At 35.2% G+C, this 129,734-nt stretch overlaps 8 protein-coding genes and 1 long non-coding RNA gene across 10 annotated transcripts; 5 read left to right on the top strand and 4 right to left on the bottom strand.

The window, feature by feature from the left end:
- Nucleotides 1–20,421: 20,421 nt before the first annotated feature.
- Nucleotides 20,422–21,423, bottom strand: LOC149899484 (uncharacterized; the record flags this gene model as incomplete). Its single annotated transcript, XM_090114002.1, has 1 exon — nt 20,422–21,423. A coding segment is annotated over one exon (591 nt), but the record flags the coding sequence as incomplete, so codon positions are not given.
- Nucleotides 21,424–56,557: 35,134 nt separating this feature from the next.
- On the top strand, nt 56,558–60,067 carry LOC149899483 (uncharacterized). Its single transcript, XM_090114001.1, has 3 exons — nt 56,558–58,688; nt 58,897–59,504; nt 59,815–60,067. The coding sequence occupies exons 1-3, from the start codon at nt 58,548–58,550 to the stop codon at nt 60,065–60,067; spliced, it is 1,002 nt and encodes a 333-aa protein (XP_089970127.1). The 5' UTR covers nt 56,558–58,547.
- Nucleotides 60,068–68,201: 8,134 nt separating this feature from the next.
- On the top strand, nt 68,202–70,928 carry LOC149899482 (uncharacterized). Its single transcript, XM_090113898.1, has 2 exons — nt 68,202–68,347; nt 68,818–70,928. The coding sequence occupies exons 1-2, from the start codon at nt 68,219–68,221 to the stop codon at nt 70,717–70,719; spliced, it is 2,031 nt and encodes a 676-aa protein (XP_089970024.1). The 5' UTR covers nt 68,202–68,218; the 3' UTR covers nt 70,720–70,928.
- Nucleotides 70,929–73,480: 2,552 nt separating this feature from the next.
- Nucleotides 73,481–79,284, bottom strand: Pus1 (Pseudouridine synthase 1). 2 transcript variants are annotated; one of them, XM_090113897.1, is made up of 7 exons: nt 79,192–79,284; nt 78,680–78,947; nt 78,133–78,299; nt 77,416–77,689; nt 76,912–77,011; nt 75,151–75,306; nt 73,481–74,018 (listed from the first exon to the last, which is right to left on the bottom strand). In XM_090113897.1, exons 2-7 carry the CDS (start codon nt 78,919–78,921, stop codon nt 73,524–73,526), a joined length of 1,434 nt encoding a protein of 477 aa, XP_089970023.1. In that variant the 5' UTR covers nt 78,922–78,947; nt 79,192–79,284; the 3' UTR covers nt 73,481–73,523. The 2 variants fall into 2 exon arrangements, with proteins under 2 accessions (XP_089970023.1, XP_089970022.1); XM_090113896.1 differs by having other exon boundaries at nt 79,111–79,261.
- Nucleotides 79,285–79,685: 401 nt separating this feature from the next.
- Nucleotides 79,686–80,724, top strand: Teh1 (tipE homolog 1 phospholipid transfer protein). Its single transcript, XM_090113554.1, has one exon. It carries the CDS (start codon nt 79,789–79,791, stop codon nt 80,467–80,469), a length of 681 nt encoding a protein of 226 aa, XP_089969680.1. The 5' UTR covers nt 79,686–79,788; the 3' UTR covers nt 80,470–80,724.
- Nucleotides 80,725–84,505: 3,781 nt separating this feature from the next.
- Nucleotides 84,506–94,313, bottom strand: CycJ (Cyclin J). The gene is made up of 6 exons (XM_090113553.1): nt 93,897–94,313; nt 92,802–92,912; nt 89,230–89,401; nt 88,306–88,587; nt 86,484–86,640; nt 84,506–84,944 (listed from the first exon to the last, which is right to left on the bottom strand). The coding sequence occupies exons 1-6, from the start codon at nt 94,002–94,004 to the stop codon at nt 84,590–84,592; spliced, it is 1,185 nt and encodes a 394-aa protein (XP_089969679.1). The 5' UTR covers nt 94,005–94,313; the 3' UTR covers nt 84,506–84,589.
- Nucleotides 94,314–96,140: 1,827 nt separating this feature from the next.
- flr (actin-interacting protein 1 flr) lies at nt 96,141–116,801 on the top strand. Its single transcript, XM_090113572.1, has 13 exons — nt 96,141–96,300; nt 96,409–96,621; nt 107,434–107,581; nt 108,159–108,339; nt 108,664–108,783; nt 109,439–109,603; nt 110,403–110,610; nt 111,092–111,220; nt 112,336–112,442; nt 112,961–113,063; nt 113,713–113,882; nt 115,583–115,733; nt 116,617–116,801. Exons 1-13 carry the CDS (start codon nt 96,285–96,287, stop codon nt 116,724–116,726), a joined length of 1,821 nt encoding a protein of 606 aa, XP_089969698.1. The 5' UTR covers nt 96,141–96,284; the 3' UTR covers nt 116,727–116,801.
- A 3,740-nt stretch (nt 116,802–120,541) lies between these two features.
- Nucleotides 120,542–124,867, bottom strand: LOC149899477 (uncharacterized). Its single transcript, XM_090113571.1, has 5 exons — nt 124,706–124,867; nt 122,810–122,950; nt 122,226–122,399; nt 121,692–121,977; nt 120,542–121,135 (listed from the first exon to the last, which is right to left on the bottom strand). The coding sequence occupies exons 1-5, from the start codon at nt 124,754–124,756 to the stop codon at nt 120,912–120,914; spliced, it is 876 nt and encodes a 291-aa protein (XP_089969697.1). The 5' UTR covers nt 124,757–124,867; the 3' UTR covers nt 120,542–120,911.
- Nucleotides 124,868–125,291: 424 nt separating this feature from the next.
- Nucleotides 125,292–126,634, top strand: LOC149899476 (uncharacterized). Its single transcript, XR_016457879.1, has 2 exons — nt 125,292–125,618; nt 126,476–126,634. It is a non-coding gene; the product is annotated as an uncharacterized LOC149899476 (long non-coding RNA).
- The last annotated feature ends 3,100 nt before the right edge of the window (nt 126,635–129,734 follow it).

The following is a 129,734-nucleotide window of genomic DNA, read 5'->3' as shown; positions in this document are numbered from 1 at the left end:
TTCCTCTTCAAACCGATCACTGCCTTGGTGAAAAGACCCACGCAAGATGTGACGGTCATGTCCCAAAGCCTTGAAGTGATTTTTTGGCTCATTTCTAATGTGATCTGCATTTTCTAATGTGATAACTGCCTCCAGAATACTTGACCGTATCTCTTCATTGGTAATGTTAGTATTAATTTGCACATTAGAGTACAAATGATTGTTTCGCAATAGCCACTCTAATGCTTTCTTAATTTTTTCGATGTCTACCGAGTATCGTCGATTGTTTGTCACGTTATCTAAATTTTCAGTGACCACACTTATTCCCGCATTTGCTATATTCAATGGAAGCTGTTCAGGTATCTCTTCAACTTGCTGTGCAAAGAGGATGGCTTGCCCCTTAAATCCCTGTTGTCCGTAACGACCACCCAGACGCACCACTTTTATAAACGGTTTTATCCGAGAAATGAGCCGCAGCTCCATCTCTGATAGACATTCAATTTCAGGCGGAATAGGTGCAACAGTCATGTTGTTCCAAAATGCATTTGACGGGCACTGATTCCTTGACAATTTGTTGGCGCATCTATTGCAACAATCTATGCGGTCTGAAACATTTTGTGGTAGAACAGTAATATTAGCAGTTAAGATACTGCGTGACTGTTTCTTGTATAGAAGCTTATGACATACGTAGCACACCACATCCGCCACTTGAGAAATCGCTTCATTGAATGTGGCATCACTATTTGTAAACAACTGCCGTCGAACACGAGACTGTGACCTCATAGCCGAAAGTCTTTCTAAACGCGAGCCAGGTGATTCGTTGTTACGAGACTGCACAGCATACTCTCGCATCTGCTCGAGTCGAGAAGCGCGGGATGATGGAGACTCATGCTCACGAATTAATTCGGCATGCTCCCGCATCTGATCGAGTCGGGCAGCGCGAGTTGGTGGAGACTCGTGTTCGCGAACATTTCCCGCATGCTCCCGCATCTGCTCGAGTCGAGCAGCGCGAGATGATGGAGACTCATGTTCACGAACGTTTGTGGCATATTCCCGCATCTGCTGGAGTCGTGTCATACGAGACGACGGGGACTCAGCAGCTCTCTTTTCAGATTTGCTAGCTGCAAGCCTACGCCGCTTTTGTTCCCTATCAACGCTAGACTCACGTGCTTGTAAAGTACGTCTACGGGTACTTTTGTTATTTATAAGCTCTTGACGTGAAGTAGGTGAAAGTTGGCTGTACCATTGGGACATTCTTACTCTTGCTTCTAAAAGCCTTTTTTCGCGTGCCTCAGGAGATTCGGCTTTTAATTTTTTAGCCCGAGCCTGAGCCCTTTTTGTTTTGCGAGATAATCCCATATTGTATGTTTTTATTTCTTAAAATGATCTGATACCTATTGCCGAAAAAATCAGTACTAATGGAGAAGTACTTAATAATAATAAAAAAAAACAGTTGAACTATAACTAAAAAAAAAATACAAAAAGAATAAGTGAGGATTGTTTAAAAGTATGTTACTTAAACTAACCAAAAATATCTACCTACCTAGTTATTTTATTAATAATTATTATTATATTATTAATTAATATGAAGAATTTAAGAAAGAACCAAAAAAAAGAACGGAAGAACGAGTTAATTAATTAGAAAGAACGAATAAATTTAAAGAGAGAAACACGAAAGAAAAAAAAAAGAACGAGTTATTTATACTTTATAAGTTTCGCGTCAGACGACGAAGTATCGAAAAAATCGCTATTTAGAGACGACCGTCAACGACGTGTGCCCTCATGCGTGTGCCCGCAATCGGGCTGTATACTCGAGCATATCCCCCTCCGCACCGCGCCGCGCGCCGCATGCCAGGCCACGCCCTATCTTTTTGCTTGCTAACGCATGAGTTGCTTTGCGTTGACGCAGAATTAACATGTTCCCGTGGGAATTTTGAGAAAAAACGTATCCTATATTAATTACTCCCGTGATTGAAATGAATCTAATGATACCGCATACATATTTTTTTAAAGGGAAATTTAGAAAAAATATTATTATGTCTTTATCCCGTGGGACTTTTAGGATAAAATGTATCCTATGACTCTCCCGTAATCAAGACAAATCTAACGATACCTCATACATCAAAACCCATCAAGCCGTTTAGGCTACAGGTGGTCACAAAGGAAAAGACATACATACATACTTACATACACTCGAAAAACATTACCCTCCTTCTTTGGCAGTCGGGTAAATAGGGTGAGTGCAGTTGGCGAATTCACACGTCTGTACTCATTTTGGTTAGGTTCAAATGTAGTAGAGTTTGTAATTATCATGCCAGGTAACGAGGTTAGATGATGGTCACAGTTAGAATCATTTACAAAATGATCATAGCAAAGCAGAGACAAAAACTTAGGGCAAGCACTAAATACCTCTCCCATACAAACAGAAAACTCACAGAATTTCTGGTAATCATGTCTTGTGCTAGTATCTTCAATGAGAGTGTCAAGATTTTGGTCCATAATATTACTGAAAGAACCATAACAGTCACGCTTAATTTCTGGTAAAGATGTCTTATTCAGCACATGATTAGAACAGGAACCTCCATTTTCGAAATGCTCTATGCACAAGAAAGCAGTACATTCAGCACAAGTAGTCAAAATGGGGTTATGACAATTGACGTACTCGCAGTAATTTTTATTATGATTTTTAGAGACAAATAATGATAGTGGTTCATCTTCAGATGATGAGGATTCCAATGCTTCTATCATAGTTACTGTACCGTACCACCATGTTCGACCATACAACATTTTCACTCTCGTCCCCAGTGTAATTTTTTCACCTTTTTTAATAGGCAGTAATTCTAATGTACTGACTACATTTTTAGTCTTACTCTATCCATACTTATTATTTTTTAATCCTTCTGAAAGAAATGCAGATTGCAAAACGTATCTGTAAGAAAAAAGACGGGTTGCACTCCGGGAACACTCCGTTTAACATGTTTGATATTTTGGAATGGTATCCGTCTTACGCTTTTTCGATCAGGTCACGTGTCTTGACGCGAGTTTAAGATTTTATACCCATTACAGAAAAAGTGCTCAACGCCGCTAAAGAAGTTTTCACTTCAAAAATAAATTTGTTTCTGAAATATCCATAAATATAAATATTATGTAAAGCGAATGGACGGGACTTTGTTCCCTTGGGAATTTTGTAAAATCCTTTCTTATTCTTTACCTACGTTACAGAAGGAACCTCTGTGCCGAATTGCAGCTTTCAAGGTCCAAGGGTTAATCTTATTTTATTACGATTGGTTTTAAAATTTATTCACAAATTACTCTTTCAAGTATATACTTTACACGAGTAAACTACACAAGTAATAATTATCTATTTTATAATCATAATCTTCCAATAACATAGTAAGCGATTAAAAAATATACAACCTCAAATTATGCAGTTTTCGTAGGTACTTATTTTGCGTGAAATCGAAAATGATCTCTTTTAACTATTAACTTACCTTGTGCCTTGTACAGAAAACACCTGCAAGTAACTATTTATTTCAGTATTCATGCACTGTAAACAAACAAATGAATTATTTTAACTTTTACAAACAAACTTTGCAGCTTACAAATCGCACGAATGACAGTGACAAGTTCGGACATGTCGTTATTTTCTTTCGCGCCTAAATACGTTACGCCACTTCGTGAAAAAATATTACTGTGCATGTATAGGCGTAACTGATGATATGCCTACTATTCGTGATGAACGAAAATTAGAGGAATAGTAGATACGACTCTTCGCGCCTGCTTTTAAGTCAGTTTACATTGTGAGTTTGATTACGCCTCTTCGTGACATAATAAAACTTGACGTCCTGATTTCTATCATTGTAATAACTTAAAATCAGAAAAAATGTTGGATACGCCCTTTCGTGATTCGACCGACGAGACGTAGCAGGCGACAGACGGTCGAGGATCCTGTGGAGAAGCTGAAGAGCGTGGTGGCTCCCTCTTGATTGCCAATGAAGAGTTCTTCATGGCAAATCTTTTGTCGCGACAGTCTTGACCTCGATGACCAGGTATCCCGCAAAAGTGGCAGCTGCCACGAAACGGAGTTGCGCTCCTAAAGCGTTTTGAGTCCAAATCGCTTGAACCAGTGTTCGTTACGTCTCTTTAGCGTAAAACTACGCAATGTTCGAAAGAGCTGGCTTCTGTTCTTTATAACCACTGAATTTAGTTCCCGACGAATCTTGTCATCACACTGAGATAGCACGGAAATTTATTATTTCTCAGGCATATCCACTTCAAGAATTTTTTATATAATTTACTACAAAATAAGAATTAATATAATCGGATCATTATAGTTTGAAGCCTGAGACGAAACGCTGAGTGGAGATGCTGGCCCTGAAACATCTCTTGGTGTGGATGTAGTACGCAAATTGCGAAGCTGTGGACCGCCTGTTTCCATATCCGGCCAATACCCAGACGTTGATGGTCGCTCGTACGGTTGGTAAGCTGGTGTCGTATACTGTCCATATTCACTGTAATTATCATTACGTGTAGGTGTGTGATATTTTTGAATTACATTCAATATTTCTATCAGAGCATTCAGTTTCCAATCATCGCGAATGGTCTTAAATCTGCCGTATCTTTAAAGCAAAAAATTCATATTACTGTCACAGGTTCCTGTGTACGAGTATGTGTAGTTACTTGATCGCTCAAATGAATTGTTATTTTTTTTTATTACATAACCCATATTCTGCATCATCTTATTTTCTTTGGATAAATTATTCGTCTCTTCCAAACTTAAGAGTTCATAGTCACTCGTTTCAGTAGTATTATCGTCTTCATTATCGATTTGTTCGATGTCATCGTCTTTATTCTGTACTGGTAATATACAGGGTTAGTTTTCAATGAGGAGCCACAATTTAAAATTAAGATCTAGATATTAAACCAAAGGTAAATTTGAAATATTATTGTCGAATAAACAAATAAATAATAATAGCATTCATTTGAAAATGTCTTAAAATTTTCCTAAATCGTAAACACGCGATAAGTTCAACGACCTCGCTCGTGCGAGCCGCAAGAGCCGCGCCGCGCGCCTTGTACTTGTTAACTTGGTTAACTTGGTATTGTTTTTAGCGCTAGTACTATCAATAAGTAACAATTAACTTTCTAAGTACAGTAAAAGTTCCTTATTCGCGCTTCCTTTATTCGCGTTTTCACTATTCGCGGATTAAAAAAATGCGCGACTAAAAATTTTTTTATTCGCGGATTTAATAAGTACATACATCATAATAAAATTATTCCAATAGGTATCTAACCCAATATCCTTGTCAAATGGACTAATAAGAAAGTAAAATAGATCTTATTACAAGTTTGCCTAAAGTACATAATATTATGTTGTTAAATGATATCGCCGCGGCGAGGCCTGTGACACAAGCCGCCTTTGTCGCAAACCGCCTTTGCCGCAAACCGCCTTTGCCGCGATTGATGTTTTTGAGAATGTAAATAAACAGAATGGAAGCAACCTTATAACTCAATAAATAAAGTAGTTTTTAAATGTAGTTCCGTTTATAGTAAAAGCCGCTTTGCGTGTTTTATTGTTTCGTCTTTCACATTCGTTACAAAAATAAACATTATACCCCGCGAATAAGGAACTTTTATTGTAGTGATAACCACTCGTGTTAATAATAATAATTACGTAAGAGAGCAGATTCCAATTTTCCCTTCATACTTAAACGGGCTTAGGACCGTCATAATAAAAAATAATTATGCGAAGTGTTTATTATGGCGTATTTAAAAAATTGGAATCAGCTAGGTATTTACAATAATTCAAAACAAACTTACCTAATCAACCCGACATAATAATTTCAAGTGTATTTTAAAATGTGTTCAAAATGGAGTCCGTTTCTCTCAATACACAGTCTAGCACGTTTTCCTAAATGTCTTTTTAACAAATTAAGTGTCTCGTTTTCACTTTTAACGTCATTGAACGCACTAATTATTTTATTTTTGAGGTCCTCAACAGTGCCTCCTCAACGTAAACACGTCTTTTCACCTCACCCCATAAATAAAAGTCCATTGGCGTCAAGTTCGGGGACCTGGGAGGCCATGGTACAGGTCCTCCGCGCCCAATCCACCTGTGGCCGTATTTTGTGTTCAAAAAATCACGCACTGCACTTGAGTAATGAGGCGGAGCGCCGTCGTGTTGATAATAATAATTTCTAAGATAGGCTAGTGGCACATCTTCTAATAATTCCTCAATTACACCGCGTAACATTGCTAAATAATCACCACCTGATAATCGTCCTTCAATAAAGACAGGGCCAACAATGATGTTGCCAATTATGCCAGCCCAGACATTGACACTAAAGCGGACTTGATGGTAATTATTTCTGATTACGTGTTGATTATTTAGCGCCCAATAATGTTCATTTCGGCTGTTGTAAAGCCCTACACGCGTAAATAGGGCTTCGTCTGTCCACAAAATTTTACGATTTAAATGTCTCAATAACCATTGACAAAACTGTATTCGGGCGGTTCCATCGTTGCCGTGTAGTGATTGCACGGTTTGGTAGCGATAAGGGTGAAAACCAGAAGAGTTTAACAGCTTCCACACGTAGTGTTGGCTGACATTAAAGCGTCGAGCGGCGTCGTTCGTGCTAGCACAAGGATCCCGCTCGAAAAACTCCAGCACTGCACTTTCAACCGCCGGTGTTATCGCAGTATGTCCGCCCCTACTCGATGCATGGGCTGGTGTGGTAAACTGCCCATAATCCAACAACCTCTGATTAGCCGCTAAAATTGTTCGTCTGGCAGGCACATGTGAGTTATGTCCTTGTCGTTGCAACCGCGGTAAACTGTCGGTACTGTACAGTCTTTGCGCACCACGTAAACTTTCACCACTTAAAAAAAAACTTAAAAATAATACTCGGTGTTAGAGAAATTACGTTGCGCCATAGTGATGACAACGATGATCATACGGAGCTAATACGGGCCACGCGCTTATGCAACTAGGTCACGGTCACTACTGTCGGGGGCCGGGGCCGGGGGCGCGCGCGCAAGTGCCGGAGCGTCCCCCGCGCGCGGGGTGGGGGTGCGCCGCCGCGCCGCCGCGCCGGCGTCTTATTGAGAATCAATGCACTTGTGTGCGTGCGCGCATCGCCAAATTTATGTGTGTGCTAACTTCTACCTATCTAGGTAATCTAGGTTGTTGAACTGAATTGTGCTTTTGTAATGTCCACACGTTCGCTTTTTAGTGGCGGACAGGAATGAAATCTAATAAAAAAAAAAAACTTTTTTTTTCATTAGATCGAAAATGTTATCGATTCTGAACCATTTCTGAAAATTTGGGCCGTCATTGAAAACTAACCCTGTATTGATTTTCTCGGCAATGGAGTGAGATGGCAAACAGTGTATGTTTTCGTTCTATTGTAATTTTTTTAACTGTTCCTGTTTGCCAATATTCCAAAACTTCATAAAAATATTCATCCTCATTCCTTCATTCATCTTTTCATAACATTGTAATTTGCAAATGCGGATTTATGTTCATTTTTTTTACTACAACAAACTATTTACAAAGGATGTTAATGCTGTATATCGGTTCACATACAAGGTTTTTGCGTTCTGGTTATAATCATCCTCATTTGAAGACAGGCTTGGTAGTCAAGACATCTTTACAATATGGACATTAATTTTTAAACCCTAGTCAGTGGTTTAATTTAATTTTACAACAAACAAAAATAATTTATGTAACAGCAATGAAAATAATTACGATTCCAAATATATTAATTTTATATTCCAGCTTTGAAACATTGCAAATACTTTCGTTAACGACACCACTTTCCTTGGTTTGATTTAATCCCATAGTAAAATTGTAAAACAATGTATAAAAAAATGTTATAATGATGTGAGTGTCTATTCGATGTGCATACAATACACATCAGTGCCTGATTGTTACGCAGAACATTTATGTAATACAATTTTAGCATAAATCAAATCATACATTCTTTTGTTCTTCACATTTTGTCAGAAATAACTTTCAGCGCTGCAACACAGTGTGACTACATCATTCGATGGGTATGTTAGATAACCTAAGTAGATAACCAACCAAACGTGTCATTTCCGAGTCACTTAATTTTCGAGAGGCCATTTTAATGCACTTGACACCCTTTGACTGAAAACTTGTGCAGCATATTTTACCTTCATTTTTGGTATTTTGTCTTTGATGATATGAATTTCTGTAAGCTTATTCAGTAGCCTTATTTCATCGTCTCCATCATCAATATCAAGCAAAAGCTTTAAATGTTCCCATTTAGCACATTTAGTGTCTCCATTTTGCAAAAACTCTGCATCTTTTTTTAATAAATTATTGCGAACTCCCTTCAACAAATGTGGTGTGTCAAATAAAAAACTTTCACTTTTCACTTTCTTTTCCATTTATAAACTCCCTTTGACTAATAAATGATCTCCCTTTGTTTATGTTTATTTTCTGTTTCTTCTTGGAGCAATTTTGTAACTTTTACGTTAGATGCTGCTTGGTCACAAATGGTGGCCACAACCCTAAACCCAATATGAAGTTCCTTCATAGCTTCTGTTAAAATTTATTTTATGTCAGATGCTTTTGTGTAGCTCTTGCAAAATGTGAAACTAATGGCATGTTTGCTTTTACTTTTTATGTTTTTTATCATGAAGACACACTACAGACACACTGCATGATCAGCCAGAATTTTGTGTCTGCTATCACTCCCCTTGTCTTCAAATCCTATAATTTGACCTGTTGTCATGTTACATTCTGTTTCTGGTACCAAAGAGATTTCAACAAATAAAAGTGTAACAGCTTTTTTTCTACAGGCAAACTTTGAACAACACTTTCAAGCTCTCTTATACGGTACGGAGTACGGTTTCCGGTTGCAAATAGTAAACACCTGTCGTTGTAACTCGCTTAAAAATAATTAAAATTCACTGTTATTAAAACGCAAATCAACTGAAAACTGTGACGAACGTTGGAATTAATGATAAATACATCTGGCGAATATATCATCCAAGAAAATCGCAACGAATTCTTCGTAATCTAAACCGTTGAACAAGTCAGAAAAAAATCAAAAACAATTATCATCCACTGTGACAGTTGACAATGAAGGAAGGACAAACAATGTTTGCATTAATTTGCTTCAAAATTGTCATAGACAGAATTTTCTCTGCTAGAGTAAATCTTCTACCTTTTGGTTTTTTTTTAACTTTTGAGCAGCAGTTTGGTAAAAGTTTGTATTTCATTTAGTTATTTTTTCTATTACAGACACAAATGACTTAAAAATGGTTAATTTTTGCAGCAGCTGGTGTTCTTGATTCCTTTTGTGGATCACTAGGTCAGCTAAATTAATATTAAATATAAATTAATATTTTTATTTTTACAAGCTACATTGTGCGCACACGACATAACACCACGAACCAAAGAGACAAGAGACAGGAGGAGGACAAAGATACAAATAATTCCTGTTTACTGTGATACCACACAGACTATACAATAGTTAAAATACAGATTATAATATTTGTGTATTACAACACGTCTCCTCAAATTTATTTTCTTCAACTATTTTACCTTTAAATCCCCATAAATCTTATGAAAATTAACCGTCTTTTTTGAAACTCTCAAGCCAAGTGCCTTGGTTAGACGACACAGAATAATTTTGCCATTATGGAAAACAGATAAATAATAATGAATACCACACCACGCCACTACGAAGAAAATAAAAGTATACAAAACAAAGAAAATTACAAAATGTATACACATAAAAAAGGTTATAACAATTTTATAAATCTAGCATATTCCTAAATCTAACACGTCTCCCAGATCTGGTGGTGACAGATGCAGTGGGAGATGGGGTTTCTAAATTTAGGGAAATTGGGGTGGGTGAAGGAACTGTATTGTCAGCCAAACTATGGGACGTGGGGCTGTTAGAATGGGTGTTTCCTCTGAATCTAAATGCGCAGACTTAACACGGTCTACACTAACTGTTGTCTCTTTCCCATTTACTTCCAATGTAAGGGTTTTATCTCTCCTCTTTAATATTCTATACGGTCGTGTGTAAGGAGGTTGTAACGGACGTTTTACTGTATCATCACGAAGTAAAACATGTGTCGCTGCTGGCAAGCCTTTAAAAATAAATGACGATTTTCATGTGTGGTTTGATGCAGGTCCTATAGATTTGGTGATGATTTGTTTCAATAAAATATGAAAGTCGCTGTTAAAATTATTTTTCAAAGGATAAGGTCAATAAAGAAAGGTTGTAGAAAGCTTTAGCTCTCAAATTGTGTACTCTTTTCATAATCAAAGCTTCTTTTTTTTGTTTTGATCTTTTTCTCATTTTATTTTTTCGTCTAAAGTCAAGCACGTAGAGCATACGTCTGTTGCCGGCGATCAGAAACCAATATTACAGAAGTTAAGGCTCGGGGGTAGCGGGGAGCAACTCGGGCACGGGTTCTGGCCTCGCCGTCACCAGCAGGAACACAGATATCAAGACCAGTAGAGCATTCATGTTGCAAAGTCTTTGAAAGTCACGATTCAGTATCTGCAATTGGAACGAAAAAAATATGATATTCAGTCTTTGAAGAGGTGCTCCATCCCTTGAAGGAATGTGCAGGACAATGTAGAAAACAATTAATTTAAATATTGAATACTCACATTGACAGTAGTCGATGATGTCCAGGTCTCCAGGTCCAGGTCCAGGTCAATTCCTGAATTGACGTAGCAACTTGCCTGTGTAGTTATTACCATGATAAAGTTTTTGGAATATTTTGGTTGCTATGGTCACAGAATAAGGGAAGTTTCCATGCTGGTGCAACGGTTCCCACCGAGACCTTTGCATTATTTTCGTCATCCGAGTAAAACGTTGATGGATGACATGTTTCATAATGTTTATGATACTTCGTGTGATGCAACATCCCAACATTGATGTTTCGCATATATATCTTGGAGTTTCTTCTTCGTGCGTAGTAAACAATACTGATATTTTTTTTAATTACCAGTTCCAGTCTTAAGACGACGGCCCTGTATAGAAGATACTTTAGTGTGTTGAAGAAAAAAATTGTCCTGATCTATTTTATTATGTGTGTTATAATTAGGCGTTATGAAATTTTATTATGTCTTTTTTGCTAGCGAAGTACATCTATAGGCTTTTGAATAATGTTGAAATGGAATTTTAGTATTTGGCGGCGCTTTCGCCGAATATCTGCAACAATAGCATGAAAAATCGTTATTATCAATTAATTTACCGTAATAATATCGTACAACGTCGGCGTCCATATATGGCAACATCCAGCGGTTGCATTCTGTCTGTTGTGTGTGGAGCGAATGAAAAAACACGACATTATTTTTGCTCGCATATTCCAATGCCGGAAAGAATTTGTGCGATTCGTGGTTATCTAGAAGTAACAACACCTTCTTGTCTGTTGTTGGACGGGTCTTTTCGACAAAAAACTGGAGCTAGTTTAAAAAAGCCGGTCCATTTATCCATCCATTGTCGGGACATAGGCGGGATAAATACGACCGCCGCATGCAGCGTCAAACTCCAATGATAACCGGCGCTTTAAACTACACGGGCTATTTCACGCTATGTTACGTCATTCGGTATATTTGTATCCTGTTTGATATAATGGCTTATAATTGATAGAAGTTCATCAAATGAGTTCACATACATTCTGTAGTAAGAGAGGATGTTATGAGGGTTATCGCGGTGTGCACTAAACATTGAATGAAATATTCCCGAAGTTAAACGATTACTTAACACTGGTTCCACCCACACATTGCGCTTTACTTTATTTTTTAATAATTCTATTAATATAAGAGCTGCAAGCGCAGTTATCATTGACGGGTCCATGTTCAAATGAACAGAAGACAGCGATAAACCGTGTCCCGTGTAATTTTATGGTCTGCGGCAGCTTTATTTTTATACTAACATTAAACCCAAGTTATGCCACATCTTCTTGACCCACCACTGCAGAGACTCCAATAAGAGCCACCACCCTTTCTTCCAAAGCTGTTAAAATATGTCTGTTGTTTGGACCACCACCAGTACTATTATTCTGGTGCTTTAAGTTTAGGTGCTCGCGCCCTTTCGGGCTAAGCCGGCATGATATTGCACGATTTTAACTTGTTTCGGATCCATCCTTCACGTTTATCTGGTCCACACACAGCAACACATGCCTCAGTGACCCGCTTAATGCATCTTTCAGTTGTTTGTGAGTGGCATGGTATTTTGCGAAATGTAGGCAGAATCTCCGTTTCGACTATTTCAACATTCCGAATAGCTCTACAATAATGTCGGTTTGTATCTGATCAGGGGAGGCTCTGATTCATCGCTCCTCAATCAAATCTGTATATTCGGCGGTAGAGAAGTTATGCTGATAATTTAAACACTCGTATCGGTGCCCGAAGCCTGCTCTCGTATTTTAACAATGCGCCGTCCTTAGCGTCGTTAATTAGCGTCGAATTGATATGGTTGCGATCGTCCGCAAGCATACCAAGCAAAATGTTTTCGCTGTGGCCGAAGTACCCATTGCGTTGAAGCACAGAATCAACTATTTTCATAAGTTTGCAGGAAGGTACCTCAATAATTTAATCATTTTGTGCAGGTGTTTCGATCCGTACACGCAAAATGGTTTGTTTTTAATTTCAAACCATCGGAGCATACACTCTGATGAAGAATTCTGCTAAGATACGTAAATTATGCGAAGGTTCGCTAGTAGAAACATATAGTCTAAGTATCCTATTAGCTGTTGTCAGCCACCGTGAACACCGTGAACACAGGATGATAATGCAAGGTCCTGTGTATATAAGACAGTATAAACACCTCCAACGTGACTTGAGCAATCCAAAACAGCGCTCTATACAGTTCCTTGCTTGTACATGACGCTGAGTATATGTATCTTCAACAGAGCCAGGAATTGCATTTAATGGCCATGGCCGCTGAGGATATCCAGAATCACCTAAAAACAGATAAATAAATATTTGTACTAAGTATGTAATGATTATTTGCGAATAAAATGTTTTCAACAAGTGTTATCTAAAAATATACCATAATCTTATTTACTAACCTACCTAATAACCACACTTGTTCTCCATTTTGGTGCAATTCTCTCATAAATGTTTCCATTCTGCTAGATGCCCATATGAAAGTCATCGGTAGCTCCGCCAAACTTTGGATTAACATTAGTAATTTTTAAATTAATGTCGCATACCTGTTGACAGGAAAAATATTATTTAACAATTATTATACAGTGTGTTAGGGATCGGACTTCCGATACTTTACCTACGTATTTTTCATTATATTTATAAGATATGTTATTGACGATTTTCAAGAAAACCAATTTGTTTCTCTGTAAATTAAAAGTTTTTATTTTAAAAAGTTTTCACAATAATTAACATACAAGTTTGTTACTACAACAACTTAAAATAATATGTAATCTCACCTGTAAATTCAAAGAAACGACATTTAAAGTCCACATATAGTAAATCCCCAATTATATCCATTCTATCTTTAAGTTTTATTATAAATTGCGTTGCACACCAGCACACAATACTTTAATCGTATCTCCATTTTTTCCTACCGCTACGTCAATACCGTACCACAGATAACATGAACGCGTGAAGCGCGGCAAATTTGAATATTGATGAACGACAAAATACCATATATTGGGGGATCGCACTCGCACCCCTCACCCCTCTGAATGGCAGCAATTTTTAGTTTAAGTGTCTCTTATTCTATGGAGTTAATTGAAAACTGTTTCATTTATTAATTTTATTATGTCCACACACATAAATGTGACCTTATTTTAAAGGTAATTAAATTCACTAGTACTTATCTGAAATCAAATTTGTTAAGAAAGAAAGACTTAGACAAAAAACTTAGCAAAATTTTAAGTTATTTTTTAGTTTTTGTGCTGTACCTTTGAAAACTAGGTCCTTAACATATCGTTTTTTTTTTAATTTGTTAACAATTAGTTATGCTAACAAACCCATTTCAAATTTATGCCAAAAGTTAACTTAATAATTAAAAACCGGGGTCTACCCAACACTACTCAAAACCATCAAAAACATCCTTATCGAAAATAGGTAACATTCCATTACTGTGGGAACGAGAGGTATTTTTTACGATGAATAAGTAAGTGCGAGTGAGACAAAAACACACACAATGTGAGCATTAAAAAAATTTAATTTAATAATCAAACACAAAAAACACAAGTTAGAACAGTTGTTCAAAGTGGCCACCGTTATTTTGAAGGCGGGCCATTACCCTTAACCCAACAAGTTGAGTGGCTCTCATCACAATATCACTTTGGTTTCTTATTTCTTCTGCCTCGGCCATTATCTTTTGCAGAACCTCTTCTCTTGTATTTGGTACTTGTTGGTAAACTTTTTGTTTCATGGTTCCCCAAAGAAAGAAGTCCAAGGGAGTTAAATCCGGTGAACGAGGTGGCCAGGCGATGGTGCCACCTCGTCCAACCCATGGCACAAAACGAGCATCAACGTGTGCTCTTACGTTTCAAGAGAAATGAGCTGGCGCTCCGTCCATTTGAAAATAAAAAGGTCGACGGTAGTGACGCTGTCTGAACACGAGCGGAACGACTTCTAGGAAATCATTTTGAAGAAATTCCAAAAATCTCTCACCGTTTAAATTCACTATACAACGTAATATATTATTACTGGGTTATGGGAAAGGTATTCAGTAATAAGTTCGTGAATGTGATTTGTCTTAGTTTGTGCTCAGCGGTGAATATTAGTGTTACAATTTTCGTAATTTTGCACAAGTAGGTAAGTCTAACTCTTTGTTTGTGAAGGCGCTAGTTACAATATATGCATTAAACGTTACTTGTCGTGTGCTTGTAACTGGTCCCTCTTTTTGAGTTAGATTATGCTTCAGTCTTTTAGGTCTTTTAACCTCTTCAACAGTTTTATTTTTTTTGTCAGTAAAATCTTCCACCAACTGCTTTCGAAATTCTACAATCCCCATTTTAGTTTTATTATTCTCACAGAACATCACCCAAGAGTTCATCAAAGCAGTGTTAAAGCGTTCAGTGTTCATCAAAGCAAAATTAATTCTATCCCTAACTTTTTGTACCACTTTACCGTCTTTCTTAATGGAGATGAATAGGCATTCATTTGATCACTAAGATCGACTGAACCTTTTGCCATGTTATATACATAAACCATCTTTGGCTTTCGAACTATCTTTCCTTTTTTCATGACAGTTTTGAACCCCTTAGAATGCTTAGTAGACAGCATAAGCACATCCCTCTTATCTTTCCATTTTAAGACCCATATACCCCGCTCATTTTCCCTCGCTATTGACTCACCTGGTTTGAGTTTGGCTTCAATTACTTGCTTTGGTTATCCTCTTCTGTTTTTTCTTAAGGTGCCAACCAGGTGAGTATCATTGTCAAGTAATTGATTTGCAAGCTCAAGATTTGTGTACCAATTATCAGTTGATACAGTATGCCCTAAATTTAGTAGTCCATCACATAGACCCATAACCACATTAGTAGGAGATGTATTCAACAATTCATGGTTTTTGCCTGCGTATAATTGTAGCTTACACGTATATCCGGGTAGGGTGCAAAGCTTAAACAATTTCATCCCATATTTATGTCTTTTGCTTTTATTATACTGGCGGAATATAATTCGGCCCCGAAATGGGACTTGACTTTCATCCACACATACATCTTCTTTCGGAGCATAGCTTTTCTGGAATGTTTCGTTGAGTTCTTCTATAAGAGGCCGAATTTTGTAAATACGATCCGATTTATCTGCGGTTTCATTATTTACATAGTGTAGATTTTTTAAGATCAATTCAAACCTGTTTCTGCTCATCACAGTTCCAGGAAACTTTTGACCAAAGATTTGGTTTGTACTCCAATAGTCTGCTATTTTTGGTAATTTGACGAGGCCCATGTAAAGGATTAATCCAAAAACTTGTTTTATTTCATTGATCGTCGTTGGTTTCCATGAATGTGAGCGTGATGAAGGTTTGGAACTTTGACCAGCTTGTTCAGCAAACAAGTTAGTTTGTATGGCAATACTTTCAAAGATTTTGTCTGGGACTACTAAACTAAAATATTCTCCAGGTGGGCTGTTTCGAAGCTGACTTGCAAACGGTTCTTTCATGCCTGAAACAAAAAGTTTATGGATAATAAATCGGTGTCACCCGCTTCGCGGCTCCTAAGGGTCGTAGCGTGATGTTATATAGCTTATAGCCTTCCTCAATAAATGGACTATCCAACACAAACAGTATTTTTTCAATTCAAACCAGTAGTTCCTGAGATTAGCGCGATCAACCGAACAAACAAACAAACTCTTCAGTTTTATAATAATTGGTATATGAAATTCTCACCTGTAGGTTCCGTAAACGCGATTACAGATGGTTGGTGACCTCTTGCCTCTCCCCACCTTTGAATCGAGATATCCCGAAGCTTGTCGATTTGACTTCGAACCATGTCTTCCACAGACTTTGTCAATTTCCGAGTCACTGTTAATAACAACTCGTGCACGTCGCTTCGGTGGACGGATGATTTCGTCTTCGCTTTCCTCTTCGCATTTTTCCTCCGAACATCTTTTTTCAATCTCACGGAAAATACTGGCTTCTAATAAGTCAATACGATGCAAATTTTCTTGAGATATGTCTAAATCTACTATATCAAAACCGTCAAAATCCATCATAGGAACGAACACGCGAATACTAAATAAAAAATAAAATGACGTGCATCCCACTTGAGTGCAAGTATTCGACTGCGGAGCGGGTGACCGGAGGTGTGGCCTATCTGGCGCCAAAATAACGAAAATGCAATTTTCAACATCACAGCGCCGCGTAGGGCACCGGTGACCTCATAGGGTTTTTCGAGATTATTTCATAAACTATACACACGACTGCAGCCTAAACTAGACATAAATTCATTTCTTATTAAACTAAATCCAGGAGCACCAAAAAAAAAAATGTGAATTTTGACCGTTCCACTACGGCAGTTAACGTGTTAACGCTTACAGAAAATGGTTTTTGTCTAGGCCCGCAGAAGTTCTTACATTTACTACGCCAGCCCTATGCAAACCTTGTATCAATAACTCCATGTAAATATGTCGTGAGCAGAGACAAGTATCTCTATTGGAAGGCTTTGGAAAAACGGTCCAAAAGGGTCGTAGCTTACAAAAGGTCGCATAACTTATTTTAATACCTGCTTGAGAAATAAATTTTTGATAAAGGATCTTTAGAGGAGCATTCAAATACCGTTTCTGCATCTTTACTTTGTTTTTTGTCACAAACTCTTTTTTAGCAGCACTTGAAAGTACTATACCATAATCGTTATAAAATTGGTGACGAATTTGAGAAAACATGTTTTATCCTGTCGAATCTGCACCGAAAGAACCTGCACCGAACCAAATTGATATCTATGAATAAGTACACATTAGATACATAAAAGCAGCAAATAATATTATGGATATGATAATTATTATTGGCAACAGCAAACAGCAAAAGTATAATGACTTTTTGGATGACAAATGTGAAGGAATGAAATGTAAACTTAACGCTATACGTGTCCACTCCATTTCAAGCTCGCAGCTCGACTGAGAGGCGCGGGGAGCGTATCGCGGGCTTCAAAGTTGACGTAAATTTGAATTTTACTTTAGTCCGGTCAATTTAGACCAAAAAATGAGAGTGAAGTTACATAAAGTCCAAACAAGCTGAATTTCTGTGAAGTTGTTCAAAACATATGATAAACAATGTCTAGAAGTTCCCCATCATTCCCCTGTAAGGAAAAAAATTAAATCAAGGTCAAAGGTCAAAAAAATGAGTTTGAATTGGAGATAGAATTACACTAGAACTCGAGTTTATGTTATTGCTGCTCGTGCTTTGGTAATTTTGGGTTTGATATGAAGAGCAAGCACCACAAGCACCACACGCTTGTGGTGCTTGCTCTTCATACCTATTATAGGATGAAGATTGTGGAGTCATTTGTCCATAACGCATTTCCGTTATTAATTGTAATACTTTAGTTTGGAACGTCAGAGTCTGAAGTTCTGTAAAATCTTCAATAGATGGCAAAATGCCTTTAAAAAAGTGATACTGGATTTAAATTTTGTGTATTTTCTAGTATCGTTTTTGCAAGATATAACTGCACATTTCACCATGTTTATTCCTAGATATGAATAAAAATCAAGAGCAACGCACTTCGTCAGCACTCAACCACGACTACGAGCGCGCGCGGCGGGAACGTCGTGTTGTTCCCACCTGTGCCTACTGTTCCCACTTGGTTGTTCGCGCTCTATAGATACTATCTATACTCTAAGGTGACGAAGCTTTTGGATTGAGCAAACATGTTATGCGTCCCTATGGTGGTAAAAATCTCAATGTCAAACAAATGGTCAATTATCATCTTAGCAGGGCCAGAAGATATGTTGAATGCGCTTTTGGGATCATGACAAATAAATGGCGCATTTTTCACAGACCGATAAACGTGTCCTATGATTTTGCTACTGCCATTGTAAAAGCATGTTGTGTTTTACACAATTTTGTGGCCGATCGGGATGGTTTTCGTCCGATTTAAGGTAAACTTAAGGGCCCTTTACGCAATATCTCGAGCTACCTTTGCCTGATAACAACTATTTTCTGCATCACGCGGGATTGCTCGCGATTTGCCTCAACCTTTTGCGACTCCAGTCGCAGTCGCTCCATTTCTTTTTAATGGAGGAGCATCTCACGCTCCCTTTCCCGTTCATGGAGGAGTTTTTCCCGTTCCCTTTATTTTAATGCTCTAAGGCTTAGAGTCTAAGCGTACAAGAATTTCAATTTCCACATCTTCTGGAATGGGTTCTTTCCTTGGCACTGGTGGTGCCTGAAAAATATGTATTTTTATCAATATATCCGTGGCTGGCGGTAATACGTTGATATCTCGACATACATGTTATTTTTTATTCGTTTAGACGCTTCCTACGCCTGTGTTATCCCATTGACCACCGAGCGGCCCGATCGGGCCGAGACACAATCTATTTTCTATTGTGTCTGTGATCCGAGGACTGACGGATTATTATAGGAAAAAAATTGACAACCCGAAATATTCATAGAGATAATACCCGTAATATACATAAATAATATAAAATATAAATATTCATACTTTCGGTAATAACAGAATATCTCAGTCTTTAGGCTTCACTAATTAACAAAACGATATATCAAACTAATGAATCCCGGTATATTCTGTTTTATTAGATTTTAATATTTTAATTTTATTAGTCCAGGATCCTTCGCCCATTTTTGCAAGTGATTACTATCAAGCTAATTTTCCGTGAGTAGCTTTATTTTGAAGAGACGCCCAATAATTTAATGTATGAAACTCTCGATTGTGGTAGCTTACAGAGGTAACACGGATAAAATTTTTTGATTTGATGGTCTTCTTCTTTTTTCTTCTTTCTATGTCATGATAATGTTTCATCGCTATCCAATTTACATACGTATACAAAATTTCAGTTCAATCGGTTACCGGGAAGTGAATCAAATTTACTTGCTACATTTCAAATAAGTCATCAAGTACAGACATAAATGCTCATAAAATAAAAACTACTGTGCCTATCCGAATAAATTTTTTACGGGACCAATTCGACACCACCCCGCATCGAACAAAGAAAGAATCACGTAAATCGGTTCAGAAACCTCGGAGTAATCTGTGTACATACATAGAAAAGAAATTATACTGTCCGAATTGATAGATAACCTCCTCCTTTTTTTGAAGTCGGTTAAAAATGAAGGTATAATAAATAAATCACAAGTCAGATTTTCCTTTTATTAATATAAAAAGTAGAGACATAGGTTAATATGTAGGCAATTAAAAAATTTAGTAATTAAGATTAACATTGATAAGATTTTTGTTTAAAAAACAAAGTACATAATCTTAAAAAAATCTTTAAATTGGATTTATATGTACTTACTAAGTGTTTGTTTTACTTTTAAGAATATTAAATAAAACATGTATTCGTAATAATAGTATATTTTATTCCTTAATTAGTTAAGTAGTTTATACCACCATTAATTCAGTACACACACATAGACAGGCGGCATGGGGCCATAATTTTCCGCCTTACACAGGTACTGTCCGGGCACTGTTGCTTCGGGCGGTATCTGTGTAAAGTCGCGATGAGGGTCGAGTCCAGCATGGCTTACCACTGGTGCGCCTGCCCGGAGGACACGGCAGATCATACTCTTGCCTCTCAGTATCTTGCGAGTAATTTGGTGAAGCTGATGTACCTGGTCTGGATTCGTTGTCACTGTCTTGGGAGGGATTGACTTTGCTTGAGATTGTCGAATCCTCATTAATAATTTTTAACCATTATCTTACCAGTTATAAAAATATGGAAAGCTCAAGAGAGCTTTGTTAATTAGTAGATTGAGACCCTGCCCTATCATTAGATGGGAGATACACTTTATATACCTGTGCTTTTGTTTGTAGTGAAGAAGAATTTTTTATTTTTGGCTGTCTCCATATTATGATCTAATCTTGGAGATAATTCTGGCAAAGGTACTGGATCTCTGTGTCCCGCACTTCCACTGCTTTTCATTACCATTCCATCACCAGAATCAGAAAATGGCACTAAGGTGACCACATCAAAACTATCCAACACCACCACCTCCTCCGCATCACCACCGCCTCCTCCGCATCACCACCAAAGGGTAGCGTGTAACCCTCACAGGTTGCCCCTAAAATCCCTGCCACTTTATCTAGCGCCTCATCTGGTGGAATGTACTCTGGTTTCCCAATTCCAGTCTATAACAAAATGTTTTATTAGTATAATAATATTATATGCTATTATAAATTATAATAGTGTAATAATTTATACTATTATAGTAACCTAGGTCTAGAATAACCTGAATAACTCGGTCGATGCGGGTCATATTCTTGGTCGTTAAGAGTATTGAAATTACTTGAATAGTTTATGCGCGCTGTTGTAGGTGTACAGTTCAGTTGGTATTTTTCTATAATTTCCATGATTTCCATTTTCGCTTTGGTCTTCATTGCAGCAGGGATTGTTTGAAATCTTTCGAGGAGGGATAAAAGAAACAGTCTGTCACAATTTGAATCATTCTGTGTAGTCGCTATGGTCTTATGCAGAACTGAAATTAGAGGGTCTGTATAGAATTCTTCGTTTGGTATTTTTTTCTTCCTTTTTGTTCCAAGCGACTTTGATGCAGACTGTTGAGTCTCAAGATCAGAAGATCTTGCACTTTCATTTTCTTGACTTGCCTCTTCGAGACTATTTTCTGTTGCGTTTGTGTCCAGCACTGATTTCAAAAACAGAAATTGGTTGAAATACATGTATTGTGATTTACGTTTTGTAGCAGAACCACTTTTGACATCTTTAAGACGGCGCAGCTCTCTTGTGAAACAGTCTCTAAGGTTTTTCCATCTTTTTTGGGGAGTAATGCCTGTAAATCAATAAATAAATGTAGTAGGTACATATTACAAAACTAATATTATGTTTATTAATGTGAATTTTATTTTCAAGTATTTGGCTACTGGGTGTTATTTATCTCATATAAGTCATGAATACCGTATAGGGCTCCCTACAGTATCGGAAATAGTATTTGATGTTTGTGAATCATATGGGAGATATTAAAACCAATTGTGATGCCACAATTGACCAGAGACAAGTGGATTCAAACGGCTGAAGGTATTCAAAAATACGCCCAATTTCCTAATTGCATCGGAGCCATCGACGGCAAGCACATTAGAGTTATCAAACCACAACATTCGGGATCTCTTTATTACAATTACAAGAATTATTTTTCAATCGTGTTACTTGCAATATGTGATGTAAATTATAAATTTCTTTACGTAGATATTGGAGCATACGGCAAATGCAGTGATTCGTCAATTTACAAAGACTCTGTATTTTATCATAGGCTTTTAAATAATGATCTCGATATTCCGAGCAATAACCCCATCAAAGAAAATGGCCAATCAATGCCGTTCGTTTTAGTGGGTGATGAGGCGTTTTCACTATCGGAACATATGATGCGACCGTATGCTGGGAGAAACTTGAATAATGTAAAGACTAATTTTAATTATCGACTATCCCGTGCCCGCCGCTATATTGAATGTACATTTGGAATATTAGCCAATAAATGGCAGATTCTTCACCGACCCCTAAACGTCAAGAAAGAATTTGCAGTTGTGATTATAAAAGCTCTATGTGTGCTTCATAATTTTGTACGAGAAAGAGACGGATATGATTTCAAGGACACGATAACTGTACCAGAGGCTTTATTAGAAATACCTGCATGTTTACCTAATAGAGCAAATAGAACATCAACCGAATATCGAATTCCTTGCGAAACAATACTGACAAGGATGCAACTATTTCATCTATCTATGTGCTAGAGTGAGACATATCATATGCGAAATCCTGCCACACTACTGACAGATTTTTCGTTGTTTCGCTGCCGCACGCGAATGCGTCGGTGTACTAAATACATTATTTTTGTGAGAATCTGCCTTCCGCCCTGGGGGACAAGTGTAGGGATGCGTTCCTAGGATATTGTAGAAATATTGTAGTCGTAGTCAACAAAAGGAATAGTGTGTGATGTTAGTTTTAGCTCTTTTACTGTGATATAGGATTAAGTTGAGTGCTTTTGTGCCGTCTTTTATTAAATTGGTTATAATAATTTTGATTTAAATTTTATCGTATTTTTAAGCAATTATTGTACTTATTTAGTCATTTTATCGTAATTTATACCAGTATTTTTTATCTTGTTTAAAGTATTATTTTATATTGTATTTTTTATTGTATTTTAATTTTTTTTTATTGTATTTAAAAAATAAAAGCACAAAATGTCTCTGGACTATAATCCAGAGGTGGCGCGAACACCCTGTGATGACGGGTGCCTTAAAAAAAAAGAACTAAGACGGCTCTCTATTTCCAATGTATTACTATACTCTATGAGATGAGCGGCCCAATCGAAGGCGGAAGTGGTGCATGACAGTTGCAAAATAATTTGACAACCTTAGTTTGCATACTCTATGCCAAACATCGATAATAGACACCACGATCAATTACACGGTAACGAAACACATATAATTTTTATTTATTCAAAAAAACTTAAAAAACACTAATTTAAGATCTATGGAAAAAAACAATTCTTCATATAATTATTTGTAATTGTTTATGTAACTAATCAAAGCCGAATCGTTCTCCATTTGCATGGGTGGGTATATTATTAATTAAATTTTGTTCAGATGAATTCTGGACGTGCAATTCATAGACTGATTGTTGAGTATTTATATTTGGTACAGGAATATTTATCACTGGTACCGATTGTTGAATATTATTTTCTACAGCTTCAATTTCAACCAAAATTAATTCTTGAATTTTCGATCTTAACCTTAGTTTACGCATTAGTGGAATATTTTCCAAATAAGGCAAAAGACTCAAAAAACAGTAAATCATAGCTTTTTTCTTTGATACATTCCCTCTCGAGAATCTCAAGTTTCTTCTTTTCTATTCCTAAAAGTTGATCATTGTTTTCGGTTCTATTCATACGAATTTTCTTTCTTTGTGATGTTTGACTGTAACTTTGAGATCCTAGTGTATCACTTGTAATTGTTTCTGAAGAAGAATTAGTATGCACAGAACCTGGATTCTGCAGCTCCTCTAATGTTGTATCGGTTGTTCAACAAAAGTTTCTGCGCAGGAGATATTGTTAAGGCAATGAAGTTAGTTTCGGGTTTCGATAACTGTGTTTGTACAGCTTTTAATATTATGTAGTCAAAAGTTGTTACGGTCATTCGAGTGTATTCATAAAATTTATTCTCTATCTTCATGGTTTCGTAGCCTTTTGTATAAAGTATGAAATTCACCATGTCTATACCGATCACTATTAATATCGTGACAATTGCTTTTAGAAAAAAAAAGATCCCACTTTATATAGGCGCTAGCTTCCAAATAATCGGACATTTTAATTTAAGCAAATATTAATTGCACACGAAACACATCCAAACCGCTCAAACGCTCCGTTGCTACTGTGTTCATCTATTGAAATGAGCGTTTTCCGCTCGACGCGTCACCCGCTCATACGCCCCGCCCGCTTCCACTGTAATTTCACATTTCCACTGTATGTTCTCTTAAAAAAGTGGTCCTCATGTTTTCCAGTTTCTTTTTTACTTACTCCAAGGTTATTTTTTTGTCAACATTTCTCCACTTATTTAACAAAATCTCCAAGGCATTGTGCCTTGCCTGTTTATTTTTATACAATTGGTGGGACACGTCCCAGAGGCATTGTAGATTTTTATACAAATCCAAAATTTCCTCCAATATTTCCCGTTCGGACAGAATAGACACATCGCTTGGAACATTTTCATATTCCTCCATCTCGATTTTCATAATTATATTCACACACAGCTGTTGCACACAAAAATCAAACTAATCAAAGTCAAAGAGAAGACAAAATCAACGACAACATCCGCTTGACACGCCGCTTCCTCGGTGAATACGTCAAAAAATTGGCCAATTAGCGTCCACACCACCCAATTTGACCGTGAATTTCATATTTCCGACCCAATTTGATTGCCAATCTAGTCAAATTGGAAGAGAAGAGAAGTGTTTGGGTCAGGACTTGGCTGCAAAGAAAAGGGGCAACGAATTCAATATTTAAAGAGCTATATGATGAAGATCCCCGAAAATATAAAGCGGTTATGAGATTGACAACTGAACAAGTGGAAATACTTTTAAATTTGATTGCTCCAAAAATTCAACGTGATGATACACTAATGAGGGATGCGATACCTGCGAGGGTGGAGTTGGAAATAACCCTAGTATACCTTTCTTCTGGGATATCGTATAGACTGTTGTCGGTATTTTTCAGAGTTTCAAAAGCATCCATTATTAAAATAATACCAGAAGTGTGTGCTGCTATCAATGAAAGTCTAATGGTGGGTACACACGTACGTACTTGCTAGTCGAGCAAGTCTTTTCGAACAAAGCTATAGCACAGACATGGTTGAACTCGCGTCTACACGTAAAAGCTTGCGCGAAGATCATGTTCAGTGTGCGTTGAAACTCTTCGAGCAATGGACGATACGTTGTTGTGTTTGGTGGGAATCGCCTGCTACATTTACTCTCGGGGAAAACTGACGCCAAAAAGGCGTCGACGTTGGGTAAGGCCAATGTTACAAAGAAGAGAACGGCACAGTCAAGTTAATTTGATAAAAGAGCTAGAACCTAAAGTGTTTCGTAACTATTTACGGATGAGATACTATTTATTTATATACACTCTTCTTCTCGATACATGTTTATAAATTTTTCCACAAAATCACGAGTAAACGCTCGAAAGTCCGACATTTCAGCTGCGTACGCACAACCTTTTCGATTAATCACTCGCTCACGACTGACATGCTCGAAGTCGCAGCTACACGTACAAACAAGATTGCTTCGAACATCGAGCAAAAATTATGGAGGTTTGAATCTTGCTCGAATCGAAGTTGTTGGATTGAAATGATTGGCTTCGAGCATTTGTTTTGAGACTTGCATGGTACACATGTTCGTACTTGCTCGAGATCGAGCAAGTTTATCGAGCATGTGTCTACGTGTGTACCCACTATAAAAGATTATATCAAAGTAAGTATTTTTTTTTTATTCATAATCAAATTCACAATGGTTTTGTAAAGTTTCAGTAATACATAGCTTAGTTCGTTATTTTTTAATATTAGAGATTGATATTGCTGCAGCAAGTACATCATTAGATTGGGGTATAGATTCAAATTGATCCAGCAGTGGCGCAGAGAATGCAGATGTTGTAGATTCAACAGGTTGATAAGCTTCAGTAGCGACCTCTACAAGCTGGTAGGCTACAGGCTGTGGTGATGGCGTACATTCATTATGGAGTATAGATTGTGAAGATTGTTCCACATTTCATAATTTACTGTAGGCTGTGGTGATGGCGTACATTCGGAACTGTAATTAGAAGGTGTGTACACAAATCTACCACAGAGGGCTCTCTTACGGTATCTAGAGAGTATCGCCTGTATTTCATCTGTCGCATCAATTCTATCAATCGAAGATAACTGTTTCAGCTGCAGTGCTACATGTCTTCCAATAACATCACATTCATCTTCTAATTCTCTTGTAATCGGGGCAAACACGTTTACTAAACTACTATTTAGTTCTTTGAGTTCGTTTACGGCTGCTTGAATGTCAGACCGTTCTGATGATAATTTCGTCTTTAACTTTAGAGTTTTTGGTGGCTTTACCACTTTTCTATGAGCAGCTTTGTTGCTATTGTCACTAGCATCAAGGACAATATGATTATGAAAACAAAAAGTAAATATAACATACCATGTTGAGACATGTTTTCTATCTCTACATTCAAGTCGCTCAATACTGAAAAAGAAACATTAACAATTTAATATATTTCATACGTTAATTTGAGGTTATACACACAAAAAGTAAACATTATATTATGTATTATCTTGGGTCACTATAATGTTGAGAAATGAAAATTACACTGAATGACTATATAATGAGGATTTTATAAAGAAATATAAGTAGTATTTCCATACAAAAGTGTTTTAACAGAATATTGCCCCAAAATATAAATCAAATATGTTTATTTCTTTATAGCTTAGCCTATTTTACAAGAATATACCTATTTGTTTTATACATTTTTGAGATTAAAAGATTGGTTAAGCAGGTTAGCCATTTAAATCGAAACAATGTTTATTACAATGGCAATAGGTGATGTAGGTACATATTGTGGCATAAATAAATATATACAGTCTTATAATAATTTTAAAGTAAACTTACTTTCAATTGAATTGGAGTCGATGACATTTGGTACTTTTAAATCAATAAAGGGACAGATGATGTCAACCAAGTTGTCAGAAGTTGTTCCTGCATTAGGAGGCCCACCCCCGGTACGTCGCATGCTTGAAGCTTCTTGGCTAAGCTCCTTCTTTCTGAGGGTTTTTATGTTTTCCCAGCATCTCTTCAACTGCATGTTATTTCTTTGTGAGACATATGACTGTGAGTTGAAGGCAGCAGTCAAGTCCTCCCAAGCTTGCTTTTTTAATTCAATATTTTTTGAATTAGTTCGCTTGTCTTCAATAATGGGTCGGTCTCGTACTAGAGCCACGATTAGTTCCCTTTCCGACGTGGTGAATGGTATTTTCTTAGAACTGGAATACAATTAGGTAGGTATATTGTTTTATACGTCACTCTAAATTTTCGTTTAAGTTTTCCTTAGTTTGTCAGTCAATATGCCATATCAAACCAAGTTAAAATTACATACATAATAGCAAAGTAATAACATAACAATGTTTATACTTAGGTAATTTGTGAAGAGAGTAAAACAAAATTTCTCTTACCACATTGCGTCCGTAACGTTATTTTTTTTATTTCCAGTCACGTTGTGCTGCGACATTTTAAGTGTAAGCTTAATATATGAAAATTACCACGACAAATCAAATGAAAAATGTTTCTAAACAAACGGTTTGAGGTTAATTGATTGTCATTTACTCCTGTCAAACTCTTTAGCAATACAAATGGACCAATCACATGTCGCCATTTAACGCAGTGCGTTTGCTTTGCCAAGCATTACTTAAGTTTTGTCTATGAATAGAAAGGCTCGATGAATGGAACGCACTGAGAAGTGTTACCCTTTGCACAGTGTTGATGCTTTACGTAGGGAAGTACTGTTTGTGAATACGGGTGTAAGTGACTAGCTAGGCGCCAAGCGCGCAGTCAAAGAGTACTATAATAATACGGGCGCAGTGCGGCCGGTCGCGAACATTTTAGAACGTTCGTTTTACTAAGCTACTCGCTAGGTGACTCGCTAGGCTCTAGGCGCTAAGCAAGCCGCCTGTCTGTGCGGACGTAGCCTATTTTATATTAATAAAACCTTTGTAGGTAAATTATTATTAGAAAATATAACAAAGTATATAACATTTTTTTGCAGGAACAACAATCATCTAAGTAAGTACTTACTTACTTACTTACTAAATAGCATACATGCATAATCATTGTAATTTTTTTTATTCAACACACACCAGCACAGTTAAGCTATTTGTTACTTATATTCAACAACATCAGTGTCAGTAGGAAAGGTTACCGTTTGTGAATTCGTTTTTTGGAATACTTTGGTAGATGATGGAAGGCTCATGACACAGGCTCATGACAATATCATTATTATCTATGATTGATATGTCATTTTCGATCGTTTTAAATACTCTTTTACTTTTAACTTTTTTTTACTTTTAATTCTGTGACTGTGTGACTGTAAAAATACAGACAATGAAACAGAAAATTTCAGCGACGATAATGAAGAAGCCACCATTAACCAGCCCGGGCCATCAAAAAGAATTAAAAAATGATAGCTGCACAATTTTTAAACAAAATTATAATTAGATATATGATTTCTGTAAATATTATTATTTCCGTCGCTTGTAACTTTTTACCTTTAAGACTTACAGAATAATCATGTGTGAAAAAAATGTAGGTAATTTTGTCTTCTTTGAACCCCTCATTTGACACTTTTGTGATTTAGTAAACAATTGAGAAGTTATTTAAAATATACCTAATTTTAGCACCTTTAATTCAAGATGGCGGCTAGCGCCTCGGTCCGTCAAGGTCGAAAACTTGGATTTTTATTAACCTTTCATACCTAAACGCAGAGGCTTTTACATTTCCCCACAGACTGGACTAACATGTCATACCGCTTGGTGTCCCATGTTAGGTTCTCGCTGAAATAGACTTTGTTCAAAGGCCCGGAAGAAATAAAACGCAAGAATGCTACACAATAGTTTTATTCGTGTCTAATTAAAACACATAATTAAAAATTAACATTATATATTATCTCAACCATCATCAACAATAATATTGTCTAGATTCGCAGCTGGAAGCCTAATTGTGGTTTGGTGTCTTGTCCATCCAAAGTCCCACACAATTACCATCACATGGGCACAGCAACCCACAGTTCGCATACCAAATAAACATGAACAGAAATAGTTAGAAATTGTTTCTCGACTATGTACCATTACATACGTATAATACAATCTTGCACGTGCGTGCCTGGATTGAAACCTTGCGCGTAGCAACACAGCATGTTCAGGTTCTATGCCAAAATCTACAATATCATTAAAAACACCGTCTCTTGCTACTTCAATGTGATATACGTCATTGCGTATATGTTCAGCATAGTAGCTACGCGCAAGTTTTACATGATATGTCCCAAGTGCAAACAATATTAGATCTTGGTGTGTAAGTACAGGGAACTCGTCTGCCCCGATAACATCGGCTTCGATGTTACGGAAACTAGCCCGCTGTCTATTTACATTTCTTTATGTAACATACGCAGCCAAACGATTTGGTTCATTCTCTGACTAATAATTCGCAAAAATTCGCTTGCATGCGCGCTGTCTTCAATCAATACATGAAATGCATTTATAAGCGCAGCGGCCCGATTAAAAAAATCTTGTCCAAAGAGTCGAAAATCGCGTTTGAACCGTCCGTTGACGACTTCGACGACCCAGCGACAAATCTTCACTTTCCGATTTTTATTTGCCTCTAACGTCGTTAGCTGGTTTTCACCACGCCGTTTACTTATAGGCATATGTGCTACATAACCACACGACTCCATGTCTTCTATAACAATTTGAAATTTTCCTAGAACAAATTAATGTAGATATTGATAAGGATTCAGGACTTAGGTGAAGCTAAATTATGTCTTGGAATGAATGTAACCTTCAATAAAGTTAGGAATCACGGGGCGGAATGACGTTTTTACTAAACAATTTAATATAAGCTTTCAACCTAAGAAAGACAGATGTGATCTGTGTCTAGACGAACTTGCGACGCCTAACCGAAAAATAGAAATTAAAGATAAATATGACCAGCACATTAAGGAAAAAGATTTGTGTCGCGAAGAAAAACGGATCGATAGAAAAAATATCGATGACAGTAACATTTGCGCAGTTTATGATTTACAAGCTGTTATGCAGTGTCCCACGGGAGAAACATCTTCGTTTTTCTACAAATCAAAACTAAACTTTTTGAATTTCACTATTGTCGAAATGATGAAAAAATCTGAAGAAAATAAAAAACGCAAAAGAAACGGAAGAAGATGAAATAGGGGCCTATAGCAACGTATACAGTTATTTTTGGGATGAGGTTCAAGGGCACAGAGGAGCAAATGAAATTGGATCATGTCTTTTAGAATATTTACAACGTTTAAATGAACAAAATGCAGGTACTATCCTCGCAAATTGCTAATGCGCAGGAACCTTGTCACAGTAAAAGCCACGTGACGTCATCCAGAATTGAAAAAAAATACAGCTTGCAAAAAAAGAAATGCGGAGAAAATAAATTTAATAGGTTAATTATAATTAAGTTTGACAGATTTGTAATGACATTTATTGTAAGATTACATTTTACGAAAAAAATTACATTTGATGACATTTAAATAATCTCACTGCTTGGAAATAGGTATCTATCTAAGAAATAAAAATGTTTGAGTGATTTTCAACGTTTATTAGGACAGATTATTAGTAATATAATTAGGTTAGATTTTGATACAATTTAATCAAAATCTAACCTAATTCTTCAATCCCACTCATACAATCTAAATCAGATTCAGAATTGTTTTCTAACTCTGAGTCTGTTGTATCTGATTCAGAATCGTTTTCAGTATTAATTATAAATAAATCATCAACTAGTCGGTCTTTACGCCAGTATTCTTCTTCCAGCTTTTTGACGTGATTGACCTCTTTTTTCCAATCATCAGGAGTAATGGATTGTAATGCCTCTAATGTTATTGTTTCTATTCTACTCTCTAACTGTTCGACATTTTTATCTGAAACTCTTTGTTTCACCAAGTTCCAAATATACTCAATGGGATTGAGGTCGCAATTATACGGCGGTAGTCTAACAACTTCATGGCCATGTTCCGCTAATAATTTGTCCATAATATATTTTTTTGGAACTTTGTGATTTTTTATCAATAAATATAATTCTGGTTTAGTGTTGTGAACAGTGAACTCAATATTATTAGCTTGGAGCCACTTAATCATTTCTTCCTTTTTTGAGCCCATATTCGGCGTTCTGTCTTCCTCTTTACTGTGATATGGGGCGTTGTCCATAACTATAATACAATTAGGTGGTATGTTAGGAATAAGCTTTTCTTTCAACCATTTACTGAAATTTTCTGTGTTCATCTGGTCGTGGTAATCACCAGTTTTACTGTTTGCCTTAAACATTAAAAGTGCGCCATCGACAAATCCGGATTCACTACCAGCGTCCAGCGGCGTCCAGGACTCTCATTTTTTTTTACTCCCACATCCGTAGCTGATTGCCAACACTTTTTCACTGTATAGTGAGCATGAATCCAAGTCTCATCAATATAAATAACTGGCTTTTTGTCGGCGCCAAGAGAATCATTCTCTTTCATGCGGCGTAAATACTTAGCCCTCCATGCCTGTATATTAGGTCTTTCAATTAATGTTAATCTTTTTTGATAACATTTTTTAAATCTATACCCTAAATTATCTTTCATAATTTGACGTAAGGTAGTCTCACTCCCTTTATAGTCTAAATCTTGTTTAGCTGCAGCCATAATTTTTCTCATAGTGGGCACTTCCTTTCGTACTATGTATATAGAATTGATTATATTTCTTAAAGCTGTGAGAGAAAAACCATCTAAAAATTCCTTTTTTCCCCTCTTTTTTTTAACTGGAGTTTTAATTTTACTGCCACTAGCCACAGCTGTTTGTTTTTCGCGCCTTAATTTTGCTACTGTATTTTTTGATATCCCTGTAGCGCTCATTACGCGCTCTGTGACCTTGGTCGTATTTTGTAAGTATTTTGAAATTTCTAATGCCGTTTTTTTAGACATCACTACGTCTTCACTAGTGTCAAGTGCAGCTTTCAATGATCGAGTTACATTCTGAAGTAGTAGCATAGCGTCCTCTTTCTCTTGTACAAAATAATTGTCCACTTGAATAATAATTTCTCGTGCACGGCTATTAATTATTTTGTTATTCATTGTAACAAAACTATAACAATATAACAAAACTTAACAACGATAACAAACAACAGAAAAAATAACAACAAAGAAAACAACAACAAGAAAACAATCAAACAAAAACGCGTAGGTACTCGTCCGTCGCAATTCGCATCAGCCAGAATAATGCTAACGGTACAGAGTGTCTAATGTCAATGTCAACAAAATACGTCACCAAAATGGCGGCCAGGCGCATTAGCAATTTGCGGGGATATTAAAGAAAATATCCATGTAACCTTCTACTCTGATAACTGCTGTGGGCAAAATAAGAATAAATTTATTACTGCTCTATATTCTTATGCTGTTTCACATTTCACAAACATAGAAAGCATTACCCATAAATTTTTAATAAAGGGTCACACCCAAAATGAAGGTGATAATGTGCACAGCTTAATAGAAAAAGAAATCAAAAGGAATAAGAAGGCGGGACCAATTTATGCACTATGCCAATATGTGACTCTAATAAAAAATGCAAAAAAGAATGGGAAACCTTTTACTGTAAAAGAGTTGACATACGATTTTTTTATTGATATAAAGAATCTACAAGAAAAGTGGGGTTATAACTTCAACGAGGATGAAGATAAAAACACAATCAGTTTTAACGATATAAAAATATTGAATTTCCGTAAGAGCGAACCATTTGCCTTCTACTTTAAAACGTCATACACTCAAACAGAGTACAGAAAGGTAAATATGAGAAATAAACGCAAAAAAATGATTGACCCTGTTGAAGTAACAACAACTAAATTATTTACACAAAAACTAGAGTTAAGTGAACATAAGCAAAAAGACTTACGCGATCTCATTAATAAAAACTTAATTCCTAACGTCATGTTCTCTTAGATGTTTATTTTTTTGTCTTTTTATATATTATTTTTCTTTTTATATAATATTATTTTATTTCCTTGATAGTACATGACAGTAAGCATTATAGAGTTACCTATTTAATTTACAAACAGATACCAAATACCTATTTCTTAACGAAAGTCACGACGACTAAAGAGCTTTTTATATTAAAATGCCTAAGTAATGCGAACTTACTGTCAATTGTACGTGTTGGGTACATGTAAAATGTTTTACAAGTAGGTACATTTTAACTATAATTTTGTGATGTTTACTTATTATTAATTATAGCCCCGGTCAGTGGACTGTATTGTAGATGTAGAGTAGAGGCGCAGAGGTTCCCACTTGTTCAAGTAAAACTCGTAGCGATTTCCAAGGTGATTTATTCGGTAGTACCATAAAATATTTACAAATTTCACACGTTATATACAATCTTATCCTACTTAAAACTAACGGTAGGTACGATGAGCAACATGAGCGTAAGGGCACAATACGCCCCGCCCACTCGACCCCACTACCGCGGCCCGGTGCCGTTTTCGCTGGGTATAGCGCGCATCACTGGCAGCGCGCTCTCCAATGCCCGTCGCTCGGCACCGCCGTTGTCCACGTAGTCGCCGTCCGCAACATCCTCCCCCCGGTGAAGTCCTCGGGACGCAGCCTCTTCAACGGGAAGGACGACGATCTTCGTAACTGGTCGTTTTAATAGGTGTCCTCTTGCTTGAACCACGACGCTTCTGATTTCCCCATCTGGTCCGGGAAATATTTGCGTAATTCTTCCTCGTGGCCATACATTTCTTGGAAGCGCGGCGTCGGCAACAATGACAATATCGCCGACCTTTAGCGCTTGTTCATCACGTCGCAGGTGGCCGCGTGGGTTGAGTGTTGGTAAGTACTCGCGTACCCACCGCCGCCAAAACTCGTTCGCTAGCGCTTGAGCTTTTCTCCACGTTTTCTTTGTAATAAGCTCGCACGTTCCTACTAGCGGCATGTCGGAGGGGCCACCCAACAGAAAATGGTTCGGAGTGAGTGCCTCCGGGTCCTCTGGTGTCACCGGCACGTGTGTTAGCGGTCGAGCATTGATCGTGTGCTCAACCTCCGCTAACAGCGTAATTAATATCTCTTCGTGCGGTTCTTTCTGGAAAAGTACGGCGAGGAGTGAAGTCTTTACAGAACGAATAAGCCTCTCCCACGCGCCGCCTTGATGTGACGCGCCGGGAGTGATGTATTTCCAGTTCATTCGCTGTTGTAGGCCATAGTCTTTAAGTTCACTTTCCCATACTTCAATGGCTCGACGTAACTCAGTATCGGCGCCGCGGAAATTAGTTGCGTTGTCTGAGTACATAACTCGCGGCCTTGAAGAACAGCCATTCTGTAACGTTTCCATTGAACTGAGGCAAATCGAAGCCTTGTCTTGGAGGCGGCCTTTGTCTTGTCAGCTCCTCAAATACTTCAGTTAGCTTTTCTATCCCGCGGTCTCGGGATCTTGCTCTCGGTGTTACGATTCTCGTTGTGTCGCGTTCTGCGACGGGTGACTCATCTCTACGTTGCCCGACCGTCTCTTTAGTCCACGCGACTTGTCGCGATGACTCCCCCCGTGTGGGAAAAGGGGCGTCACCGTGTCTTTGTGGCATAGCGGTCGCTTCTTGGCTGTGTCTTTTGAGCCAGTCTTGTACTCTATCGGCTGACTCTATCGGTAGCACGTCCGTTCTGTCGACAGCGCTAGCGTCGTCAGCGATTCTTGCAATGTTCGCTTCCATTTCTTTAAGTATTTGTTCTTTTTCGAGCGCTATCATTTTCTTTTCGAGCGCTAGTAGCTTGCTTCCTGCCTCTGCTTGTGCTTCCTTCACTCGCGATCTCACAGATCTCGTCGTTCTGACTGAGCCCTGTGATTGAGTGTCGTCTACTCGCGTTTCCGTTTCTGCGGGTGCGGTCGTCGTTTCACGTAGCTCAGACGGTGATGCGGGCGGTCTTGTATGTGTAACGGCCCCTGCATCCGCCTCGTCTGTCTTCTTCGGTCGGTTACGGGTCATCATCTTCCCTAACGTCCCTAACGTCCCTAGCAGCCCACGGCGAGGTGCTGTAGCAACAGTGTTCGCTCACCGTGAGAATGGAAAAGGAGGATGAGGTAGGAAGGTACTACCCAGCAGAGGACGCAAGTGCGTGAGGTTGCTCGAGGACAAGGAGGAACACCTTGCCCCGTCAGCGTGCCTACAGTCCGGCCCTCACACGATCTCGCGCCTTACCGGCGAAGTCGAACTTTACAGTCGCGTTGGATGCGAACTGGTGACTGCGTTCGAACAGTCACTCCCGCCTTGCGGCGTTAACTGAGTGCGCCCGTTTGACACCGTTAGGTGGGCTAACACACAGCCGCGGTAAACCGCGTTAGGTAAATCAGCCTCGTAGACACGCAGCGCAGTCGTCGTTCGGCTGAGTGTCTTGTGCTTTAAGACTGAAGATACGCAACGTTCGTAGCTCGGCGTATTATCTTCTTTCTTCTTAATAAGCACGTCGTCTTCGCAGTGAGGTTTTCTTCAACAAAGTCCGGCTCGAAGGACCAGGCACTATTAATTATAGCCCCGGTCAGTGGACTGTATTGTAGATGTAGAGTAGAGGCGCAGAGGTTCCCACTTGTTCAAGTAAAACTCGTAGCGATTTCCAAGGTGATTTATTCGGTAGTACCATAAAATATTTACAAATTTCACACGTTATATACAATCTTATCCTACTTAAAACTAACGGTAGGTACGATGAGCAACATGAGCGTAAGGGCACAATACGCCCCGCCCACTCGACCCCACTACCGCGGCCCGGTGCCGTTTTCGCTGGGTATAAGGCGCATCACTGGCAGCGCGCTCTCCAATGCCCGTCGCTCGGCACCGCCGTTGTCCACGTAGTCGCCGTCCGCAACACTTATAATTTTGTGATTTATTTTTTGATTTCGTGAAACGTTTAACGTTAGTTTAAGATTTTAACGTTACATAATTAAAATTTTTAATTTTCAAATAAATATTTTTCTACTTTTATCTATAGTTTTTTTTAATGTTGTATTCAATTACATAAATTTTATTATTACACAGTCGTTTTTAGTAATAGGATACAATTTTAAAACATATTTTATAAATATACAGACCTAAAAACTAAACGGTCTTTAAAAAAAACATAAATTCATTCATACAATGACCTAAATACGAACAACGATTTAATTTCTTCTATTTTTTTAGAAGTTTATTTATTCACTTATTTTAAAACCAAGTATGGTCTGAGTAAGTAATTGAAGTTTGATATAAAACTATTGAAATACACATGTTTTTAAAACATAGCCTAATATTTTATATTTTCTACAAAATGTATCGACTTATGAATCTTATTTCGCCATTTACCTAAAATTTGGTTTCTTGAATTAGGTCACTATATTTCTAAGCGTGCGAAATGACGACTGCTTACGACTTTGACGAGATCACGGCAGGCTTACATACCTGGCTGATAAACGACGACCAAGAATCTGATTGAGTTTTGACAGAAATGATTCCGACTGACCATTTATCTTTTGACTGGGTTCACGACCATAACTCTTTCCGAGGGAAACGTGAACCATTTACTGGAACTTCAGGACCGACCTTCACAGTGACTGAAAATATGACCCCACTCGACATTTTCTTGAAATTTTTTGACGACGACCTTTTTGACATCATAGTGACACGGAAAAATAAATACGCGACTAAAAAGATTGTCGAAAATTGTACACCTCACTCAAGACTTAATTGTTATAAAAATGTGGACAGAGATGAGATAGCCAAATTCCTCGCAATAATTATCTTGCAGGGTTTGTTCCCGAATCCTGTCGAGAAAAATTATTGGGGGGAAAATGGCTATCTCACACTTAAATATTTCGGTGACATAATGACATATAACAGATTTGTGTTACTAAAACGACTTATACACTTTAGTGACCCGACTGACGATCAAAGTTTGACGAATGACGAAAGAAAGTTGAGGAAGATACAGCCAGTGTTCAATCACTCGCAAAAGAAGTTCAGCTCGCTGTATCTTCCGCGACAGGAGATTGCTATAGATGAATCTCTCCTCAAATGGCCAGGTCGTCTGTCATTCGCACAAAAAATTGCTACCAAAGCTGCGAGAGTAGGAGTAAAATCCTACGAGTTGTGCTAATCAGAGACCGGCTATTTGTGGAGATTTTTCATCATTACTGGAAAGAAAGACGGACATACAAATGACCTCACAGACAGACAGATAGACTTGACTGACGAGTCGAGAGACATGCCACCACTACCCACCAACGCTACCGCCAGAATTGTCCATGATCTGGTGAAGCCCTTATATAACCTAGGGCACACTTTGGTCATGGACAATTTCTATAACTCGCCAGTCGCCACTACTTGCCCGTGTCTTAAAATCAAAGAAGACAGACTGCTTCGGTACTCTTCGACTAAATAGAGAGTTTGTCCCCGAAGCCATCAAAAAACTGCAAAAACACGAGCTTAGGGAGGGCGAGATCGTCAGCAGCTACACAGAGGATTTGAGTGTCGTGTTGTGGCGCGATTCCAACATCGTGTCACTAATATCAACATATCATGATGGTGTTGTTGGGGGAGCCGAAAAATATGGCCGGTTTAAGTATAAACCAAATGTCGTGCTGGACTACAATCGCTCTATGGGGGGTGTCGATAGGAAGGATCAACTCCTATCGGCATTCCCAATGGAGCGAATACGAAATAGTATTTGGTATAAAAAGTTCTTCCGACGCCTTCTTAATGTCACATTAATGAACGCCCATATAATATATTCGACTCGCAAAACATGTAGTGCGCGAGATTTTCGGAGACAGGTGGCTGAAGGACTTGTAAAAGTTTTTCAGCCAGCTGAAATTGGACAATCTGTGCAAACCATAAAGACGATCCAGGCTCCAAAATACGAAAATACGGCCCATTTTAAGTGGGAACCACTTTATTTGCCAAGGACCATGTAAAGTGGCACGGTGTGTGTGGTGCAAAAAAAGTCGCACAAGGTACATTTGTGAACAATGCCAAGTTTCCCTGTGCCTCGACATATGTTACAAAGAATACCACACCAATTAAAATACAATTTTTTTTGAAAAAAAAAATGCATCCGGAATTTTATAAGTATTTTTTACGTACTCAGCGTATGCAAAACTATAACCTCCTTTGAGCTTAGTATACCAACAGTGGGACACCCTGTATATCTGTCAACTGTGGTATTGTTTTGTCAGTTTAATGAAAATCTATCCAAGATGGCCGCCGCCACAGCATGACAGATTGCATATTTTTACACAACTCCATCAATATGGGTTGGCTATCAAATGAAAGGGCTAGACTTTAACATCACTGTATAACAAATTTTAAAATCCAAGGTGGCCGGCGGTACAAAATGGCGAATGTCGGGGGTTTTTAAATTTTCAATTTGGTCAATTATTTAGACCTAGTTCTTAAATTGAATTTATAAAAAGGATCAGCTTTTTCATAAATTTCCATTGTAAGATTTTTATTTATTCGATTTTAAGTTTTCTTTTTTAAACAATACCTTTTCACGTTTTGGTTCTTTTGCGCTACCTGTGAAATATGACAAATGTTATGCATAAGGCCGTCGCATTTACAATACATACTCATATGTAATATTATGATATAAAAAATCTGTTTTCTTTTTACAGAAACAACGGTGAAGACGAAAATAATGCCAGCAAAAAAATATACAAAAAGTCTCTTTATGACCTATGCAGAGAAAGAACTGCATAAGAAAATTATTTCTTTAAAAGTAAAGCTGTGCAAAATGAAAAATAAGGTTGTAAAGCAAACAGAAGAAATAAAAGCTGCAAAAAAATTAGCAATGGATCCATTGGTTTTGAGAATGTTGGAAAATTTTTCCTATGCAGCAAGATTATTAATTGCTATGCAATTCCGGGAAAATAAAAAAAAAATAAAAAGGACGTCGTTTTAATGTACAAATTGATAACGGCTGTGAAAGGAAGCCTGAAATTGCAGACCATGCACAAGTTTTTATGATCCGTGGAGTGATAAAAAACTATAAGCAAGCAATTGCATATACATTTTCGAGAAGTGCTACGAAGGGACCCGAACTAGCTACGCAGATAAAAAATATAATAATAGAACTACAAAAAGTGTCATTACATGTTGTCGCAACCGTATGTGACCAAGGCACAAACAACAGACAAGCCATAAAATTACTTATAAATGAAACAAGAGGGATCTACTTAAGGAGAGGACCACTACCACGACCACTTACTACCAAAAGAAAACCTAATGTTAATAAATAATGAAGAGGTTGTCATCTTATATGATCCCCCTCACCTACTGAAGGGCATAAGAAATAATTTATTGACAAAGAATTTAAGTTTTATAAAAGAGGGAACAACTAAAACTGCTAAATGGTCTCATTTGGAAGACCTCCAAAAAGAAAACCCGGGATATAAAGGCATCCGTTTACTGCCCAAGTTGACAGAACAGCATGTGCAGCCAGAAAAAATAAACAAAATGAAAGTAAAGTTTGCCAGCCAAATCTTTAGTCGCACTGTTGCATCCAATATGGGATATCTTGCAGGTATTTGTTATACATATTTTTTTACATATGAATATCACATAAGTAGTCACAAACATACACAAATAACATTATTAATATTCTACTTTTTAAATTTACTATAATTTATTTCATGATAAACATGATAAAATTAGTAACTGATTATAGAATTCTAAAATATATTCTAATAGTTATAATATTTCTTTTAATTATGGTTTTACTAACATTTTCATGACTATTATTTTTGTTTTTCAGACAAAGGAATATTAGGAGAAGAGTGCAAAGACATCGCCGATCTGTTATTATTTATGGACAATATATTCAATTCAGTTAATGGCAGCTTTAATAAAAACAAACATTCGAAGCCATTATTGGGGCCAGTTACACCATATTCAACCCATCACAAAACCTGGACAGAAGCTAAAAAGATTTTCATGTCAATGAAATTTATTAATAATATGGGCAAAGAGGAAAAAGTTCCTACTATTGCAAACTGGGTCTGGACAGTAAATAGTATACAAATATGTATTATTAAAAAATATTGAAAAATGTCATGGAATCACCTCAGTTTGGATGCGGCACCTCAACCAAGATCCTCTAGAAAACTTCTTTGGGGCTATTAGAAGCCAGAGGTGCCGCAACAATAACCCCACCTGTGATCAATTTGAAGCGTCATTTACGACATTATTAATAAATAATTTAAATACTGTCCAGATTCGGGGCAAAAACTGTGAAGCTGATTACTGTGATGCCTTGCATGCCCTCGTTGTTGAGGATAGCAGCATTAGCAGCCAACAAACGACTACCTGCATGGACATTCAAAAATTATTTGAAATTAATTTAGTTACAATAAGAGAAAAAGAAAATGACCCCCGTGTTATAGCACACTTACAATACATAGTTAGCAGGATATGTTTTAAAAAAATGAAAAATACATTCAAAAATTGCTCTTCTTGCAACAATTGCCTTAGCACAGATAGTGTAATTGATTATCTCAATTACAGAGAATATGCAGGGGGGCTGTGGGTATCTTTGGAAGATTTCCCCACTATAAAAAAAAAAGGTGGTCGCTGGCTCTGCTATCCAACTCCGCCATTAATAGAGGCAATTTCAAATATTCATGATATTTTAAATGTTATTTTAAAAGAAAACATAAAGAAAAATTGTCTTACAGTGTCTATGAAAACATCTGTTATTATTTTGGCTGATTTTAATTTTATGAACTGTCAAATTCACAAAGAAAAAAATATTAATAATTTAATTAATACAATGATTAAATTATACACACATAATTATTGCAAAAATATAAATAAGATCTTGGCAGGCAAAAGAAAAGTAGATGACAACGAGGACATGCTACAAATAAAAGCTAAAAAGTTTTATAGCACTTGCTATAAAAGAAATAAATAATAATTTCTTCTATACAATGATTTTTATTTCCCCGCCCTGACAAGTTCTACCACCTTGTCTTGCAAGATTTACGAGCATGATTTGACTGTTATGTTGACTTAAATTGACTATACTATTGAATCCGATTGAGAAAATTTGGGGAGTGTTAAAAAACTATGTCGCAAACAAAAATGTAGACCAAAACTACACACCCATCATGAAATTACTTCATGAACGTCTAGACATGATCGATTGCACGATGTGGACCAACACTTGCAGACATGTGGAGGAGACTGAATCCAAATACTGGAAAAACTACGACGACGAGCAAGAATTTATTATTCACGTAGGAGAATCCGATTCTGAAAATGACACATCAAGCTTCTATGACAGTGATGAAGAAAATTTTAGTTCTAGTGCCAATAGAGATCAATAAGATTTAAGTTTGTTTGATTTATGTTTTATTAATGTTGTGAGCTAAGTGATTAATGAGGATATTATTATTGATGCCCGGACAGTATGAATAATGCCTTTGTTATCACTTGGCCCGTAACATATTATAATCTTTCTTACAATAAAAAATAAATATATGAGTAGTTTATCTTTATCTATATCGTAGTTTATCTTTACATACTCATGTGTATTAGGTATCCCCTTAACTTATTCACTTAATTTTTTATTTTTCATATTCTATACTTTATATGGAATTCCAGGAGTTATAGGCAGTATAGATGGTTGTCATTTTAAAATTTTTAAACCAAAAAAAGATGTAGAGCATTTATATTTTTGTAGAAAAAATTATCATTCTATCAAAACACGTTAAAACAACCGACTAGAATCGTAACAAATAAATAAATAAATGAAATAAATAAATTAAATACAATTTTGCCATTTAATGTAATTTTTGTTCTTTTGTAAAAAAGCTCTGAATATATATTGAAAACAAAATTATATGGGACCACCTCTGAAGTATGACCTACCAAACAAAAAAAGAACCATCAAAATCAGTTCACAGTTAACGGAGATATCGCGTAACAGACTTAAAAAAATACAGTCAAATTGAGAACCTCCTCCTTTTTAAGTCGGTTGAAAATAGCTTTTGCTACTGTTGATGAAGTACTTACCGAAAATATAATATTATTTTACAGATACATTTGTGCGGCATGATGCTGTTGTAGGAGGTAATAATTTGATTATAGGAAGAGCAATGCGAGATCAACTTGCCAGAAGACTTGTTGAGCGGAGTTAATTCGAAAAATTTAAGAAATACTTAATTCAAATTCAAATTACATTTATTTGCAAGAATGTAGTTACAAATTTTAGATGATTTGATTACAATATTATGTGGCTAATACATTCTACCCATTGATTGGGTGTGCAAATATTAAAAAAGAAAGGTTAGGTTATTTGATATATTCAAAATCAAAATTTGATATTAGATAAGATTATGTAATTAGTACTAATACATATGGCAACTGAAAAACCATTTATAAATTTACTCTTTTTTGTTACATATTTTTTCTAAGACTAAGAGAAATTGAGCAAACAGTTCTTGTCATCTTGCTTGCTGTTGTAGTTCAATTTCTCTTATGTCATTACTCCTAGGCGTTCTCTTAATATTTCTTAGTTTTCCTCTGCTTCTCTTTAATAAACTCCCGCCATTCACGATCCGAGTTAGCAAATGCTTCTCTTGCTAACGCTGATTGTGAAATGGCGCGAGTTTCAGGTGAAGCACCCACCGATGGTCGTGGGTGTTCGTTCTGCGGAATGTTCTTAGAGTGTAAAAAATATATGGATGTAACAAAAATAGTGAATACTACTTTAAGAGGTAGTTTAGATCAACAAACTAAACCACTTTCCCTATCAGACCAACAAATTCCCATGCGGGTAAAACTCTGTGGCAGCAATTTGTTTTCTATTATAATGCAAGAAATAGATTTTTCACATTAATGTTTCTAATAAGCTTAAATATGATAACTTTAAATATGACAACCCTTAGATATTCACATCTTTTGGTAGCACTTCATAAAAAAATATAACTTACAGTTTTCATTTTTCCTTTGGTTTTGGTAGGACCAGGGCTTGGACGTTCTATCATTCAGTTCAGCAAATACAAGGCTCAGTTCAAAAACTTGTTTAGATGACGCATGACCAAGAACAGAGACATGACAAAGAAAAAGAATGTAGAAATATTTATATCAGGTGATGAAAACAGTAGCTTTGCAGCAGGCAAAAAAGAATTTGTGAAGAAAAATGGTGTCCAACCCAAAAACGTTATTTAAACGATTCTTTTGCCAACCTTCATAAAAGATTGATATCTTCCTATTCATTCCTTTTGCCGCTTTTTGTCGATTTAGGCCATTCTGGATTTTACCAGCCTCCAAGCGATCTAAAGTAACATGTCTCTGTGACATACACGAAAATTTTAAGCTTTTGGTATCTGCACTGCACAAATATATGGTTATAGAGCCCAAAGATCCAACAGATCTTATAAGAACCATTTGCTGCACCGAATATAATGCTAAATGTCTATTCCGAGATAGTGCTGAATGTAAATTTAGAGATATAAAGTATTTAGTAAGGAAGGGAAGGGTTTACTATTTTGTCGGCGGGGCAATCTTGTCAGAAGACTTTGGGTGTCTTCCGATATGCACTGCAACCACTGCACAGTGCTATCACTGTAGAAAAATTCGTTCCGTTATGGACTGCCAGTATACTGCCGCAGTACCCTAGGGAAATTTATGACGTCATTAATCGCCGCCATATTCTACTGTGAGCACTGGCGTTTTCGAGGTAAGGTACTCGCAGTACTTTGATCACGTGATCAGTCCACAGAGCAAGTAATATGATCAGACAAAACCACTCGAGTGCCCGTCTTTTATACAAAGCTACAGTATAATCAGAAAATTTTAAAGTTCTGTAATTAGTTTGGATTAATAAATAATACAATGGAAGAATTGCAAAAATTAACTTTATTGGACTGTGTTGAAAATGTTCAATATTGTTTCTTATCGACAAGCATAAATGTTGAGGCAACTGACATTGTGTTTTGTTATGAGTACACATATTTAACCGAAAACGCGTGAAGGTTCACGCGTTTGTTACGCCTAAACGTCTTAAGTAACTTTGTTGAAGGAGTACGGAGATTTAAATGTCTTGAAACTGCCTAATCACTTTATTTTTAATGCAGTTTGAGTAGGTATCAAAAGTTTGTATGGATGTATGAATGTGTGTTTGTTATTCTGTGTCGCAGAAACTACTGGTCGAATCCGAATGAAGTGGTACACCGGTAGATAATGACAGCAAATATCACGTTGAATACCTACAATTAATGTTTCATGTGTAATATTTTTCATCATTAATTTATAATTTTCTTTAAATGCTCATTCTTCTGTAATTGCTTGTTATGTACTTATAGTTAATAATTGTTTGTTTTAGATGGTCCGAAATTATAAGAGGATTAAAGAAAAAAGTTATTCAGAGCGGCAACTAGAACAAGCAGTTGACGCTGTTAAAGAAAATAAAATGACGCTCAGCCAAGCGGCTAAATTATTCGAAATACCAAGAACAACAATTTCTTTTAGATTAAAACATTGTGTGATGACAAGAGCTGACACCCAACAGTTTTTTCTCTAGAGTTTGTCAAATTGAAATATTAGAATTATAAAAGGTAGTAGGGATAGAAATTTGATCTCAATAGTTATTAATACGATTCTTTGTCTTTTTGTTTGTAGCAATTTTATTAACTAAGAGTCATCTTGTTTTGTTTTGTAGCAATTTTATGTGTGTTTTGAATACTTATGTTGATACAATTTTATCATTTTGTTCCTTAATAAAGTTTACTACTTACTTAAATGTGTTTTTTTAATACCTGGGTCAAAAAAAAATGGAATGAAATTATCATGTTCGTTAAATTATATAAATCTCTGCCCGCACTGTGGAAGATCAAATCTTACTATTCTGACAGGAATAAAAAGAATGACGCATACGAACAAATGATAATTAAATTGAAAGAGGTATGTGATAATTAAATTGAATGAGGTGTACAGAAAATTTTTATAGGTAGATATTAAATTTCATGAAATGCAAACCTAAACTGTTTACAAACCCTTTTTATTATTTCAAATACCAACACGTGGGTATGCTTATAATTTAAATTTTTGTTTGGTTTTCGATTAAAGTGGAACAATGTATGTATTCAAATTACATTAAGTTTTAATTGTAATTAGTCAGTACCTTAGTAAATAGTAACTTACCCATTCATATCCTTTTTCCTGAGGCTACGAAAGATACAGTCAAGAAAAAAAATAATTCTATGAGAACTTGCTTTCGGAAAGAGATGAAAAAAGTGAAAGCTTCCACAAGATCTGGAGCTTCTACAGATGATATTTATGAACCGACACTGTGGTATTTTCACCTACTCGATTTTTTAACCGACCATGAGACGTCCAGAGAGTCAGTGTCAAATTTTGATGACCTCACACAGGTAATACATTAATAGTACGAGATCCGGCTGCAGGATCAGTGCGTTCATCGGTTTTTTGCTGAAAACCGAATTTTTATGTATATTTATAATTAGGAGAATATATATCGACTAGGTTGCCAGTCAAAATTTGGCCGCAAGCATGTTTACACTCAACTTTATATATTCAACATCTTTAACAGCCGGCAACCCTTATTTGCGGCCGGATTTAATTAGGCAACCATATATGATAATAACTAATATTACTTTTCAAAATAAATAAACTCTTCAATATAAATAATTTACGAAATAAAAACAGCTAACATCGTTAGATACCTGAACCAACCTTTGCACTTGTTAACTTAGTGAGTCGCAATATCAAAAAAGTTGCGGACCGCTGCCGTAAGCCATCATTTGTCTTTTAATTCATTGGACTGCACTTACAAGTGCTCTCAACCGCGAAATATTATCGACGTCAGATGCTGCAAAAAAAGTTACGTACAATCGAACAAAGCAACTGCGATCGTCACCGGAGTGCTTTACATGATATACCATTCATAAGTGCGGCTACTGATGCTAGTAATCACGGAAGCACAAAATTATTCCTTATATATAATATTTGTTGTTTATTCCGTCTTTTAACGTATGATTGATCTTTGCCAGCAGTACAGTTTGACGCTAGTAAAATGGATTTATTATCTTTCCATTTTATTATCGCGGTGGGCTCACAAACAAATTGCTGAGTCTCTCCACGTTGCATCTCCGAATCTTTTTTGAATTTGAGTGTTGCTCGATCGGGAATCCAATTCTGCTTATAGTTCCAGTTGAACAAAGTTCGCCCGCTTCTTGAGATGCTCAATACAGCTTGTCAAAGTGCTGCGAAAACCTCAACTTCCCAATCTATAGATGAGTCAATGATACAATTCAAAGGCAGATCGTCACTAAAACAATATATGACACTAAAACTCATAAAAACAGGGTGTAAGGTGTGGACTAGAGCAGAAAGTGAAACTGGCTATGTTTTTGAGTTCGAAGTTTTCAAAGGGAAACGTGATGACCAATCAACAGAATTTTTATAAAATAAAGAGAGTATTATTGAAAATGGCGTTTTATTGACGGGCCGTGACAAGTATATTGCCACCACATTTTCCAAAAATTTCCCATTGATTTTCCAAAAAAAGCAACATTATTTTCATCGTATAAGTATTATTAATTTATTTTTCAATTTTTGTTTGGTGTTCATTTGTATTACCTTTAGTTTCTTCTGCCTTATAAAGGGATAAACGGGTCATACTATTGTTTGGCAAACGAAAGATGAGACTGGCTTTTTAGCCAAGAAGAAATAAAAATAAAAATTTCGAAAATTTATATGGCAACACTTAACTGTCATTAAAATCTGAGTTGTTGATGTGTCAAAGTGAAAATTATTTCCGCGTTTTTAGTGATTTCGAATTGCAAACATGACGAAAACATTGAAAAGCGACTTAAGAAATGTTATTTTTTAAAGAGATAAGTAATTTTGAAAAGAAACAATTTGAAAGAGAGGCAGTTTTCAAGGAGAAACAAGATTGTTTACATGAAATATCTCAATGCATTGGTAAGTGTGACTTCGATATTTTGATACTTTTCATATTGATTGCATTGCACATTATTTAAAGTACGATTTGTTTAATATTTATTATTTTGCAGGTAAAATGGATAATACAGTTAAAGAAACCATTCAAGCAACAATTGAAAAATTGAATTAACTGTTCCTTAGAGAAACTTTCAAGTCACAAAATCAATATCTTGAAGAGATTTCTTCTATGCTCGGTAAGTACCGTCGTCATTTATCAAAACACCTGTACCTAATCTAACTGAAAAAAAAAGCAATGCATTATGCAGTATTAATTGTTTTACATTTATTTCCATTTTGTCTCTTATCAAATATCCCTTGGTTTATTGTTAGACCCTATTTAATTATTTGTTTCAGATATCAGTGTTGGCACCACAGACATAGATAGACTACGCAAGTACCGCGATCTGTATGAAAACCAAGCGTGTCATATTTTTTGTACTGACCTTGACGCGTTATGACGTCACGAGCGCTTTTTAGTGATGGTAATTTCATTTTACGCTAAATCGATTAGGACGCCACTCGCGCGGCGATTCTAGTATCGTCCTATCCCATCGAAGTAAATCGAAAGAAATCAGATCAAACTAGATCTATGTCTGAGAGGTAATTAAATAAATGAATCGTAATCGATTACTAAATCGATTCAAGACAGAAAAATGATAATTACCATAGACAGAGGAATGATAAAATAAATTTATAAACCTTTTAATATTCTAACAAGTAAACTAATGTGTTTTAGCTTTTTCTTACATATGCCCATTGAGTTACCGTGTACTACGTACTAGAGAGGCCATCGAAAGAAAGTAATGAAACTGTCAATCAATCAATCTTTATGTCCCGTTGCATCAATCCATTTTTCTTTTATGTTCGGGTTACTTGGAAAACTGAAAAAAACAAACATAGTCTAAGCAATAAGGAGTTTTGACAAAAAAAATCTATGCCTTTTTTTCTGAAAAATTGCTCCTTCAAATTACTTATCATTTTTCTGTTCGATTATAAAATCGATTAGAATCGAGAACTGTTGCATCAAATGAACATCACTAACCACAAAATTGGACAGAAAAATGAGAACAGAAAAATGAGAAGACGCTATTCATTGCTTGTTATCATACGACTCGATCTTTACCGTGCCAAGTAAAAGCCGCAATGTATTCCGAATCATTTCGTATGTTTTGGTATCCGTGTTTGTCACGATCGTTTTCCACAGATATTCTTTATTTGATTTTAAAATAAATAGTGCATATTCTGATTAGAAAATTACTTACCGGTGGAAGGAAACATCTCTGCTAACTCGGCCACTCACAGCTGTGGAGTTTCTACAGTTTATAACGGCGTAATTCGGCATTTTACTTTATTCAGCTTCACGTCTTTCCTTGGCGAACTGCAAGCGCGGACTGAGTGTAGGCCAGCGTCAAGTAAGTTTCATAATCTTAGTTTGGACACGGGAAGTACATACACTCGCTTAGTCTATCTTGATACATGTCCGTGGTTGGCACACTGAAAATAATTAAAAAGGAGAGTCAAATAAATGAAGGCGTGTGGAACACACCAGGCAAAAAGAGACCACATAAGCCAACAGTATCAGCTCTAGATTCTTTTGATATTGATGTGATTAAAAACAAAATAAATGAGTTTTATATCGTAAAAAAACAAATTCTAAAATTAAGGTCTCTTTTAATTGAACTAAGGGATGGTATTAATTTTACTGGATGTCGTGAAACATTGCGTCGCATCCTATTATCAAATGGATTTGAATTTAAGAAAAATAAAGATAAACGTTCTATTCTTATTGAAAGATACGACATAGCAGTATGGAGACAACGGTCCTTGCGGGCAATGACTACTAAACGTAGAGAGGGCATAAAAATTAACAATGTCAAATATAGACATGGACATGGGTATTTTCATCAAAAAGTTAATCACTCAGACCCAGACAACCCATTTGTTGCTCCTGGTGGGACTCATACTCAGTACCCAACCAGGGATCCTCACAGATTGCAACTTCCAATTTGTCGCACTGCTTTATGTAGCAAAAACAGCCATGTTATGAGTGCGAAGATATATAACGGAATCCCAATGGCATTTAAGGAATTGCCCATGCAATTGTTTAAACTTAAATTAAAAAAGTGGCTGCAATCTCATTGCTTTTATAATATAAATGAGTTCTTTGCTTGTAAACACTAAAGATAGATAATAATAATAACTGTAATCTAAAATGTTAAAATTAATCTAAAAATATATTGTATTTTAGTGAGTTAAATACACATAAATATTTGTATGCCAGTTTGCTGGCGAGTTGTGCGGACTTTATTGTAATGCATTGTAAAACCTTGTATTAACCACAATTCCTGCAAATAAATTATTTCATTTCATTTCATTTCAAGAATTGAGTCCCATTGGCGTGTTGTAAAAAGATTTTTTTAAAAAGATAAGTATAACCGCCCAGCAAACTGGTGATATTATTATACAATATATGTGGAGACGCTGGATGGAAAAAAATAAAATGGATCCATTCATTGCCCCAGTAAATTGTATCAAACATGAATACAAGATTTGAATACATAATTATAAAAAAATGTTTTGTATTGTATGTATATTGCACACAAATTGTGAATCACAGAACCGAATCTGTCCACCCCGATTCCACGTGGTCTTGTCTGTCATACACTAGAGTGTATTAAAAAAGTCGGAGGCGCAGGCAGAGTCAAGCGAGTGAAGACTTCTGCCTGCGACGAGGTACATGGGGGCAAGCGCCACGTTCTGCAGCGCCGGAGCAGTCAAGAAAGCCCATAATCTTCGATATATGTATTTCTACATTTATAAATAAGTATAATCTCAAAAAAAATAGTAGGGGGGTTTCCGCACCCTTTATAGAGGGGGTCCCCCCCTCTATAAAGGGTGCGGTAACCCCCCTACTATTTTTTTTTAGATTATATTTATAAATTTTCTTTATAAGGGGTCTCCCCTTACCTCCCCTTTCCCCCCTCCCCCTTTTAATTCATGCCGCAGGTTTCAAAAGAAATACCATCATTTGCAAGTGTAAAACTACTTTCCACAACAAATATGAAAAATATTTATTCATTTATTTATTTATTTATTGATTAATAACTTCAAACAAAGAATACAGATAAAAATATGGTCTATTATTGTACTGATAAATTGCAAAAAGTTACAGCATTTAAATAAAACAAAATACAATGTTTATTTGATATTTAGATTTTTTTAAATAAGCAGATTAACTGTGTGATGTTAATAATAGTATTTTTTCAGTGGGTAAGAAGATTATGGTACGGGAGCTATTAACGTTTTAAAAAAAGTCATTTTAGTATAGTTGGGTTTTTGATATACTGTTTCTCTTGCTATTTCGGTTAGAGTCCGCGCTGTCTGGCTGGCGGTAGTGGTTGCTTAACAGCAAAAGTACAACGCCTTATCCAGATAGTCCAAAACTCCTGCGCTAGATTTTGCGTGACAATCCCTCCCAGGTCTCATGTCACCCCCTACCTAAATAGCATTAACTTTTTGAAGATGAAAGGTCGGCAAGAATTATTATTGGCCCGCCTTTTATTTGATACTATACATATAACATACAACATATATACATATATACTCTTTTAGTGCAATATTTTTCAATTAATGAAGGGATCCAAAATAAACTGATGGATTTTTACGAAAATTCTAATGAATCTGCTGATGGCATGTTAGTAGCTATTTAGAAGTCTATAGACTCATACAACTTGTAATTCAATCAAGTCTCAGTGCAGACAATATTATTGCAATTCTAATTTTGGCATTCATCATTAATTGTATACGATATAGCGCAAAGCAATGTGGCAACCCCGCGCGCCTATAGGACTCGTCGACCGCCCGTTCGGTTTCGGGATACGACGCAGTTATTTAAAAAGTGAAAGTCAGTTAGCTTCAAAACTCGAGACGCAATATGCCACTGCACTTTTTTAATTATTGATTGTAACGTTTTCCTCTTGTCATTTTTAGTATTGTGTGTGTTTTTATAGTTCTGTAATCAGTAGTAAAGTGTTTAATTCAAGAAAACCCCTATCTAACGAACCCAAACTAAAACAATTATTAAAAAAGAAGTGCCAAATCTAATAAAAGGCAACTGTCAACCAACATCTACGTAGAGGAATTTATAATTGGCGTCAACAAACCAAACAGAACTATACTGAGTGTCTACGCCTGTTAAACTTATTAGCAATCACGCGTTCCAACAACATAAATTGTCTTTTTATTTTATAGTCTGTATAATAAACAGGGTAGAATGTATTTTTTCACTTATCTAAAAAACTTTGTACAAATGGTGTGTTGGTCTCAAAAATAAATTCCTTATAAACGGAATATTGAGTTTCACTAAAGAAATTCCAGTTCCCATGCCTAAAGCGGGAACACTGGGAAACAATTTGTAACAATCGTAATCATTGCCACTATTTATAGGCGGCTGTAATATAACAGTCATGTTTCCCATCCATTGCTGCAATGGCATAAGGAAAATTCCAATTTGTCTCAAATTCTCTTGCTGTAGTAAGCCACTCTTCCTCGGATGATGTATGATTTTTCACTATACAGAATGTAAGTCAAAGTGAAACTCAAAATGGTAATGAAAATACGAAGAAAACAGAAATGAAAATACGAAAGCAAAGAAGAGAACGAAAAGAACTGGGCCAGATGATTTAGCTATTTAATGCTATATCAGAAGCCTTAACACTTTTACAACAGTGTGCAAGTGATAGTACTGCTTCGGAAAAACATGATTCCTACGATGTTTATGGACAACGCGTCACAAATGAGTTACTTTAGCAAATGTAAAGGATGCTATAAATAAAATTATTTTCGAAGCGGATATGGGAGCATACCAATCATACGTCCTCATTGTTAAATAATTGTTTAATTAAGCGTTTTATGTCAACTGTCTCTTCGTCTATTTCTGTCATGTTTTTGTAATTATTAATAAAAAAACGTACGAAAACTGAAATATTTTTTTATTACCTTAACATAATCCTTTAGCACCCCGATTAACGCATCACAAACTTCAGGAACGATTACTGATATTCTTTGTTTTGATATACGAAACAGATACTGCCAAAATATTTTTAACAATCTTCTCTTGCCACTGAATAATTATGCTACGACCCATTCTCCACGTTCCGCTTCGTCGTCATCCAACTATTCCCAAACATATACATCACAACCACAGCAATTCAGCCCAACATATTTATTTGACGGCGCCACCGTCGAGGCTTTAAAAAATAACGAACGGCGAACCAATATAAAGCAGCGCGCGCGCACGGCTCGGGTCAGGACGTCTACATATTTATTTATTTATTTAATTAAAACAAACACTAACATTACAGTTTTCCAATACGATAGTGGTTTTACATTTAATTGGTTACATCGAAATTAGAAATATTTAACATACAAATTACAAACTATATACATTACTTTTTATAGCATATATTACAAATAAAGCTACTCGCGTGAATGCATCCCAAGTGCAACAAAATATATCCGTTTTGATTGCTATTTCATTGAGTGAACCAAGTGCACGCGTCATAGGTGCCTGACCCAGCAAGTTGGTGCGAACATATACATCGCCGCTTCCGCAATCCAATGCACAGGATAACCAAGCTACATACAATGTTGAGCAACCATATACATATATTCGCAATTATATAAAGGACTTTTTCTAATTTATACGCCTATACACCTTGGAAAATTTCTAAACCCTTTTTCTGTTTGTAGCCATGACTGTGGATCAATAAAATAAACTGTGTTATTATTTTCAGAATAAAACAACTACAACAGAAAGTGAAATATTAGATGGAGAAGAGCTGGAATAGCTCGCTGGAAACAGTACCGCGGCGCCGAAAAAATCCTATAGAACTTCAAGAAGCTGGGAAGTCGATGAAGGAAGCCATGAGTTCACTGAAAAAAGTTTTGAATAAACCGGTAGTGCCCGGTTTTTAAATTCTTGCTCCGTAAACTATGTAAAACAGACAGTTTAAAAATGATGTTTGAAATAGATGGATTACTTATAAAGCGCATAAATAAGCACTTAAAGCGCATAAATTACCCTCATATTTCACACAGCCTTCACCGACGTATTCCATGAACATGGGTACAATACGAGGTGAATCACCGTGAAATCGTCTCAAAATGTTTTCACGATTCGGAAATTGTCTACTCATTTTCCTGCAAAAGAAGTAAAGCAGCAGCGGTTACGTATCATGTTTTAAAGCCAGAGCTAGAAGCAGAGATGCTTACCGATTTAAAATCGAGTGAAAAAATTACGACACGTAAACCAATGTTTTCCTTGATCATAGATGAGACCACAGATGTCATAACCACATCAACGCTTGTACAGTCGTTACCAAATATGTATTATTTTGAAAAAAATCTACAGGTAAAAACCAAATTTTTTACTTTGGTGGACTTGGAAGGAACTTCAGCACAAGCTTTGTTCGATGCATTTTCCAAGGCGTTAACTAATGTTTATCTTGATATTAAAGATGCAATTGGTTTCGGGAATGTTATGTTTGGAATACAAGGTGGAATTATTGCCAAAATAAAACTTGTAAATCCCCATTGCATATTCATTAACGGCCGTTCCCAATATTTATTTATTTATATTTATTTATATATTATTATATACCTACAAGCAGTGGCTCGGAGAATTAGGTTAAGGAATGGCAAAAACTCGTTTCTTTTTAGAGATTAGTTACCTCTTAGTATAGTGGTTGATTATAATTATATACATATTATATATATTTATATATTGTGGATTATAGATACATCAAAAGGACATATTATATATACTAATATCGTTGATATTATAGAGATAGTAAGAAGTTCCTAGAAAATAAGATGACACAAAGAGATTGTAATAGTATGTTTAAAATAATATTTGTATGTATTATGTGCGATATACATTTTTTTGTGCTAAGTTAATCGTTGCTATAAAAATGTGATTAATATCGTTGATTTTGATATAACATTGTTTATTGATGTGAAACATCTATAGGCTCACTTGTAAACCGAATTGTTGACGTGGCGACGCTTGCCATGGCGACGGGTCGCCACGCTATACACATCTATAGGCTCACTTGTAGGCCCAAATGGAATGAAGTATAGGCACAGCGCCATGTCAAGCACTTTGTCAGGCACCCTGCTTCAAAACAATAAGTTGCGTAGTAACAATAAATGCGTTTGCGCGGGAATTTGCGTGGCAACTTGCGCTCGGGCCCGCCAAAACGCAATTGTGCGAAACTGCTTGACCCGCTTGACCAATCGCGTGAGCCCTGCACCCCGTTCCCCTTCCCCGTTGTTGATTCGTTGTAAGAAATTAGTCGTTGTTATTCGTGCTTTGGAAAGTGATGCGTTTTGCTTCAAACAATGTCAAATATAGATAATCTAGATGATTTCGAACTATCGTTTATTGACCTACAGCATATTGACGAACTAGAAAAGGAGTTGACTCAAAGTAATTGCCCCCTGTTAGATTTTCAATGTGAGAGTGAATGTGATGATGACGAAGTGATTTTGCGTGGGCGTAGAATCAGAAACAGACGGTTGTACGTAATTGACAGTGATGATGAAGACGAAAGCTCAGAACTGCAGGTTACCTCTACAATTGATAAAGTGACTAATTTGTGGTGTGAACCGGCTGGTAAGCAAAGAAAAATTATACCTTCTACTGAGTGCGGGTTTGAAATCATACAGTTTGAGAAGTTTGATGGCTCGTTCAAAACCGGAAGACTTCTATAATTTGTTAGTCCCGGATAGTGTTTTCGAAAATATAGCTATTGAAACAAACCGCTATGCTGCACAAACAAAAGAGAAGCTAATTTCAAAAAATCTAATCAAAAAAGGATCGAGATTACTGGCTTGGACGGACACAAACAAAGATGAAATCAAAAAATTTTTTGGCCTGGTTTTATGGATGGGAATTGTCAAACTGCCAAAGTTAGCTGATTATTGGTCAACTGTATTGGTCAAATAAAATATCGTCGCACTTTTTTAAAGCAACTGGCCTTGATTCTAATCACAAAACATTTGGAGGACCGTTTACAAAAGCCAACTTTGAGGCGGTATATAAAAGAATCCATATCAGGTATTCTAAAAAAACCTCTATCAAACCAAAGCGCAGTTCAGGTGCATCATACACAAGGACGCTGTGGATTCTGTCCTAGTCTCTCTGTGTCTCTAACCCTAATAATAATGTATTATTTCTGCACTGTTTAATACACAAAGATGTGTTGTGTAAAGCAGCTATTGACATAAAACCCGTTTTGAGTGTGGTTGTTAAACTTCTCAACACAATACGTTCACGGGGTTTGATGCATCGACAATTCCAAGCATTTCTAAAATCCACCGAAAGCGAGTTTTCTGATGTCCTCTACCATACTAAAGTGGGATGGTTAAGCTGTGGCAATGCATTTGAGAGAGTGTGGAACTTAAGAAAGGAGATTCAAGACTTTCTGACGGTGCAAGGCAAATGGGACGACTTTAAGATCATGTCTGACGAAAATTGGTTTGCCGATTTCGCATTTTTTCACAGATTTGCTGTCGCACTTAAACAAATTGAATACAAAGCTTCAGGGCAAGAATCAATTCTTAGATGAGCTTTGAGGACGTTTAAAAGCCTTCAAATTGTTTTGCTGTTGTATAGAGAAAAATGAACTTACCCATTTTCCCAATCTGAGCAGTATATCACCTGTCTCAAACGACAAATTAAATGTTCGCTCAACAGCTGAAGAAAATGCACGAAGAATTTGAGAAGAGATTTCAAGATTTTAAGATAATTGAGCCTTCACTAAATATTTTTTGATGCTTTTAATGTCAACATCGATGAAACACCCGCCAACCTCCAACTTGAACTAATTGAGATGCAATTCAATACCCATTTGAAGCAACTGTTTCTTAACACCAGCCAATTGGAATTTTATAAGTCCATACCTTAATCTTAATCTTAATCAGAATTCAGGCATTATAATTTATACAAAAAAAGATTTAAAATGCTCGATTTCCGAACCGCTTTTCCAAGATGCTAACTGTCTAGTTTGCAAACTTGAATCAATTGCAATTGTTGCCATTTATAGATCGCCATCCTTAAAATCAAAAGAAAACATTGACAACTTTTTAAATAGCCTCGATTCTGTTTTTACTCAATTTTCTAAATTTTCAAACATTGCGCTAATTGGAGATATTAATATAGATATTAAAGAGAATAACGTGGATTCTAGATCTCATGACTATCTTAACCTAAGTGCCACCCACGGTCTGTTTCCAGCACATACGTCTCCCACTAGACAGGCAAACTGTCTTGATCATATTTTACTAAAATCTACTCTGGATCGCACTGTCTTAATTATAGAATCTTGTATCACTGACCACATGCCAGTATTACTATCACTAAATATAAATTTCCAAAAAAATATAACTCATAATTATGCTTCGCGTGTTGATTATCTTGGTATTCAGCTGGAATTAGAAAATATCGATCATTCAGGTCTCATGAATAATAATGATCCAAATATTATAACAGACAAATTAATTTCACTCATATCTGATATTGTTAAAAAACATACTACTCAACATAAAGTTCCAAGAAAGAATAGAAACATAAAACCTTGGATACCGCCAGGGCTTTTAAGGTGTATTAGAAACCGCGATAAAATGCATAAGAAGGTGAGGAAATCACCTGATAATATAATTCTTAAATTATCATACTGTAGGTATCGTAATTTTTGTAATCGTCTTCTACGAACATTGAAACGCGAATACGAGAAAAGTATACTAACAAAAGCTAGAAATAATATTAAAGCTACTTGGCAAGCGATCACCGAAATAACGAACACAAAAAAATCACGCATCTCTTCTTCAGGTCTCTTAAAAATAGCCACTTCTCCAAAAACTTCGACTAATGTAGTAAACAATTTCTTTCGGTTCGAATTATTAAAAATATAAGTTAAAAAATATAGTGCACATAATAATTATGACGGTGGTATGATGCAAACTGGAAGGACGAATGCCTACCAGTACCCACATCAGTATGGCTAAGCGAGTGGAAGCAGCAGTACACCAAATGTGCAAAACTACCCCCGAAACAGTCCATCACATAGCTCTACAGGTTCTTCAGCGGAAGTAGAAGACATAGAAGCAATATTGCGAGGCTATTCAAACCACATTGAAGAGAAGTTATTTGCCCGAACACGGTCCGTTGACAGCGAAATCGCATCGCTCGTAAGTTTATTTTTGTAAAAGTGGTATTTTTCCTACTTACACATTAGTGTTATATACCAGTAGATGCGCGCTTAAACAACCAATACGGACGCGAAAACGGATTGAAAATCGAGTCAGCCAGTGAAAAGTTATCACTAAAAGAAAGATTCACGAAATTAACAAGGGTTACGTCGTCGCTGGAAAGTCCCGATTTATATCGGGGACTTCGCGAACCGGAACTGCAGTGTTGTGTGTGCTAGTGATACAAGTGTCTGTGCAAATTTTGGGATTTTTAGGACTCATAAATCAAGCAAAACAAACATTTTTTGGTAAGCCGGGCGGTGGCAATCCCCCTTTACTCAGTGTTTAGTGAATGATAATAGTATAAATAGACGCGTTTTTCTAAAACAAAGCCCCTGGTTTTTGTTCCGGGGAAATCGGAGTTATATTGGCGGAGATAGACACAAAATAGTTACCTACAAACAGAAACTTTCTCCGCCAAAACTGTACTTTTCCCCTTTCCCCCCACCGTGCTTCCTACTTAACTAAGTGTTTTGACACTCCATACACCTTCCCGTACAAAGATAAGAAACTCTCAGAACTTCTTATAACGTTTTCGAATTCTTGGAGTATTGCGAACGAATTGTGAGGGTGGTTAATAAAAGACACTGTGATAAGTTGTGATGTTAGGGTTAAGTTTTATAAGTGTTGTGCCGTATTGTTTTATTGTTTTCATTGTAATGTTTTTAATTTATGTAAGTTTTAAATGCAATATTTGATTTTATTTTATTATTATCTTGGAATTTCATCGTAAATTGTTAATTTGTATTTTTTACTTTTAATTGTATTAATTTATTTTATTTCTTTTTATTATTTTAATTGCAATGTTTTTAATAATGTAAGTTTTAAATGTAATATTTAATTTTAGTATTTTATTATTATCTCGGAAATTTTATTGTAAATTGTTAACTTGTATTTTTTACTTTAAATTGTATTAATTTAGGCTTAATTGTGAATAAAGAATTTTTGGTATTTATCTGATTAAAAGAAAATAAACACCTCTGGACAATATTCCAGAGAAAAGCACACAACACCCTGAGATGGCGGGTGCTTTTACAAAAAAAAAAAAAAAAAAAAAACCACATTGAAGATAAGGAATGACTGGTTACCAACTTAATGTTGGTAGATCCAGTCTGAAGAATGGATTTTTGTCGATTTCTCATAAACTGTGACATTGACAGTGATCCCGAGTACTTAAAACGTATTCTTTGGACGGACGAGTCCAAATTTGACCGAGACGGGATAAGTAATTATCACACTGCACACTATTGGGCACCTAAAGGTCAAAATTCACGAAAATCCAAGGAAACTTGAGCTAAGATTCTCTTTGAATGTGTGGATGGGTATCGTCCACGATTGCATTGTTGGGCCATTTTTTTTCCCTGACAACTTAAATGGGGTCACGTATGAAAACTTTTTGCGTGATGAGCTCTGGACGCTACTAGAGGACGTACCGTTGGCGATACGATCGAGAATAGAGGTTAGTAAATAATGTTATTTTTTTCTTTGTCTAACAGTGCTTACGATGAGTTACAATAATCATCGTAAAAATAATATAACGTAGGGTGTGCATTATATCATCGTCGTAAGAAAGTAGATATTCTGTGTGCACTGCAAGTCTGCAACCTAGTCCTACGATATCTTTATTTATTGTGATAGGATATGAAATGTATTTTTTTTTATTCCAGGTTATTTTCAATAACACCATGGCTGTATGTCACAGATGCTGGCAAAGAGCCAACAATGATGTCAATCGACAAGACCTTCCTGACGAAAATGTTGTTGTCGATGTCAACAGTCCAGCTGAAGGCGCCCAACCAAATGAAATCTTCGTCCCTGAGTATGTAAGAGCTCCTAATTCTTCGCGAACCTGTTTATATAGGCATTGCAGAAATCTAGATCTGAGGCGAATCCCCGCGTCTATAAGACTGTTCGCCATTTGTAACTACAGCTTATATTTTCCACCTAGTACACGACTGTGTCAAGAGCATTTGTCTAATATTATTTGGGACGTATTACTGGATAATGTAAACGTGACGAATTATTTCAACGCTGAGCTTGTTTCGGACATGACAACAATGTTAATTCGCGGCATGAATGCTCATAGATTAAGGTTTGATTCCGTGACTGGATTGGATGCCCATGAGCTTCTAATTGGATGCCCACGAGGACTAACTATTGAGCAATTTAATAGTATGCTATTGGAAACACCCAGCTTAGCTGAGAGACACAGACATCCGCGGAGAGTTCTTGGGGCCTATATGACGAAATTAAGGACTGGTGAAAGCAATGAAAGGTTAGCAACATTGTTTGGGATGTCACGTCGAACATTTGAAGACCATTTAAAAATAGCGAGAGAATGTTTGACACAAGATTTCGTTAATAGACATCTTGGTCTAGATCATCTGTCTAGAGAAAATGTTCTAGAAAGAAACTTACTGATTCCTAAAGAGTTTTTTGGTGATGAGCAAAATACTAAAGCTATTTTGATATTAGATGGAACGTACATATACATTGAAAAAAGCTCCAATTTTTTTATTTCAGCGCCAATCTTACAGCCATCACAAGTTTCGAAATCTTTTAAAACCTTTTATAATTGTGAGCAGTGATGGCTATATAATAGACGTACTCGGTCCATTCCGGGCTACAACATCTGATGCTACCATTATGCAGTCATTAATGAATGAAGAAAATCCATTGCATTGGTTTTTAAACAGTGGCGATGTTTTTATAGTTGATAGGGGCTTTAGAGACAACATTGATGTAATCCAGTCTTATTACTTAATACCATCATCTACAGAAGCCTTGGCAAGTCAGGAGGCTTTACAGGAAACAACTGCTACAGACGAGAGATATTGACTCAGTGTCACTGTGTATACTCATATCAATGTCCGTGCTTTGCCACGCGAGAACATCAAACGAATATCACGAAGAAATGAATTCAGAAAAATTTGAAGAATTATTTTCGAAGCTATTAGAAGAACCTAGTATTATAATAATAGACAACGCGAAGTACCATTCTTGCCAAGTAAATAAACCGCCAACGTCAAGAAACAACAAAGCGACTATAGTGGAATGGTTAAATAATAACAACGTGGTCGCCGACATGACAATGGTGAAAGAAAAACTATTAAAATTACTTAGGGAACATAAACCGCAGACACACACATATTATTTAGTCGAGATGGCCGCGGCGAATGGACACCGGATTTTAATATTTCCTCCGTACCAATGTCAGTACAATGCAATTGAACTAATCTGAGCGCAAATTAAAGGTAATTTGAACATAAATCGTATGTTCAAATTAAAGGTAATTTGAACATAAATCGTATGTTGATCTTATGTAGAACTTGTGGTCTATATAGTTCTCAGCTTTGTAGGTATATTTATTATATTTCATGTTTTTATTTCAAGATTTGCTGCAAAAACAATACCACTCCTTCATTTACGGCGAACAAAATGTTGAAGTTTCTTGAAATTGTCTGCCAGCACGTCACTGGTGAAAACTAGGAAAATGTAGTGGAAAAGGCAGGGGGAGCGATACATCAAAATAGATCGGTGGAAAGACCAACTTATTATATATGTCGCAGATAGCGACTCTTCGAGTGACTCTCATAATGATTTCATAAACTGAATAAATAATTAAGTTTTTTTAAATTTCGTTTTATTTTCCCCTAATGACACTGTGTAAAATATATAATTTATGCATTTTTTTAACAATAAACACTCACAATAATCTATAATAGTTACATGTAGTGACTACATTTCTGTACATATCAGCTGAATATTGTCACGTAGGTAAAATGGCTCACGTTTCACAAATAAGTTAAAATTAAAAATAGCACGTACAACATAGTATATTCAGCCAATATTATAATTATAATAAACCAGACATTACCAAATAACCTGACCTGTGGCGAGGAATCGGTTAATATCAATTCTTAGCCTTTCCTATGGCCTTTCACAGACCTCACATAACTGGACTACTGACTTTTCAAATCCGTCCACCTTGTGGCGACAAATGCAGGTTGAATTGCAAAACTAAAATAGACGAGATGGTAAGACAAGACATTTTCAAACAGTTTTGGCAGCTGGACGATTTGGAGAGGCAAAGAGAATTCATAGTGAGGCATAAAAAAGAAATCAAACCGAAATATAGGTTCACTTCTCAAAAATTGAGGGCTTTGAATAATTTACTCCCACAATGTTTTGTCGAAACAAGAAAAACCATTGAACCGCAGAGATTACATGAAAAAACTATATACTGAACTTTCAACACCGTGGATGAAAAGATGGTTGCCAATTCCTACTTTATCAAAACGTTTGAGAGACAATATTGAAGATGTCCTGCCTCAAACCAATGAAGAAGTATCCCAAGAAGTTGCTTGCTTTCGCAAATGCCTCAGGCGGAAGTATTCCTCCTGCTTTTATATTTCCACGTGTTCACTTTAAAGAACATATGCTTGAAAATGGTCCTACTGGTGCTTTAGGCCTCGCAAATGTGTCTGGGTGGATAACTGAAGATTGCTTTTTAAAAGCTTTAAAACATTTTGTTCACATCGTCAAGCCTAGTGCTGAATCACCGGCTTTAATAGTCCTCGACAACCATACGACTCATATAACTATTAACGTAGTGCTGTATGCCCGAGCAAATAACATAATGATACTAACCTTTCCACCTCACTGCAGTCATCGCTTACAACCCCTCGATGTCACAGTATTCGGACCCTTCAAAGCTCGGTATAGAGCTAGCATGAATGATTGGATGACTTCGAATCCTGGCAAAACTGTTACTATTTATAATGTGGCTCAATTTGCTAAAGATGCTTTCTACGCTGCTTTTAATATGAATAATATAACATCTGGTTTCAAGGACACCGGGATATGGCCAATTAATAAAAATATTTTTACAAGAAGTTTCGAAGCATGGTCTTCTGGATTGTGGACTTGGTTGCGTCGAAATAATATCGGAAAAACTTTCTGGACTATATTTTGTTTTGAAACTGCGGTATAAACTATGTAATATGACATTTTTTGTGTCCAGTGATGAACAAAGGGACATGAATATAAATGAAAGTGCCGTTTTAGGAACTATTGCAATAGGTTGTGGATATAGTCAACTACAGGAATTTTTGGCCTCACTTGATTTACCTCTAATGGGTTTTCCTGTTTCCACTATACCAAAAATGTCATAACTCGGTGGCAATTATGTGGAGTTCTGCTTCAATGGAATCAATGAAAATTGCAGGGGAAGACGAAAAAGAGGCAGCAATAAAGGAAGATAGAATTGATGCCAATGGAGTGCCAGTTATAGATGTCATAGTAGACGGTTGCGGGAGCAAAAGAACGTACAAAAAAAAATATTCTGCACTATCAGGAGCAGCCGCTATAATTGGCAAAAGAACCGGTAAAGTGCTTTATCTAGGGGTGAAAAATAAATATTGCTGCATTTGTGCACTCGCAAAATGTAACAATAAATCAACCTGTGAACACACGTGCTTTAAAAACTATTCCGGTCCGTCGATTGATATGGAGTCCACAATAATTGTCGAAGGTTTCAAATGTTCCATGGAGATGCATGGTCGAAGATTTCAAATGTATACGGAAGAATGATAAGCGATGGAGATTCTACTACATATTCAAAACTCCTTGAAGCTCGACCATACGAAAATATAACGATTCAGAAAATAGAGTGCAAAAAACACATAATGAGAAATTTATGTAACAAAAAAAAAAAAATTGTACAATTAAAAACAGACACAAAGTATCAGGTTTGGTTTTGACATTCGAACATAATCCCGAAGTTATTCTACACAGAAACACAGGAATTCCTGGCGATGGTAATTGTCTATTCCACTCGCTGATAAGTGTTTTGCATCTTCAAATTGAGAGTTGTGACTTGAGAAATCAGTTACACAATTCACCCTATTTAAACTCCTGCCACAATCCGCAAGAAGCATATAATGGTCCGGGAGCCAGCAGCAGATTTTATGACCAAGTTCCTCTCAAGCGGTAATTAGTAAAATGCATCAAAGTATAGTGCCATTATGAAGCCTCGTGAACGTCAGCTGGAGCTCGGTTGGGGGGAAGAGCGGTTGTAGCCTCCCGTATCAGCTGACGGTTTTTCCACCAAGATACAGCCAGCTGACATATATATTTATCCACAGTTACATATAAGCTATCATCAGGTAAATTTTTGTTTGAGAGGAAATAACGGAAAATAAATTTTTCTTTAAATTTAACTTTCATGTTCGAGACACCAGCTGACGTATAATACACCATGTTGTAACCAGCTGACTATTTTTTTTCGTTGAGATATTGGGTTAGCTACAATTTGACAAATTTTTAGCTGAGAGGAAATGAATGAATGAATGTATTTTTTTTCCTATGTGCGTGGGAGGCTACAACCGCTCACCCCTCCAACCGAGCGCCAGCTGACGTTCACGAGGCTTTATAATACTATACTCTCATGCGTCTGACGAATTATCTCTGGAGAGGAAATAGTTAACCAAATTTGCACCTGGCTCCCTAACCATAACATTCTATCAAGCAGTAATGATTACGGAGATTTGGATTGTTTGTACTATTCTCTAAAATGTATAATCAAAATATTTGTGTACATTATTGTTTTTACAACATAACTACAACGAATGAAGACACTATCTTTTGTCATTTTAAAGCGAATGATACACAAAACTGGATTGATTCATCTTCATCTTCGTGGACAACATTTCACACTTTTTTATGAAGTATCAGATTTATTGGAGACAGTACAAGACGCTACCCAAAATGAAGCCCATGTTGATGCCAATATTGAACTATTGCGTGATAATAACGATGAAGATCCTACAGAACATAACCATAACAATCATGAAAATGAAATTGAGATTGATAGAGTAGATCGAATTGGTGAAAATAATATGGATTTTATTGATGATGGTACTATTCCAGTTTATACAAATTATCGTAAACACAGTACAAGTCATATTGAAAAAAATTAAGAGTGGCACAAGACGATGTTAAAATAATTTCATTTGACTGCCAAAAAAATTTGCCCCTTCCGAAGTTGCCAGACCAATCGACATATTACAGCCGACAATTGTACTATTACAATTTGATACCAGAATTATTTTAATTCCAGATAAATGATGAACGTGTTGTTACAAATGTTAAGTGCGACTGTGTTTACAAATTACAACCAAAGTGGCAAGCTACCCATTTTTGTCTTTGCTGTAATGTCCACTTTGATGTTGGAAACGAATAAAACTTGCACGAACTGTTTTTCACAAACATATCGTAACCTAAAAATTATCGATATGTTTGTGATATTCTTAGCCACAGCAAATTAGATTCAGAATCGTCGATCAGATCGAATAATTCGTGTAGTTTTGAAAGTTACTACAGTTATTCCTAAAGGTGTCCCGATGAATATACTAAAAGCCCTCGAGGGAGGGACACAAGCCTGCGGTGGGGGAGGGGGGGAAAGGTCTCTTTTTCAAGGTTTTGACTTGTAACTCGAAAATTATTCATAATATCTGTTTAGTGACTTCTACATTAATTATTAACATTAAATTGCCTATAAATTACGTCTAAACATTTTTACCGTACGATCAATACTTTAGGAGATACATAGTACTTAAGGTGATAAAAATAAGAAACAACATCGTTATAGGTACTTGACTTGACTAAGATGATAGATAAGTCGCGCTACAAAGATCCTCGCTGTTTGCCTCGCCGCATAGCAACTGGCACTGGCAGGCAGGCTACCGCACCCCGCGTGCCGCCGTGCCACACCGCCCGCGCCCCCCGGGCCCCGCGCTGCGCCGCGCGCGCCGTTCGCCGGCCCCACCACACCAGTACGCTCACAACGCTTACGGAATATCCACGCTGCTCTTGATCGCAAACGTGCCGATTAAATAGTTCGTGTTTCGTTGGTTTATTTGTTACAAAATGCAACCATCATGACTGATAAATGTACAATTTGTGAAAAGGACGTGACTAGTGACCGTAGTGTAGTATTCCGAAAAGGTATTCAAGGCTTGATAAAGGCTAGTAAACATAGAAAGGATGGAAAACATATTCTGCTGGCAGGCGTTGAAAGTGTTATTGTTCATAGTATTTGTCGAAAACGATACACACGAACCAGTTCAATAATTGCCGATCTCAAAGAACCAAGGCCATCTACGTCTTCTGCTGCAACACCTGACTTGCGGTCATCGCTGCAGTTATTCGATTTTAATTCACAGTGCCTCTTCTGCACGGAACGTATAGATGATGAGTTCTATGCCAAAGAAAAGAAAAAACCTAAAGAAAAACGTCGTCAGATATACCCGGTTCGCAGTTTACAATTTTCTGCTACAATTCTTGATGCTGCTAAAAAGCGGAATGATTATTGGGGCAATGATGTTTCTCTTAGAATAACAAATACCGCTGATCTTGTTGCTGCTGGAGGTATATACCACGTCGACTGTTATAAGCGCTTTTTATTGACACGTGAATCTACTGAAGGGAAAAGTAGCGGTCGTCCTAAAGAAGAATATGTCTCTAAAGCCATGGAACAAATACAATGTTTTATGGAAAAAAATAAAGACTCTCAGATGACTATCTAATCTAGGGTTCAGTGGTTCCTACTACGATGCTACCATGCTCGAGTTGTCTGCAATATATCACGACCAAGAACCTTTACCGCCTGAAACTTTCGTGCAATTTGTATTTGACAATGCAGACTTCAATGTCGCTACTTTAGACGGCCTGAACACGTTTCATAGCATGGGAGGCATTTCATGCATTACACCTGCTGAAGCTGTTCCACCTGGAAATTCGATAAGAAAATTAACTAAAGCTCCCGCTGCTATACAAACCGGAACGTTAGGAGTCCAGCAACTACACACATATAGCAGGCTTGCTAAGGGAGGACTTAAACAAATTATAATACAAGATGTCACCCAATCAGATTTCTTGTACAAAGATACGGCTGTACCAAGTCTGAGTGATATGCTATGGATAAGTGGCAAGTGGCTCGAAGTGCCTGATGTACCCGAATGGAAAGGTTTCATGCGATGTATTCAGCCGAGCCAGAACTTTGATAAAAGTGCTGTTATCCCTTTACCTTTCATAACTTCACCTCCAACTGACTATGACACAATATACACTGCATTGAAATGTGCCGCAGATAAGTGCCTGACTCAAACATGTTTTGTCACATTTGATCTACCCCTTTATATAAAAGCTCGCGACATCATTGCGTCCAGTCAAGATGATTCGAATATCAAAAATATTATCGTGATTCGTGAGGCTTGGCGGATTCCATATGCTAATGTCTTACCTTGGTTGCATTGGACACGTGATGGCAGGAAGTGGCCTAAGGGATCTGTTATGCAATATTTTTGCTCCAAACTCAGTGGAACACATTTTGAGCGGTCATGCTTACGCAAGAGCAGTTCGCGCACACTTATTAGTGCACACGACTATGTCAAAGATGATTTTAAACGATATGGAAATTAATGACAATGAGAAGGAAACTATAAATACCCTTTTAAAAGACATCCGAACTGAGTCTCAAAGTGAAGAAAACATAATGAACAATGAGCATTTGACTTCACTTCAATCAAAAATGATGAATAAACTAAATGATTTAAAAGAAAATGGACCTACCGCTGCATTGTGGATACAATATTACCACATGGTGACTATAATGAAACAATTTATTGCTGCAGAGCGAGCTGGTGATTGGAAGGGTCATCTTAGCTGTGTCCACAAAATGATACCATTCTTTCATGCTAGTGGTCACTTTCAATATGCACGATGTGCACATTTGTATCTGCAAGATATGATTCAGCTTGACACAAGAATGACGCCACACGAATATGAGTTATTTGTAAAGAAAGGATATTTCACAATAAGAAGAAGCGATACTTTTTGGTCTGGAGTTTGGTCCGACATGACTATAGAGCAGACCTTGATGCGCAGCATGAAGAGCTGTGGAGGAATGACCCGAGGAAGGGGCATCACGGATTCGACACTGACAAAATGGCTACAAGCGACGGTAGTAAGCAATGCCATCTGCTCTGCACTTGAGGCATTTAGTGGAGTATATTTTTCTTCGGCAGATCAACATGTAGATCTTCTTTTGTCTCGCCAGCGCAGGGATCAAGAAGACAGAAAAAAGCTTTACGCGTGGTTTATGAATCATTATCCATTTCCAAAGATAGGAATCCTCATGTCCTTATCAACTGGTATTGTTGGGAATAGCAAAGTTAATTGCCACCTTGCAGAAGAAATCGGTATACAGCTCATGAAAAAAACGCTGGGAAATAACTTCGCAGACGTAAAAATACAGCGTAAAGACAAAGTTCTATCACTGGGAGCCATGCACAGTGCTGTCAAGATCAATGATGAGACAGTAGTGGTCGACCCATTGCTTCTTTTTCAAAGGATTGCGATTGCCAAGAAGGATGATGAACATTTAGCATCACATTTGGAGTACGAATTGGCCCCCTATCCACTGGCTTTATTCGATGGTGGCTTAATGAGGAAAACAAAGAAAGCGGCTTTATATGATGTTTTATCGAAATCCGACACAAATTTAAAGAGTCACGGTCAAAATGGGCGTAAAACCAACAGCTTTAAAATATATTTTATGTGAAAGCTAATGACCATTACTTAAATTTATACTATGACGGCAATCACCCAAACAATCGGTGAGCAGAGATATTCAGTGATGTTCAAACGTATTTGTTATAGAATCCAAAAAAAAACCGGAGATAACACGACACGATGTTGTGCAAAGCTAGGCCAAAGAAACCAATCTATTGGTTGGTAACCTAACGGAATTACTACATTCCATCCCTTTCTAACTTCTCTCTTAATCAGGCGCCGACCAAAAAACAAGGGTGCGAGCAGGCCGGGCAATGCGCGTCAGTCGTTATTCATATTTTTCATTACTCATGCTCGGAAAGAACTCGGAGTGAACTTTTCGCAACTTGTGTTCTGCTGTTTTTGTTAAGTACAATGGAAGAAAGACAGTGTGTTATGTGTCGACGCTCTGTTTATCGACAAAGACGTCATGTTTTGCATGAAGATATTCCTCAGCGCGATCCACAAATGGCAGCATATATACGAGAACATGCCGTGATACATGTAAGTATTACGCATTACCTATGATATAATCATATTTACATACACCGCAGTGCACAATTCGAACTCTTTACCTATCTGCTACCTGTCCCGATGACGAATCCAGTGCTAAGATGACCCATAAACAAAATGAACAAAATGTTTACTAATGCCATTCAAGTGTATAAGGTTTTAGCAATAAGCAGCATAATTGCGTGTAAAACGTAAAGATCTTTAGTTACTTTTGTTCTGTGAAAAGTATTGTTATGGCTCACTCAACAAAATATCGCAAAAGACAAAGCAAGCGACTAATTATATTTTGTTTATTCATTTTTTTAACTTATAGTTACATTTTTAAATATTTCTTATATAAAAATAATTATATTTATTATTATAAGTACTATACCGACATATGTCGTTTTATCTCCGTTGCATTTGTGATTTTACCTTGAAGTACCTACATCACGATAGTTATTTGTGTTTTTATTTTTCAGGTTGAATTCAATAACGTCTATTCAACGTGTCATAGATGCTGGCAACGATTAACTAATGATGTTCCAAGGATTGAAGAAGTACATCCCAATGAAGCAGTGCAGCCTAATGCAGCTATACAACCTCAGGAACGAACTTTAGAAGTAGATGATTTTATGAGAGCTCCAAACAGAGCAGATCGTTGTATTTTTAATAACTGTCATAACGAAACACGGTTACGAATTCCTATGTCTATAAAAATACACATGTTATGTGAACATAATTTGTATATACCTGGAGAAGCTAGAGCGTGTCGACAGCACCTTGAAAGCAATAACTGGAATGATTTAATTAACGACTGTCGCACATATCACGATTTTAATGCTGCTCAGTTTACAGATATTTGTAATATTTTTAAAAACGCTGCTTCGCGTGGTACAAGATTCGATTTTGATTCAATGACTGAATTAGACAACGAAGACTTGTTTTTTTGGGTAGGATTTAATTACGAACAATTTAACATTATTTTAAATCAAACACCCTCACTCGCAAATCAAAGTCGTCCCCGGACAGTACTTGGAGTATATTTAACAAAACTTCGCACAGGTGAAAGTAATGAACGATTGGCATCATTGTTTGGTATGTCTCGTCGAACTCTAGAAAGAAAATTGAAAATCGCTAGAGAATGTATAGAGGCAGAATTTACCCCTTTACATCTAGGGTTTGACCATATCACAAGGAATAATATCTTAGAGAGGAATTTGTTGATACCAAAACACATATTCGGTAACAGTGAAAACAGCAAAGCAATAGTTATTTGCGATGGTACTTATATTTATATAGAAAAAAGTTCTAATTTTTTGTTTCAAAGATTGTCTTACAGCTTGCATAAGTATGAGAATTTACTAAAACCCTTTATGATTGTCAGCACTGATGGCTACATTTTGGATGTCCTAGGTCCGTATGCCGCCACTACATCTGATGCAACAATCATGCAAGACATTATGCGTGATGAAAATAGTGCTTGGCATTGGATTTTTCAACAAAACGACGTTATTTTGGTTGATCGGGGTTTTAGGGATAGCTTAGCTAGTATTGAAGAGTGGGGTTATGAGGTACACATACCACCCACAAAAGACAGAAACGAAACCCAATTAACAACGGACCAAGCCAATAAATCGCGAACGATTACCATTAGCCGCTGGGTAGTGGAAGCCATGAATGGCAAAATAAAACAGTGTTTTAGATTGCTGCGACAAACATATATTAATAGAGCTCTTCCCCACATGTTTGTAGATTTCAAAATTGGTGCTAGCCTTTTAAATGCTTTTCGCCCAGTTTTTGAAAACCATCGACTAGCTTCAGATATAATAAACATTATTGATGAAAAAATAAACAACCCGAATCGTTTATTCGATTACGTCGAACTTAAAAATCTGAATCGACAACGTCGAGACTTTGTAAGAATGGAAGCAAATCTACCATTCCTAAATGATTTTCCACGTTTAACAGAGGAATGTATAGTGCTTCACGCTTTGGGAACTTATCATATAAAACTGGCAAAATCGTATGTCGCAGAACATTTCCGCGATGGTGTTTATTTAATTGAATTATATAGAGAGGAGTCATTAGATGATTTAAACAGATGTAATATTCTGCAAACTAATGTGTGGTTGCTTCGAATTAAAATACAGTCGCGGCATGTCAGATCGCGCACATATAACACTTACATTTTGATCGATAGAGACCAAATCGGTAGAAATGCGATAGTTGAGCATTACTGTACTTGCTTAACAGGCAGAAGAACAGTAGGAAGTTGTGCCCACATAGTTTCAGTTTTGTGGTTTTTGGGGTTAGGACGGCACGAGCCTTTCATTGCACCCGCAGAACATTTATTAGATGTTATAGTTGATGATAACCATTGATATTTAAATAAAAGGTATCAATATTTATTATTTTATTACAAATATGTGTGTTTTATTTAACCAATCTTTGGGACTTTTTTGCAGTGATACCCGGTCGATATTGGGGTTAACAAGTATTTAGGGGGTATTTAGAAGTACAATAAAGTAAATTACAACACATTTTATTTCTGTTGGTTTTACGCCCAGCTCTCATACAAAAATGCCCATGATCTTTTGAAAGCTAGTGAGACGGTTATTGACGGTGGCTTTCTTTTGCACCGTACCAAGTGGCAATTGGGCTCCTCTTACTCAGATATATGTGATCAGTACATAAATTATGTAAAATGTCATTACGGGCCATCTTCTACCGTAGTGTTTGATGGATACGATGACGTGAAAAATAGCACAAAAACGTCTGAACAAAGAAGGAGGGCGGTGAAATCGTCTGTTGATATAAACATCAATCTATCGATGAAGGTCACTGTTCAGCAAGAGCATTTTCTATCAAATGCAAAAAACAAGTCCCAACTGATTAAACTTCTGACAGAAAAAATGCAGGCTGCAAACATAGAAACACGAATAGCTGCAAGTGATGCTGACTGCACCATTATTCGCACTGCAATTGATAAAGCTGCAGACAATGTTGTGGTCACTGTTATTGGAGAAGATGTTGATCTTGTAGTCCTTCTAATGGCTCTTACTCCTCCAGAAAAAGAAATATTTTTTGTCAAACCAGGAAGAGGAAAAGTGGAAACCAAAATATTTTCCTCCCAAGAACTTCAAAAACATTAATTTTGTGATTCTATTCTCTTTCTGCATAGTTTCAGTGGGTGTGATACAACCTCAGCTATTACAGGAAGGGAAAAACATCAATTATCAAGATTTTTGATCAAAAGCCGTCACTAAAGGAAACAGCAACTGTATTTTATGACCCAACGTCAACTCAGGAGGTTATAGCAGAAGCCGGAGAAAAAATGTTTCTTGCAGTATACCGAGCGCCCTGTACTCAGTCTGAGATCAACAGACATCGATTCACAGTTTTTCTGAAATCTTGTACCAAGCCCAAACCGGATCTTTCTTCCCTCCCCCTACCAAAGGGTCAGCAAAATATCACGCCTACAGAGTATTCCATCAAGTACAGGAGTGGCTTGGGAACCAACTGCCTCGTCGATGGATGGATACTTAGAACCAATCACGACCTTGGATCCTCCTGCTCCTGAAGCGTTGTTAAATTCAATTTTTTGCCGATGTAAAAGTGGATGTTCCGGAAAATGCAGTTGCCGAAAAGCGGGCATTATGTGTAGTCTTATCTGTAACGGCTGCCTAGGAGCTTGTACTAATGGACCCCCTATCGATGTTAGTGATAAAGATGACGAAGATGAAACACAATTTGTCTAATAAGTCGGCATACTCGTGCAAAAAAAGATGTTATTTCTTTTTATAATTAAAATTTGTAAAACTATGTTGTTTCTTATTTTTCTTACCTTTAATACTCTGTATCTCCTAAAGTATTGATCGTACAGTAAAAATGTTAAGACGTAATTTATAGGAAATTGAATGTAGATAATTAATGTAGAAGTCACTAAAGAGATATTATGAAAAAAATTTCGAGTTACAAGCAAAAACCTTGAAAAAGAGACCTTTCCCCCCCTCCCCCGCCGCCGGCTTGTGTCCCTCCCTCGGGGGCTTTTAGTATATTCATCTGGACATCTTTAGGAATAACTGTAGCAACTTTCAAAACTACACGAATTATTCGATCTGAATAAATTAATTTTCCCATACTATCTCTTACTATTCATTGTTTTTTTTTCAACATTGATGACATGATTACTTTGATAAAAAAATAAATAATTATAAGATAAACGATGTATTCTTTGTATAAAACCTAAGTCTAAAAGTTACTTAATCCATCAGGCCCCGTAATCACAGACACAATAGAAAATCTATTGTGTCGCGGTCGGATCTGGCCGTTCGGGGCTCAATGGGTTAATGGAAAGAATCAGCTACCGCTTTTGAAAATAAATACGTTTTTCTTTTTATTTTACTATATTGCACGCCTCATAAGCGAAGCGTTGAGGTGGGTACTACTGTCACTTCGCGCAAAACATCTGATTTTTCAAACTTAAAATGTCTTTATGTATCATACATTGCACTTGTAAGATAATACATACACACACATATTAAGAAAAAACACTATTTTTAACGTTCATGATATTTTTGATGTCATTTTTGTTATTTAAACTAGTTAAAAAATTTCATTTTCATTTTTCAGGGTCTGATTCGATGTGGTTTAATTGTTATTAAATAAACAAAAATAATAATTAATAAATATTTATTAAAAAAAAATTATGAGGCGTGCACTTTTGGATTTTCCAAATTATTTGCATATTTTACTTATTAAATTCAGATAATATATTTAATTATCTTCAAGTTTATCGTCAATATTGTGCAGATTTCGTGTATCGTATTTTTTATTCCACATAAGTAACATGACATTTTATTTGAAAAACACCCAAATGCGAACGTTTGTGAGGATGGATGGATGTTTTTTTATTTGCCACACAAATACTACAAACCGATTACAATGAAATTTGGTATTTAGGTAGGTGAAGACCCATCGACTTATCCCGAAATCTACTTTTTATCCCGAAATCTCACAGAAACGGGAACTATGCGGGGTTTTATTTAAAAACGCGGACGAAGCCGTGGGCGGAAATCTAATATAATATTACGTCAGTTTTATTCTCATAATGCGTTATAATTTCAATAAAAAACGACAAAATCGGCTCTGCCAAGTATTAAACATTTAATACACTATCTTTATATTACTGTTTAACACTATCTTTCTTATCCAACGTTACACTAACACTATCATCACTTTTACATAAATTACCTTCATCTCCATCACACTTTACACTTACACCTTCTTCCTCATTTGATTTAACACTATTCTCTTCTAGTTTTTTCACATCAAGCTTACTTTTATCATCTTCATTTGTTTTAACACTTTTTTCTTCTAGTTTGTCATCACCACCACATTTATCCACTTTACTAGTTTCATCATCATCATCATCATCATTGTTATCATCATCATCTTCACCCAGTTCAGTTTTCTCTTCAGCCACGTCTTCATTAGGTACAAATGAATGTCTTGCGACTTTCTCAAGCCAATACGCCATAGATTTCCCTTCAATTTCCCCTCTTATCACAGTTGGATGTATTTGTTCCCGCTTGAATCGCTCTATTTCGTCCTCCATGTCGTCCCAGGTCAAACTTTCGTGGGAATCTTTAAACTTTGCATCGTACCGCTCGTAGTGCACCTAAAATAGTAATAGATGTTACTGGATGAAAATAACCACGTTAATAATCTCCGTGTGAAAATCTCTGTGTGAAAATCTGTGTGAAAATCTCTGTGTGAAAATCGCTGTGTGAAAATCTCTGTGTGAAAATATCTGTGTGAAAATATCTGTGTGAAAATCTCTGTGAAAATCTCTGTGTGAAAATCTGTGTGAAAATCTGTGTGTGAAAATTTGTGTGAAAATCTGTGTGAAAATCTGTGTGAAAATCTGTGTGAAAATCTGTGCCTGTCGCTCGCTACTGCGCTCGCGACAGGCACAGATTTTCAATAAGTGACATTTGGCTTACAGCTGTTGTGCGTAGCAGAGAGTTATATTACGTGATGGTCATATTTTACTAAACTATATGCTTATTTATAATGTCCAAACTCAAGTAGGTATATGAATTCATTCAGAAGTATGTATCGTGAAATGCCATAAGCACAGATGTAACGCTATGAAATATCATGTAGCTGTAGGAACGCTTGCAATGATTTTATTAAAGTATAGATACGTCACCCGGGCACTTTTTTTATGTGATTTTATTTTTTTACGGGCCCTTGAAGTGGTGAACATACTGGGTAATTTTATCTTTCTTTCTTTCTTTAATTCTTTTTTTTATTCCAATCGAAGGTCTAACGATAGTAAATGTTACCATACTGAATTGGCCTATCTTTCAGCTTAGCAAACAAAAAAAAATCAAGCATCTAGCGCAACAATTGACGTCACCATGAGTGAAAATATCATCGTACTCGGCGATTGGTGAAAAATTGAAAAAAACGTCATAACTCCGAAAATACGAAAAATCGCATAATCGCATGGGGCCTGGGGGTGATTCGGATAGCCCTCTAGGTCCTCTACCTCCCAGCTTCCGTTCATCACTACTTTTTGGGACACCCTGTATATACAAGCAACATTCTATAGTGCTGATTCTTCATTTCCATTTTCCGTTTTCCATTTTCCATTTACACATTTTCCATTTACACATTTTCCAAAATCTCTGTATAAAAATCACTTTCACTCTCTCTCACTCACTCTCACTCTCACTCACACTCACACTTTCACTTTCACTTACACTTTCATTAAAAAAAAACATTTTATACTTATAATCACTGACCTTATCCAACATTAGCCCCAAACCAGGCGCAGTGGGTATCATGACCTTGTCTTTGCCGAAGACCCTCTCCATCATCGAGGGTTCCGCTTGACCACGAGCTATGACTATCACAAGACCAACCATTTTCCTGATCTGATGCAACATGAAGCTTTGGCCCTGATAGGAGAAATATAAGTAAATCTATACTCGGATTTTTAATGAGATGAGAAAGTAAACTGGCAGCAGCTAATGTCACTTTGTAAAATAATGTTGCCATATTTAAAGTAATATTGAGGAATTCAGTTCTCATTCAATCAGATGAATGAACAATGAGTGTGAATAGTTCATCATTTCAAACTATAAAATAACAATATTCCTAATCTTAATATATATATATATATAAATCTCGTGTCACAATGTTTGTCCTCAATGGACTCCTAAACCACTTAACCGATTATAATAAAATTCGCACACCATGTGCAGTTCGATCCAACTTGAGAGATAGGATAGTTTAAACATGTAAAATGTGTTAAATATGTTAGGTACCACGGGCGAAGCCGGGACGGACCGCTAGTTATAATATATAAAGCTATATAAGATATAAGTTACTAGTAGAATGTAATTATAATCATTTTTTTTATTTTTATTGTTACGCTTTTTACGTTATTGTTTTTGTAATTTTTTCGTTAATTGTAACTAATTACGTTGTGTTTGTTGTCATTGTTGTATTTATTTGATGTTATATTGTTACACACTAAATATTCACTAGACGATCGATTCAATTTCATTCATTCCCGATTTTCAATCATTCACTTTGTGACAACGCTATTTTTATTTCATCAAAATCTGACAACACAGTAAACGTCAGTTTACTTTGTCTAATTAAAAATCCGAGTATCTTAATATACTATTATAAAGGCGAAAGTTTGTATGGATGTTTGTTACTCTTTCACGTAAAAACTACTGAACCGATTACAATGAAATTTAGCACACATATAGAGGGTAACTTGGATTAACACATAGTATAGGTTTTATCCCGGAAATCCCACCGGAACGGGAACTATGCAGGTTTTCCTTTGAAAACGCGGGCGAAGCCGCGGGCGGAAAGCTAGTACACAAATACTGAAAGGGTGTTTTTTCAATAATGTGCGGGCTACACATCGTAACGAGGAATATGTTTGTAAATAACCAATAGTATCGCTTCAAACACTAAACGCTTCTTACTCCAAACTAAATGAAGCAATATGATTGGTTCTTTGCAAACTCATTCCTCACTACACATCCTCGCACATTATTTGTGGAAAAGCAGCCTACAGAGGATTTTTTTTGTTTGTATTGAATAGGCTCCAAAAAACACTGGACCGATTTTAATTATTTATTTCACTAATATAAAGCTTATGAAGAAGTAACACAGGCTATATATTATTTTGTGTTTTGTTCATTTAAGGGCCGATTTTTCAATGCTTGTATAAAACTTATTTGTCAAATAATGTATAAAACTACCATTTTAAAAACGTATTCTAATTGCCCGTATTTGACAGTTTACGTGACATTTTAATATTATCGTGTAATACTTCCGGCCCTAATTATACAAATATTATAATTAAGTAAAACAAATGATTTCCAAACAAAAAAAACACGCATTTAAAAAAAAAATATAGGTTCTAGCTGCTCAATTGATTTTAAAAATTAGTGCATTTACTGTATAATATGTATCTTCTTTTAGAACAATAATTTGACCGAAATAATTTCTTTTTTCACACATCAAAAGAAAATACACACCTTTACTAACATTTCTGCAAATTCTACTTCAGATTCAATAAAAGTTCTTTCCATAGAGAAACTCATCATGTATCTTGATGCTGATGGGTCTTGATAATGCCTGGAAAATTATAAGTAAAGAAGTACTATGAAAGTGTAGTAATCAACATATAAATTAATTCAATTTAATTTTTTTGATGCGACTGCAATATTCTTATATAAAGTGAAGTCCCGTGTCCCCGTAGTGGGGTAAGGGGCAGATGCATTATTCATACATCTGTTTCACTGATCGGTTTTCTTTAAGGACAAGTAGGTGATCAGCCTTCTGTGTCCTACCAGACCGAGACATTTTTTTTTCTTCATCTCCACCGGGAATCGAACCCAGGACCCCTCGGTTATACGCTCAAGTGCCAACCACTGTACCAAGGAGGCGGTCAAAATATACATTTTATAATTCTTATATACATATTATAATTCTTCAGAGCAGACATGTACGTCTGCCAAAATAAATATTGATATACTTACTTTTTCTCTGTAAAATTGTGATAACTCTTAGTTCCCTTATAATGACTAAGCAATTCATTAACTAAGTTCATTTTCTCTCCCGTTATCCGATATAGCTTTCTCTCTTCATCTGTAACAGCTTTAGGTTCAAACACGTAGGTGGGAAGAGTATAGCTATATGTTCGTGCATTGCACTTTGATTTTGAGTTGAATTTATTTGTAACTCTTTTGATTCCAAACACTTTGATGCATTCTGGTAGTCTTTTGTTAATTTCTTCTTTATTTACTTCCAAAGCTGTGAAATTAGAGTTTATTAGATTTTTCTTAAGCTAAAGCTGTAAAAGAAATATAATAATAATCTAACGACCAATGGGAGCAGAGCAATACAGGTAAAACCGCGGGGCACAGCTAGTTATGATATAAGATACACACAACAATTATGACAATATGCAGTATTGGGAAAAATGAATTAATTCATCATTACTTTTCTTCCGCATCATCTGCTTTGCAAAAAAAGACGGGTTGCACTCCGGGAGTGCCGGCAGAAGTGAAAACTTGATTATTAACGTTGAGCATGTTTGATATTTTGGAATGGTATCCGTCTTACGCTTTTTCGATCAGGTCACGTGTCCTGACGCGAGTTTAAGATTTTATACCCAACGCCGCTAAAGAATTTTTCACTTTGAAAATTTCACTACTTTTAGTACTTATTGAATTCTATATGAAAATTATACTTACGAAGTTTCAACGATACAACTTGTCTCGCTGCAGACACACCCTTGTCTGTTCGCGAGCTCCTCTGAAACTGTGCGTTCTGTTGGTTAGCGAAATCCTCTTCTGTTATATATTTAGCATCTCGTAGAGCGATTAATAGATCTTCTTCTATTGTCTTTACACCTGGATTTCTGAAAGTTAGAACCATTGAATGTATTTAATTTGAATAAGCCAGCATTGTTAATGGTAAGCAAGTTTTTTAGAAGATTAAAATCAATCATGATAAATATTTATGAAGTGTATTACATTAAACATGTTAATAAATCACTATATAGATTATAACTTAGCTATAACCAATTTCATATTGGAAGTTAAATATTTGAGCCAACCTTTTCAATATGAGTTATCACTCATAATGAAAAGGTTGGCTCAAATATTATATATTCAATTATTTTATATCTAAAATAATTTACCCAATGCAGTTCTTTAATATTGTTGCAGATACTCTTATTCTCAAAAAAAACGAAACTTTTACCTCACACAAATAAGCAATAAGGTGGAAAATACATACCTCTGCATTCCATAATAGTCTACACCACAATAACCTAACAACACAGCCATCTTCTTTCTCTTAATTCGTTCAAATGGCTGGTCACAAGTCTTTTTGGCGTCACTTTCGCCATTTTCACTATTTTCTGTTTTGTTATCGTTGAACTCCCATTGCCGCTTCATACGCCGCCGCTGGTGGTATCTCGTCTGCTCTTTATTAACGAGTTCACTGTCTTTGTCCACATTTTCCGCCACGACGCTCATGGCTAACTGTCTTACTTCAATACGACCTTAAAAAAGTATACCAGTTAACTCTCCAGATAAATAGTTATCTATAAATTGTTTGAGAAGCAAAACGCGGAACGCCACTAAATTTAATAAATTAAAAAATAACTTTTTTACACACATAAGAAATTATTCACGGAATACACGTGTTGACACAAAACTTAATACCTGTTTTTATAAAGTTTGCATGTTTAGGGAGATTACTTCTCAGTGTATTTATAAAGGTTTGAAATAAACGGACTGACATACCTAATAATTAAGCACAATTTCAGTTAAATACAATTATTTTAATCGAAATATTCATAACCAAAAACATGACATGAATTTTTGTTTGATGACAATTGACATTTGACATTGTAATGACACATGTCGGCAATAGATTATAGAGCTTTTGTAAAAAAAGGCAAAGGCTTATAATCATACAGCCAAAAAATAAGCGTTCTGTATGATTGTCTATTACCTGGACTTTTTTTTATGTTAAATCCTTTTTGCTTAAAACAATCAAGGAATTAATCTAAACAGGTTTATTCAAATTTAAATAAAAAAACTGCATTATCAAATATGGTTATATAATTTGGAATAAGATCCTTAACTTCACATATACGCACTTCTACAATAAATATTTATTTGAAAAACAATATAATTATGATCAACAAGTGCTAAAATTACAAGTATCATTTTATTAAAAAAAAATTGCAATATATTCAATAATATATTACCGCACAATAGAGGTATTTTCGTTAAAATCATTACTGCGCATGTTATAACTTGGCGCATGCTTATTGCAAAACAATGCATTTAGGACAAGGTTTTTAATTCAGCATGGGTTGACGCAGTGCTCTAAAAATGCGTGGTGGAAGTTCAGAAAGACTGGTCGTGCGAGCCAAGCGTCGAAGAGGAGATACACGCGCCAGACTCACACGATACATAACAATTTCATTGGCAGCAGTGCTCGGTGGAGGCAGTTCAGCATTACTTTTTCTCGTGCCGCTGTACGCAGACCCAGCGCTAAGTGCGTTAGCCGCTGACTTCGATCCAGTCCCTGCGGAATGCGTAACAGAGAGACGGGATGATAGGCTCGGACTCGACAACTGCACTTGGGCATCTTGCCGAGAAGGATGCACTAGCGACGCATATAAATGTATTCAACTGCACGTCAAATACAAAGCATACGCTGAGGATTGGCGTCCGGCCGTACTGTATGTAAACATAAAAGGATGCGGTTATCCACCAACTGTGAATTGTGAGAACTTTACGCTCAACTACGGCTACGTGGGCGCCAGGTATCCATGTTTCTGGTCTCGAGCGGACACCACTGTCGTGGTGCCTAGATGGTCGAGGGGGGAACAAGTAGCGACTGTGACGAGGACACTAGCTTTGCCGCTCTTTCTGTCTGGATGCGCGGGAATTGGTCTCTGCGCTTTGCACTGCGAGTGTCGACCGCGACGTAAGCGACGACCACCACGCCGGCCTCCACGTCTCCCGACATTGTCTATTGACGACACAACCGTATACCGGCTGGCTTAGCTTAGCCCAATATCAAATCTCGTCTTCAAGCACATATAGAATTGATTTTACGTGTGAAGTTACTATTGAATTATCGTCTTTAGTTTGCTATAAACACTATGGAATTTTATTATATTGTTCAGACTCGTACATGAATAGCAACAATTTTACTGTAGGTTAAGTACCTAGTTATATTTCTGTGTGAAATAATTATATTTTATTAATATTGGATGAGAGTTATGTTCTTTAAGTGAGTTCAATAAAAGCCAAGGAAAGAGTAAATACTTTTATTTCAAGTTGCATCTTTAAATTTCATTCGTTGAGTACAAAACTATGGTGTCCTATTACAATCATCAATCATTTAACACTGTAGTACCATCACATCAGTCTTTAAGCGATATATCAATTATATCATTGCTCTAACGTAGCATCTCTCCAACCATAACATACTGTAACAGGGTTACCATATTTAAACATAAAATGAGTATAAAATAAATGACACATTTGGCAACCCTGTCTACATTTTTAATTTTAAAGATGGCATTAAGTACAGAAGATGCAAGTCGAAGATCAAGAAAATTCGATACGATTTGTTTAATTAACGTTATTTTGGTCGATTGGAAACTGCAATTCTCTAATGATTTAAAATCGTATCAAATTTTATAAATTACAAAAGCGTAGTATAACAATTACATTACAATATTTTATTTTATGTATTTTAGGGTTTAAGATGACAATATTACATTACGCAATACTCGAAACAATGGTAACTTTCAAAATTAAACTTTTTACAACATAATCAGTTAAAACAAGAAAAAAAAATTAAACAAAATTTTTGCCATGTATTAAAAATTAAAATGCCACATATTATAATAAATCAATGGCGGAAAAAAACTCATAACTGCTGATATATAAAATTATGCACGATTTCGATACAATTGTTCTCTTCTAGGATTTTTAGTATAAGAAACAGTATTTCTTTTGGATACTATGAACAAATTATGAAAAATTACGGAAAGCACTAACTAGCTATTTAAGTGATTTTTAAACTTACAATTTCATGTTATTTATTTAATTAAACAATAAATAGAGAATATTCTATTCTTCCTTACGTGAATTTTAACAATTTGCAAGCAAAACAATGTTCTATTTCTATTAAATAACCGGGCATTAACAATCCATTATATGATATCCCTATAATTTACCTTACATATCATCGAGTCGGCAAATTAATCGCAAAGAAAAAGACGAAGAAAAAACTGTGTATAAAATAGAAAATAAAAATGCACAAAAATAATCCTATATCACACGATAAACGGATTTCAACATCAAAAATAAACAAACTCTGTTCACAACCACCCTGCGCAATTTATATAATTTTTAAGTTATTTCAAAGATATTACGATAATATACTACACGGGTATAATTTAAAAATACTGGCAACATTTAACTTAATAGAACTATTAATCTTGAAAAAAAAAACCGTTAAATGGTGTGTAAATGAGCGAGACATGCTATTAAATTGTTTACAAAAAAATTGTGAAAAAACCAAACTTTTAGATGAATTAAACAAAATTCAGATGATTTAAAGAAAACTGTCCAGTGTTCTAAATTATCCCCGTTTGTATTTTATTTTCATAATTAGCTGCCATTTTGGAATAGAAGAGTGAAATAAGAAATATTACTAATTCTATAAATTATTCTCGACTTGTCGGATTCGATTTATTCTGGCTCCATCGTAATACCTTATTAAAACAATAAAAAACATTGTTCTAACATTAAAACTAAATGAAAACGAAAATTATTCTAGCATTTAACATTAAGGTGATGTTTTACAATCTGTGACATTACGGCTAAAGAATGCAACAGCGCGCGCTTTTTGTTTAAAAAAAGAGATTTTATTTTTATTTTTTTTTTTGAGAATATCGATATTCAAATCTGGCAATTCGAAAGTAGTTACAAAGGGGCGCTGTCACATGATGGAAGCTAGCCTAAATTAATTTATAATCAGAATGTATTAAACAGACAGTTTTTATTAATAATAAATTATATTCACCTTAACATTATGAACGAGAATTTACCTATATTTAAGCGAATGATCGTCAAAATGATTTGGCAATCATAGCGTATTCCTTATATGAACTAATAATGCTTTAAATCAAAGAGTATAATAAATAGTGAAAAGTGGATAAAGATGGTAGACAAAAGACGTAACCACGTTTTAAAACTAATTACGCTATTTCGCTAAATAAAATGATTACATATAAGCAATATTAGTCCATACAAAGACATAACACACGAACTAACATACTATAAATTTGTCAATTTATATTGCGTTATATTATTACATACTTATTAATATAAAACTACATGTCCGTCCGTGTGTTAATGATATCAAGTCCACAACTTGTCAAAAACTTTTTAAGTTCCCCGGCGAAAGATAAATTCGACAAATGCAGTGTTGCCAATTATTTTTAACAGTTTGCAGATATTAATAGAGTTCCACAATTACCTTCATCTTCAGGTTCTAAATTACTAAACTATGGGTAGTTTTAAATTATTTTTAAGCGATATTACCTAATATTTCTACTATTAAAGGTTATTTCTTTGGTGTACTACAGTTGTTGGCAACACTGCCACATTAAAATACGCGAGTTGTGAACTCAATTGGTTAATTTGTTACTACCTACCTAAATTTAAATATTTCGTATAAAACGTACTTAGGTTCGATACCGTACGAAGTCTTTTCACAGCAATGCTGTAGATTATGTTTAGTTTAAAACAAACTACACTCTAGACAAATTTCAAGATATTATGTTTTAAAACTACATTTTTTAATATTAATGATATAATAGGCAAGCTGTAAGAATATGTTCAAAATATCGGTTTTTTTTTTATTTGAACCATAGAGTATTAAGATGGCGGAGACAAGGTGTTAAAGAAAATTTAGTTATTAAAAAAAATACCGGCCGAATTGATCACCTCCTCCTTTTTTTGAAGTCGGTTAAAAATCATTCAAGTCATAAATAAAATAAATATAGATACAGTGAGTTAAAAAATGTCAAGAGTCAGTTATCTAATACAATATCTAATTCAGACTTCGCAATTGGCATAGCATTAATCTAAGGGCGAACGGTTAAATCACAGCTGTGATTTATCACTGTTATTTTTCGGTGATTTGTTTACAGTGACTTTTCAAATATGACTTTTCTCATGTGATTATTCACATGTGCTTTTGCACAAGTAATTCTTCACGCGTGATTTTTCATAGTGTATTTTATATGGGAAAGGGTTATTTCTTTGATATTATTTATAGAAAAGATACGAGATAGAATTATAAATAAATATTATTTATCACGCGTTATTTTTTGACCCGTTCGCCCGTTTCGCTTGTAGGCGTGTCTGATTGAATACCTTCAAACAAATTAATAAATAAATGCAAAAATAAATCAATTCAGTACATATCTAAAAAACACTGGTACGTCTTTTGGAATGATACTAAAATAAATAAAAAAAATTGCAACTAGGAACTCTATGTGCATGTAAATATGTACTGAATTTGCTAAACGCAGTGTGACCGGCTTAAGTTCAAACGAGGCACTTTACAATATTAACGTAATTATTGCTATATTCTCTAACATTTAATCGAGTACAATGTTTCTTGCTAATATATTTCTCAATTAAATTATATGCAAAGATACTTCTACCAATACAAAACCGACAAAACAGCGACGCAAATCATTAAAATAATACAGCGTTTACTAACAACATTATATCCCGCATAGAAAGCAATGCCTACATTCGAAATTCAAAAATTCAAATTTTATCGAAAATTTGAATCCTTCTAGAACGTTCCATAACCACATTACCTTTGCTTCTCGAACAAGAAGCTTATATTTAATACACTGGAGATTTCAGTATGAACATTAACTTGTAACAAGAAAATATGACGTTGAATGACGCCTGTATGTTTTTTATCCCTTTCACACCTAGGTAGTTAGTTAGGTGTGAAAGGGATAGGCGTCATTCAACGTCATATATTCTTGTTACAAGTTAATGTTCATACTGAAATCTCCAGTGTATTAGATATAAGCTTCTTGTTCTCGAACGTTCCAGAACCAGTCACACCGAATAGACGCTATCATTGAACCGCCTGCGACAGAGACACCCTGTATCTCTTTCTATCTAATTCCAATTCGTTCGAATCAATGTTTCTTTTCACAGCCATACTTGTGGATGGTTCTATGCTCGCTTCGATTAGTCTGCTTGCTCTGCATAATCTGTGGTCCGTTTGTTGCGAGATCCTGTAGTAGTTTGTCTCTGGGATTAGGTACTCTGTGTTGATTGGTTGTCTGTAGCCGAGGTAATTGGTGCAAGTGGTCGATATTTGGTATTGTGGTGAAGTAGAGGGGGTAATATTGGGAGTGGTCTGTGCACTACTGTAGCCTTGATCCACTTCGCATTCGGTCGTGTCGCGTGATTTTATCTGCATCATCCTGTGAATGAAATATTTTTTAAATTTATTTATACATGGTGTTTCATTTTTTTTAGGTTTGGGGGTAGTCAGGTATTCGCTTCGTTGGTATAACCATGCATAAGGATATCAACCGGACGGGACATCGACTTATGTCTTTTCGGCCTTTGTTCATCATGTTAACGGGTTCAATTATTTTATTTACACAACGAAAATAAAAGTTATGAATAAAAGTGTCTGTGATGGATCAATCTTAACTATACAATTATAAATGTGAAAGAAACTCTGTCTACGAAAATCTGACACAGAGATAGGACAAAGGATAGGTTTTATCCCGGAAATCCCACTCGAACGGGAACTATGCGGGTTTTTCTTTGACGCAGGCAAAGCTGCCGGTGGAAAGATATTTATAAATACGTAATTGTCTGTCTTCTTACACGTCTTAACCACTTATGGCCGTTCCCAATATTCAAACTAAGATAGACAGCTATCTACGATAGCTAGTAAGGTTCTATCTATCGTAATATAGATACGATATCGGGAACGGCCATTACTGGCTGACAGCTGTCAAAGCGTTATGGGACGCTCAAATAGACAAATTCAAAGAGAAAAATATACCTCTAGTAAGCAATTAATCCTCCAAACGACAGATAGCGACCAGGGATAGGTTAGCTTATCGCTAGTAAGCTTATTGGGACGCCAAAACAAAAGATAGATAGCATGTTCTATCTTTAATAGGGTCAAACCGTAGATAGATACGATATTCAATCAGCTCAAATCAGCTCTGCAATGAAAGCCTATGCTTTTCATTGCAAAATGCTGAGCGGCAATCCTTTTAGCATGTAGGTTATTAGATTAAGTAGATTGTAAGTACATAAATTGTTAATTTTAATATTGCCTGCCTGCTAATAAAGAGTTTATTATTATATTGGGAACGGCCCATATTTGGATGAAATTTCATACAGAGATAACTTAAGACTACTAGAAAGCCAGTTATATTTTGTTGAAATTGATATTTTTTTTGTTTTATGGCATTCAAATGCTTTATAAATATAAATTTATAAAGAATAGAAAAATTCGATCAATCAGCGGGACTCGAACCCGCATCCTTTCGCGCCATTCCGGGGCGGATGCCTGACCAATTCAGCCACTCGTGACCCGCCAGAGCAAGGCGTGAAAGGATGCGGGTTCGAGTCCCGCAGAGTGATCGAATTTTTTCTATTCTTTATAAATTTATACAGTTATATTTTTGTTTTTGAAGTGAAAACTACTTTAGCGGCGTTGGGTATAAAATCTTAAACTCGCGTCAGGACACGTGGCCTGATCGAAAAAGCGTAAGACGGATTTTTTTTTAGCCCTTATATTCCATGCGTAAGACGGATACCATTCCAAAATATCGAACATGCTCAACGTTAATAATCAAGTTTTCACTTCTGCCGGCACTCCCGGAGTGCAACCCGTCATTTTTTTTATTATATTGGGGACGGCCCTTATATGGATGAAATTTCATACAAAGATATGTTAAGTTATAATTATTAACGTTATTAGTTTTTCTCCTCACCTATGCAGCAGCCTAGCCACAGGTGCCACAGTCTCATGCCGCCTGCCGCTCAGCTTTTCAAGCCAACGCGGCCACGCACACAGCCCGAGCTCTGCGCGTGCGCACGACACACACGCACAACCCACTTCCACGCTCTCTACCACTTTGAGACGCACATCTGTTGGGAAATAATAAATAATAAATAAAAAAATGTATGCGTGTACTAGAGTACACACGTAAGTAGTGAAACTTCTTTATGACCTTAAAAATGTCACGAGTATGGCGTAACGCAAAAATGTCACGCGTACGGCGTAACGCAAAAATGTTACTCTAAATTTTTGTCCAACCCCAATAAAGAAGTTTCACTTCAATAATAAATTACATTAGATACAATTAATTAGATAATGTCATCTTATAATATAATGTAATGTGTATTTATTGTTGTGTGTTCCATAAATAAATAAATATTATAGGACATTATTACACAAATCGACCTAGTCCCACAGTAAGCTCAATTAAGGCTTGTGTTGTGGGTACTAGGCGACGATAAATATAATCACTACATTGTATAAAACAAAGTCGCCTTTTCTGTCCCTATGTCCCTTTGTATGGTTAAATCTTAGAAACTACGAAACGGATTTTGATGCGGTTTTTTTTAATAGATAGAGCGATTCAAGAGGAATGAGAGGTATAATATATTTTATTAAGTTTTAGCCAAAGCGGGCGAAGCCGCGGGCGATAAGCAAGTAAATAATAAACTATAGTTATTTCTACACTTTCGACCACTTTGAGACGGACAATTGTTGAGAAATAATTTATAATATAGCTCGAAAAGTTCCAGTCTCCCCGTGACCACGCTCGCTGCAAAGTGCGCGAAACGTCGAGGAAGAATAAATCGCGTTTAAAAACTTTAATTTTTAAATGTATGATACTCGCGTAAAATTAAACACTAGAACATACTATATAGTTCCAAAAAACTAAAATAACATGCTTATATCTTAAATTATTGTATTGTAACCAATACCATAAGTGTACAAAGTTTGAATTAAATCTGTCCGTTTAAAGTGGGACAAAATCGAGTCTAAAGGATTCAGTTACATACAAATATACAGGTGAAGCTAATAATAGCGTACTAATGTGAATATAATGTAAAAACACTTTAAAATGTCATTTATAACTAATTGCAATTTTGTAGCATGGAAACATATAAACAGTAAGTATGTGCAATATCAATTATGCTATTGTAACTATTGAATAAACAAAATAAACAGAACACAAGCTAATGTCAAATCAAAATGAGCAGAATAATACTTCTTTTTATGTTGTTGATAGGGAAGAGCTTGACCACAATCTCGCCTGATGTTAAGCTGAGATGTGGTCTAAGATGGAACGCGCTTCCCTAGAAGGTACCTGTTCACTCTACGCTTGAAGACCCACACATTGTACTCGTCGGGGAACACAGATTCAGGAAGCATATTCCAGTCCCTCGCGGTTCGGATAAAGAATGTGGAATCGAACCGCTTATTCTGGGTACATGGAATGTCCACCATATGGCGATGCCTAGAATCTGTGCGCCTCGACCAAGAAGCTAATATCTAATACACTGGAGATTGCACTATGACCATTAAATTGTAACAAGAAAATATGACGTTGAATGATGCCTGTATGTTTTTTTATCCCTTTCACATCAACTTGCCAAGTTAGGTGTGAAAGAGATAAAAAACATACAGGCGTCATTCAACGTCATATTTTCTTGTTACAATTTAATGGTCATAGTGCAATCTCCAGTGTTTTATATATAAGCTTCTTGGCCTCGACGATCGATGGAAGAAGAATAACTCACCGGACAGTGTCAAATCCAGGTACGCTTCGAGCAACTTAGCTCCATCCCGCCTGAACCGTCTCACAAACTTCGGGTGTCTCGTGGTCAGATCCGCGTCAGTGACCACGTATTGTGCCAATAGCGCCGCGAAAGTCACGGGCGTGGGCGCTAACAGTCGCCAACGCACGTGCTGTCCGACCATCCACTCTAATTGTCTGAACGTCTTGCCGCATAGTTGTACTCCGCTTATTTTTGCTAACGTTTTCAGTGTGGGCGCCCTGCTCAGCTGCTCTTCACTCTTTGCTGTGAAATGAAGGAGTTTTTACAGTATTTGTGTGTATAGTCTGTTGCTGCTAAATTACAACTTTGAAAGTAGGCACAGACTTTTTATATATTACTAGCGGTCCGCCCCGGCTTCGCCCGTGGTACATATGAAAAATAGATGTTGGCCGATTCTCAGACTTACCCGATATGCACAGAAAATTTCTTGAGAATCGGTCCACCCGTTTCGGAGGAGTATGCAGACTAACATTGTGACATGAGAATTTTATATTATATATATTATGTAGATTATCATAGTAAAAATTACATAAACATAATGTGTTTAGTTTTATTTTACATTCATAGGTGACGACTAACCTAGAAAATTAAAAAATCTATTAATTTGCATATTTTTTGCTTAACAAAAAAGTACCAGGGCAGCACGAGCTTCTCTTGCAAGTGACAAGCACGCGAGCACCGTGTGAGTCTATCCGCTCTCAGTCTATGTACATTGTATGTCCACAAATAGGTTTATACATACTATAAATGATTAAAGGCTAATACAGTATCAACCACTGTATTTAATCCAACTAATGCAGTAAATTGCAGCAAAACCAAACCTAGTATGTTTTTTTCATTAGTTTTGCTAAATCTAACAAACAAAAGTACCAGGGCACCACAAACCTGCAAGAGATAAGCACGCAAGCGCCACGTGTGTGAGTCTGTCCGCTCTCAGTCTGTGTGCGTCCATGAATAGATCCAACTGAGCGACCGCAGAGTGCAGTGTTGCTAGGGAGAGACCGAGCTTCTTTGAAACGTCGCGCAACTGCTGCACTAGGGCCCCTCTGAATTCGAGCTGTGAATTTGTAATAGATATATTAATTACATAAAAAAAAGTGAGGTACTCGGGGACTGCCGCGGTAAAGCTATTGCATGCTATGCCTTCAAACCACACCTCCGCGCCCGTCGGAGTGGGGAGCGTGGAGTTTTTCGTTACGCAATTTCTGGATTCGGTTCCCGCGCTCAAGACCCGCGATAGAAGCTATGCAATACAGCAATAGCTTAAAAATTTGATAAAGAGATAGGGTAACATAATTATATTTTATGTAATAAGGTGAAGATAGGATAGATATAAAAAAATGGCACAGGAAGGCATACATGATTTAGAATGTTATAATATACATTATGGCATAGCATAGGTTTGTTTAGAAAGTAAAAGTTAGTTTAATAAACCTTCATAATATATTAATAACTCATAATTTGTTCATTAGATGTCATTTGTAAGTGCTGAGTTGTGAGATGAATTTTTACTTTAAACTTAAAGTCTCCGTGATTTATGTCTCCTATTTTATAAGCTGCATAATTTATAACATTCATAATGAGAATAGAGTTTAAAAATTTCAAACTTAATTCAATAGAAATAAGTTTGAAATTTAAAATTGCTAACATTTAGCAGAAGCGAATATATGCGACATCTACACATATTGTTCCATAAAACTGGATATGATTACATTAGTTTATTTTTGTTGTAATTTAAATGAAAGGATCTTTGTGTTATTTCATTCAAACAACAGGTTATTGAACTTATAACTTTTCCTTTTAATCACCGGCTTGACCAGTATTAATGGAGATAAATTAGGTAATATATATTTAATTCATATTACGTTTCATTGTGCAATATTCTCGCGCTCTACAAATTTTGTTGATATTTATCCGACTTTGCTAAAACCTAGGGGCATAGCTAGTCCTTAATATAGAGCATTGTAATTTGTAACTTAAAATTATTAATATGAGTAAGTAACAATGTTACTTACCTAAACAAATGTGTTCAAAATAACGAATCCATACTAATATTATAAATGCGAAAGTAACTCTGTCTGTCTGTCTGGTTACTCAATCACGCCTTGACTACTGAACCAATTTGCATGAAATTTGGTATAGACATATTTTGATACCCGAGAAAGGACATAGAATAGGTTTTATCCCGAAAATCCTACGGGAACCGGTTTTTCTTTGAAAACGTGGGCGAAGCCGCGGGCGGAAAGCTAGTAATATCATAAAGATGATGTGATTGATACTAAATAGGTGGCTTAAAAGAAGTAATGTTTTAAATAGGTGGCGTATTTTATTCTTCACCATAGTTTTATTTAACTTTTTAGTATAATGTTTCTTAACTTTGGACTATGCTAAAAAATATTTATCTCATAATACAATAATTAACCATTTAAAATAATTATTAATTAAGTTTATCGCTAAGTAATTTGGAAGAAATGTAGCTATAGACCTGTGGCCTGCATAAATCCGGGCAATAGTGAAATTTTATGTGATTCAATATCCAATTATCTATTATTTATTTAAGTATATCTTCTACGCATAAAAACGCCGTTATACTTATGCAGACTCCCTCATATTGATTAAACGGTTTTAAACCGCGATCAAAAGAAGTTTAAAAAGATAAGTGTACATATTAAAATTTAAAAGTGAAGAGATTTCTTATTTGTTTGATATTAAAACTTAAAAACACAAAAAGGCTCATTAAAGTTTTATAGTAATCTGGTCTGTAGCTCGAAGCATGTCGATTTACGCGGGTGAAACCGCAAGCAGTTAATATTATAGGTATTTAAAACTAGAGCAAGATCATTATGTCTTTTGCCTCGGGCAGTAGCGACGCGATGTTAAGATCGACCAAATTGATTCTGATATGATGCAATTACAACTTGAATTACGATCATATTTAACAATCATTACACCATCCGAATGCCACTATATTTATAACAATTCTAAAATAGTTGACATCTGTGCCAATCATACCTTTAAACTATGTATTTATATATATGCTTTTTGGTTTGAACATGATAATTTCAGGAGCTACTGGACCAATTAAAAAAAAATTGGGGTTTGATATTATGTATGTGATCCCCGAGTGCTATAGTTTATAAATGTACTACGGATAAAGCCAGACAGACGCTAGTTAAAGATACATATATGTCTCAATTGCTTGTTTTAGGTCCAATAAAGTATTACACGATAATATTAAAATGTCACATAAACTGTCAAATACGGGCAATTAGAATACGTTTTTAAAATGGTAGTTTTATGTATTATATATAGCTGCTCCGCGCGGTTTCACCCCCGTGGCTCCACTCCTGTTGGTCGTAGCGTGATGATATATAGCCTATAACCTTCCTCGATAAATGGGCTATCTAACACCGAAAGAATTTTTCAAATTGGACCAGTAGTTCCTGAGATTAGCACGTTCAAACAAACAAACTCTTCAGCTTTATATTATTAGTATAGATTCGACGAATAAGTTTTATCCAAGCATTGAAAAATCGGCCCTAAGTCAAAAATAAATTAGCAAGGAATGTGAAGTGAATTTTAAACTTTCCCTAAAGTGTGAAAATAATTTCTTTGATACAGTTAGGAAAATGGTAGGAATTTAAATCATTAAGTTTATTTTGCATTATCTATTTTAATTTTTATTGAAAACTAGCGGTCTGCCCCGGCTTTGCCCGTGGTAAATGTTTACGTTTTCTCTCCCCAAGAACCATCCACATCCATCCTTTCAATAACTTCACAAGTAAAATGTCATTTAAGTCTACTGACACAACATTATGCAAGAAGCAATACGTCTGATTATTGCATCAGTGTTTCATTAATGTACATTGCTTGTAAGAAATAAAATACAAAATCTATACACATATTGTTGGTTGAAATAAATAACACATCAATGAAATTCTATAAAAAATGGTTCCTATCTTTCCTGCAAATAGATGGCTTGTTTTCTTAAAAAAAAAAGAGACCTACCTACCTCTTTCAGTATTTTCAAATTAAATTAAATTGTATTCAGATAAAATGTAATTTTTAGATAAGAGTAAAGATTTAACAAGGTAATTTTATTGATAACTCTTAATCTATACTAATATTATAAAGCTGAGGAGTTTGTTTGAACGCGCTAATCTCAGGAACTACAGGTCCGATTTAAAAAATTATTTTGGTGTTAGATAACCCAATTTATCGAGAAAGGCTAGGCTTTATATCATCACGCTAAGCTTATGGAGCACTGTGGGTAAAACTGCAGGGCACAGCTAGTAAATCATATTTATCAATACACACACATTTGAGTTGATATACCACTGTAATACCGACTCGACAAAGATTGTACTTTTCATTTTTACAAGAAATTTTATACTATTATTTTATTATATTAGATAAAAATTGTTTTATCCGTTTAAATTTGTAGTGAAATAACATACCTGTGGTGATTGCAGGTGTATAACAGGTTTCTGAGCGTCTTGTTCTAATAGATTCTTCCAAATGTCATCTCTGTATTCGCAGTGGAATTCATCATCGGGGTCCAGGAGTGTCTGCAAATAAAATTATGATTGTTATATTAATTAAAATATACTTGATTTCTGCCCAGTTTGTATAAAATTTAACACATCACTACATAGTATAAAACAAAGTCGCTTTCTCTGTCCCTATTTCCCTATGTCCCTTTGTATGCTTAAATCTTTAAAACAACGTAATGGATTTTGATGCGTTTTTTTTTTAATAGATAGAGTGATTCAAGAGGAAGCTTTTAGTATATAATTTATTAGGTTTTAGATAAAGTGGGTGAAGCCGCGTGCGGTAAGCTAGTTATATACTAAAACCTTCCACTTGAATGATGAATCACTATCTATTTAAAAAAACTGCATCATAATCTTTTGTGTTGTTTAATAGATCAAATGATAATCTAGCGAAAAAAATGAAAAGGTCACTGACTGACCACTTGGACTGAAATTTGGCATGCATAACTTTTACAATTTGAAGTATCTCAGTTAACATATTGTACGAAAACAAAAAATAAATAAACAACAATAATTCTTTGTTAAAAGTTAACTTTAAGAAATTTCATAATATTGCATTATGATGCAATGTAACATTCACAATCTATGCATGCATTGTTGCATATATTATTATGTATGCAACTACATGTTATCTATCATAACTATGGTGGAATTTGTTTACATTCTGTCTTATGAAAACATTTTAATAATTATTATTATAAGCATGACAAATAATTGGTTAATTCAAGGTCTATTTATTTAACTTAGATCCAAGGAAATTTAAGTAATAGTAATTTAAACGAGTATTTTACTGTGTAAATTTGTTATTTTGAGTAAAATCAATGACGTTACATTAAAAATTTACAGAATACGTCGTGAATTGCAGATGTGAAACTATTTATGTAATTTCAAATATAATGAATACAAATTATCCATTGATATGCATTGTATGATATATTTATAGATGAATTTCAGTCAGTTTATCAGTTAACTTTATAATTTAAACTGTGAATTACTTACATTCGATTCGTACTTTATTTCTGTAACATCTGGCTTTGTACAGTTCTCGCTTGTCGCGTGGCTCCTTACGCTGGACAAATTTAATTTTGACATGTTCAAGGACTCCATTCCGCGAGCAATATGCGATCGAGAACAGTAACTTTATTAAATATAATGAACAAAATTAACACGTAGCTAAATACTTGACAGTCACCACGTGGAAACAAACGTCAAAATATCTTTTATAACTCAGAAATTCGTATAGTATCTCTTGTAAATGGCTTCGTAGATTAATTGTTCACATTTTATTAGGTAATAAAGAAATAATCATCAATTCAAACACAAGATGCAATGGACGCGGTGCTTAGAACATTTTGACGCTTCATTCAAAGATACGACACATTCCACACGCGATTCAAATGCGAAATGATGTTCTTTGACATTTTCACATTTTATAATGATTTGTCATATTTTTGACAGTTTCTAGAAATGACAATCAAAAAAGTGATTTCTTTGTTTAAATAAAGACCGTTTTAGACACCACCTGCGTTTAATAAAACTTAAGAATAAAGCCACCAACTTTTTGTAAATATTTTTTTTGGTGGCGATCACAATATAAATTCAAGTTGTTCAACTTAAAACCATGCAAATTATTGCGATATAAGTAAATATTTTAATAACGTTAACCTCCGTTCTCGGTTCTTTATTTGTTAACATTGATGTAGTTCTCTTCAGGTAAATTTTATTTTATACGTTATTATTATTACTTCATTTCTACCACAGATTTCTACCAAATTTCTGCATTATTATTTATTTTATATACACTGTTTATATATGTATATAAACATTAATTGAAATGATTGGAAAGAACATTGTTTTATATAGAAAAAAAAATGTTAATAAATGCACATTCATATTATCATTAACAAATTATTTCGATTAGTTAAATCCGATACAGTTTATGTATTGGAAAAGCTTCGAATAGCACATAATTATAGTACGACATAAAAGAGATGAAATTAATTATTTTGGAACTAATTCGTTTTTCATTACCTGGCAACCCTGAATTGGCAATGTAGCTGTCAAGTTGAATAAAAATTTGTTGTTTTTTTCGTGAAGTGGAGAATTATTGAGATAAAATTGTTATTTAGAACAAGAAATTTAAATAAAAAAGGAGACATCATGAAAAAGGTTAAACGTAGCGGTGTCCGTGATGTGGTGTATAAAGTTTTTATTCGGTGTTTGTCCGAATTTCAAGCTGGAAATTTATTGACTGATTTGGAAAACGTTTACAAACGTACAGCAGAATATACCGGTGAGATTCCATTTATTTTTGCTCAGTACTACGTAAAATAGAATATTCCATTAGTAACGAGTGTTTAATGTATGTATGTATGGCGATTATTACGTTTTCGCAAATTAATTTGAGGTTATTTGTATGTAAACAAAAACTAGTTTTTATAGTGCGACCAGCACAATTTGAGTCAAGAAGTTATATCCAATCCAACCAGCCTCAAATAAAGTACCTAGTTTAGATTTTACTACATAGTATGGTGATAACTGTTTTCATACAGCTATCTATTAATCAATCAAACCATAAGAAAAAAAATCATATTTACTGTATCATATTTACAGATACTGAAGATGCCCCGTACCCTCTTGCCAGTACTTCGAAACAGAGTGATGATCAGTCCTTTGAAGGAGTAGAATATTTAGATTTTGATGAATTATATTAATGTACAAAATTTATCTACAAAAAAAATAAAAATATGTGGTTTTCAAATCGCCTTGTTTTTTTCTACCCGACGGACCCAGAAAGAGGGTAATGTGTTTGAGCTGCATGTATGCTTGTTTGTTTGTATGTTTGATTCTATGTGCGCTTCTGCAGTCTAAACACTTGACCGATTTTTATAAAATAACTAATTCCAAATACATTTAAGTAAAATTTGACCTAGGTAGGTCAATTAAAATACTAATGTATTTTTGTCTTAAATTACACTATTGCTACACTGAAACAATTATAACGGTTTAAATCGCGGTATTTATTTTAGATTATATTATATACATTTTTGGATTTTTATTCTATAGTATCAAGATCGCTTGCGTCGCAGTATCAGTGTTGCTATATGAGCGACGGTGGCGCCCTCATTTATTTTCATCTCTTTTGTGTCGCACTGTATGTATTTTATTTTATCTGCAATAAATTACCAGAAATAAACACATACTTAATCTGTGGTATGATATATATTATCGCAAGTTGGCAACATTGGTTTGTCACGTCATTTTTGGCCTTTGGGAATGGAGTGCTAGCGGCTGATATTGTTTTACCATATAAGTCAAAAAGCCTAGAAAGTAATAATAATTTGTGTACAGTGTTAATTATTATAGTAAGAAGAACATCTTATAAGAATGTCTTATTCGAATAGTAAGTTTCAGTGTGAAAAGTGTGAGGTTTCGGAGCATGGCCGTGGTATATGAGAAAGATAGGTGGAATCTGTGGGTTTTGGTTGTGAATAAGTGCTTTCTTTCGCAGAATATACCCTCGCGGCTTTGCCGAGGACCCAGCGCGGTACTCCGTTGGTGCTTGGGGGTGACCCAAAAGGAAAGAACTTCTTGTATACCAACGGGAATTCCGTAATAATTCGGGATATTGAGAACCCGGCTATCGCGGATGTGTACACTGAACATTCTTGCCAAGTTAACGTCGCGAAGTACTCCCCAAGTGGATTCTATATTGCGTCTGGTGGTGAGTGATTTTTTATTATTAAAGTATTTTCTAAGATAATTACCTAATTACCATTATGCTATGATAACCTTAAATGCTGCTTACAAAAAATGTAGAGGATTAGTAAGAATTTTGTGAACTCTTTTTGTTATTCATAAAAAAACTGATTTGCAATATAATAAAGTACTTAACTATTATCATTATTTATGTAGTTTTCTGTACAATGATATCAGTATACTAAATACAATAATAAATAATACAACAAAAAGGGTTGATTCATTTTATGTTATTTTTAATATATTTCTATAAGTTTTATTCAGACTAAATAGGGTAATTGCGCCTGTTCGCGTCCACTTAGTGCAGTTGGAAAGTTTGAAGGAGAAAATAAAAATGTTCCAGAACAAATTTCAACTCAAAATTTATGTAACGTGTTCATTACATAGTCTTTTTTAAGATTTACTTTGAATTGTGTTGGAAATATCATGTGGTTTTTATTTATCTAGACAAATAGCAGAATTAGGCGTTTTACCCAGTTCGCGTCCAAAAATTCCAGTTTGCGTCCACCCGTGGACCAGTTCGCGTCCACCAGCTTAGAAAAGGAATTAAGAGTGTATTGAGTGATATTTTATCAGATAAATGCAAATAAAAATTAGATTTTAATAAATTATTTATTTACGAATATAGTTATTTAATAAAAACTGGCCAAATGCGAGTGGGACTCGCACACCGAGGGTTCCGTATTAACCTGTTTTTTTTCATATGTTTTAACTGTAAATGATTATTTTTTCAATATTTCCCTTATTTGTGCTATAAGACGTTGCTTCGTGCCAAACTTCAAGTGTCTGTGTTCACGTAAAGTACCCTGTAGGTTTTGATTCCCTTGCGAATGTAGAAATTTGCGAAAATTTGCAGCATAAACGGCTGTATCTTTTGATTGCTTTGGCTTATAAGTTTGATTTTTTCACTGCTTCAAGGGACCGTAGACTTGAGTATTCAATATAAATTTCAGCTTTATACCTCCACGCGTTACTGAGAAAAAGGGTCTTGACAGAAAGACAGACCGGCAGACGGACTGATATCAAAGTGATCCTACAAGGATTCCGGTTTTTCCTTTTGAGGTTCGGAACCCTAAAATCAACATTAATATTAATATAATTCACTTTAAGGAAACTGGAAAAACTTATTTATATTTATCTTATCATCAATAATAGAACTAAAAATTAACAAAAAACAAAGTTACGTTATGTAAATAAATAATAATCTATTAAGATTACCTACCTACCTTATTTTTTAGTTTCTAATGAATTAAATTTCTTTTTAGTTTATATTATTTTCTTAACCACAGACTTATTGAATCTCATTCTCAAAGATACTATAGTCTCATTCTTAGAATACCCATTTTAAAATGAAAAAATAGCATAAAAATTTACTAATTTGAATGAAAATTTTAATTATCAACTTGTGGTCTTAGTCAAAAATGTACAATCTATTTTAAATTACATATTTTAACAAACAATTCATTGCTACGTAATGAAAAACAATGTGGACGCAATATGTTCTATTGTTATGCACTACCTATAGGTATAGTTTGCGCCCACCGTGGACGCAAAATGGAAGTTGTACAAATTCGGTGTAGTAATTCGCGTCCACCTTATTTTAGCTATTAATTGTAAAATAAATTAGCTGATTTATAATCCATACTATTCCATGTTTTGTTAGCAAAGTAAAGAAACAGTTACATATTCAAAAATTCACATTTAACAATAAGATACTTACCGTCAAACGCGACGCTGCGCACTATTTTTTTCTCAAAATCCCGCGCGTTTTAGCTCTCTCGTTTAATAGCCAAAATTCAATATTTTTTTTAAATAGGATAGGCGGTGCGCAGGCATATTTTGAATATGTGTGCATGTCTCTTATACATTGAGCTATTATCGGAAATTTTTCTTATTACAATTTTACTTAAAGTATACTTATTTTCGTGAATTTTCTAAAAGATATCCGCAAAATGGACGCGAATAGGCATGTGGACGCGAACAGGCGCAATGACCCTACCTATATGTGTAATTTTTAGTGGCATATAAATTTAATAATATTAAAATTATTTCAATGAAAACTTAAACTGAATTTAAAGAACACTATAATATAAAGATTATTACAAATTCTTATAAGTTATTTTTTTCTCAAAACCTTAGTTAATTATTTAGAAAGTAATTTCCATAAAGAAGCAAATTAAAACTCATTCTAAAAAACATGAATGTGGATATCCTTTAAACGTGTTTACAATGTGTATGTGTGAGTCATACATTACAACTATATCCTTATAAGGTCATATAATGCCATATCTTATCATATGTTGTGTTTATTTATGTACCTTTATTTGGTTTGACAAATTAATATGTTATTACACTTATTACATTATTAATAACTCTATTAACACCTGTGGTCAATTTATGTTTGATTAATTAAAAAAGAATTAATCATTTGTTATCCTACTACTATTATAAAGGCGAAAGTTTGTAAGTATGGATGTATGGATGTTTGTTACTCTTTCACGCAAATACTACTGAACCGATTACAATGAAATTTAGCACACATATAGAGGGTAACTTGGATTAACACATAGGATAGGTCCCGTAAATTCTGCGGGAACGGGAACTATGCGGGTTTTTCTTTGAAAACGCGGGCGAAGCCGCGGGAGGAAATCTAGTGGTGCATAAAGATGTATTTGATAAATATGTAGGTTGTAGAGATTACTTGTAATATTACATTTTGGTAATCTCTTAAATTGCTTGCCTATTTGTTGATAATGATCCAATTTCATGTACCTTATATTTTAATTTTTTTTTTATTATATACAACTAGCTTTCCGCCCGCGGCTTCGCCCGCGTTTTCAAAGAAAAACCCGTTCCCGTAGGATTTCCGGTATAAAACCTATCCTATGTCCTTTCTCGGGTATCAAAATATCTCTATGCCAAATTTCATGCAAATTGGTTCAGTAGTTAAGGCGTGATTGAGTAACAGACAGACAGACAGACAGAGTTACTTTTGCATTTATAATATTAGTATGGATTGATATGGCTTGACTTCGCTTATATTTATCTAAGATAAAAATATGACACTCCCAAATAAGTTATAGTTAAGTGGAAATTATTATTTTGTAGTTGTATTTGTGATTATTCATATTTTCTTTTATTGATGGTGTGGAAAAATAATTTTAATCACACAAATCACCTCTTTATAATTTTATAGGGCTGCTGAGCTATTTTCCTTTAAGAAAATAATATATATTCATTAGTGCTTTAAAACTTAATTAAGTAGAGTAGAGGCTACTGATATGGCTTCTCTCATGAATAATTCCAAATATGGTGCCAAGGTTCTAGGGTTGCCTGTTTGATCTGACTCATGCATTAATAATTGTGTTATGATATCATTTTTATATTACACTAGCTATGTCCTGCGGTTACGCAAATATGTTATTCATAAATATCCATTGTAGGAATTCGACAAAACGACGACGAAAACGACCTTCCAAATTCGGCATATCCTAAGGACTGTAATTTAGAATACTTTAAAAAGAGAGCATACTCCTCCCTCAAAGGCCGGCAACGCAACCACAATACTCCAGAGTCTGTGGTTGTTCATGGGCGGTGCCAATCATCGCTTTCTGTACGGTGACGCGTAAGCTCGTTTGCCGACTTATAAATAAAAAAAAAAAAAATTCTTACAGCATTTATAAAAATCTCTGAATTTTTGCTATGTTTGTTGTTTATTTGCGAAATTCATATTTACACAATACAATATTCAAATATACATCTAAGTATATAATTATAAGTAGAATAAATATAGAAATATACAATTAGGGTTCACTTATAAATAGCCAATGTACCAAAATAAAATAGTGCATCTTGCCAATTTGATTCCAGTTACCAAATTATGTCATTGGCAATAATTAATAACGAAATAATAAACCCACTTATTTTAATATTGTTTCTGAATATATTTAATAAGTATATATATATATTTTGTATCAAAAGAAGGTTTTATCTACAGTAATAACTAAGTAAATAAATATTTAGTAGAGTTCTCATAAATATTGTTCTAAATTTGTTAGTGTGTTTGTATTTCTTTTTATCACGGCACAGTGGAGAGATTGTATTGTATTCATTGTATGTTAGGGGATAGATATTATAAAAAGAAGGCTAGAGAGAATCTATAGGCTTCTTTTTACGGTGGTGAAGCTCTACTTTCGGGCGCAGCCGTGGGCGGAGTGTAGTACTGTTAAAAATCCTCGATCTAGCTAGCCACCACCGATCGAAAAAACTTATTTAAAATGCACTATAAGCCCCAGTAGACAAGGGCCTTCACAATTAATTAATAAGAAGACAATATCGGGAAATACTCCTAACGAAATGGTTTACAAAAATACATCATATGTAGCCATATGGTTCCAAGGTCGTCATATCGAAAAAATCTTACTCCAGAACAATATTTAACGAAAACAAGTGTTTATTTGTTTTTGGCAACCCTGTGAATTGTAATGTGTGTTTGTATGAGTCGCTCTTTGAATGTGGGACTATTAAAATGGCAGTAGAAATTATTCAAGGTTCTAAGTAATGCTTACGTTATGTTATTTACAATTGAATTCTGGACCAACTACGCGAATTTACGTACTGTTAGAAATTTAACTACTGTACTGTAAATATTTATATGCGACTAAAGTACGTTGTTTTAGAAATATTCACCATATTGTACAAGAAATGAGAACATGGTAATTTCGTCTTCATCTATATAAATTATATTTTGTACCTCGAGTATACCTATGCTAATACGAATACAAGTTTTAAAATGTGTATCAACTGTATGTACTTTCGTTCAGTGGTCCTGTGCCGAAATAAATTGTAATCAATACATGTAATGTATTATTTTCTGCACAGAGCATGTCCGATTGAAACAATGGATTGCACTTAGGTAATTTTTATAGACATCAAAAAAGAGGCTTTGTGTAAGTAGATTCGCGCACGAAGGGTTCCGTAACATTATCTATAAAAATGGCAGAAAATAACGTTTCTTTTGGGAATAAATGAATGGATATATTGATCGCTTTCAATATTTAATTTATTGTGTTATTGTAGTAAGTAATAGCTTCAACAAAATAACATCAACATGTTTATGTTTATCGTATAATCTTATCGAGGTAAGGTAATTCAGCAGAATTCGTAATTGGGGCAAAAGACTTTACACATGATTTTGTAATTAATAGCTCTATTTCTCTATAGCGTTGGAATTTTAATAACGCAATGTACCTATTTCAGTTTTCGAAATAACTACCTATTTATATACTAAAACTCGCGTGATATCGTTCCAGAAAACTTAATATTAAATTAGTTCTTCATATAATATGGAAAAGAATAACTATTAAAATAAGTTTACCAAAATTAGTACAGCCATTCGCAAGTAATGACTAAGGTACTTACCCTATGATAAGCTGAACTTTTAACAACTTCCGGTCTTACATTTTACCGACGGCAAAAAAAGCTTCCTTCCAAGTGCAATAAGGACATAAATATGCAACCAAGCGGGTGCGACAGAGACAGCTATACATAATAATAGCTGCGAAATTTGATATGAATTCGCATGTAAAAGTTAGCAACAGTTTTAGAGCGATAGAAGGCGATGTAGCTTGGAGTTCGGCCAACTGGAGCGTAGATCCCTAACATGTTTATGTGCAAGCGATAGTGTATTTGGATAGACCATTTATACCTTTTTTTTCTGTACCTAACTAACAATGTGTGATTTTGTCGTTCACAAACGGCGTCGTCAGTTTGTAATATGCTGACAATTTACTTGTTCCACTGTCGACATAATGTGTGGATTTCAAGGATCTTCTACTTATTCAGCAAAGTTTGAAAATTCAATAACAATTTTGTATTATACTAACTAGGATCGTGCATTTGAGGATACTAGATTTCGGAACTTTTCATTAGGTATATCGACTTCATATATTGTTCTATATTCATTCGACTATTCAACATTGTAACGCTATGAAAACGATTTATCATCGTGATGCTTGTACTTTAAAAGCTGCCTTATAAAAGTATACGAAACTAGCGGTCCGCCCCGGCTTCGCCCGTGGTACATATTTCGCAATAAAAGGTAGCCTATGTTCTTTCTCAGGGTCTGTGCCAAATTTCATCAAAATCGGTCCAGTAGTTTATGCGTGAAAACCATACATACATACATACAAACCTTTCCTCTTTATAATAGGTATTACTCAACACATTTAAATATCATCAGCCGAAAGTCTTGTTAACAGAGGATAAACTGACAACTATATATTGTAAAAAAGCGTAAATGAAATAGTGAAACAAAATAAAAATATTATTCACTATATGTATAATATTCGCTGACCTTCTATTATTATATTATGGACAAAAAAAATTGGAGACCAATATTTTTTTACAAAATATAGCAAAAACCCGTCTAGAGAGAGAGAAAACATCGCTTTAGTTATTACAATATCTAGATCACATCAAGACAAGGGAAAATGTAAATACATTCTCACAATGATGAGAAAATTATAATAGACAATATGGGTTATTAAGGCTATGTGCATTTTCTTTTATAAAATATTCTCTTACTCTGGTTTTGTTTACTCTGTAAGAATACATAGAACTTAAACATTTATGTATTGAAGTAGACTTCTTCTAGAAGCACTTAATAAGCTTTATAACATACTTTTATCGTCAAGCCTCGGTTCGGAAAGCCGAAGAGACGACAGTTACTTGTAGTTATTTACAAATTACGTTTATTAGCCAAAGATAGCTTGTTCAAGTGAAAGTTGGTTATCATCTTTGGTTCAGTTGATTATAGCGCAATCGACTTACAACAGAATGGTGCAAGTGCAAAAAAACGGTATTAATAACCGTAAATATGTTTATCGGATAAAAATTAGCATCATATTAAAAGTTGAGCGAATACGGATTTAAATTCGTCGTTGCTTATTTGATAAGTGCATCGCCATATTTAAATTAATTGGGATTTCTTTTCGCAGTATTTTTTAATGCTAATCTTGTTATTTAGTTCCTAAACGGCTTTTAAGGTCATTGACCTCACCACTGGCAAAAATGACGTCACATCCCCAAAATATATTTCAGCACGGTTCTGTACCTTCTGTCGTTGACAATAGAGTTCATCATCATTTTAAACAATTGATCTGAATTGGTTAGCTTTCCGGATATCATATTGCCACTCTTGCCACTCTGTGGTTTGTGGGTTCCATATTAACCGGATATGATCGGCTCAATATAAATGGAACAGTGAAATATGTGGAGTTGACATTTTGTGTTATTTTTCTGCATCCTTATCTACCAAGAAGCAACTGTTTACTGTACTCATTTTTTTGTAGTTATATGTTTTGAATAAAGATTTGAATCTCATTTACTGCTGAATCGATGTGGTTGAGATTTTTATGCCTGGAAATAAAACGTTGGCAGGTTGTCGATTTTTTTTATTTTGGTACCTACCACGTAAATCCGCGGGCTGAGTCGACTAGCTTAATCTAAATATATCAGAATTCAGAATGATTAAAAAGTGTGAAAATAAGTGACGAAGTTTTAAAAACATTTAAAAAGTGCGTTAAATTTCTGCATTGAAAAGTCCACACGTAATAAACTGAATCAAACATCGATAAAATTTATCACAGAACAAATACTATATTTCTATTAGCTATAACAAATTTGGAAGGATCCTCTAGATTGAGATGTCAAGGACTATAAATCATATTCAAGAATATTATGATGCTTTGCATGCTCATAGGATTAACCGCTACTCCATATAGATGTATTTCGGAAGGTTTCCATGACAAAAGCCGTCGATAACCGTAGAATACTGTCGGCACTCGGAAAGTGCCTCAGTCATTACACCAATGTTATTTTTATTACGTCGTGAGCGACTGACCGTGACCGTAACGTGTTATAAAAATAATGCTTGCTTATTAAACTGAATTTTGATTACAGCGGTAATCGTTATTATCTAAGATAAAGTTTTCTTGTAATTTTTGTAATCAGCGCGGCGCCTCCACGCCTTTCTTGTTATCATGGTGTAATGCTTAAGATAAAATAGTATCGTTAGTGTTGTTGAATGTAATTGTTTTTAAGGTATATATGGGTTAAAGTTGGAAATTATACTGATATTTTTAATGAATTGAGAGAGGTTATAAAGCAGTATTATTTCAAACTAGCTGTGCTCTGCGGTTTTACCCGCAGTGCACCGCTCCTGTTGGTCTTAGCGTGATGATATAAAGCCTATAGCCTTCCTCGATAAATAGATTAGCGCTTTCAAACAAACAAATAAACTCTTCAGCTTTATAATATTATTATTTATTATACATTTAGATGTATAAAAATGGCAGATCTATATAGGTAGTCAAGCACCATCAATTTTACACAATGGAAAGGGGAATTAATACTGCTTTTAAACATCATGGTACCCCCTAAGAATGCAAAAAATCAGTACAATTTACAATGTGTGAGCAATAAAATAATACGATTATTTGATGACTACTACTGTTATTCAAGAGTTGGCTTGGGAATGTTCGTACCGCCTCATGAATTTTCTACATAACTTTTTTCATTTCCGACGTTTATAATAATCTATTTTTATTATTCAGTGTTTATACCGGGTTGGAACAAACAAACATGCAAAAACTACACTCTTTCTTCTTTATAATGTTAATCTATACTTCTATACTAATATTATAAAGCTGAAGAGTTTGTTTGTTTGAACGCGTTAATCTCAGGAACTGCTGGTCCGATTTGAAAAATTCTTTCGATATTAGATAGCATATTTATAGAGGAAGGCTATAAGCTATATATCTTCTCGCTAAGACCAACAGGAGCAGAACACTGCGGGTTAAACCGCGGAGCACAGCTAGAGTTGAAAATATTTATGAGTGTAAAATAAATTCAAATTCAAATTATATTTATTTGCAAGAATGTAGTTACAAATTATAGATGTTTTAATTACAATATCATGTGGCTAATATATTCTACCCATCGATTGGGTGTGCAAATATATACTAGCAAAGAAAATTCAAGGCATATAGTTTGTAGGTAATACAGAAATTAGTATTCATTTGATTTGATTGTGGAAGCGATTAATTTATCTAGTCTGGCAATCTTCCCGTCCAAACATTTTCACATACATTTAAATAACAACTGATAGATAGAGTAATTCTAACATACTGTGAATAGTTGATGATTTTAGAGATAAGAGCTTTTTTGTTATTCTCTATTTTGATGTTAATTATTGTAGTCGAATCTTTTTAAATAATGTGTGGATATTGGATAATATAAAATGTAAAGCTATAATGAAAAAACATTACCTGCTTTGCATCGCACTGATGAAATATGATGATGATGGTGATGATCAATGATAAATTTTATACATGTATACTTCGTATCACAAAAACTGCATTCTCTATTTGTCAATCAGCTCATGAATGAGCTAAATTAGCAAAAAGTAGGTACATACAGAGGCGGCTCGCCCTAAGGAGCGCTGGTGCAGTGAACTCCCATAAATAATTATAATAAAATCATAGTCCTTAATTTAATTATTACCATTAATTATTACTATTTAAAATCAATCGTAATCTTTAAAACTACTGTTAATACCAATGAATATATCCATCATTCCATCATCCCATACACCTGTATAATACCTACTGTATTATGTAACGCGCGAAGCGGAGCGCTCACGATTGCGCTCCAATGAAAAAAGATTTAGTACATTTCCTAATACGAAATCCAATAGGAGTGAAAGAGAGGGTTTTGCCAGAGCCCTGCGCGTGAAACAAAAGATTTTCTATGGAAAAGTAGCAAAATTCGGAGCGCCGCACCCGCAAACGTTGCCGGTTCGTTTTTACCGCCAGGCAGGACAGCGATTGCGCGCGAGGTTGCCAGTTACCACTTCTATAATATAAACAAACACTCGAGTCAACTTCAATGCACGCGCGCGATTCATGCAATTTTCTAATTAAAATTATAAAATACGTGTTGAAATAGCCTGTAGTTATCAGTATTACTTGTGAGTGTTAAAATTAACAATAATTATAATGTGGCGTTCATTAAAAAGTGTGATAAAACGTTACAAATTCGGCTTGAATGTAAAGCTAAGGGACCGCCACGGCCTGAACTTGATCTTACGCAAAAATGTACGACAAAAACGAAAACATATACGCGTGTGTTTAAATCTGAACAATATGTGAAAACACCGTGGTTGTTTGGTTGTGATGAAAGCAACAAACTATTTTGTTTTCCGTGTCTTTTATTTAAAGCGGGCGCGGCCGGCGGAGGTGAGAGTGCTTGGACTGAAACGGGCGTTGACGACTTAGCTCATCTTTCAATCAAGATGAAAAAACATTCACAATCTCGGTACCATTTGTTGAATGAACTGCAATTGGCGTCTATCGGTCTTGTCGCTTTAAGTTATAGATATTTTTGCACACCAAAAAGAAAGACGTATCACGTATGCATTTTCTTTATAAGTAATTTTTTTGATAAATTGTACTGCTTTACACCATGTATTTTCAGTGTTTTATTTCAAGTGAACACCCATAAAATTTTGTCACGAGCCGCCTCTGGGTACATATTAAGAATCTTGCTACAACCACCTACTAAATTCTGCTCGTCATGTGTCTAAAGTATTAAACCGATTTTTTATAAAAAATATCCTATATAATTAAGAATCTCGATCCAACCTTGCAAATATACTTAAGATAATATGTCCAAGTAATAAGTATGATACAAATTAAACTACATCAAATGCTTACAGATGTGTCCGGCAAAGTGCGAATTTGGGACACAGTTAACAAAGAGCACATCCTCAAGAATGAGTTCCAGCCGATCGGAGGGCCCATTAAGGACATCGCGTGGAGTTCTGACAACCAGAGAATGGTGGTTGTTGGCGAGGGGAGGGAGAGGTATGTACTATGTAGTAATCAAAACTCAAAAATTTCAAACTCAAACATTTATTTATTCAATTATACTTCTTATAAAAGCACTTTCGAATCGTCATAACATTTTTTGCATTTACCACCGATTCGGAAAGCAGTATCTATGGAGAATAACTGGCAAGAAACTCCATAGTTGCTCTTTTAAAGGTTTAGATGTGTAGAAACATAAAAGGGTAAGAAGAATAGTGTAGAATAGTATTGTATTAGAATTTTTTAAGTAATCTTTAAAAATTTACTATTTTACCAGAAAAAACTTTAACTTTATCGTATTGTCGTATTTCACATAGACATAACTAAAAGTGACAAATCCCTGGTTTAAAGTTACACTGTGTTTAAATTGTTTTGTGGTAATACTAATTTTATAAAGCTTATAAACTCTCCAGAGTTTGTTTGTTTGTTTGAACGCGCTAATCCCATCAACTACGGTCCGATTTGAAAAAATTCTTTATATCATGCTATCATCACGCTGACCAACAGGAGCGGAGTCACACGGGTGAAACCGCAGAGCGCAGCTAGTATCTATATATGTATCTAAAACTTGCAGATTCGGCCACGTGTTCATGTCAGAGACTGGTACATCAGTGGGAGAGATCAGTGGGCAGTCGAAAGCTATTAATTCCGTGGACTTCAGACCGGCTCGGCCGTTCCGTATCGTCACAGCTTCGGAGGATAATACGCTGGCCGTGTTTGAAGGACCACCCTTCAAGTTTAAGTGTACTAAACAGGTGATTATGTTAAAATATTTGTAAAAAAACTCTACGGTTGACTAACGGTTTTACAATCATTTATCAACACATATTCTTACATACTCAAATGCGTGCACTTTGTTTTCTTTAATAACTAATACATAAAATGTTTAAATGTTATATATTGTTATTCTTAAGGACTTAGCACAGATAAACTCAAAAATAATGTCACCTATGGTGAATTATTATAGAATAGTAGGTACTGGTAATAGTAGGTAGGACACCTATTCTGTACTTATAAAATATATTTCTATGTAAAAATTAATTATTCGATCTATTTTAATAAGTTTTAATAAATTACAGGAGCACACACGTTTCGCCCAAGCGGTGAGGTACAGTCCGGACGGGAAGCTATTCGCTTCAGCGGGCTTTGATGGGAAAATCTTCCTGTTTGATGGACAGACGTCTGAACTTAAGGGAGAGGTGAGATATTTATTTATTTATCTAATATGTAAACGAAGTTATAAAATTCTGGTATCACGGTATTCGTAGAAAAGTCCTCCGAAACGGCTTGACCGATTCTTATGATATTTTGTGTGACCATCGGGTAGGTCTGAAAATAGGAGAATATATTTTTTATGCCCCTAAATCAAAAGAATAAACAGAAAAACGCAGGCAGAAAAACGTTTGCTAGGACAGTTAGTTTTTTTTTTATAAATTCTTATTTGTTTGTTATTAGCTCTATTTACCCTGCTGTCAAAATTTGCGTGCGTGGATGTTTCTTTGGCACACCCTATAGCCCAAACAGCTTGATGGATTTTGATCTGTGTCGTTGTAATTATCAAAATCATTGTTGTATTGATGTCACTACGTAAAGTAGCATTCAGTTTTTGACGTGATAACGTCTTATAATTCGATAGAGCCGGCTGCACGCACGAAAAAACATGACTCATGCGGCGTTACCTCGCTCTGAGGCGTTCCATGTAAGACTTGAAGTGCAAGCGAGAGCGCGGAACGAGCGACAAAGAAGCACAATCGGACGTTGTCACATTCAACTATCGTCAGTAAACCGACTTTACAGACAACCAATTTTTCATAAAAATTATAATTCTTACTTATAATTAATTTATCTTCACAGATCGGATCGCCAGCGCACAAAGGCGGTGTGTACGGTATAAGCTGGTCCCCCGATGGGAAGCAATTGCTCTCCTGTTCCGGGGATAAAACCTGTGCGATTTGGGATGTTGAGACCATGCAGAGGACCACATTGTTCCCCATGGGGTCCGCTGTTGAAAACCAGCAGGTGAGATATGTATAGAAATAGATAAAACCTTTTTTTTCTATTGGGGAAATCTTCCAAAGATACCCACGGCCCCCCGGGAAGGAGCCGTGGGTTATGTCGGATTCTTACCGACTAAAACCCCACTGTGTTCCGTCGAGCCGCTTTAATGATGGGGCCGCGGGTATTTGTTAGAATTCTTCCGCGACCAAATAGATAAGCCCTGTGCGATTTGGGATGTTGAGACCGTGCAGAGGACCACATTGTTCCCCATGGGGTCAGCGGTTGAAAACCAGCAGGTGAGATATGTATAGAAATATAGGGAAGTAGGAAAAAAAACTTGATAGGTAGATAGATTTACGTAGATAGAAAGATAGTAGATAGTAGAGCTACTCCTATGTTCCAATATCGGCAAATGTATAATTCATCGAATTAATAGGTAGGTAGAAATATTCTAGGATAGCTAACAGCCGAGTGAATGTGGAAAGAAATGAAATGAATACAATGAAATATATATATATTCAATAAAATAAAATTTATTAATTTTTATTTATTTATTTAATCATTTATTGTACCACACCATTTAATATTACAATGTACAGTATAATATATATTTGTATGGATGCGAGGTAATGTACAAAAGGTGACCTTATCGCTTAAAAGCGATTTCTTCCAGGCCTATTTACCCAGATAATGTAGAGAACGGAGTATTGCATGTTTCCCAAAACGATAGTGAAGATCCATCAAGTGAGAAAATATGGCTTTTAAGAAGTTATATAAATTTTTATGTAAAAAATTGCTATAAAATTATTCCCCGTTCCAGGTATCCTGTCTATGGCAAGGCAAACACCTCCTCTCCGTGTCTCTGTCCGGTGACATCAACTACCTGGACATAGACAATCCGGAAACACCATTACGCGTGATCACCGGACACAACAAGCCGATCACGTGTCTCTGCTTGTCTCTGGACCGGAAGCGCTTGTATACGGCCAGCCATGATGGCGCTGTCGCTCATTGGGATGTTAGTTCCGGTGAGTTTTGTACCATAGACAATTGTATCTATTCTCTTTTGTGTGTTCTTGGTTGTCTCTGGTCCGGAAGTTGTTAAGTTTTTGTACCATAGACAATATCGGGTGAATTTTTTTTTGTCTCTGGAGCGGAAATTGATGTAAATGAGTCATTATGGTGCTGTTCTGCGTTAGAATGTTGTCTATTAAGTTTTTGTACCATAGACAAATGTTGGATACGTTTTTGACTTGTGTCTATGTTTGTCTCTGCACTGGCAGTGCAGTTCATAAAGCTGATGTGATGGTTTAGAGAGTTAGCTATTTGAAAGGAAGGTTGGCGGTGTGAGTAAATGTAAATGTAATGTATTCAAACATAAATTTCAGCAATAAAAAATTTGACTATACTATAAATTATTTTTAATTAAACTCTTCAGCTCTATAATATTAGTAAACATTATTTTCTCGTATCTTATTATATAATTATATTTTATATTTATTTCCCCAGGTGTGGGCGGTAAAGTGACCGGTTCGGGTCACGGTAACCAAGTGAACGGTATGCGCTTGTCGAAAAATGGCGCTCTGCTCACTTGCGGTATAGATGACTCGCTGAGATTCGCACAGCCGAAGGCTGAAGGTATGTTTATTTATTGAAGTGAAAACTTCTTTAGCGGCGTTGAGCACTTTTTCTGTAATGGGTATAAAATCTTAAACTCGCGTCAGGACACGTGACCTGATCGAAAAAGCGTAAGACGGATACCATTCCAAAATATCAAACATGCACAACGTTAATAATCAAGTTTTCACTTCTGCCGGCACTCCCCCAGTGCAACCCGTCATTTTTTTTAATTTTAAACACTTTATTGTGCTGCCAACATAACACAAGTAGGTACAATAGAACTTAAACTAGTACAAACAACACAGAGGGCGGCTTTATTACTAACATGAAATCTCTTCCAGGCAACCAACAGATGTATGATAATATGTGTTTGTATATCATTTGTTTACAATGGGCAGCATTGGGGGAATAGAGGCGATCACGATAGTGTCATAATTTACAGATACAAGTAGTAGGGAAACTTAATAATTATAAATATTCGAAAATTCGCTTGCTTTCACTGGGAATCGAACGAACTAAATATGAAAAAAAAAATAATATATTATTTCATTCTTCAAATCGGCATAAATAAGATTAAAAACTAATAAATTGTTATTTTTTAAATAATAATTGTTAAAAAAAATACAATAACTGTAACTTATAGTAATACTAGCTTTCCACCCGCGGCATCGCCCGCGCAATCAAAGAAAAACCCGCATAGTTCCCGAGGAATTTCCGGGATAAAACCTATCCTAGGTCCTTTCTCGGGTATCAAAATATCTATCTATTTTAGCGTACATACATGTCTGCTCTAAAGAATTATAATATACTAGTGGCCCGCCCCAGCTTCGCCCGTTGTACATATTTCGCAATAAAAGGTAGCCTATGTCCTTTCTCGGGTATCAAAATATCTCTATACCAAATTTCATGCAAATTGGTTCAGTGGTTAAGGCGTGATTGAGTAACAGACAGACAGACAGAGTTACTTTCGCATTTATAATATAAGTATGGATTGGGCTCATTTTATTATCACGCCGGTGAAGGTCGACCTATATTCGGATCTTAGACCATAATATTAGTAGGATGATTCAAAAGAGCTTCTAGAAGAAGTCTAATTGAATGAATAAATGTTTGAGTTAAATATTTATTTTTAGGAGAAGCTCCTTCATACACGGAACAGTCGGTGCCGCTCGGAGCTCAGCCGCGTGCTATGGACCAGCTTTTAGATGACGATATTACTATAGTCGCTACTGTTAAAGAGGTATTTTTATATATATTTTGTTTAATTGTTTTGAAATAGGAATGAAAGTCCACCACCGCCTTGGTTCAGGGTTTGATTCCCGGTGGAGACGAAAAAAAAAAATGTCTCGGTCTGGCAGGACACAGAAGGCTGATCACCTACTTGTCCCTAAAGAAAATCGATCAGTGAAACAGATGTATAATGCATCTGCCCCTTACCCCACTAGGGGACATGGGACTTTTAGGAATAAAAGTCAATGGTCGCTTTGTCAAAGATCATGCACAATTTAAAATAAATAACTGTTAAATAAATAGTGTGCCTGTATATCACACACTTTTTTATTATTATTAAATGCATGTTATTACTTATTAGATGAAACTATAATTGAAATATTTGTCCTAAAAAACAACATTTTCAAAAATTCTTTATTTTGAACAAAAATAAAGGGAATATAAACTTAATTAACATGAATATGAGCAAAATAATTGTTATTATTGACACATTTCAGTATATTAATCGTGTAATAATTGAATTTTCAGCTAATCATACTGTCTGGTGGAGTGAAACGTGGCGCTTTGCCGATAAAGTACGAACCGTCGTGCGTCACGATTAACCATCAGAATAAAGATGTCGCTGTTGGAGGTCAGTTTAAATTAATATGATTAAATCTACACTAAATATTAACCAACTCATCTTGTTTATCTTCTACTATATAAAAATAAGTCGGGTTTTCCTTCCTGACGCTATAACTCCAGAACGCACGAACCGATTTCCACGCTTTTGCATTTCTATGGAAAGGTCTCGGGCTCCGTGAGGCTTATAGCAAAGAAAATCCGGGAAAAATTTCAACAGAAAAGCGGGAAAAAATGAAATGTGGTGGCGAAACGGAGTTCGCCGGGTTTGCTAGTTTTCTATGTATTTTAGCTCATGTATGTACAATAAAATGTAATAAATAAATAACGTAATAAAGAGGAAACATTCGTATTTTACCGAGTAGTGATCTATTTTTGCCTCGGGTCAAAGGAACAAGATTTTATACCGGTTTTATAAGGTCTTTTTGCGTGAAAAGTAAAGATAAATCCATATGTTCTTACAAACGTTTTAGTTAAATATTAGCAGGGTAGTTGAATTTCCGATAAAAGTGTGTTTTCTTTAGTTTTTTACCTGTTTCACTTTAAAATAACGTGCTAATATTTCTAAAACTAAAAAAAATCTATTAATTTCTATATTTTTTCACAGATTATGTTTTTTTTTAACTCAAAAAATCCCTAATTTCTATATTATTTCACAGGTGACGACAGCAAAGTGCACATCTACACATTATCCAATTTCGAGTTGACACCAAAAACGGAGTTAGTGCATTTGGGTGCTATAAGTGACGCGAGATACAGTCCCGACTGCAAGTACTTAGTGGCTTGTGATGCTAACAGGAAATTGATACTCTATGATGAAGAGTATAAGGTTGGTTTTTGCTTGTTTTCGTTAGTTTTTTAATCATGTAATTTGAAATGCTCGTTAGTTTTTACGCTAATAGGAAACTGATACTCTATGACGAGGAATGTCAGGTTGGTTTTCTATCAAACCAATCATATCTCTACATTAACAGTCTTACTAATAAAATGTTACCCATTCGCTATGCAATGGATTAGTTATTGCAATAACCTGTCTTGTTTTTACGATTGACGTTTCATGTGAGCAAGAGCAGGACACAGCTATGGTAGAAAATGGTAGAAATTTATCCATTGTTTAACTTTTTATTAGTAAGGCCGTTAGAGTTTGAAGCGATTACTAGGTCTTTATACGTATCCTCTGCTAGTAACGCAGCCTAAGGTCAGCTTTCGGTTGTTTTTACTTTTTACTAGATATAAATGCGATTTATGAAGGACAGTTTAAATACAACTGAAAGAATAGAATAAAATCGCTCTGGCGGGTCACGAGTGGCTGAGTTGGTCAGGCATCCGCCCCGGAATGGCGCGAAAGGATGCGGGTTCGAGTCCCGCTGAGTGATCGATTTTTAGGGTTCCGTAGCCAAAATGGCAAAAACGGAACCCTTATAGTTTCGTCATGTCCGTCTGTCCGTCTGTCCGTCTGTCCGTCTGTCACAGCCGATTTACTCGGAAACTATAAGTACTACAGTGATGAAATTTGATGGGAATATGTGTTGTATGAACCGCTACAAAAATATGACACTAAATAGTAAAAAAAAGAATTGGGGGTGGGGCCCCCCATACATGTAACTGAGGGATGAAATTTTTTTTTTCGATGTACATACCCGTGTGGGGTATCAATGGAAAGGTCTTTTAAAATGATATAAAGTTTTCTAAAAAACATTTTTCTTAAAGTGAACGGTTTTTGAGATATCAGCTCTCAAAGTCGTAAAAAGTATGTCCCCCCCCCTCTATTTTTATAACTACGGGGTATAAAATTCTAAAAAAAATAGAGGTGATGCATGCTAATTAACTCTTTCAACGATTTTTGGTTTGATCAAAGTATCTCTTATAGTTTTTGAGATAGGTTGATTTAACTGTAATTTATTATATTTGCTGCTACGGAACCCTTTGTGCGCGAGCCCGACTCGCACTTGGCCGGTTTTTTATTTTCTATTCTTAATGCTACTAATATTATAAATGTGTAAGTTTGTGAAGATATGTGTGTGTGTGTTTGTTACTCTTTCACGCAAATACTACTGAACCGATTACAATGAAATTTAGCACACATATAGAAGGTAACTTGGATTAACTTATAGGATAGATTTTATCCCGGAAATCCCACGGGAACGGGAATCATACGGGTTTTTCTTTGAAAACGCGGGCGAACCCGCGGGCGGATGCTAGTAAATTTATGCTTATAAAGCATTTGAATGCAATAAAACGAGAAATATCGAATTCAATATTATTATTGAAATGAAAACTTCTTTAGCGGCGTTGAGCACTTTTTCTGTAATGGGTATAAAATCTTAAACTCGCGTCAGGACACGTGACCTGATCGAAAAAGGACGGATACCATTCCAAAATATCAAACATGCTCAATGTTAATAATCAAGTTTTCACTTCTGCCGGCACTCCCCCAGTGCAAACCGTCTTTTTTTTATTTATTTATTACTTTATTATTATTATTTATTCAAATAACAATATATTATTATATCCCGTTATATATTTCAGCTTGCTCACAATAAAGAGTGGGGTTTCCACACCGCCCGTGTGAACTGCGTGTCGTGGAGTCCGGACGGGAACCGGGTCGTGTCCGGATCGTTGGATACGACGCTCATCGTGTGGAGTGTTAGCGCACCGGCCAAACATCTTACTGTTAAGAGTGAGTTTTTTTTATAATCCCACTAATATTATAAACTAGCTGCGCCTCGCGGTTTCGCGCCCGCATTGCTCCGCTCCTGTTGGTCTTAGCATGATGATATATAGCCTATATTACTCGTGGATGATGTAGCTTTCGAATGGTGAAAGAGTTTTTAAAATCGGTCCAAGTTTATGAGCCTATTCATTACAATCCAAGAAACAAACAAACAAAGTTTTCCTCTTTATAATATTAGTGTAGATATCTGTTTTTTTCGCAACTGTACATTTAATTGTCATAAAGTCGGTCAAGTTCGAGTCTGTACTGCAAAAAATATTTACCCAATCAATTTTTCATCTTCCTGATTAGATTTAGATCATTAATGTTTTGATAAACTAGTTTTGCCACGTGGTTTTACCTGCGCACAAATCAAAGGCAAAAGCAACTATGCATCACTGATAAGACAGTATCATCAAAATCCATACATTGGTTTTCGCGTGAAAGTGGAATTAAACATACACCAATCCCTCCTCACAAACATTCACGTTTATATTATAATGTATTAGTAAATACAATATAAATAATAAGTAATAATAAAATATATTTAGTTATTAAATATATTATTTGGATAATTATAAGTAAGATAGTATTTTCCTGTGTTTTATTTTACGCTAGTAGCGTTGGGTTAAGCAATGTAATGAATAAATCTCGTTTAAAATTCGTTAAAAAGTATTATTAGTTTTTAATTTAAGTAAATTTATAATTCCTTAATTCATTGAATCATCATAAGTCCACTTTTTAGTAACAATATTCTTATACCTATGTTAGTAATACATAATACCAAATTAATAGATAATTTTATTTGAGTCAATATAATATAATAATAAATCATTATTATTTATTACAGACGCACACCCCCAAAGTCAAATAACAGGCGCGGTGTGGATCGACGACGAGACGATCGCATCGGTCGGACAGGACGCTAACACGCGCATCTGGAATGTGCCTAACGCTTAAATATTGGGGATAAGGCACTTTGCAGACTAATTACAATGTTTTTTTTTTTTTTTAATTGGATTATATTTGTAGTGAGGTTTTAATTTGATATGTAGTGAGGCAACGGAGTTATTTTTTTCATATTTTTGGTTAAAATTTCGATTTGCTACAAAATTAAAATAGTTGAGTTCTTTTTTCAAATTTTAATTGAATAATTATGAACGTATTTTTTAAATAAAAAAAACTGTTTGTCAATTTTATATTAATTTTATTTAACTTACCTGAATTAAATGTATTTTTGGAATAAGAATAAATGGAGATAAGTTGTTAACAAATTTTTTACGCTGTGCTTATTCTTATACAAACATATTTTATGCTCGCATATTTTTGATAAATTCAAAAATCTCATCTTTTTTTAAATTGTCATTGAGTATCATAAAATTATTTATAAGTACTTATATATTATAATATTATTTGATAATTAATTATAATGTAGTTCTTTCTCTATTTGCGCTCAACATATATTTTAAATTATTGCTTATATATATTTAATAATATTAAAACCCTTGTTAAAATTTTAAGATTTTTTTGCCAATGTCTTACAAATAATAATTATTCGAATCCTCTTTGTATTTATTAATAAAAATATTGTAATTAGTTTGTAGATGCGTATAGTTTTTAACAGGGACGGATTTCGCGAAACGGGGCCCCTAATGCTTACTATATAGGGGCCCCATATACTATAAGTAAAACTTCAAAATGTGCGAAATCATGTCTTCATTTTATAATTGAATGTTCTTAATAATTATTATTTAACATTTTTTATTAAAAATATAGTTTTGCGTCATCTGTCAATTTATTTGTATAAAAGGTACCATAAAAACTACAATATTGTTAAAATATCACTGTTTCTGTTTAAAAACTTATGTTGAATTTAATTATTAAGAACATTTGGTGGATATTTATATAACGAGAAGAGTTTTATCCTTAAAATATAACTAACGTATTTATTTAGCTTTTTTTTAAGATTAATAGGAATACTCTTGAACTGCATTTCTACTGAAACTATATTTATTGAGTTTATATTTAGATCTCTCATTGGTCATTGGTAACTAATCAATTAATACAAAAATAATAAAAAGCAAATAATTAGGGTTCAATCTGAAAGAACTACCGTGTGATAATATTTTTTCAAGTTAATTTTGCATATAAGGCAAAAATGGCTTATAAACATGAGTTACCAATGACAAAATATATTTTAGGAGTATCTCCCGTCAACTAATTGTGTGAAACGCATTTACGCTTTGTTTAACCGACTGTGTTGACAAGATATTGTGAACAGTATTTTTGTACTAGCTAATTTTGTACGGTTTTTGTCGATTTTTATGCGTTTTTCTACTAAAACTATGTATTTAAGGCGATAAATAAATTGTGTACACTTGTATTTTGTTTTTTATTTATTCAAGTTTAACATTATTTGGTTTAAAGTATATACAATTACAGTTTAGTGTCTTTTTTAAACTCTTATTAGTTAAAGAAAGGAAATAAAATAAATATTAACTCTACAATTAATAATTCAGCTTGAGTATTAACTTATTTTACATAAACAAGATATAAACATTATCCACAAGACAAATTCGATGGTCACATTAGGTTGTATCTCAAGGGTTTATAAAACAATTTTTATTACATTATGTATCGAGTTTGGCGATACAAGAAGCTACTAGCGGCTTTTCTTTCAATTATGTATATGAAATACACATACAAGGATATAATCTCGATTAACATTAAAATCCATTCAAAAGAGAAAGTATGCATTTGTTTAAACTAGTGCCCAAATAAATTAAATCGTTTAAATATAACTTAAAATAATGAAATTCGTTTATAAAACATTGTAAGTACACTGGTCATCAAAAAAATCGACCCACCTGCATTTTTACGGAAAGTTGCGGTTTTCTCACAAACTAAAGAAAAAATTTGTTTGGAAACTGAACCGATTAATTAAACATGCATATTTACACGAATATAAACACATAAAATCATTAACATGTCAAAAAAAATGTCAATTTCGAATAAAGTTCAAAATCCTCAATTTTCAGCTTTTTCTTTATTTAATTTCAAATGCAGTTTATTTTGTAATCATGAAACTTATGATCACGTTTCCTTCGAATTTATACTCAGTATTTTCCCTTCTTTCTGGAATGATAGCCTGCGTTCACCATTTTAAAGAAATAATCAAGATTTTGATGGTCTCTTGAGGAATTCGTTATCATTCTTCCCTCATGGCGGTTTTCAGGTCTTCTATTGTTGTAGGGGCTGAATTACGAGCTCTAAGCTTTATTTTTTAATTGTCCCACATGTGCTCTGTAGTTTTCAAATCGAGACTTTTTGCTAACCAGAGTGTAACTCTAATGCGGACCTCTTCTAAATACTGGATCACGATTCGCTCTACGTGTTTCCGAGCATTATCATGCATAGACTCAAAGTTTTTGCAGATACAGCCGGCATATTACACCATATGATAGTCCAAAACCTCGGTAATGTATTGAACAGCATTTAATGAGCATCTTTTTATCGTCAAGCTCCGTGCGTCTTGTCAAAGAAATGCCACTCTAGAACTTTTCAGAGCCTCCATCATAATCGACCGTTTCTCCTACCTAGCACTGAACAAATCGTTCATCTGGTCATCGCATGACATAAAGACGTCTATCAGCACCATATAAAGTCATTTGCATCTTGTCACTCAAAAGTACTGACTCCCATTGGCCTATAGTCCAGTTTACGTGATTTCGAGTCAATTGAAGTCTGGTTTGTCGATGTGCTGTGGCTGATTGTGGCCATGTTTCTGGCTTGTGTGGTCTTAGGTTCTACTCCTTAAGTCTTCTTCTGTTCTGTCATTTATACCCACCTCCTTATCTTCACGCAGGCGTCACTAGAGATCTACACCAGACAGATGTCGATTTTGTAGAGTTGATTTCATTATCTAGGGGTCGTGCCTTTGAGGTGCCGCCCTATTTCTTGCAGATCAATATTTTCATCGATACTGCCCAGTCTCTAGAAACTTTTGGTAATCTCATCGAACTGCAAAACAGCTCAGATTTTAGTTTTTAGCCACAGCAAGTTGACATAACCCCTGTTTTAGTAGAGCCACAGTTTGGGCCCCCTCAGCTACAGTAGTATCCATTATTTTGAGACAAAATTTATCAAAACTACAGCATCAATTATTAAACTTAACGTTATGAATAAGAGATCCCGAAAAAAGTCATTTTTGAACTGGGAACACGGGCATAATTTGTCCCGCCGTAAACCGTCAAATCAACACTGTACAGTATTTCTGTATAAAAATTTGTTAAGAATCATTAGGTGCAGTAAAATTTACGACAAACATAATGATTAGCATGTTATCAGACCCTTACAACAAAATACAACAATATAAGACGACTTATTTGTGAAATAATCGATAAATAGCAAACATAGTGTAGGTGGGTCGATTTTTTTGATGACCAGTGTACATACATAAATAAACATTGGGCTAATTATTATACATATATTATACGTATAAATAAAATAAAAGTAAAATTACGTCCTATTATATACCATAATATGTATATGATGTCATTATCCTCTATCTTCTAAATAAATTAAAGTATATAAAACGATTTTACTGCGAAGAAAGTATTTTTCGAAAATTTAATACAGTTTAATTTAAAATAAACGCAATTAATCTCTCGTAAACTTGCATACAATGCAAGACTATATTGCATTACTAACTATCTAGTGTACGAGACTACCGGATCTAACTGCCCAGTCTTTACATATATTACATATACGGGAAAAATGAATTAATACAAAATCGTATAATCTTGATATAATCTTGATTCTCGACTGTATAGTGGAAGCTTGATTTTATTAGTGTTTCAGTTCTTTTTAAATAAAATATCTTCTTCGCATAACATCAAGGATGCCGCATCACAGTATGTGCATATGTGTGCCTATAAGCCACGTGTTTCTTCAACGCATCTCGGGACCGTGACACGTGGTCGCACGCTCTGCACGCGGAGTATTTGATATGGTAGCGGACTTGTGGGGCCTCTAATAGGGAGTAATAAATAAAGTTAAGGATTTGTGGGGCCTCTAAAAAGGAGTAAATAAATTGGACGCTTGATTTTATTAGTGTTTCAGTTCTTTTGAAATATCTTCTTCACATTAGGGATGCCGTAATGCTGTATGGGCATGCCGATAAGCAACATGTTTCCTCAACGCATCTCTAGATCGCGACACGTGGTCACACGCTCTGCACGCGTGCCGCCGCCCCGCATGCGTTTCCATGTGCACGCGCAGATTGTACTGGTTCGAGAGACGCTTGTTGCATATAGTGCAAATGGAGTGGGTACGCCACTTTTTGTCGCAGTCGCGGGGTTGTGGGGGTTCTGGAAAATGGAAATAGATTTTAACCCATTGAGCCCCGAATGGCCCGATCGGGCCACGACACAATAGATTTTCTATTATGTCTGTGATTCCGGGGCCTGATGGATTAAGTGAATATAACGTTAAAACAAAGTTTTGAGTGAAGAAAACGTTAATAGGTGATTTTTTGTTACAAATATGTAGCTGTAATATAACTTCGCTTTAATAAATTTGAATGAACTTTCTGAGCGCTGGGGCTTTTTTTGGGATATATGGGATAGTTTTCAATTTAATATTATTAATAATTATTTAAATATTAGATAACACACTGGAGAAATATCGCCATAATGAATGAAAAAGTTAAAAAAAATGAATAAAGCTTTTGATTTGTCTTGTCTTTATTTTTAAAATGTACCTTAAAATAGATTTGAAGAAAGAAGAGATTTGAGATTAATTCAATTCTTCACCGAGGTAGTGTAACAAAATATTAGAACGTAAGTACCAAAGTATTAATTGCATAATGCACATAAAAAGTCAGATGTAAGTTTTAAGATTTATAAAAATTAAATTATTACTCACCTGTAAAGCTTGGTATCAATGGCGTCGGTGTCGTTACTATATTTCCAATATTATGCGAACTATATAAATTTTGAACAATTTGATCTAATTTACTTAATTTGTCATTTTTTGCTAATATATCCTTATGCATTTCTTTATTAAAATCTTGTGCTATTTCTATTGGTTTGTCCTGTGTGAAATCGTTAATAATAGATTTTTCTAGATTGATAGGCGGTGACTGGCTTTCGATTGGAATATCGTTTGTGGGTTGTATTAATTCATTTTCTTTTGGTACGTCAGTTGGGTTCTGAAATGATAAAAAAATGTCATGTGTTATGCCAAGTCCTCTTTTCTATTAAATTCCATTAGGAATCGAACCTAGCGACCTTTAAGATCAGAGGTGGTACATGGTAAAACTATGTTATGATGATTTAAAAGTGCTTCTAGGAGCAGTCTAATAACCAATTGAATAAATAAATGTTTAATTTTGAATATTAGAAGTCTTATAAAATTATCCATAATAGATACACTAACTCGTAAAAAACACAAACTCACAGTATCAGCGTCAGTTAATCCAGAAACCTGTAGCGTGTGTGCCAACTTCAATAACGAGGGTAGTCTCTTTCTAGCTGCTGTCACTTCACCCGTGTACATGAATGTTAACAATTGTCGTAAGTCTGAAGGTTCGCAGTCGACAATCACAACCACTGTGTTTGTGTCGTCTACTTCCTGGAATTAAATAGAACATTATGATACTTTTTTGTGTCTCACTACATCACATATATCGGGATGAAACATATATTTGATACATAGTACCTACCTACAAATCTGCATTCAAATTGAAAAAAAAATGATTTGTAATAAAATAAGTAAACTCTACAAGATGATGGTGTTACTTTTGGTAGAGGCTCGATTTCTTTTTTTTTGCATATAGCCAGGGCCTCTAATAGACTAAGTACGACCCTGGATACGTTCACACTTCACACACTATTGGTAGCTAATGAATTAATTACATTTAATGTAAAAAAATATTTTAACATGAAATGTGGTCGCGGATCGAAATGAAACTGTTAGAATAACTTTTTATTTACATTACAGTGATATGAAAAATAATTCACATTCGTATAATAATAAATTACCTTAAATATTTGAGCAAAGTACTGACTACAAGCGGCCAGTACAAGCCTATGTGCTCGCAACGATACTCCATTCGCATTCAGTGTGACATCACTCAGGGCCCCAGTGTTTAGCATTCGACTTAAGGCCCCGATGATACTGCTCTGTAATAGTTACATCAAATATTTTATATTATTCCTATATTAGTTTTTTGCCACAGTACGTTAAACAGACGATTATTAATTATTGTATTATTATCAATAACTGTTTAATTTTTTATACTGTAGGTAAAGTAGAGAAGTTTTAAATTAGGTGTGTAAAGATTCAGTGTAATTTGGCTAAAAGTTATTTGAACACAAATGTTGAATGGAGGAGACTAAATTTACAAATTATATATTATTATTGCAGAACGATAAAATAATAATTAATTTGATCCGTTTCCTTCGAGAAATCTATTTTCAACTTTTTCATAGGTATTTATGATAAATAATTTATGTTATTTTGCACGTGCTTCTGCTGATCTTAATGGTACAATAATTATTCTAATTGTTAAAAAACAACATTTAATATCAAAAATATTATTGTAACAAAAAATACAAATTGTTAAAATTTTAACCGCTATTTCGTAATAATTACTTGAAGTGTAAAATTATCGAGAATGGAATTTTATTGAATAATAACAAGACAATTGTTGCTACAAATTATTTCCCATCGAATATCTACGTCTTGGTTAATTTCTTTAGAAATTACGTTTTAGATAGTAGTAGATAGTAAGAAGACCGATACGGGCGAAAATGCTCCTGCAGCTGATTTCTCCTTCAAAAATCAAGGTTCTATCCTATCCTATCCTACTTAATATTATAAATGCGAAAGTTTGTGAGGATGTGTGTGTGTGTTTGTAACTCTTTCACGCAAATTCTACGGAACTATGTGGGTTTTTCTTTGAAAACGCGGGCGAAGCCGCGGGCGGAAAGAATAGCTTATAAAGTGGATATTGTAAGGAAGAAGTCAGTTGTCGGGTAGTAGTTTGGCCCTTGATCTATAGAACAGATTAATTTTCATTTGTTACGGCTTGTGTTACGGTGTTAATTTTATAAAAAAAAACTATTAATCATAGCACAGATAATAATATAATATATAAAGGTACAGATAATATTATACAGATTACGAAACATCTATGTTTCATAAGGCATGTTTATTTTCATTTTCTTTAACTTAACTATTTTATCAAAACAAATTACGATGTTAAATTGGTAAAGTTTTGTAAGTGTTTATATTGTGTTGTATTAGTTGAAAGAAAATAAAGCCTAAAGTATGTACCTAAGCTCTAATTAATTTGTGTAACTTTACGCTTTTAATTATTCATTCAATTACACAATATCGTTATTACATCATGCTTCTGTAAAACCATATTCAAATAAAAACATACAAAAATAATTATTTTTTGTTTTGTGATTTCTGTAATTTGATTAAAAAAAAACATAAATTACTGTTTAAAATATTCCGTAGTTCCGTGTAAATATGCACAAAATAGTTCACAAACATGAAATTGGCTCGGTTAGTTGTAAACAAAGTTCATACCAAACATTATTCTTCATAACACCACAATTTGTGTTCCAAAATAACAGATATAGAGGTAAGAGGGCGCTGCAGTCGTTTGCACCATTTGTAGTGTGGTGTCCGTGTGAGTGTGGTCAGATAACACCGTCCTCTGTGTATCTGAAATTATTAACAAATATTATTTCAGTCAAACGTGTGTACACTGCCTTAAACAGCCATTTCAAAGCTTCCAAACTTGAAACATTAAAGAACGAGTCTCGACCGACAGTCGACATTCAATGTTATTTACAAAATTGTTAAAAACCAAGCGTGGTAGAAGAGTGTATAAATTGTATCGTGTATAAAAATTACTTACCTACCTGGTGGTTATGCCATCGCAACGAAAACTGTTGGAGATCATCGTCATCCATTATCACTGAATTAAAAATGTTATCTGAATGAGCACTGGCCGCGCAGTAAGCTCGGACAATATTATTGTTAACCGAATCCAGGCTATTTTATTTTAGTCGGTACGCCTGGAAAACCTGTAGCCACCTATTTCTGGAGCTGATCGTATTTATAAATCCAATGACATTCAGTGAGTGACGCGGCGACATACCAAAACTCATCCAAAAACAGATTTAGTTGGCTCAACACGATGATTGGCATCATTGTGTGCTTGTTTGCACCGATTTATCGATAATTCATCGATTCATTCCGCTTTTTCATTAGCCAATGAGATGTTGGCTGTACGCAGAATGCCCGTGCCGACCTACTTCGCCTTAAAAATTAACGTTTTCCCGCTATTTTTGTTTGACAGTCGTTTTCGTTTTTATTGAGTCGTTTATCATTCATGCGGCCAGAATTGAACTCTTTGAAATTTTAATTCTCGGTTTAAATAATAATATGCAGTGATTATATTTTGATAATAACTGCAGTTAAAAGTGAGTGGAAAATGTTAGTGTTATTTATTTTTTATTCGTTTTATTTATTTTAAAAACATGAACAACACTTTATACTCAAAGCGAATCATAGAACGCATTTTTAAACCTCTAAAAAAATGTAAATAAAAAAGAACTGGCTGGAATATTTTTAGCTGAAAATTTGCGCGCTAAACGTACTAACTAATTTAACGATAAATTTTCGATATTTATTTTTTACTGAAAATGAGTAAAGCGAATAAGTTTTCAGAATATTTGAACGAGCCTGACTTCTTTGACCTAATAAAGGCTGAAATTGATAAAGACTTATCTAATTTGAAGAAAGTTGTCGACAATATTAATCAGATGAGAGGTTAGTTGTTTAAAATTGTTAGAGTTAAAATTCGTATTGAGTTAATGTGAAAGTTGAAATTTTTTTGCGTGGTTCAGATTTTTCTAAAAATAAACTGGCTTACGATAAAATAACAATTACAAATTTTCCTTTATTCATTGACGCGTACGCCCAGCTACTTTTTCATTGTTATTATTTTGGTAATTTGTATAGAAATGCCAGATTCTATAAAAAATAAGATGAATAGCAATTCTTGTACCTACACTGCAATCATCATCCTACTACCGTAGACAGATATATAATTTATATATATACTATATACATTATACATACCTACATTAAGACCGTGAAAGTATGTTAATAGATTTTTTTCACACACAAATGCTATAGGTACGTATACTGAAACCGTCCTCAAGAACCACTCTATCTATTAAAAAAAACCCGCATCAAAATCTGTTGCATAGTTTAAAGATCTAAGCTTTCATAGAGACAGATAGACATACAGAGACAGATAGACATCGGAAGCTACTTTATTTTATACTAGCGGTCTGCCCCGGCTTCGCCCGTGGTACATATTTCACAATAAAAGGTAGCCTATGTTCTTTCTCAGGGTCTAAAGATTGTCTGCGCCAAATTTCATCAAAATCGGTTGAGACTTGAGACTGAGAGGTTTAAGCGGGAAAGCATAACAGACGGACAGAGTTACTTTCGCATTTATAATATTAGTAAGGATATAATATGTAGTAGACTAGTTAACTACAATACGTTTAGTAATGAACTGAAATGTTTGTTTGTGTTGTGTATCTCATGAACGCTACTAAAAAGTAAAAATATGCTTTTTGAACGTAATATTGCATTTAATTATTTGATATTTTTAGTAGAAGCAAGTCAAATGGAGTCAGATCTCATGATGATGCTGAATGCAACGTCTTGGGAGAAAGTGGCCTGCCTGATTGGACATGGACAATGTTTTCTAGATAATATTAAAAATATTAATTGATTTTTTTATGTGTTTGAATAAAATATGATATAGCAAAGTGGTTGTTTGATTTTTATACCTCCTTTTAATGCGGTAAGTAGGTACCTATTTAATTATTAATAGCATAGGTAATATTATAATATGTACTAGGAACAGGTAAAATTTTACGAACAATCATAATCGTGGATAAAAATATATATCTATATAGACTACGTAGGCAATAGGCATACAGTTAAGTGTAAATTAGATAAAATATATTACTAAGATAATAAATTATGTAAATTTAAAAAGTATTTTTATAGTAAGAAGGACTTCTTATAGATTTATTATCTATTGATTCGATTTGAAAGAGCCATTTTAAGAAGTTCAATTTCTGTATAGCTGAAATGACGAGCGAAGCTATTCTTAGAAATTATGTAAATGTTCTATAAAATAAATTTGAAAATAAAAATTACGTTAATCAAGTTAAATATTATAATGGTCGGTTTTTACACACGAGCGCTTCCTTTCTAAGAAAGTTGATTCTCGACTAAGAAAAGCGTAAGCGTAAGCAGCTGTGCTTAAAAAATTTTGTTACACATAAAAGCAATTACAGCCCGTAGATAAGATAAGATAAACAATAATTATTTCACGAAACAAGGTTTACAATACACTAGGAAAAAACGAAATGGAAAATGTTACTTAAATAAAAAAATGTTTGTTTGCTGAGATAAAATATTCAATAATATATATCTATCGATAAAAAGGGTCTTGACGCAGCAGCGGCTGCGACTACATCGCTGGTAAGTGGTATTCTGTCAAGACTGTCAGAAGGTGTGATTTCGACCTATTCCTTTAATCTTTAAAGTATATAAATGGTAAAATAGATAATAATGAAATTGCCAATATATTAATTTTATTAAAATAACAGGTATTTATTATGTATCAATCTTAGATATTTAAAAATAATATTTATAATTATATATATAATATCAAGGAGATAGCAATAAAATCAGAAGGTTTTCTTTATTTTTCATGTCCCATACAAATCGAACATATAATTGGCGATAGCTTAATATAGTGTTGCCTAGGTAAGCTGAAAGCTGCCCCTCGCTCAATTATAGAACCGAACAAGTTTCAGTAGTTTCATTCGTAAATTATTTGCTCCGAGGCGTTTTGCGGTAGCGGCCACTCGTCTATAACTTGTGGCTACATATTTTAGTTTAGAGGGATTTTCCCAAATGTAATATAATAATTATAAATCTTGTTTAGGCCGAGTCAGATAAACGGCACTAATATCTGGATCTGGCGCACGTGGTTGTCGAGATGTAGGACGGTGTGTCTGCCGAGATAATTCCCATAGATGTTTCCACCATTGGGCTCCTACCTCCTTAAAACAATATTTAATGAGGTTGGATTTACCGGTGTAGCCCATGACAGTGGGGATACAGCGGGCAGTCTTTCTGGATAACGTTCGCATAGTCCGTAGGTTCCTCAATCAGTCGCCCTAGGCTCCAGCCGTCTGGCCACTCAGCCGGAGTTTTAGATAGCACCGCCGCGAAGCGAGATACTTGCCCCCCAATAAAATATCCTTTCTACTAATTATAATATCATGAATTCGAAAGTGCTTTTGTTTATGTGTCTTTGACTACGCGTGCAAAGCGTCTGTAGTAGCTGAAAGCCATAGGTTCACCCGTAAAAAGTAACCTAGGTATGCATCCAGGATAACATAAACTATCCTACTATAATTCAATTATTTCCTGACTATGAAATTTTATACAGATCCGATAAATGATTTTTTGGTGAATGAGTTACAAACTAAAACAGTGAATTTTAGGAGAAAAAGAAGGAAACGACCACAATGAGTACGCTGGTCGCTGATACAATTTAGGCAAATGCAAATTTTCTTTTTTCTTTCGTATCGCTTTTAATACCTATACAATAAAGTGTTAGGTATCCCTTTTAATTCCTTGTTTCTTTTTGTCGAGTCCCACAGAACAAAAAGCCATGGGGCCTATAACGTGACTATTTTGTGGATCGGAACGGAGGTGATACAAACTTTGTCTTAGAAATTATGTCATAGTGGGCAGTAACATTAAACTTATACTTGTTATGACTACGTTTCGAACTGTGTTACGCTTCATAATTATTGCAGCGGAAATTTTGTGCAATCCCGTATTCACTTTCAGGTAATAAATCGCTTTTATCCGCTAGAATTTTGAGGTTAGGGCTGCATTACGGAAATTTATGCGTTAAAATTTCAGATGGAATGTTTTATGTGAAGTTGTGAGGGTGTATTTTGTATTGAAATAAATAATTAATAAATATTTTGGGATAATTTTCACACCTGGCACGATCTGATCCCATACCAGCTGATATAAATTGATTACTGAATTGTTTTGCGATAGAGATACGTCTATAATATTTGTATTTTGTAGTTATACAAACATTTTTTGAATAAAAAAAGGATATCCTCATTTGCAGTAGTTTTTGCATATCTAGGTAGCTACTTTTTAAAGATATAATTATTTTCAAATATTTATAAGTAAAGAATTGATAAATATTTGAAAATTTTTAGCATACAGTGCATTTTCTACCTCGTTCAGACACATCTAATTTAAGACAAATAATTTAATACAAGTACATTTAGAATAAACTTCGTAGCACAATAAATAAAACAAGGTATCCCAATTTGAAATAATGGCGTAATAAATAAATAAAACTAACGAAACCGGCGCCATTTATCTCACTGAGTGACATGTCATTCGCGATATCTTTTCAAACACATGACCCGTTTATATTACGACTGTACGATTATTTTATCGTCGTACGACTATTTCATCGTGTTGATACTAACATTTTATATACCATGTTGTTTTGTCGTATACCAGCAGTTTTTCTCTAGTTGTTGATGAAAACAAAATGTTTAAGTACGTCCAAAGTAATAGTTCACATAGTACAAATATTCGATATTTTTTAGATTTTAGTGTAAAACAACCAATGCACTTGATATTTAGAAATTAAAGATTCTAACGGTTTTTAAACGCGATTTATTCATTACATTATTATCCCGACGTTTCGCACACTTTGCAGCGAGCGTGGTCACGGGGAGACAAAATCAAAATCTTTAATACTCGCGTAAAATCAAACACTAGGAAATACTAAAAACTGGTTATGTT

This window comes from Colias eurytheme, chromosome 20, assembly GCF_061535395.1.
Source record: "Colias eurytheme isolate Ceu_HAF_F1 chromosome 20, ilColEury1 Martin Lab GWU primary, whole genome shotgun sequence".
NCBI classification, from domain to species: Eukaryota; Metazoa; Arthropoda; class Insecta; order Lepidoptera; family Pieridae; genus Colias; species Colias eurytheme.
Note: the sequence above shows the minus strand (reverse complement) of the source record. Positions and strands in the feature narration are given on the sequence as shown.

Excerpts from the sequence above, each read along its gene's own strand:
- LOC149899483 (XM_090114001.1), top strand. The coding sequence starts at position 58,548 with ATGGGTATCGTCCACGATTGCATTGTTGGGCCATTTTTTTTCCCTGAC. Across the intron at positions 58,689-58,896 it reads CGATACGATCGAGAATAGAG|GTTATTTTCAATAACACCAT; the intron begins GTTAGTAAATAA and ends TTTTTATTCCAG. Across the intron at positions 59,505-59,814 it reads ACTGGTGAAAGCAATGAAAG|TGATGGCTATATAATAGACG; the intron begins GTTAGCAACATT and ends AATTGTGAGCAG.
- LOC149899482 (XM_090113898.1), top strand. The coding sequence starts at position 68,219 with ATGGAAGAAAGACAGTGTGTTATGTGTCGACGCTCTGTTTATCGACAA. Across the intron at positions 68,348-68,817 it reads GAGAACATGCCGTGATACAT|GTTGAATTCAATAACGTCTA; the intron begins GTAAGTATTACG and ends TTTATTTTTCAG.
- Pus1 (XM_090113896.1), bottom strand. The coding sequence starts at position 79,189 with ATGTCAGTCCGTTTATTTCAAACCTTTATAAATACACTGAGAAGTAAT. Across the intron at positions 75,307-76,911 it reads TTGCAGAAATGTTAGTAAAG|GGCCAAAGCTTCATGTTGCA; the intron begins GTGTGTATTTTC and ends TTCTCCTATCAG. Across the intron at positions 74,019-75,150 it reads TGGGGCTAATGTTGGATAAG|GTGCACTACGAGCGGTACGA; the intron begins GTCAGTGATTAT and ends TTACTATTTTAG.
- Teh1 (XM_090113554.1), top strand. The coding sequence starts at position 79,789 with ATGCGTGGTGGAAGTTCAGAAAGACTGGTCGTGCGAGCCAAGCGTCGA.
- CycJ (XM_090113553.1), bottom strand. The coding sequence starts at position 94,004 with ATGGAGTCCTTGAACATGTCAAAATTAAATTTGTCCAGCGTAAGGAGC. Across the intron at positions 88,588-89,229 it reads TGCGTGCTTATCTCTTGCAG|CAAAGAGTGAAGAGCAGCTG; the intron begins GTTTGTGGTGCC and ends TTCATTTCACAG. Across the intron at positions 86,641-88,305 it reads CCTGGATTTGACACTGTCCG|ATGTGCGTCTCAAAGTGGTA; the intron begins GTGAGTTATTCT and ends ATTTCCCAACAG.
- flr (XM_090113572.1), top strand. Across the intron at positions 109,604-110,402 it reads CCGCTGTTGAAAACCAGCAG|GTATCCTGTCTATGGCAAGG; the intron begins GTGAGATATGTA and ends TCCCCGTTCCAG. Across the intron at positions 111,221-112,335 it reads CGCACAGCCGAAGGCTGAAG|GAGAAGCTCCTTCATACACG; the intron begins GTATGTTTATTT and ends ATTTATTTTTAG.
- LOC149899477 (XM_090113571.1), bottom strand. The coding sequence starts at position 124,756 with ATGGATGACGATGATCTCCAACAGTTTTCGTTGCGATGGCATAACCAC. Across the intron at positions 122,951-124,705 it reads TGCGATGGCATAACCACCAG|AGCAGTATCATCGGGGCCTT; the intron begins GTAGGTAAGTAA and ends TAACTATTACAG. Across the intron at positions 121,136-121,691 it reads ATTGATACCAAGCTTTACAG|AACCCCCACAACCCCGCGAC; the intron begins GTGAGTAATAAT and ends TCCATTTTCCAG.